Source organism: Eubalaena glacialis, chromosome 1 (assembly GCF_028564815.1).
Source record: "Eubalaena glacialis isolate mEubGla1 chromosome 1, mEubGla1.1.hap2.+ XY, whole genome shotgun sequence".
Taxonomy (NCBI): domain Eukaryota; kingdom Metazoa; phylum Chordata; class Mammalia; order Artiodactyla; family Balaenidae; genus Eubalaena; species Eubalaena glacialis.
In genome coordinates, this window is record NC_083716.1 from 20,365,855 (window position 1) to 20,510,033 (window position 144,179).

Genomic DNA, 144,179 nt, shown 5'->3' on the forward strand with positions numbered 1-144,179 from the left:
TCCCTGGTGGCGCAGTGGTTGAGAATCTGCCTGCCAATGCAGGGGACACGGGTTCGAGCCCTGGTTTGGGAAGATCCCATATGCCGCGGAGCAACTGGGCCCGTGAGCCACAACTACTGAGCCTGTGCGTCTGGAGCCTGTGCTCCGCAACAGGAGAGGCCGCGATAGTGAGAGGCCCGCGCACCACGATGAAGAGTGGCCCCCGCTTGCTGCAGCTAGAGAAAGCCCTCGCGCAGAAACGAAGACCCAACACAGCCATAAATAAATAAAATAAAAATTAAAAAAAAAAAAGAGCATCCCTTCATTAGACCTTCCCCTGGTCTCTCCAGGTGGAGCAGATGACTACGGACAACCATCCACATGTATTAACACCACGCATGTAAGACAGTCTGGTTGTAGTAGGGCTCACTTATCACAGAATTATACTTATTTGTCTACTTGCTGCCTGCCTATCACACTCTAAAGTGTCCTGAAAACAGGACGTGTGTGTGGTTCTACTTTATATCCACGGCACAGTGATGGCACTTGAGGACTCAGTAAATATTGGCTGAATAAGTTTCTTCCTCAGTATAATAAAAATTCTCACAGAATTGTGGCAAGGATCAAGCAAAATTGTAAGGATTTAAAGTCCTGGTAATGAACTATACACAAATCAAACATTTTCTTAATCTCCCAACCGGGCAAGAAGAATCTGGGTGAGAAATCACACAGCTGCTTGTCAACTCAGCTGGTGTCTGTCAATCCCAGTCTTTGAGAATCCAGGGCTCCTACCTCAGTGGCTTGGCAGAAAAAGAAAATCCCATTTCATGAGTCAGAAAGGGAAAGGTGTTGCCATTTAAAAAAAGCAGAGCATGGAGAGATATAGTGAACGGCAAGGTAGAGGGATGCTTTGAAACAAATCCTACCTGTCAAAAATTGTGTTTGTCAGCATTGGTTCTGCCACACTCTTAGACACTACATGGCTGGTTGGCCTCTGAAATCCAGGGTCTTCTCCTTAGAAGGTCCAGGGGATGAGTTGGGTTGCTCCATGGTGCTCACGCCTTCAACAGGATGGAGGGAAATATGGGGTATCAGGAAGAACAGAGAAAGGGGTTTGGTCATGGAGGGAGTCAGGAGAGGAAGCTTGGCTGGGACACCCCGGGCTGCCCTCTGCTACTGCTGGTTGGGATGGCTCAACCTTACTCTCCATCCTGCCCTCACACGGACACAGATGGCAGGCAGAGGAGAGGACACACCACCCAGAAACAAGGGGAAAGAAGTCCTCAGGACACACAAAGCCGTCGCTTTTAGCACCAGGCCTTGTTCTCCCAAAGTTTGCCAGTGGCCTCATCAGCAGCAGGCAAATACTTACCCAAATGATTCATTTTTAGAACTTCAGTTCCATTGTTTGTTGTGGATATATTTTATGGGAGTGGGGGCAGGACCAGAAAGCGATGGTTATTTTCTATTGCCAGGGAAACTGGGCAGAGCAACCCAGCTACTGGATGTGGGCAGGACTGATCATTTTGTCATTGAAACTCCTGCTGGGGTGAGGACCAGAAGGAGGATGTGTACCGCGTGTCAGGTGAATGTACATCAATTCTCGCTGCCTTCCTGCTAGACTAGAGTGTAAGCTCCCTGAGGGGAGAGGCAATGGCTGGCTCACTTAGTTCTGCATTCAACATGCATAGAATAAAAGTGGAGGAATGAATGAGGGAATGAATGAAGGAGCTCTTAAGCACCACCCATGAAGAGAGAAGGGTACCTGGCTCTATTGTGGGGGAGAGTATTGCAGGAAAGTGGAGACAGGGGTGGGGAGCCATGAGACCTGGCTTCTAGAGGAGAACCAGGCACCATGAACCCAGGGACTGAGTTCTCCCCAGAAAGAGCAGCCAGTTAAGCTATTTTCACCCAAAGGCCAGGCTGGAGCAAGTGGGGTCAGGCAGGTTCCTTTCTCTAGGTCTCTTGCAGGTCAGAGGAGAGGTTCTGGAAAAGGTGAAAGGGGAACCCAGCTCGGGCTCTACCCATAGACACGGTACAGCCTGGACAAGCCCCTTTCATTTCCTGGGTCCCCTCTTCATCATCACAGAATTGACAAGGAGGTGATTCACTCTGTGCTCCTCTTATGTTCCACTGGGGTCCACCTGGTAGCAGGGGACAGAGAAGGCCTGTGGGCTTGGAGCACAGCCGAAAGCAGCTACTGCAATCAATAAAGTTTTTGACAATACCACTTTAAAAAATTCAGGCAATGGGACTTCCCTGGTGGCGCAGTGGTTAAGAATCCGCCTGCCAAGGCAGGGGACACGGGTTCGAGCCCTGGTCCGGAAGATCCCACATGCCGCAAAGCAACTAAGCCCATGCGCCACAACTACTGAGCCTGCGCTCTAGAGCCTGTGCTCCACAACAAGAGAAGCCACTGCAGTGAGAAGCCCGTGCACCGCAACGAAGAGTGGCTCCCGCTCGCCGCAACTAGAGAAAGCCCACGTGCAGCAACGAAGACCCAATGCAGCCGAAAATAAATAAATAAATTAATTTTTAAAAATTCAGGCAAATTGCTCATTTGACTTAATAGTATTAATATATGTGTTTGTTTTAATACAGAATGTGTATGCAGAAAACCTCAGTGCACAGAACTATCTTGGAAGCTGAGCCATATTTCCCTTTGACTCCTAGTTCCCACAGGCATTACCACCTCATTCCTTGAGTGTTGGGAACCTCAGAACTAGATGCTCTAGGTCCCTTCTAACTCCCAAACTTCATAATTTTTAAACAAAGTTGAAGCAGATGGCTCCTTTCACACCCCCCTCTGCCTGCACCAACAAACCCACATTCCCTTTCCCTGTTCCACAATATTCTGATCTGAATGTTGTTCTTTGATGAGAAAGTTGAGGGTATAGCAAACTTCTATGGAATTCTTCAGTAAACCCTTGAATTCAGTAAAGTATCCTTCACTATCTGGTGTATTTCTTCCTGGCCACCATGGCTCTCAACATCCCTGATACATTTAAGTGGAAAACATTCATGAAAAATTCCTTTCCAGATACGTTTCTTCTCTAAAAGCACGCCATAGCCCTCTCCGTGGATGCCAGCTAAGCTACTCGCTTCTTTTTTTTTTTTTTTTTTAACATCTTTATTGGAGTATAATTGCTTTACAATGGTGTTAGCTACTTGCTTCTTGATAACAACTTGGTGAAAAAACTGCAGGGAGAATACTTATTCACTATTTGCTTTTTTTGCGGGGACATCTTAGTAATTAGTTTTATAATTGCTAGACCTCTGTTGGCTCCAGTAAACAACTGCTTGCCATTTTAAAGCATTTGTGAGTTATAGAGATTACTAGACGTTGACAGTGCGAGAATTACGTGTCAACAGTAATATATAACGTCTCTGGTGTCCCTGTGCATAATTTGCCAGCTCTTCCTGCTCAGTCCTAACAAACTCAGTGAAGGACGGCTCACTGCTAGGGGCCAAAGAGCAAGTCTCCCTTGATTACAGCCACTGGGAGAACACATTGGTTATGCTGACAAGGAAATAACTCAGTCCTTAAATCAGAATGCCATCTTCATCCCCCGGGGTAGGAAGGCAGGGGCTGCCATCCTTCCAACTTTCATAGACATAAGACCCATTTAAAGGTCCATCTCAAGGACATCTCTCCGGCATAGCTTGTGACAGTAGGATGTCACTAAAAGGAAACTGTCCGCTCAGAACATGGGCTTATCAGCACATTCAGCACTTTGTCTTTTGGGAGGACCAATTCCACGTGAAAAATGGGGAGTAGTCTGAAGGGGAATGAGTATTGCTGCCCCTGCAGCTGACTCTTCATTTTTGTGTTTTTTAAAAACCAACTTTATTGAGATTTAATTTATCTACAATCAAATGCACTCATTTTAAGTGTATGGTTTAACATTTTGGCAAATATATGCACCCATGTAACCACCACCATGATCAATATATAGAACATTTTTATCACCCTCCCAAATGCTTTCATGCCCCTTTCCACTCAATGCCCCTCACCCCTAGCTCCAGGAAACCTCTGTTTTTTGTTACTATGGATTAGGTTTACTTATTCAAAATTTTTAAATGAATGGAACAATATGGCATGTACTCTTTCGTTTCTGGCTTCTTTTGCTCAGTGTATGGTTTCTGAGATTCTTCCATATTGCTGTGCATCTCAGTAGTCTTTTCTTTTTATTTTTGAGTAGTATTCCATTGTATAAATATACCATAATTTGTTTATCCATTTACCTGTTGATGGACATTGGGTTGTTCTCAGTTTTGGCTATTATGAATAAAGTTCTATGAACAGAAGTCTTTTTTGTAGACATACATTTTCACTCTTCTTAGGTGAATATCTAGGAGTAGAACTACTGGATCATCTGGTAAGTGTAGATTTAAATTTTTAACAAATTGCCAAATGATCTCTAAAGTGATTGTACTAATTTACATTTCCATTAGCAACACATGAGAATTCTAGTTGCTCTGTATCCCCGCCAACACATGGTATCGTCAGTCTTTTAATTTTAGTCATTTTAGTGTATGTGAAGTGGTAATCTCATTGTGGCTTTATTTGCATTTTCCTGGTGACTAATAATGTTGAGCATCTTTTCATATGCTTATTGCCCATTCACATATCTTTTGTGAAATGTCTGCTCAAATATTTGGCCAGTTTTTATGATTTGTTTTCTTGTTATTTTGTAAGTTTAAAAAAATTTTAGATTTTGTCAGATGTATGTAGTGTAAATATTTTCTCCTAGTCTGTTGTTTGCATTTTTATTTTTAATAAGCAGAAGTCTTAAATCTTAAATTCAATTTTTCTTTCTTCCTTACTCCCCCTCCTTTTTTTTTTCTTCTTCTTCCTCTTCCTCTTCCCCTCCCTCCTCTCCCTCCCCCTCCTCCTCCTTCTTCTTTTTCTTTCTTCTTCTTCTCCTCCTTCTCCTTCTTCTTCTTCTCCTTCTTCTTCTTTCCTCCCTCTCTTTCTCTTTTTTCTATGGCTCATGATTTTTGTATCCTAACTGAGAAATCATTGCCCATTCCAGGGTTTCAAAGATCTTTTCTGCTTTTTTATTTTTTTTCTGGAAGTTTTAAGTTTTAACTTTTCCATATAAGTCTATGATCCATGTCAAGTTAATTTTTACATATGGTGTGAGGTAGAGGCAAGGTATATTATATCTATGTCTAGTCGTTCCAACAGAAATGTTGAAAAGGATATCATTTCCTCAATTGAAGTACCTTGGCATGTTGCCAAAAATCAACTGACTATAAATGTGTGGGTCCATTTCTGCATTTTCTGTTCTGTTCCATTAATTTGTATGTTTGTGTTTATGCCAACACCTTATAATTTAATTACTAAGTCTTTAGTAATTAGAAATCAAGTAGTGTAGGTCTTCTGTATTTATTCTTTTCCAAAATTGTTTAGACTATTTCAGTCTTTTGCATTTTCATATAAATTTTGGAATTGGCTTTAAAAAATACTAGCAAACCTCTTCGGGTTTTAACAGGGATTACATTGTATCTATAGATTAGTATAGGTGTACCTTTCATTTATTTAGAACTCCTTTAATTTTCTCTTAGCAATGTTTTATGGTTTCCATTCTCTAGGTCATGCATTTATTTTTATAGATTTATCTCTTAAGTATTTCATGGTTTTTGATACTACTAAAGGTAGTACTGTTTTTTTTTTTTAATTTCACTTTCCACTTTGTATATAGACATAAAATTGATCTATGTACATTGACTTTGTGTCCAACAAACTTGTTAGACTTACTTGTCAGTTCTGGTAGCTTTTTGTGAATTCCTTAGGATTTTCTCCATACACAATTATGTCATCTGTGAGTAAAGACAATTTTACTTCTTTTTCTATCTGTATGCCTTTTATTTCTTTCTTTCTTACTTGCTTATTTCATTAGGTAGAACCTCTAGTACAATGTTGAATAGCAGTGGTGAGGGTGGACATCCTTGTCTTGTTCCCAATCTTAGGGACAAAGCATTAAACCTTTCATCATTTAGTATGATGTTAGCAGTAGGATTTTCATAGACACTCTTTTATCAGGTTGAGGAAATTCTCCTCTATTCCTAGTTTGTTGAGAGTTATTATTACGAATGGGTGTTGAATTTGGTAAAACACTTTACGCATCCAGGTAAATGATCATATAACTTTTCTCCTTTATTCTGCTAATATGATGAATTGTATTGATTGATTTTTAAATGTTAACCCAAACTTGCATTCCTGTGACACCTCCCACTTGGTCATAATTTTTTGGCTTTTTAAATATATTGCTGGATTCACTTTCTTAATTTTTAAAAAATAATTTTAAAAGATCCATGTTCACAAGGGATGTCAGCCTGTAGTTGTCTTTTCTTATAATATCTTTGTCGTATACTGATTTTTATATGTTTATCATTTTTTTAAATGTAAGCATTCAAAGTTATAACTTTTCCTACAGACACTTCTTTTTATTTTATTATTTATTTAAATTGAGGTATAGTTGAGATACACTATTATGTAAGTCTCAGGTGTACAGCATAGTGATTCACAATTTTTAAAGGTTGTATTCCATTTATAGTTATTATAAAATATTGGCTATATTCCCTGTGCTGTACATGGATATACTGCAGACACTTTTTAAATTGCATCATATGTATTTTGATATGCTGTGTTTTAATTTTCATGAATTCAACATTTTTTCTCATTTCTTTTGTGATTTCTTCTTTGACACATAGGCTATTTAGAAATACATTAATTTTTAAATATTTGGAGATTTTTAAGACATCATTTTGTTATTAATATCTAATTTAGTTGTATTTTGGTCAGAGGACATACTTTCTTTGATTTCAATTTTTAAAAACGTATTGATTCTTGTTTTATCGCTTAGCATCTGGTCTGTTATGGCGAGTGTTAGATGTGAAATTGAAAACAATGTGCATTCAGCAGTTTGGGGTAGAATGTTCTATAGATATCCATTAGGTCAAGTTGGTTATAGAATAGAATAAAAGATAGGATGTTATAGCTATTCTATTATGGCCAGGAGCAAAATCCCCTTCACTTACATTTGAATGTACATCCTATAATTAAACCAGATTGAAACAGGTCCCCAAATCCATCTTGAGTCAAATGTAACACTAATCCATATTTAGAGATCATTCCTGATCCACTGCTTTCAGCTGGTTCCTTTCTAAAAAAAATGGCTTCTTGGTATCAACATAATTTTTTTCCCACTGAAAGCAAGTAAAACAAGAGGTCCAAATTATTAACTCTGGCTCCATCACCACATAGAACTGTGTATTTAAAAAATGACCAAAGATAAGTTTACAACTTCAAGATAATATTACATTTTGTAGATAGAGAAGTTAATTTTATTAATGGCTATAATTCAGAAATTATTTACTATATGATAAAGGAATTGAAAATTATGGTTAAGATAAGGAGTTTCTTACCTCCACCTATATCCAGAATCCCATTACAAATAACTCTGTTGGGACTTCCCTGGTGGCGCAGTGGTTAAGAATCCATCTGCCAAGGCAGGGGACACGGGTTCGAGCCCTGGTCTGGGAGGATCCCACATGCTGCGGAGCAGCTAGGCCTGTGTGCCACAACTACTGAGCCTGTGCTCTGGAGCCCATGAGCCACAGCCACTGAGCCCGCGTGCCACAACTGCTGAAGCTCACGCGCCTAGAGCCCATGCTCCGCAACGAGAAGCCAACGCAATGAGAAGCCCGCGCACCGCAACGAAGAGTGGCCCGTACTCACTGCAACTAGAGAAAGCCTGTGCGCAGCAACGAAGACCCAACGCAGCCAAAAATAAATAAATATATTAAAATAAATAAATAAATAAAAATAACTGTCAATTAAATTTGACCTGTGATCAAGTTCATTGACTAAGTAAAATATATTCTGCAATAAATGATATGGTGGTAATGGTGGCTGAGAAAAAGGAAGGAAGAAGAGAAATAGGAGATAGGGGATAAAAAACGATTCAGTTTTTTTAAAATAAAAAATTTACTTATGTTTAATTGCTCTAAATGACACCTGCTTGTTTAAAGCAAAAATAGTAACAATGTTTTATGTGTCTATAGCATACATAAAATTAAAATACATGACAATGATAGCACAAAGGACAGGAAGGAGTAACTGAAGGTACACAGTGAAAAGGTCCTTAACAAGTATAGTTCAACTATATTTCCACTCACTACTTTTATTATGAATACTATGTTATGTGTATTTTACCACAATAAAAAATTGGAAAAAAAATAGGTTATTTCGAAAATTATATGTGGATAAATATAAATCCTACAAAATCTTATATCATCTTAGACTGTTTGGAGGGGGTACAGAATTTTTACTGTTGTTTTGTTGGTTGCACTGACGTTCTTATGCCTTTCTTCAGTTTTTCCAAAGGGCAGTACTTCTCAATGTCCAGTCTTTCTTTAAGGGGGGAGCAGAAAGCTGAGTACATAGTTGGTTATCAAAAATCACTGTCTAAAAGATTCTTAATGTATTACTGAAGTAGTGTGGAGTAGTCAAAAAAAATCATTTGTCTTCAAGTCAAGAAATTTGATCTTGATATATAGTTTGTCACCTACTAGTGGGCCCTTTTTCAAAACACTGTGGATTTTAATTCATAAAGAAAGTGTGCTGGATTAGAAATTCAATGGGTTCTTTTCAGCCCTAAAAAATCTATAACTCTGACTGAACTATGTTGCTGTGGAGATCAACCTGGGAAACTAGATTTCTGAGTTTGCCCGTGGTATAATATCAATACAATTCCTGTTGCAAGTAACACAAAACAAAAACCAATGCCCACCCCAATCACCTTAAGCCAAAGAGATGAGCTCTGTGAACATGGATGCTTACTTCACCAGCTTAGCCAGATGGGAACAGCGTCCCACCACCTTTGCCATATTCTATTAATTAGAAGCAGATGTCAGGTCCTACTTACCGTCAGGGGTGGTGGTGAGTCTTGTTAAAATCTTTATTCACGTCTGCTTTCAGTAGGGCATTAATTCCATGTTCACAAGTTTGCTTCCTTTACTCTTTGCCATCCTTAAGGTCAAGTTTTTGCAGTTTTTGATGGTCCTTGGAAATGGCAGAGAACCAGTCAGCTGCGGAAGACAGAAAGTTGCTGCTCAAGGCATTGTGTGGGTTTACCTTGCTTGATCTTCCAATTAAACCTAATCAGCAGTAAGTTACTGTTACTCCAACACACTGCTTTCTCAATGCCCAGGGGAAGACCCCTAGGTACCCTGGGGGTGTAAGGAGGCCAGGAAAAGAGGGTCCTGCAAAGAGAACAGGCAGAATGAATCCCGTTTTCAGGGATCAGGTGAATTCCTTCAACCCAAAGACACAAAGTTCAAATTAATTTGCATACTTGTTTCCCCATGAATGAAAAATGCTTGAAAGTAGATAAGCAGCTACTTTCATCTGGGTCACTGATTAACACACCATGTTTATTATGTTCTCTCTACTTGAGGGTATAGGTTTTTGGTCTGACATATATAGAGGCTGCGTTCAGCATCTAAAACTTATCACCTGCATGTTTCTAGGCTGAGGCTGCCCCAAACCCCTGAGAAGGGCAATGTGGTAGAATGGGAAGAATCCAGGGCTTTGGAGACAGATCGGGGATTGTGTTCCAGCCTCCCTTGCTATCTCTGTGTCATTCATTGAGCAGATTATTTCCCCCTTTTTGAGCTTCAGATCCTTCATTTGTATACTGGACTTAATAATACCCAAATTGAAGATCAAAAGAGTGGATACTAGTGAAAGAGTTTATAAAGTACAAGTGCTCTATGTATGAGGTACTATCTGATTATCAAATCATGGTAGGTTTTTCACTGAAGTCTTGGGTCAAGTAAAGGGATATGTTTATCTGACGATGCCAAGCTGGAAAACCATAGCATCTTTGCTTGGACACTAGAGTGCTAGGTGGTAAGGACACTGATCTGCCCCAATATAGTAATGACTATATTTCATATATTTTGAGTTTGAAAAGGCTTCTGCAATGCTCTGAAAGGCTGTATAAAAAAGTAAATGGACTTCAGAGAAATTGCCATAAACATGTAATGGGAAAACATGTGCTGTTCGGAGAATAAAATTTTACTTGTTGATGGACAAAAATTATATGCAGATACTGCAGGAAGCTATGTATAACATAGTAGTTTTTACCATGAAATGTTAGCAGAACTTACCCTCCTGTTTCCAGAGAATTTTTCCTTTGATCACAGAATCAAGAACAGGCCAAGAATGAGAGTTCTACATTGATTTTCTCCCATGGGACCAGAGAGTTTCTTGATAGTTGAAAAAGGGATTCTTTAATATCTCCTTTCCCTGCTTTTGTTCTAGTTTCTGATGAATTTGGCCACAGGAAAGTAGTGAATCTTGCTGTCTTTGGATATAACTGATTTCACCATGAGTTAAAGGATTCAGCCTAGAGAAAAAGTAAAATGAGGAGAGAAAAATCCTATTAGGATCATTTTCTTCATTCCAATACAGCTGAGACTGGGGCCTTCCTGCCAGCACATCCTTGGTTTCTTTGTCCAGCTGATTTTTAAATAACTCAGGTGATTGGCCTCATTATTTTTCTTGGGAACTCAATCTACCATGTAACAGAGCTGACTCTGAGGAATTTCTTCTTGACATAATATTGTGTGTACAGTTTCTTCATACATCTTCCCTTTAATCAATTCCATTCTGTAAGGAAATCAATAAGCATAAAAAAAGAGAAAAGAAAGTAGTTAGGAGACAGACAGGGTAGGGGAGCAGGAGTTGTTGGCTGGTAGGATGAGGGAGAGGAAGCAGGCTGTGCCCAGAGTCACCAAAAGAAAGGATGAGTGGAGGGAAAATGGCCCTCAGGATGGACCGGAAAAGGCAGCAGGGGCTCAGGAGCAACAGCAAATTTCCTTCTTAATTTTGAGCTCTCCCTAAACTGAGGTGTGCCTCAAGACGCTGATTTCAGTCATCTCTATGGATTTGGTCAATTTTTCGGTTGCTACTTCAAACTGATATTTAATTATTTTCAAAACTCCACAGCTATTCACGTTAGCTGGCATAACCCAAGGTTTGAACACCTGTCCCAGGAAGGCTGGGGAGTGAGGTTGAGGAAGATCCAGTTACCCTCCTCCACGTGGTAGCTTAGCCGCTGGTTTTCCCACAGACCCGACCCACGCCCTGCTCCCTAGTTCACCTCCCTCGTTACTCCATGGTTGAGCTCTGGCTCACAAAGGAGTGGATTTCTGAAGGAAACACAGGAGGGCAGATGCACAGCACACAAGAGGGCTCTGTCTCCAGAGCCAAAGCAAAACCGGGCTCCCCCCATCTGGGCAGTCAAGAGCAGAGATTCCATGCAGATGTTGAGAGGATAAAAGCCTCACATGACATTCTTAAGGTTCCCGTTTAAAAAGACATACACAAATTTGAGAGATATTCAAGGACTACTTCATATCAGTCAGAGGCAAGCATGCTTTAAACATTCAAGCCTTGTTCTACTCTTCATAGTTACTGGACCACAAATCCAACCATTTAACACACCCCAGTGACTTGCCATTGTTCTTGGAATGAAATTCAAGATTGTCCATGTGAGCCACAAGACCCTGCCTGAGCCGGTCCTTGTTTGGCTCTCTGGCCCCATGTCTGGCCAGTCTTGTCTATATTCTATCCACACTGATCACTGTCTGGTTTCCTCAAATGTGTCACCCTCTCTGTGCTAACGGACCTCCAGATGCTGCTTCCCCTTCCCCAGTTAATCCCCACCCACCTCTATACCATTGCTTAATCACCCCATCTTCAGGGAAACCTCTGTCTCTCACCTGAACTCTCACAGAGCTCTGCCTCCAGAGTAGCTACAATTAGAGCCACAATCACACAGGTACACGTGTAAATGCGTCCATTGCGCTGGACTGTAAACTCCATGAGGACAGAGACCTTGTCTGCTTTGCTCACTACTGTATCCCCTGGACTTCTAATGCCTTGTCCTTACTGGAAACTTACTCATTTCTGTAGGAAAAATGACTGTGTAGGTTACAGCCCATGCTCAGAGACAAGCCCATTTATAGTAAGGTGTGACCCATCTGGAAATGGCCAGAGATTAACCACCAGGATCCAGAGACCTGTGGGTGGTTGGTCAAAGTGATTAGAACAGTTAACACTGACTGTCTAAACTAAGTAAAGGAAACCTTTTCCATTTGGAAACTAGTTTGCTGCCGGTTTAAGTCATCAAAGCAACACTCCAAGTGTCTCACAAGCACCTTCCGGTGGGTTCGCAGGTTTATTAAACACATGTTCAGAAACACACACCCCTCCATGCATCTCAAACATTCTTACAAAGTAATTAACAATCTCTTAGTATTTTGTCTCCTTTCCCGTTGTGCTTTCCCTGACTTCTTAGATTATATATATATATATATATATACACACATATATATATTTTTTCTTTCTCTAATTGGTAACTCATTGAAACACATCTCTGTTTCTTCACAGCAACCAGTGCACTGTTGGATAACACTTACAATAATACCTAAGGATAACAACCACAGAGTATGTCTTGGGAAAAATAAGAGGCTTTTAGAGAACTTTTTATTTTTCTTATATTGTGGGTAGCTCACGGGGATATTTAAGTCCCAGTTAAATGTGTATTAGAAGAGTGAAGAGATTCACTGATGTTACATAGATGAGCACAGATCATCAATTATCCAGAAGCTGCATCATTCAAAGATACGAGGAAAGGGAACTGGTGAATAGAAACCCCCGTGGCTGCAGGAGTCACCCAAGCACATGAATGAGCTAATAATTTCGGGAGAAAGGAGACTGTTCCAGAGGCGTTGTCAGGGAAAGGGACGATGAAGATTTGGAGAAATGGGGATGAATAGCGCTAAGGGCCCTGTGAGGAAGGGGGCTTGAAAAGTGTATTAGCAGGACCATGATACCGTCATCACCGTATTGTGTTAAGGCTGAGTTGGTGAAGAGCTTCCCATGCAGCCTTGGCCAGTGTTGGGAACACGAGGAGGTGGCACAGGAGCAGGAGCTCATGATCCCAACTTTCTTATCCATCCTGAGCAGGAACACAAGGAGGGCAGTAATGGATGATACTACAATGGCCCCAAATGAACTATCAAGGTTAAGACCCACAGGCCCAAGAGGAGGTGGTCAGGAAAGGGGAGAGAGTCAGGACCTCCTCTCTAAGTCCTCCTTCACCTCCACCACTGGGGGTCTTTTCTCAGCCGGACTCTTCCTGTTCTCACTGCTGTTTCACCCACCTGGCTTGATGTTCCTGGCAGTCAGTATCATTAGTGTTGAGCTGCCATGTCTCTCCGGTTAGATCAAGGAAACCATGGTCCACCTCCTGCCACTGTGTTGGTCACCTCAGGGCATGGTACTGAGACGGATGCTGCATAGCTCTAACAGTTGAAAAAACAGTCTTGCTCTGCATCCAAGTCACACATGTAGAAATCACTGGGTCCATCCTACTGATGTTTCCTGATATCTTTTGGTCTTAATGCTGACCTCCCAACAGAAGAGCTCTGTATTTTCAAGCCCGGCTGCTTGTTGCAGATCCCCTCTGTTAGAACATCAAAGAAACTGTAGCATGCCTCTCTTTGAATCAACTACAATAGTGGAATTTTCTTTCTTTTTCTTCTCTCAGTGCTACAGTTGTTCAAACAAACACTGGTTATTGATGATGCAGGTGCCCCAGCTTCATTCCCTTCTGTGCGCTTTAATTTGCCTCCTTTCTGGGTCACGTTGTTGGCCTCCTTCTGGGTGTCACTGGACACAGGACCATGTGGGTGGTCTTGTGTTTCCTTACTGGATTCTGCAAAGATTATTGTTCTTAGTTGTTTTGTTCTTGCTGCTCTCTGAATACATCCATAATCATGTCTATTCCATTATCCTCTGATTTAAGAACTTAGGTGCATGATCTGGAGCCAAGATGAAGTGGGAAGAGAAACCAGATTCTTTTCCTATTTTTTTAGCTAAAAACTTAGCAGGAGAAAAGCGTGGTGTCTTCAATTTCAGCTGTTAGGTAGGATAACAGAGTGCAAGATGGATTAGAATAGATTTTATTCTGTGCTTTGCTACCACCTAGCCAAATGACCTTGAACCAGTCATCTCAACTTTTGTGGACACTATATTTTTCATCTAAAAAATAAAACGATTTCATGAAGTGGACCAATTCTAAGGCCGTTTCTGGCTCTAACATTCTAGAGACACATGGTACACAAACCTCAAAGGCTTAAGGAATTTATCTGTTCTAGTCCAGTGGGGGATCTAAACATGACTAAAACAAGGATCATTAGAAACTGGAAAGTCATAAGGTGACGCCTTTCATTCTCCCCTCTGAAAATGACTCTCATCCATGGGGTTCCTATGTGCAATGATACTACACAAGGCAAGTAAAAGAGATAACAGCAGGAGAGACAAAAAGTACTTCATAGAGTAAGCACAAATCATTTCATTAAAATTTTCACAATAACTTGTTAGGTAGACATTATTATTATTATTATTTCTTTTGGAGAACAACACTCGAATGACCTTTAATGTGCTTAAAACGAATCACTTTACAAAAAGCACGAACACTTTTTTAAAAAAATTAATTAATTAATTAATTTTTGGCTGTGTTGGGTCTTCGTTTCTGTGCGAGGGCTTTCTCTAGTTGTGGCAAGCGGGGGCCACTCTTCATTGCGTTGCGCGGGCCTCTCACTATCGCGGCCTCTCTTGTTGCGGAGCACAGGCTCCAGAAGCGCAGGCTCAGTGGTTGTGGCTCATGGGCCCAGTCGCTCCGCGGCACGTGGGATCTTCCCAGACCAGAGCTCAAATCCGCGTCCCCTGCATTGACAGGCAGATTCTCAACCACTGCGCCACTAGGGAAGCCGCACGAACACTTTTTAAAATGTAACTTTGGACAGAGTAAAATTAAAATAGCGGTATCAAAAACCACAGTCGCATGGTCTGATCCTCTAAAATGGACTTTAGGAATCTCTGAGCAATTTACTAGGATTCTAAATGTTCATCCAATGAGCCTAGCTATGTTTCTACAGATTTGAATGTTGCACTGAGAACAGCTGCTCAAAGATGAGTTCCCTCTGTCAATCTCCACAGTTTTTCAAGGTCAAGTTACCTGTGAGCCCATTTGCATCCTCACTCCTTAAAAGTGTGCTATGAAATAAACCAGCAGGATGTATTGGGCGGAAACTGATTCCCAGGACACGTATGGATAACATTAAACATTCTATTTGAAAGAGAAAAAAGGCAAAGAAAGATGTACTAATACACATCGTTCAAGGAATAGGAGTTTCTACTAAAAGACAAAAGTTGCGCAGCAGCAGTTACAACTTTTAATGGCATTTTGTTACGTGGGAAGACATATCCTACCAGATATCTTGCAGGGAAAACTTTCAAGAGAGGTCATACCTAATCTACCCCATACACTTAAAAATGGCCAAATCTGAAACTCACCAAGTCGTTTTAGAGATGAGGAAACAGGGCCACAGAAGTTAGGTGCCATCGTTTATGGCCATCTGGAGTCAGCATTTTATTCACTAAGCCCCTGGCTGAAGCACTCTATCCTTTACTGCAGGACTTCTTGCTAAAAACCCACGCCATCAAATGTCCCCCTGTTCTAATCACAAAGTGGTCTGCAATGTTAGCCACCTGCTCCTTAGCTTTCCTTGAGGCCAGATTATCACCGGCCAGGATCTCTGTATAAGGACCTCCCCACACTTGAAGTGGTGTATTAATTAAGTCAACCGCAGGCCAAGTTCTTTAATGTTTTCTCTCTTGGGATTACTTCTCTGCCCTGGATGAGCACCTGCTCTTCACCTCTCTGGCTGGGCAGTCCTGGATGTGCTATGGAGTCCCTCACCTCCATTCCTAACCCACCTGCTACCTGCCATCTAAACTACTGGAGGGACCTGAGACAGAATACTGGTTGGTTGATTAGTCCTAAGTGTAGGATACAGCAATTTTAGCCCACCTACTAGAAGCGGGGAACTCCTCTCGTTGCTCACATGGCAAACCTTGTTTTTTTTCATGTGTGCACATATTGTAAAGGTGCAGTCTGCTGGTTCTAGTTCAGTGTCTATTATAGATAGTTGATGCCACCTGCAAAGCCCACTTAAATCTACAAAGTAAATTACTCTTTTACTCACATTTATGCACCTAAACCAATGTGCTGGTTCTTTTTTTTTTATTTTTTAAATTTATTTTATTGAAGTATAGTTGATTTACAATGTTGTGTTAATTTCTACCATACAGCAAAGTGGTTATATATATATATATATATATACACACACACATTCTTTTTCATATTCTTTTCCATTATGGTTTATCACAGGATATTGAATATAGTTCCCTGTGCTATACAGTAGGACCTTGTTGTAAGACTCTGTCTTTTCTGTACTACATTTACTATTATAGATCATAAAGGAAGAATGCTTCCCAATTTTTTTCATTAAAGTAATATAACACTCATTTCCAAACTGAAAAAGACATAGTTATATGGCAACTGATTTTCTTCACACAACCACGTACCCAGCCATGAGCAGAGGGCACTGTGCTGGTTCTTGATGGAGAAATAAAGACTTAGTGAATGCTTACTTATCACTTATCATCAGCTGGTAGAGTGTGCACACTGAGGTGGTTCTGCAGCAACGGAGGGGCTGTGTGTTGAGTTACACACTAAGTTATACACTCGCTCTACGGTGGTCCCCCTGTCATGGGCTATACTTGTGGAAGTCATGGGTTCCTCACATCAGCATGTTTATTCAGAAGCACCTTACAGAGAACTTCAGAACCAGGAGAGATCCAAGTGATAATCTGGTCCAGCATCAGACTGGCTGGGGCTGGGGCGCTGGACCACACGAGGATTGGTACATGACTTTGGTCTCAGGTACATCATGTTCTTCTGAATTACCTGAGACTATTTGATTTCAAGTAACTGGAAACCACTTAAGCTAGTGTAAAGTGAAAATGGGAATTTATCATAAAGATAGGGGAAAGGGGACTCATAGAGGCAAAGGAAAACAGCTGAGCCTCAGGAGCTGGAACCAGGAAAGTGCAAAGTGACAGGAACCCAGGGAACCCTTGGTGCCTCTCACACCTCTGCTTTGTTCTGTTCATTTGTCTATGTCTGTAGACTGGCTCTCTTAGCAGATAATCACATGGCAGAAAGGATCTGCATTAGATCCACAGAGGTAACTTCTATTCTCCATCCCCACGAAAAGGATTCTCATTAATCCACCTTGCGTTAGATGCTGTGTTAATTACATTATTGGTCCCAATTCTTTACTGCCCTTTCAAAGAACTATATTTCTACAATCACTGCATGGTCTCCTGGTGAACAGACGGCAGTGAGAAAACTCTTATGGGATGCTGGAAGAATGGCAACCCGTGTTATGTACTGGTAAATATTTTGTGAAACTACTGCCTGTGGCAGTCTGGAAAACAGAGAGTATTCTTGACTTGAGCATTGGGTTAGTCAGTTTTAAAGCAGAATTTGAAAATGTGAGCTGATTGCTACTAGCCTTTTTTGATAAGGTAGTACAAGAAAGGGATGAGCTCAGGGAAGAAAGTTTGCAAACAGATTCAGATAGATATAGAGAGCCCAGGGATTCTGGGACTCTCAGGGTTGGAAAATGAAACTGCTTCTAACCATTTCAAGGTGTGGCCATTAAAGCACAGCCTTAGGACCGAGACCAAATCCAGAGCACAGCCACTAAGACAAAATCTGAGCAAACAAATGTCGCAGTCTTTGTTAACTCTTCTGAAAAGGCTAAGATATTACTGAGTAGATCCTTTTACCCAGACAAAAGTGTTCTTAGAAATACTAGGGATGTGGTCCCACCTAAGCCCAGGTGGCAGATGCTCTTGGTGCCCCACCCAGATTCCCTTCACCAGGTTGGTGCCCTCATCCCCTAGCTGCCACTAGTGGCTCTCACTTGCCATCTCTTCCACATGATGACCCCTAGCTGACTAGAACTGTCCCAACCTCCCGCTGGCTTATGGCCTTTGTCTCTTCATTCAGTGGCCTTTTCACAAAGAATTTCCAATGATGGCAAACTTAAAACAAGAAGGCAGACTTTAAAATGGAAACCTAGAGCAGCTCTAGAAGTTAACTCATCAGTGAGGGTGTGGAACAGTGACTCTGCTTTATATATTTACTTAATATGTGAGATCCCAGAAAGACAATCTCACAGCATTTAAGCAACTTTCCTCCATGTGATGTAGAAAAAAATAATACCCGAATCACAGGCAGCATCCTTTTTTTCCCATTTTCCCTGATAATTCTGCTGAAGTTTAAAAGAGAATAGGAAAATGCGGGATATTATACAGAACACATCACAAGGCCAGCTCACAAAGCCTCAGTGACTGTAACAAAAGGCAACTGATATGAATAGTAAGAAAAGGGAATCATTACTACCCAGAATATCTTGACAGGTGAATGCGGCTGACCTTCTGATGCAGAGTCCTGAAAACTGTAAAAGGGGAAACAGTCTCCTGAAAAAATGTGCTGCTCGGTTCAATGTAAAGCAGTGGTTCTCTTTAGCTCTGATTGCGTCACAGGTTCTGTGGCTCTGTCACCACTCTTCTCCTAGTAGCAACTGATGTGGAGAAAAGCCACTGCTCCCAGGAACCCACTGAGCAAGGACTGTCCAGGGCCTTCTCAATCTGGCCCCCTGTCTAAGCTCTCTAGCCTCCTTTCTCATGACACTTCCCCTCCCTAGGAACCACTTTCACTCCTATCTTGGTTCACTTCTAAATGGGCAATGAATGCATATATCATGCCATTCACCCATCTCCTCTCTGGTTAAATCATTCTTTAGGTCCAAAGATACCTAATTTAGAGGAGGGGGGTGAGGGGATGAGTGAATAGCTGAGGGTAATTAAGAGGTACAAACTTCCAGTTGCAAAATAAATGAGTCATAGGGATGAAATGTACAGTGTGGGGAATACAGTCAATAATTATGTAATATCTTTGTATGGTGACGAAAGCAGCCAGTTATAAGATAAATAAGTACTAGGGATGTAATGTAATACAACATGATTAATATAATTAACACTGCTATATGTTGTATATGAAAGTTGTTACGAGAATAAGTCCTAAAGTTCTCATCACAAGGAAAAAATATTTTTTCTTTTTCTTTTGTATCTATATAAAATGACAAATGTTCATTAAACTTACTGTGGTAATCACTTCATGATGTATGTAAGTCAAATCATTATGTTGTACACCTTAAACTTATACAGTACTGTATGTCAATTATGTATCAATAAAACTGGAAGAAAAAAACAACAAAGATATCTAACTTAATTCTTTAAGTGGAGTAGAGCGGTCCTTCCTCCAAGCTCTGTCAGAATGTTGCATACAGCTTTTTTGATGACTTTGCATTGCATATAGGATAAAATCCAAAGTCTCTTCCATGGCTTGCAGTGTCCTGAATAATCTACTTTGATTCCTTTTTATGCATCACCTCGTGTCTCACAAGTCTGTAGCCACACTGGCTTCTTCTAATTCCTCAGAAGCAGGGAAGCCATAGGGCCTTTGTCTATTCTGTTCTTTCAACCCAGAACAGGTTTCTCCCTACTGCTCATTTGTCCAATTTCTACTCATCCCTCTGATGGCTTAATGACACTTAAAAGCAGCCCTGCAGAGTGGTTAGTAGTGTGTGCTGCACAGGCAGAATGTCTGGATTCCCATCTGATTTCTACCACTTATAATATTTGAAATTGGGAAATCTGCTTAACCTCTCCAGGTTCTGGTTGCCTCATCTATATCATAGGAATAATAATGGTAAGTACCTCAGAGGGTTGTTAAAAGGCTTAAACAGATAACCCAAGGGAGTCTGGAATAATGGCAGTGGTGGCATTATTTTGTCATTTCGCCAAGTACACCTGTAAAATTAAGCAGAGCAATTAGGTAGGAAAAACTCTAACTCCCCCAAGTTTATAGTCAACATCTACAAAAAAGCTAGTTGACCAAGTATCTTCATAAACAGTAAGTATGAGTAAGTGGCGCCAAACCACCAACAGCTCCAAGACCTGAACTGTATTCACAACTGCGCTGGGGAAAGCAAAGGAAAGCAGTGGGGCATCTGACGCATGCCACAATCTCCCAAACAAGCAGACAGGTGTTCACTGGAAGCTGGAGGGCCAACCTGAGAACAACTGGTGAGACCAGGAGTTTTTCAGACTCTGCCAGCCTGTGTTCAAGTGGTGAGCTCTCAAGGGTCTGGCATTCAGGGCCCCACGAACTCTCAAAGCTAACCAGACAAAATTCCTTCTAAGACCACACCCCCCAGTGACTTACTGCCGGGAATAAGATCCAAAGTGAGCAGCACGGGGTTAATAGAGACAAGGAGAAAAGAAAGTCCAGATGAAAGGAGGGGAGACCAGAGCGGGATTTTCAGTAAGGAAGGCAGCATATTGTGAACATTTCACAAAAACAGCAGAAGAGGGAGCTCTAGAGCCATGAAGTTAAGGAAGGAAAACAACCAATTCCATACAAAAATGAATGACAAAAAGATCGAGATCAAATTTCATATACAGGTGTTAAAATAAAAAGGGAATAAGGAGCAGAATAAGATTCCTACAGACAGTTAAAGCACGCCAGAGGCATATGTTTACAAAGCTAGTGGGAACATATTCTCAGATGTAGAGAGGAAACAGGAGGAGGAGCTCATCAGTAGGGCAATGGCACCTGCTAGAGAGGGCTCTGGGGAAGGGATGGTGGAGGAAGTTGTGGGAGTTTTCTAATCCTCTCCCTTGTGGAGAACCAGGCAGAGCCAGTGGGGTGCCATGACAGCCAGAGGCTTAGTTCCAAAAAGCTAACTGGGGCAGTGGTTACCATCCGAGAGAATCCAGAGCAGAAGGCATAATCTTGCATGGAACCAAGAATCTAGACCAGAGCAAAGAGGGTAAGAGCCCAGCAGAGTTCCACAGGGTGAGCAATCAAGCAGAGTTACAGCAGCAGGAAGTGATGTGGGAAGGCGTTCACAAATGGCTTTGGAGCCTGCCCAGCGACCACTTAATGGTCAATGTGTAGGCAGCCTACAGGCAGGCACATCAAGCTGGTTTAAAGTTACAGAGTGGGTAACAACATCCACAGATGGACGGTTGCTGAAAAAGGAGGAAAGATATTTTGGAGCAGAGCAACACCACCAGCATAGCAAAGGCTTGGGATTTGGAACGTTTAAGGTCTCTGCCCGTTAAATCCACTCTCTGACAACCATCTTCCATGTTTCCATCTCTCCTACTTGGAATCTCCCACGTGACCAATCACATAACCTCACTGTTACTTTCAGTCCTCTTACGCTATCACGTTTCCCCTATTCTCACTGCTCCCGGGTCCTTTATACCCTTCTCGCTCAGTCAGGCTCCATGGTTCTACAAGCTCACTCACTTGCAAACACTGATGTCATCCCCTTCCTCCACTGTCCTCAAGTAGCAACCCTGGCCCTGGTAAACCAATCTATAGATCAATAATGACACAATATCTTTTTCCAGCTCTGACCTTCCCTAGCAATTCCATGTCTAAAAGCCTTGAAATTTAACTCACCGAAACAGCATCGATTTCCCTCACTTCCCTACTCCTATCAATCTTCATGTCAGTAAACAATGTCGCATTTACTGGTTACTCAAGTCAAAAGCTAGTTCTCTTTCCCTCAAACACCACATTCAATCTACGCATACGTCTTTGGTACCTTCTTCCCAAACGTACACTGAATCCATTTACGCCTCTGCACCTCCACTAAATACCTCTGGTACAACTCACTATATATCCCCATCACAATAGTGTTCCAACGAATCTCCCTGCTTCTAAGGTTGCCTCCTACCTCTATCCATTTCCACCCAGTAGCTGGAGTAATCATTTACAATATGAATCCACTCCACCGCCTAAAACCTGCAGTGTTTTCTGAATGCCCTTAGACTAAAATCCTGAATTAAGCTTTCAAGGGCCTGGTTAATTTGCCTCTCTAACCTACTCAGCCCTCCTGCCCACTATACCCTAGCCACACTGGTCTTCTTTAGGTAGCCGGAAACTGTCAAGCTTGTTGTGATCTGAGGCCTTCAGGACAAAGAAGAAATGGAGGCGTGGTGCATGGTACTGGGGAGTCTCTAGTAGGGAGGCCTGACCTTGTCTTGGGAAGCAGGGAGGATTTCCCTGAAGGAGTGACATTTGTCCTGGGATATAAAGGCTAATCTGGACTATTAACTATGTGAAGAGTGGCAGAAGAGAGCTCCATATAGAAGAGCATGTGCAAAGGCCCTGGGACTGATGAGATGGTGGTATGTTTGAGGAGAGAGACAAATACAAGTGGATATAAGTCGTCCTGGGCAGAGGCTGGATCCTTCAGTGTCTATAGGTCACATCAAGAGTGGTTTGCCTGGGGCCCAGCCTACTCATAAGGCTGGCTATTACTAAAATCCCACTCTTAGCAATTCATTCTTTCAGACTTAGAGCTTGGTCTCAGTTAAAATGTAAAAACACAGAGGAGAAGAAATTCCACTGATATCTTGGTGGAAATGATGTCTCTGTGAGCAGGTTGTATTAGGGGAGGAGTGGGTGTGTTTTCTTCTGGGAGTCCTGAACGAAAGAACAAAGAATATTGGCGGGATACTTCTCACTTCAGTCCATAAGGGTCCTTATAGTATGCCTCAATGGGAGCAGGAGAGGGAAATATCTCCCAGCTGCTCCTATTGGCCAAAGCCTTCCTCCTCTCCAGAGGGCCTGATAGGACCTGTGTGGTCTGAAGAACCAGCTGGAGTGCAGGCCAGTGGGACATGAATGTCTGCCGAGCTGCTCTGGTGTCTGGGTTTTTCCATTTCCATAAATTACAGGGACAGGAAGCAGGTACCTCTTAGAACTCCTGAGCATTTGAAAATGAGAATAACATTAGATTTGGGCCAAGTTTGCCAGACCGCTGAGCAATTCTAGGCATATTACGGTTCTAGGTTTCAACCTCCTCTTGCTCCCTTTGATTCTTTAATGAGTAAAGAATTCACTTTCATTTTTCTTCTGTGGTGACTTCTGTCCTTCACTTGCTCTCTTGTTTTCCCTTCAGTCTCCCTCTTGCCCTTTCCTCTTATTTTGCAAGTGGATTAGATAAGCCAATGCTCATCGTATGTCTCTGTATCCTCAGCTTGACCACCAGCCTTCAATCTCCAGATCTCATTTCTGGCCACACATAGAAGACTTGATTCCTGCGTGCTTCCCCATCACCTGCAGGAATAGCTGACAGCTTGTCCCTTTAAGATAGACCTGATGAAGTGTAGACCCCTCTTCCTCTCCTATTTTCCCCTATATGAACCTATTTTCCAAACCCTGCCTCGTTTATAGGTCTTAAAGCCTCAGAGACAATGACAAAATTCCTGTCTGTGCCCTAAAAGCCAGTGGCAGAGAAAGGCAGTACCAGGTGTCCTTGGCCCAGACCCTTCAGTTCACCGTGATGGACTGATAGGAGTTTGGAGGCCAACGGCTCACCTGAATGGGCAGGATGTATTTTCTAGTGATTGATCTCTTCCTCCATAAATTATGGATATGCATCTCTGCTGAGGCCAGTGACTTCTTGAGAAGCCCTTTAAGCAGTAAATCCCCTCTCTCTCCATTCTCTGGGCAGCAATGACATTGCTCAAGTCACAGAGAAATACAGGGCTGCCCTTTGCAAGGCACTTTCTTAAAAAGCAAATTTTCACTTGTTAAAGCCTCAGCAGGGAGACTTTTGGGAGAAGATCAGCAACTTTAGTCTGGGCAGCCTCGCTTCCCTCAGTTCTCTTAGCAAGGAGGCCTGGCTGGGAGCAGGGCACAGATTTGTATGAATCAAAATGCATAGCTTTGGGTTTGTTGTTGTTGTTATTATTATTTGGGGGCAAAAGAAAGTCTATTTGTGGGCTGATACAGGAGAGTGGGTATCAGAGGGAAAGGAATGTCTCCCGCCTCACTCCACCCCATCCAGAGAAGGGACCATGGAAGAGAAGGGCCAGGAAGGTCCCTGACCCATCCACCAGAGCAATCTGCCTATTTCCCCGCAAAGATCCATAGGACCAGCCTCATTCATTTCTCTTACCAAGTCAACCTCTCCGCCGGGCCAGTCCAGATTTCATACCAAAGATGTGCAGACACCCAATAATTTGATTTAAAATCTCCCATGAATGGATGACCAGATCTCACACTGGTGCACACTCCCTCTACCGCTCTCCACGTCATACCCCTCGAAGCCCATCACTTCCTCTCTCACTATCCCAATCCTCATCCTCCACAGAGGCCACCTTCCCTTTTCTCTACCACTGGCCTTCTCTATGTTCTAACCCCGACTCACACCTCATTTACTTTATTCAGCTGCATAAATTTTGAAAGTGGACCCTATTTTTCCACTTCTTCCCATTCTTATCTATTCTCTATTAGTCTTCTTATACAAGTAAATGAGATTTTTCTATAGAGGAGATACAAAGATACCACTCAATGAAATCAGGAGGTTCATAAGGAAATAGTCCTAGGTTTAAAGAATTAATTCACCACCAAGGGCTCTAGGAGTATGACTCTTTTCCAGGACAAAAGATCAACTAGAACCTTGAAGGAGATGTTCCCAGAAATTATTGTCCAAAGCAAGTGAATCCAATTAACTCAAGGGGTTAGACTGTAGTGGATGCTATGGTGCACCCCAGCCCTGTCCACTCGCACATTTAGGCCTGAGAGAGTCGTTCTCCCAGTTGCTGACGCTGTTGGCAGCCGACAGCTCTCAGCTGAGTTGCCCTCTGAGAACTGCCCTTAGCTAAAGAGAGCTACCTCACCCAAGTTCACACTTCCTCCCTATAGGAATCAGCTGAGGACACTGTCGTGACCGTATCATGGTTCAATCCCTCCTTCTTCATAATTCTACTTGTTTTTCCCTATAGGTTATGTCTTGATAACATTCTCCAATAAATCTCCTGGATGCAAATCTGCATCTCAGAGCCTATCACCTGAGGAACCTAATCCATGACGTATAATATCTATGAAAGCATCCCAGAGTTTTCACAACATTGCTTGGTCACTCTTATATCCTCTGTTACTTCTTGACAAGACCTGCTTACTGCCCTCATAGCATTCTCTTATATCCTCAAAGGGCAATGTTCTTTCAGTGTTCTTTTCTTCAGTTTAATGTTAAGCTCACCTCTTACTTCTTGCTCATTACCTTAATTATGTGACTGCTCAGTGGTTGCAAAAATAAATTACACACATCGATTACACTTTGGTTATGCATCTGTGAAGAATGGTCACCAGTATCCCCGAGTGCCCTTGTTGGGAAATGTGGTAGATCATACACTGGTCACTAGGAAATGTTACTCTGCTCTAGTTTCCTCATTATGTAGGCAGTGGGCTTATTTTCACTGGACATGTTAAAGCAGAGACAAAGAAGGAAGGGGAAAGAGAACAAATATTTATTAGCTACCTGCTGTGTGTTCACTAGCCTAGGACTTCTATACATGTTATCTCATTTTATCCCCCCAAACAACCTTATTTACAAAGTGCCATTAAGCCCATTTACAAGTGAAGATTTTGAGGCTCAAGGAGGTTAAGAAATTCCCGGGACTTCCTTGGTGGCACAGTGGTTAAGAATCCGCCTGCCAATGCAGGAGACACGGGTTTGATCCCTGGTCCAGGAAGATACCACATGCCACAGAGCAACTAAACCCGTGAGCTACAACTACTGGGCCTGTGCTCTAGAGCCCACGAGCCACAACTACTGAGCCCTTGTGCCACAGCTACTGCAGCCCACACGCCTGGAGCCCGTGCTCCACAACAAGAGAAGCCACCGCAATGAGAAGCCTGCGCACCTCAACAAAGAGTAGCCCTCGCTCGCCACAACTAGAGAAAGCTCGCGTGCAGCAACGGAGACCCAACACAGCCAAAAAAAGTAAATAAAATAAATAAATAAGTAAGTAAATAAATAGGGCTTCCCTGGTGGCACAGTGGTTAAGAATCCACCTGCCAATGCAGGGGACACTGGTTCGAGCCCTGGTCCGGGAAGATCCCACATGCCGCGGAGCAACTAAGCCCGTGCGCCACAACTACCGAGCCTGCGCTCTAGAGCCCGCGAGCCACAACTACTGAGCCCGTGTGCCACAACTACTGAGCCCACGCGCCTAGAGCCCGTGCTGTACAAGAGAATCCACCGCAATGTGAAGCCCGCGCACCAGAACGAAGAGTAGCCCCTGCTCACCGCAACTAGAGAAAGCCTGCACGCAGCAACGGAGACCCAGTGCAGCCAAAAATAAATAAATAAAATAATAAACTAAAAAAAGAAATTCCCAAGTAACATACTAAGAAAATGGAGGATTTAAAATTCCAACTAGAATTTACTTGACTCTAAATCCCATGCTTTTTCTCTTAAAACATACTTTTATCCAGAAGTATAAGGTGAATCGTTTGTGTGTGTCTCTTTTACAAGAAAGTGACACCTCAGTGGACGATTTATGCATAAGGGTGGTTGCGTGGCTGTGTGGACAAATGATAAAGAGTGATGATTCTGGCGTCAGATTGCCTGGACTAGTTGTGTATCTCTGGGTGAATTTCTTAATTCCTTTATGTCTCACTTTCCCCAGCTGTAAAAAAGAAATAATGTCAATAGTAATACCTAAATCATAGGGTTACTTTAAGCAATCTGAGATAGAGAATCAGGACAGGGGGCCTGGTACATCATTAGTAGTCAATAAATGTAAGCTGTTTTAAAAGTTATTAATAAGTGAAGATTGGACTCGATGAGTGGTTCAAAATTTGGAGTGTGCACTTACATCACTTGGCACTAAAAAAAATTATCCAGGCCCCAACTTCAGAGAGTCTGAGAGAGTACATCTTAGATCCAGGCCCAGCATTTGTATTTTAAAAGAAAGAGTCTTCCCAGATGGGTCTACTACAAATCAATGGGTAAGGACAATTCAATCAGCAGAACAATACGTTTCCTTATATTTCTGAGATTCTGCGATTCTAAAGGGCTGTTTAGAGAAAACACGTAGATCATTCATTCTCAATACAGGTGATATTGCCCTCATGGGGGCAAAAATTTATTCTTGCCAGAGCGCGATGGTGAAAAAAACCTTACTCTTTTACTATATATATATATACACACACACACACAATACATAAACAGATACATAGTATATCTATGATATTAAAATTTCATTGGAGGAGGGTGATTAGGAAAAATTGTCTAAAAGGGCTCTTTTGAGGGATAATAATGAAAAAAAGTTTGAGAAACACTGTTGTAAAGGAGTGGGTATGATTTTAAGATTAAAGCAAAGATACAGATTTCCCACCTGCCTTTGAGTTTGGCTAATTCATATGGATGCCACTACTGAGTTGTGAGTAGGAAAAACAGAGTTAACTGGTAGTTCAGAGATCAAGAAAAAGAACCTTAAGAAATCTGAAGACATCTGTGGGCTAAGGTTTAAAGCAGACCTTTCATATTTAAGAGTTGTTTGGTTTTTCTTTGTCTTGTTTGTTTTTTAAGCCTGATAATTCTTTTACTCTTTTGGTAACCTGACTGCTCTCTGTGTGACCTAGAAAGTAGTAGTGGACATAGGAGACAAAGAGAAATACTATTTGAGAAATACTCAAAACCAGAGAAAATAGTATTTCTTCTGAGGCCGTGTATTAGAGTTTGCAGAAGTAAGCTGCAGAGCGGTTGGGCATAAATGATGTAGGAAATGCTCATTAATCAAGACTTGACTGCCTATTCCTCAAACACCTTAGTGACAGTATAGTTGGTATTTTCTTTTTCCACCAAAATCTCTCACATTAAGCATCCTGAATGAGACTTTATGGGCATCTCTCCTGTAGATTTAGTGCTTTTCCTGCAAGAACATCTTCTTCCTTAAATGCTGGGCAGAGGGAACTTAGGCTGTGAACAGGTGTGCCTGCTTGTCAAGGATCATGGCAAAGACAAAGAATCAAATGCCAGATGTGCTGTCCTCTGGAAACCACTTCTGTCAGGCTATGCTTCGTGTCAGCATATGAACTTTGAATTTTCATATTGCACATATTTATTTTAGAAAGAATCGTTCCATTCCTCTCACCCCACTTCTAAAATAAATACATACACAAATAGATACATCACCTTTAATGAAGTAAAAAGTAAATAAATGGAAAAATACTTGCAACTTCCATAAGAGGAAATAGTTACTATTATTAATATTAATAAAAATTACAAATGTTCAAAAATATGTACTCATAAGTCACAAGTAAAGAAATGCCAAGACCCATAAAATTGTTCTAAATGTCACTCCTAACTAATAATTTAAGATATATAAATTTAAAAATTAAAATGTATTCATCTATTTATTTCCTCAAAAATATTAAAATAGAATTACTATTCAATCTAGCAATTCCACTTCTCGGAGTATACCCAAAAGAACTGAAAGCAGGGACTTAAACAGATATATGTATACCCATGTTCATAGCAGTGTTATTTACCACAGCCAAAATGTAAAAGCAACCAAGTGTCCCCGGTTGGATGAACGGATAAACAAAATGTGGTAAATGCTTACAATCGATTGCACACATTAAACATGTGTAGTTCTTTGTATATTAACGATACTAAATAAATACATAGGGGACTCATATAAACCAAAAGCCAAAAACCCAAATAATCCAATTAAAAATGAGCAAAGGAACTGAATAGACACTTTCCCAAAGAAGACATACAAATGACCAATAGTTTTATGAAAAAGTGCTTAACATCACTAATCATTAGGGAAATTCAAATCAAAACCCAATGAGATATTGCCTCACACCTGTCAGAATGATTATCATCAAAAAGACAAGAAATAACAAATGCGGGAGAGGATGTGGAAAAAAAGGAACTCTTATACACTGATGGTGGGAATGTAAATTGGTGCAACCAGTATGGAAAACAGTATGGTGGTGTTTCAAAAAAATTAAAAAAAAACTACCATATGATCCAGCAATTCTACTTTTGAAAATATATCCAAAGGAATTGTAATCACATCTTGAAGAGATATCTGCACCTCCTTGTTCACTGCAGCATTACTCTGAATAGCCAAGACACAGAGGCAACCTACATGTCTATCAATGAATGGCTGAATGGATGAACGAATAAAGAAAACATGGTATATATGTACAATGGAATGTGCTTCAGCCTTAAAAATGAAGGAAATCTTGCCATTTGGGACAAGATGGTTGAATCTGGACAGGGGTACATTATGCTAAGTGAAATAAGCTATACACAGAAGGAAAAATGCTACGTGATACCACCATAAAGATTCTAATATAGTCAAACTCATAGAAGCAGAGAACAGAATGGGCTGCCAGGGGCTGGAAGAAGGGGTAAGTGGGGAAGTATTAGTTAAAGGTTACAAAGTTTCAGGTATACAAGATGAGTAAATCCTAGAAAGTGATGGTACAGCATAGAGGCTATAGTTAACAATACTGTATTGTGTACTTAACAATTTTCTAAGAATATGGATCTCATGTTAAACATTCTTTTTACACACTAAAAATAATAAAGAGAACAGGAGAAAAAAAAAGAAATAAGTCTCCAACTTCAGCTATTAAATCATGAAACGTTAAAAAAAGCACACTAACCTTTTGAGTTTTCCTTTAAATATAGAAAAATTTTAAATCTTTTTCAGCTTGTTATGTTTGCTATCTAGCAGTGCCCAAAGGTATGGCTAACCTAAAATACAATAGTAATAAAAGGAAAAGAAAAGTATATGACGCAAACAACAAAACTTACCCTGAAAGACATTTCAGAATAGAATTTTTCAGTAAACAGTAGGGTCATCTGCTCTAAGAGAAGAAGCAACGCTAGTAGACAAAGGGACAAATGCAGCTTAACAGACACCATCTAGCAATACCTGGTGTGAGAAAACTTACGTCTCTGGTTAAAGAATTATGGAATGAGATAAAAAGTAAATGTGATTCTTTCATAACAACATTCCATAGCCATATTTTACTAGTAACTAGCATTTGTGAAAACCTGAAGCTACCTCTATAGTAAATGGAAACATAACCAGATAATTCATACCTCCCCTGGAGCGCTACACTCCATGCTGTGCGTGTTAATTCCAGCAGATCTGGAATCAGGCTGAGCTGTTTTGCATGACACTGACCACTGATCAAGGCATGAAGCGTACTGATTAATAGTGTTGCTTTGTCAAAGGAAACTACAAACAAGACGACAAGACAACCTTCAGAATGGGAGAAAATATTTGTAAATGAATCAACAGACAAAGAATTAATCTCCAAAATATATAAACAGGTCATGCAGCTCAATATTAAAAAAACAAACAACCCAATCCAAAAATGGGCAGAAGACCTAAACAGACATTTCTCCAAAGAAGACATACAGATGGCCAAGAAGCACATGAAAAGCTACTCAACATCACTAATTATTAGAGAAATGCAAATCAAAACTACAATGAGGTATCACCTCACACCAGTTAGAATGGGCATCATCAGAAAATCTACAAACAACAAATGCTGGAGAGGGTGTGGAGAAAAGGGAACCCTCTTGCACTTTTGGTGGGAATGTAAATTGATACAGCCACTATGGAGAACAGTATGGAGGTTCCTTAAAAAACTAAAAATAGAATTACCATATGACCCAGCAATCCCACTACTGGGCATATACCCACAGAAAACCATAATTAAAAAAGACACATGCACCCCAATGTTCATTGCAGCACTGTTTACAATAGCCAGGACATGGAAGCAACCTAAATGCCCACTGACAGACGAATGGATAAAGATGTGGCACATATATACAATGGAATATTACTCAGCCATAAAAGGGAACGAAATTGGGTCATTTGTAGAGATGTGGATGGAGTTAGAGTCTGTCATACAGAGTGAAGTAAGTCAGAAAGAGAAAAACAAATATCATATATTAACGCATATATGTGGAACCTAGAAAAATGGTACAGATGAACCGGTTTGCAGGGCAGAAATTGAGACACAGATGTAGAGAACAAATGTACAGACACCAAGGGGGGAAAGCGGCAGTGGTGGTGGTGGTGGTGTGATGGATCAGGAGATTGGGATTGACATGTATACACTAATATGTATAAAATGGATGACTACTAAGAACCTGCTGTATGAAAAAATAAATAAAATAAAATTCAAAAATTCAAAAAAAAAAAAGAATAGTGTTGCTTTGTAATCCTGGGTCTGAGGAGTTTCAGGGCTGGGTGCCAGCACTCTTTATGTATAACAGTGAGACTGACAACTTGCATCTGGTCTCGGTGAGACTCCTGGAGGGCTCTGCTGTTGAGGCTGGTCACTTAGCAGAAGGATGCCTACATGACCAGGAAAATATAAAAATCTCCAGCTGAGACAGCATTTTGGACCTCCTGGTTCCAAGGTGTTCTCTGCACACATGGTTCCTGATCTTTTTGAGAAAGTATATTCTGCCAGGGCCTTACAGTAGGGGCAAAGGCAGCTTTCACCTAGGCGCTCCAGATCCCCTGCTGTGAGATAGTCTTTGGCTGTGATGCACATGCTTATTTAATGCCCTTGCTATACTGAGTATGCATTATCTGTGATGAACTGTGGATTTGTAAGCATCGTCATTTTGGGTCCTGTGAGTCTTCTTTAGCAATCCAACCTTGTTTAACTACCACCATCATGCAAAATCACACACCATAACACACTGAAGTTTCTTAATGTAAATTTAAAAGCCTGAAAAATCTTTTACAGTTTCTTCAAATATATAAATCAGAGGTTTAGAAAAATTTATTAGTTATACTTTGGTTCAGAATTCTGTATTACTTACTAGCTATTCCAATAAATAATATGAAGAACCAGATTAAAATTATACTCTATCAAAAAAATGGAAGGAAATTCTGGCATGCTATAACGTGGATAAACCTTAAAGATGTTATGCTAAGTGAAATAAACCAGTCACAGAAAGACAAATAATGCTTGATTCTACTTATATGGGGTAACTAATGTAGTCAAATTCACGGAGACAGAAAGTAGAATGGTGGCTGCTAGGGACTGAGGGGAAGGGGAATCGGGAGTTAGTGTCTCATAGGTATGAAGTTTCAGTTAGGAAGATGAAAAAAGTTCTGGAGGTGGATGGTGGTTAGGTTGCAATACAATGTGAATGTCCTTAAGACCTCTGAACTGTACACTTAAAAATAGTTGAAATGGTAAATTTTATGTTATGTATATTTTACCACAATTTAAAAAATGTTTTCACTTACATTAGCAAAGTGGCTTTTTTCCCCCAATGATTACACACTGTGAGTTTGCTAACGTATTTAAAAAATTTTTTTAATTGAAGTATAGTTGATTTACAATGTGTCAATGTACTTTTGATAGGACAATAAGTTGGTACAATCTTTTGAGAAAGCAATTTGTTGATATGTTTCAGTGGTCCTAAAAATGTATATGTATCTCTTTGACCCAATTTTCCCTCCTAGGAGATTATCGTGTTTATACTCAAAGACTGTTCTATTAAGAAATGCATTGATGCATTGTTTGTATTTTTTTTAAAGCAAACGGTCTAAAGGTTCCAAAATGCGTTAAGTATATAATGATGCATTTCTACTCTGGGACACTAAACAAGCATTAATATTATTTATGTGAATACTTAAAGGTATAGAAAGAAGTTGCTAGGACATAAATTAGTAAAGAAGTCTACATACAATTATGAAACTATAATAAACTCCATTTGTTTTGTTAAAAAGCAGCTGGTTAGCTAGCTAGAAAAAATATTACTATCTATTATTATCTATTGTTACATATGCACATATAGAAAGATTTATAAGAGAATATACTATCCTTTTGTGGCAGGATTATGGTTCATTTTTATTTTCATCTGACAGCTTTTCCCCCCATGTAGTTTCTAAACATTCTGCCCTAAATATCTATTCCCTTGCTAATCATAATCAAGTAATAAGAGTTGTTAAACATACAAAGTATTTTTCCAGGCCATTTTTCCTAGCCTGTGTTTCCTAATCTCTTTCTTTTGTCCAGGTGAAAGCAAAGTAGAGTCAAGGTTTAGTTTGGGATAAACAGAGGCATTGGAAAAAGCTTTTGAGGATACTCTGGACCAACCAATGACTGTTCTTGGCAGAAGAGAAATGTGGCTCTTGTGAGGTACCCCGCTGGGAAGCAAGATGGTGGAGGGAAACACTACTGCCTGGGGCATTGGAAAACTTCTCTCCCTCTAATTTTATCAGTGACTCAAGAGGGACCCTGGGAAAGTCACTTCACAATTTGGGACCTCATGGTTCTCATTATAAAACAAATTTGGGTCTTTTAGGCCTTCAAGCTTAATTGCTTTGCAATTTAATGTCGTGTATTGTTCGAGGTTGATTTGTGTCCAGACTGGGAAAGGATTAAGCCCTGCCTTTTTTTTTTTTTTTTTGCATATTCCAATTTATTCAAAAAATATGAGAAAATTAATATTTTGTTAAATTTTAATACAACTTTACCAACACAATAATTGTTGACAAAATGCCTTAATCTTATTAGGTGCTTTAAATATAATTTTGTCAACTTTGGAGCTGCATATTCAGTTCTTTCAACATACATATAATGTCTGACATATGAATTAATTATAAAAAGCAGTCCTCCTATAAATAAATTAGCCAAATCAGATTACTGTCAGAAAAAGCCTAACCTCATTTTTTGATTCAAATATACGTTACAAGTTCTTCAGAATATTATAAAAGCCAGTGAGAAAAAAATTATGAAACACTCTTTTAAGGATCTCCTGCAAAAATCAATCAAATCAAGATTAAAACAATATGAAGACACTATTATTAATTCACTTGCCTTTATAAAAAGCCATAATAATATTTATTCTATATGCTATTTCTTATTGCTTATCTGCAACAAAGCAATGTAATTTATGGCTAAAATCATGTTATTCACAATGTGAGAAGTTTGACAAAAAGGCATTGTATTTTTTTAATAAAAGTGTGAGTATACTGAAGTCTGTACATAATTTTAAAGAAAAATTAAATAGGAACCGTGTATAATGTTCATAATTAATTTCATTAATGTTATTATTATGACTAGACTTTCCCCATATGCTTAATAAAGCAGAAATGTATATACTCTTAAAAGTAACCCATCCAACATCTAATATATAACTTTATTTTTGATAATAGGTATAAGAGAATATTAATCATTTAAGTCTAATATTAATCACTTATTAAGGCTAATAAAATGATGACTGACTAATACTAAAACAAGATTTCATGATATGCTTGATAAAATAGGCTTTTAGCTGACTGTATCAGTGAGGGTTCAATATAGAAACAGAGGCTCTAGAAGTAATATCAGAATAAGGAAATTAGGAATTAAACCTTACATGAATGTGGGAGGAGTATGGAAAATGAAGGTCTGGAAGAGAAGAGTCAGAAGATCAAGATTAGAGAAACTGTCACTAACCAGTCCTCCTGAAGCACTGAAGTGGGCAGCTCCAAGCTTGCTGGAAAATCCAAGAACCTGAGATGTCTGACTGCCTGAGTGATACTGGGAAGGGGCAACTGATGGAGACAGCCATCGAAGCTGCCATCTCAGGAAAACTGCTGCTTCTGTGCAGTAGCTCCCTGGGCTGCCGGGTCCAGGCACCTCGAGTTGAAGCCCTGCCTTTTGCAAGCAGTTTGGAATGTTGTTGCTTCTTCTTTTTTTTTTTAAACATATTTATCTAAAATATTATTATTGTTATATATCATTATACAGATAAAGAACCAAAAATATATATGTGGTCAGACAGAGGAGCAAGTCTGGCCAGCTGTTTAGGAAGAGAAACATTAGAGATTGTCATCACAGAAAACATAACAGAGGAGAGTTTCATATAAGGAAGGGTCAAAACGTCAAATGCCACTAAAATGTCAAATAAGGTAAGGATAAAGATCTATCCATTGATTTTGATGACAAGGTAATGAGGCAAGTCAGACTCTTCTATTAATCTATTTAAATTATTTAAAAATAATCCTCACTCTTTGTTTAAAATTATGACAGTCAGCCATCTCCTGAGAATTAGGGAATACTTTTTTCCCTTCTGAGTAGGAAGACTTTTCATGATTTCAGAACCAAAGATTCCTGAGATGTGGCTTCAAGTAAGTACAACATATTTATCAATTAACTCTACAATGGAGAAACCTAGCCAGCACCAGACCAAGTGATAAAAGTTCACATCTCTCGTTACCGGGCTCATGGATATGATGTCCCTGATATGTGACTCCTGATATCATGCACTGAGATGAGCACAGCATCACTTCTGTGTGATTCCTGCTTAAAATGCAAAAATCATGACGGAACAGTAGAAAAAACTGAAGGACCTTCTACAAAGTAATTAGCTTCAACTCAAAAAATATTGAGGTCATGAAAGGCAAGGAAAGACTGAGGAACTGTTACACACTGAGACACCAAAGGATATGACATGACATTTAAATGCAATGCATGATCCTAGTTTGTACACCAAACCTCTGAATTATATTATCATAATTATTTATAAATCGTGACTAGGTACACATAATTATTTTCTGATATAAAGAGAAAATAAACTCTCAGCAGCAAATACCCACACTGCTTTTCATACTGAAATTTTGCCCACTCTTCCCTAAAAGATGCATCCTACAGATTCTACCAACGTTATGCTGGTTTACCTCCTATAAACACGTAGTTTGGGAAGAGTGGGCTGTTTTAAAAGGCTCTGATTATTATGTAATCATGGGAAATAAGATTTTGGGAGTCCTTTTCCCCCTTTATTTGTATACTGGGGACAGAAACTGATTTTAAAAATGATTAAAGTCCATTGGAAGAAATATAATAGTAGTGTTATTATTAACAGCGATAATAGCGACTATTGACTTGCTTAATATAAACTAGGCACTGTACAAAGTACTTTGCATACATTATCTTATACAGTTTTCAAAATTCTATTAGTTATTAGGCCCTAGATTTATATATGAAGATTATAAACTCAGAGTGGTTGAATGATTCTTAAAATCACAAAACTATTAAGGTGACAGAGCTGAGATTGAACTCCAGCCCTTTTGTTACAGATGAATCAGGGGAAGGCCATGGAACTGACACCGTGCTCTGTTCCCTGAGCATCAACATCATTGAATGCCCCTCTGTAGCTAATATATTAGCACTTGCCATAAAAATCCAAATTCTGATGGTAGCGCAAAGAATGGCCAAGCAAACCATCATCTTTTCCTTCTATTAAACTTGTTTGGCTGCACTCACCCTTGCCTTTTCCATTGTCTCTCTGCTTATGTAGTTTATGGAACTATTTCAGACTATATTTCATTCCTAAGAAAGATCTGAATGACTCCACTAGTGCTGGATAGTAAGAAGTACAGTGAGAACAAAAGGTAAGATTCTGAGCACATTTCTGTCCTGATGTTTCTAGATGGTAAAACCACAACATGACATTTATGAATCTCATATCGAATTTCATCTCACACTGAATTTTAATCTCATATAGAGGAGAGAGGAAGAGGTGATCTAAAAGTCAAGAACAGGACTCTAAGTAAGATGCCAGTGTCAGCAATTTGGGCAGAGATGTAATTGGCACTTCTGCCTCCTAATTCATGGCCAAGGAAGCTGTCAGCAGCCAGACACTGATAACCCTCAAGGAGGCCACCAAACTGAGAAAGAAAGCTAAGGCTGATGAATGGTCTAGTAGAATAATGGCAAATAATCTTCTTGGCTTTTTGCTGAGTGAGCCAATAGAGACGTATTTTGTCTTCCCAGTAATTTGCAGCTGTAATGTGGATATCTTCACAGTAGTTTTCTGTACCCCTAGAAATATCCTTGTACTTTTTGGACACCTTTGCAGTGGGGCGGTCAAGGGAGAAGAGGGGATCAGATGTCATTCCCAAGGATGACTTATGCTTAAAAGTTTAATTTCCAATGCTAGGTTTCTCTAACATAAATCATACTGTTCTGGGGAGAGAACTAGTTATATACTCTTTTCAAATATGTTTTCCCAACGAATGATCTTATGTGGCTTAAAGTTATACTGACAGAAAAACAACTGCAGTTGCTTTTAAACTAATGATGCAATTCATGGATAATTTCCTCTAAATACCTCAGAGATGTGAATGAATGAATCATATATCATTGCAGGAAGCAATTTCCCTCAACGGATTCTACCTGATGGAACCTCAATGCATATCAGTTTGGGTAAAAACTTTCAATTGAAATAAGACTCTGAAACTGGCTCTGGAGCAAAACCCAAACCCTGAGGGGAAACAGCTATGAATATATTTAGAACTTTCCACTTTCCAGGAGCTCTTGTGTTACCAACATCTATTTTCTGTGCACAGCAACATATTTTGTGAAGGAATCTAATGACATAGGTGGCTTCAACAATGCTTTCCAAGTTGAAAGAATGTGGGTTGGCTTTCTTACTGGGTCACCACCCTGCAATGTCTTAACTATATTCCCCCAGAGGTTTCTTTCTTTCTTTCTGATCTATGTATGTCACAGACATATGGATGTTCATCAGGAAACTAAGGCACCTTGACAAACCCAATGGCAGCTCCTGGGAAGTTGTAATCAGAAGTTAAGTGATGCCTCCCAGGCCTAGAAAGGTTTAAAAATAATGTGATACCTTTTGCTTTTTGCTTCTAGTTCTATCATGCTAATACTCGTGTGTGTGTGTGTGTGTGTGTGTGTGTGTGTGTGTGTGTGTGTGAGAGAGAGAGAGAGAGAGAGAGAGAGAGAGAGAGAGAGAGAGAGAGAGAGAGAGGAGGACTTTTTCTGCCAACCTGGGGCAGATCTTCAGAGGAAATCCTATTCATCTTTGTTTGCCCAAGTGTTCCTTTTGCTTTTCTTGTTTCTAGGTCTCTTCTAGGAGAGGAATAACCAAAAAATCTTTCGTGAGTAACTTGCTACTCAAGGAATACAAATGAATTATACAAAATCAAGCACCTAATCTACATGGATTAGGTTCAAGTCTTCTAATGCTCCTTAATGTAGTGGCTACAGAATTGTATGTGGCCTCATGCTGCTGTCATCATCACAGTTACTCTTGTCCCTCCAAAGAGACCACAGGCACCTTATGGACACAGAAGTGCTTCAGGGTCACCCCGTCCCCTACACAGCGTTGAGTACACTAACAGTTTATGTTTGATGCCCTGCAGAATGGCTTTGTTCAATACAGACTTATGACAGATGAAAGGGGTTACAGATGACATAGTAACTTTTAATTCTCTGATTCAGGTTTTGGGGAGATTTGGAACATATAATAGACTCAGCCTGTAATATGGAACCATAGTTTGTGGTGAGAAATCATAAAATCTGGGCTCTGGTCTCTTCTCCGACACTTAACTGGTTAGACGCTCTTTGATGACCTCATCGACTGAAAGGGGGACAACGCCTGTTCAAATGCCCCAACTGGCTGCTGTAAGGATGTAAGAGATGAGGATGTAAACACTGTTTGGTGCCACACAAATGCCTAAGCATCACTGTTGACATGATGCTGTGTTTTCTGGGGCTCTAGACAACCACAGGGATAATTACATGGTACCGGAAAGCAAAGAAAAGAGACAGTAAAGGTAGGAGGCAGTGAAAGGATTGATGGGCACTTGCTTTTCCATAAATCTGTAAGGAGATTTTTTTTAAAAGGCCTTGAAATAACCAAAATCCTTCTACAAATACCTGTTTGCCAACTACTATAATTCAGGCACTTTCACATGTTCCATCAATCAGGATAATAATGATAAGATCCACCATTTACTAAAAGCTAATTATGTACCAGCGCCCCACAGCAAGAAATGTATTAGGTGTAGTCACCACTGAATAAGGTTGGTATTGTTATTCCCATTTTACAAATGATGAAATTAAGGCTCAAAGAAGTTAAGTAACTGTCCTATGGCCATCCAGCTAATGAGGGACAAAAAGAGCAAAAGTCACAAGGGATCAGCACCTGCCTCTGTTACATCTTGGCTGCCTTCCTGTTCTGGTGGCTTTATGTTCTATGTGACCAGGGGTCATTTCCACATTGCACTGTTTGGTTCTTTACAGCATGTGGCGCTATGGGTACCAGTTCAGAGGCCCTGCTGGTGCAGCTGATGGTGTGTCAGATCAGGGCAGGGTTTGACCCTGTACCTAGTTCTCTGAAAGACACATGGCTTGTGATGGTGCTAACCCTGGTAAAAATAGTAAGTTCAAGATCAACACCACATTCCATCCAATTCCCAGAGACTGTAAACCACAGATGGCAAGGTGACTGGGTCCAGGAAAACCAAGATAAACACAGGCAGATCTTAGCAATCCAAACAGGAGAATCTGAAGTCTGGAGATCAGTGCATTGGGAAAATAAGTACTGCTTGGTCAACAGGGGGCACTCAAGCTAAATCCAGAGCCATCTTGAGAGGCTGCTGAACCAGCCCTATGATTACTTCTTGCTGGGTAGAATGAGGCAGTCCGGGGCATCTAGGTGACCGCCTATCCCTGACTGGGACAAAGCTGGACCCACAAAAGGCCCTCACACGGAGAAGAAGTCCAGTTAGATACACAGGTGGCAGGCATTTCTATGACTGCGTGGGGGTCTCTTGGACTCCAGAGAGTTTTACACTCTAGAGCAATTCAGACATCAGTACCAGTGCTCAGGCCTAAAAGAACCAATGGAAGGATAAATGAAAGACTTGTTTCCAACGTGAGTGATGGGATGCCAGGGCTTTTATGGTGACACCAAAGATTGTCTATAGACACATGGTCCAGGCCCAGGAAAGATCTTTTATCTTCTTTCCCCCTATAGTTAAAAATAAACAAATGAACAAACCAACCCAACCTGCACTCCAGTGATTCATTCCACCTTACATTTCAAGGGAAGTTAAAGCCCTTGCTTTTGTATTCTGTGCTTGATATGTTTCATGTTTCTTGCACTCACTGCTCTGATTTCTTTGCAGAACAGATGTCACCCTTGACAGAGGATAGACATCATCTTTATAAAGTATTTCTAAACAAGGGAGACTCACGGCTAATGACTTCTGCATACAGCACGCAGCTATCCCCACTCTCATCCTGCTCAGAAGGGAAAACACCAATCCTCATTTTTTATGGCCGCTGGCTGCCCAAGAATGAAAGGCCAACTTATTTCAGAATCATCCCTAAACTTCAAACCCAAATGAAAGTTTGAGAGCCACTGCCTCTGTGAGTTACTGTCAATGATTTAGCAGGGCTATGTACGCTGATGGGAGATTGGAAGCTCTGTGCTGGGGGAATAAGGGGAGCCAGTTTCCTGCTCCAGCTCTTTCACAAACTGTGGGATACTGCTGTTTAACCCATCTGGGTTTCTGTGTCCTCATCTGCACGATGTGAGGCTTAGAGTTAATCCTCCTGCAACAGGCTGTAAAGCTATAAAGTATAAATTAACACACATGTGCATATTTTCAAAGCATTTAGAATCACGGATGTTGAAAATATTAGTAATGTTTAGCCACCATTTTTTTGTTCCAGATGTCTAATAGGTATTTAATGAAAGAGTCATATTTTTTCTACCATAAACTACTTCTGGGCTTTCTGCATGCCATTTAATGATAATGGACATCTCTGGAATTATGACTCAAATAATATGTATGTATATCGTTCCTTATTTAGTTTACTGGTATTACTGTCACCAGCATCACATAGGTTGTAAGAAAAAAACACTGCAGGTTATTTTTTTTTCCTTGGAATTGACAGAACACTGCCCCATCCTCCCTCCTTGCTTGGTTTCTGGTATCGTGTAATGTCTGGTACATCCCCCACCCAGTTCCCCACAAATGGTTGTAACAAGGACAGCTGAGTCCTCCTACAATGCATTCCTTGGTTCTTTTGTGAGGGAGAGCACAAAAGAGGGCTGTAGTCTGAACCAATATGTTCTGATATTAAGTAGTCTTGGGGAAAAATAGCTTCAAACTGCTTTTCAAACACAAGGCATTAGAATAACTGATGAATGTACCCCTATCATTGTTACACTTCTACGCCAGGAATCATGACACTTATGTTGCAAGAGAAGCACAACACAGCACAAATCACCCTTTGTGCAGAATTTGTTTAAAACAGCTCAGGCGCCTGAGTGGGACCACTTGCCAGGATGATGGGTATCACTGCATCCTGGGAAGAGGAGCCAAGAATCCAATGTGAGCTTTGTATCCTGTGACCGTGGAGCTGGGTTTGCTTTCCTCCCATGATCACCCTCATCTTTAGCCACATGCCTGGGAGGCAGGTTCTGTGTGTACTTTTGCCCCAAACTGTATCTTCCTTTTCGACACAGACTCCTTCACTGTAAAAGGAAGGAGTCTTACACTGTTGTGTAAGTTTCTCTGTGTGTCTCTTTATCCTGATGAGACCTTTGAGGTCAATGACTATCCTTTTTACTTTTCTCATTTTCCTCTTTGACTTTAAAGGGGTGCCTGGCACAAAGTAGATGCTCATAAATACATACTGAATGAATGAACATATGGATGGATGGATGAGTGAGTAAATCTCACTCTTATTTTTTCAATTAAATTTTTTAAAAACTGCATAAAAGATTGGATATACAAAAAGGTATAAAGATTAATACGATGAATTGTATTACCATAGTGATTCGCCTATGAACGTCTCATCCTTCTACCTATTCGAATCTTCCCCTCATCCTCCGTCTCTTCTCAGGGAGGTTACTGAACTTGTTCATCATTCCTCTTTTTACTCTTTATATCTTTACTACGTATGTATGGATCCCTAACAAAAAACTACAGTATTTTTTGGCTGTTTTAAAAATTTACAAAGTATTATCATATTGTATTCTTCTGAAACTTGCATTTATAATCAAAAGTATATTTGTGAGACAAATGCATGTTGATACACATCCTTCTGGTCCAGGCATCTTCTCTGTTGTGCAAATGTGTCATAATTTAGGTATCCATTCTTGTGTTGCCGGAATTACAAACAATGCTGCTAGCAACAATCTTACCCGGGTGCTGTGGGCACCTGTGGGCAGGATTCTACAGGGTACAAGCCGAGGAGAGGAACTGCTGGGTCACAAGGGATGCATATCCTCAACTTTACCAGGATTGCTGGTAAAGCAATCCTGGATCCAAAGCAGTTGTACCAATTTACATTCTCATAAATCCGCATTTATAAGACATCAGTTTTCTAACACTAATGCTTGTCTTTTTAGGTGCTGACTTCTGCTGGAGAATATGCTTTGTTGCCAAGCCTGCCTGAGGGCCACCTCTGAAATACGCTGATTCAAGGGCTGGCATTCTGTCCCACAGTGGTCGGAGTGATTCCCATTCCTCTGCTGTTGTTTCATAAGCTGAAGCCGCTGTGCTGCCTCAGTGTCTGAAGTATCGGAGTTCCTTCCTCCTAATCCTCAACTGTTTACACCCCATTCATTGCAAACTCAGGTTACACGAAAATAGAAGGTTGCTTTTAATGGTAAAGAAAGGGTTACCTTCATCTAAATGTGATCTGTGTTCACAGGACTGATGGTCATCCCTTTCCCACACTCCTGGTGTCCCCGTGTCCTGACACCCTTTAAGTCTCATTATATTGCGTTGTGGGATCATAGAACCATAGGGTAACAATGTTGCTGCTGGAATTCTGTGGTTTTGGTAACAGTAGGTTTCACCTTAATGCCTCCTACTTCAACTTATTAAATATCATAATGCTTCAGAATAGGGGGTATTAAAACAAATCAGACTATGTAGTATTCAGATCATATTTCAAAAGGAAAATCTGTGATAGGTGACCATGTAAATGATGATTTGCCGTCCAAACTATCCTATCATGATTTGGAGCTGAGCTATTTTTTTTTTTTTCCTTTCTAATAGTTACTTATCTCTTCAAATGAGATGAAGATTCATAGGGGGTTTAAACACTTTAAAAAACATTTTTCTATGTTTATACTTGACCTTTTTTTCCAATTAGGATTTAAAGTGCCTAGAGTATTTTTTGGTTTGTTTGTTTCTAATGTAAGCTTTCTTCTTGAAGAATAAAGTACATATAGAAAGTGCACCAATAGTAAGCTTACAGACTGATGACATTTCACAAAGTAAATAAACGCTTTCTTGGAACAGCAGTCAGGTCAAGATTACCAGAACCTCAAACCACCCCCTCACACTCTCTTTCAGTCCTTACACCTCCTACTCCCAAGGGAATCACTATCCATTTATTTTTTTTTTTCTCCAATAGATGTAACATATCCCCTAAACCAAACTGCTCAGTTTAGAGATGAGTTCAGTGAGAGCCAGAGAGATAAAATGACTCACCCGAGGTCACACAAAGAGGAAGTGAAGAACTGGGGCTGGAACTCTTGACCCGATCCACTGTCCATTCTGTCATGATTCACTCTGACTGTTCTTATTTTCTCTTTTACTGAAATATGGCAAGAAATACAGGGACCCATTGTGTGATGCACATTCTCCGTGCACTGCAGAGGCTGTAGGTCCTCTACCCACATTGTGTTCCCTCCTCTACTAGCATCTTTCTACTCCTAAGGCTTTTTGCTTTTCAGCAAAAATAAACAAATGGGACTTAATCGAACTTGTAAGCTTTTGTGCAGCAAAGGAAACCATAAACAAAACGAAAAGACAACCTACAGACTAGAAGAAAACATTTGCAAATGATGCGATGGACAGGTAAAGGACTTAATTTCCAAGATACACAAACAGCTCCTACAATTTAATAACAAGAAACTAAACAACCCAATTGAAAAATGGGCAGAAGACCTAAATAGACATTTTTCCAAAGAAGACATACAGATGGCCAATAGGCGCATGAAAAGATGTTCACCATTGCTGATTATTAGAGAAATGCAAACCAAAACAACAATGTACCACCTCACACCAGTCAGAATGACCATTAAAAAGTCTACAAATAATAAATGCTGGAGAGGGTGTGTAGAAAAGGGAACCTTCTTACACTGTTGGTGGGAATGTAAATTGGTACAGCCACTAAAATAGTGTAAAATAGTGTAAAATAGTGTAAAATGTAAATTGGTACAGCCACCAAAAATAGAGTTACCATATGATCCTGCAATTCCACTCCTGAGCATATATCCAGACAAAACTATAATTTGAAAAGATACATGCACCCCTATGTTCATAGCAACACTATTTACAATAGCCAAGACATGGAAACAACCTAAATGTCCATCGACAGAGGAATGGATAAAGAAGGTGAGATATATATATATATGCAATGGAATATTACTAAGCCATTAAAAAGAAATAAATAATGCCATTTGCAGCAACACGGATGGACCTAGAGATTATCATACTAAGCGAAGTCAGGAAGAGAAAGACAAATACCATATGATATCACTCACATGTGGAATCTAAAATATGACACAAATGAACATATCTACAAAACAAAAACAGACTCACAGATATAGAAAACAGACTTGTGGTTGCCAAGGGGGAGGGTGTCTGGGGGAGGGAAGTATTGGGAGTTTGGGATTAGCAGATGCAAACTATTTTACATAGGATGGATAAACAACAAGGTCCTATTGTATAGCACAGGGAAATATATTCAATATCCTGTAATAAACAATAATGGAAAAGAATATGAAAAAGTATATATATATTTATAACTGAGTCACTACACTATACAGCAGAAATGGAACACAACATTGTAAATCAACTATAATTCAATAAAATTTTTTTAAAAGACTTTTTGTTTTTCACACAAGGGGAGCAGACCCTTGTATACATGTGTAAGTTTCAGGACTCTATGAATGAAGGTAGGATTTGAAAAACAATGCATGTAGTGTTTACTAGCCAGCACGCTTCTGATGGAAATAACCAATTTTTCAGCGTATTATCTACCTTTGTCCTCTCTCTAAGGGAGAAAGCAATGACAACAGACAGGTTCACATAAGTAATGTAACCCAACACTTAAAAACTGGTCACCTTCAACACACACTAATTTCTACATCCAGATTGAAAGCCCTTTCCATCACAACACTCCCTGAACATTCTGATTAACTGAGGTTTCAGAGTGGTGTGGAGCAGCAGATAAACCGTGAAATGTGGAGACAGATAAATCAGTCTTATTCCCAGTTTGCCTGTGTATGAGCAATGTGGCCTTGGCCAAGTCACCTTGGCTCTCTAAGCCTGTTTCTCATTTGTAAAACAGAGAGAATAAGATTCCCATAGCGCTTGTGACAATGTATACAAATCATTTAGCACACTGTCTGGCACCCAAAGAGCTCTTAACAGATGGTAACCGACTCCTACTCTAATCTTAGCTAGGGGTCAGCATTCTCCATTTTAGCATCTATCTCGCTGATGACAGTATTATTTGGTGTTGGGTTGACAATAATGGTCCTTCAAAAGTATATGGCAAGGACTTACCTGGTGGCACAGTGGTTAAGAATCCGCCTGCTAATACAGGGGACACAGGTTCGAGCCCTGGTCCGGGAAGATCCCACGTGCCACGGAGCAACTAAGCCTGTGCGCCACAACTACTAAACCTGCGCTCTAGAGCTTGAGAGCCACAACTACTGAGCCTGCGTGCCACAACTACTGAAGCCCGCATGCCTAGAGCCTGTGCTCCACAACAAGAGAAGCCACTGCAATGAGAAGCCCGTGCACCACAACGAAGAGTAGCCCCTGCTCGTCACAATTAATGTCCACGCGCAGCTACAAAGACCCAACACAGCCAAAAAATAAATAAATACATAAATAAAATTTATAAAAATAAAAAAGTATATGGCAAGGACCATTTCTCATATTCAGGAGAAGGCTCAGCTGAACTTTCACATAAAGAAGAAAGATATGTGTGGCTTCCTATAAAGGTTCTGCACTCAATTCCAATTGGAATTCTCTGAACACCAGCTGGGTGTCCTACAGTCCAATTCAATTCTGACACTGTCTACCAGAAGGTAGTAACTGATTCCACAATTTGAAGATTCAGTCCTATAAGACTGCTCCCCGACCCTACCGCATTTCAGATGCCAATCCCATCTGAGGATAATTACCAGATAAAATAATAAATATGATAAAGGGAGAACAGAGGATGGTGCCTAATGTAATTTGGGGAGTGGGAGACTGAAGAGGTGGTTGGGGGAGACTTTCCAGAAAAAAATGATATAAATCTGAGGCTTGAGGATAAGTAAGAGTAAGCCAAGAGAAAATGGATGCGATATGTAAATAAGCAAGGTGAAGGCAGGAAGGGAGAAGAGAAAAAGGGAGAGAGAAGGAGAGAGAAAAAGAGAGAGATGGAGGGAGAGAAGGAGAGAGAGCTCTTGAGGTGGGAAAGGAGACAGAGAGAGAGAGAGAGAGACAGACAGAGAGAGAGAGAGAGAAGGCAGAATCTCTACCCAGGGCTTTTCTCTTGTATCCTAATTAGTCTGGGGGAGGTAGTAGGGTATCCCAAGGGGACATAGGGGTTTGAAGATTATTTGCAAATCTTCTAAAGAATGTCAAGCCTGTTCCTACTAGGGAAGATAGCCCTGGGTCTGACTCTGCCTGAGCCATAAGAAAGAAAAATTCTGGAGTGGTGAGGAGTGTCAAGCTAAGCCTTGAAGACTGTCCACAGGACCAAAAAATCATGTCTAATTTTAATGTATGATTTAGGAGACGGAATGGGTCCCCAGAAATTTGCGGAGCTGACCAATTAACCAAGTGGGTCTTTGGTTACCTGTACCAGAGTGTGGACTAAAAATGCCGCCTGCCACATCAGTAAACAAAGGATGTGGCAGCCATCAAGCCACCACATTACAGCCGCCCTGAAGGGGAGCCCTGAGGGAACGCAGGATGGACACAGAATGCTTGCCGTCTAGCAGCCAACTGATGCAGCCACTCTCAACAGTGCACCCTGAGGAGACTCAGGATGTGAAAACACAGGGTACTGGCCCCAGACAGCTGAGGCGCGTATCAAAGGAGTGATTTCAATGAGTCCAGACTTTGCATTTTCCCATGCATAGAAAAGCACTAATTTCATTAATTTGAGATGTCTGCTTTTCTTTAATTAACAGTAGTCTTCTGATGTTCCGACTACCTGGTCCTTGTTGCAGAAACTCCTATACATCCTGGCCCGCCCCTTGCCTCCTCAGAGCATCCCTCAGAGGGATCTGAGAGTCCTGTCTCCTCAGAACGTCCACCAAGTAAAACACAGCTCTCGACTTTTAGGCTGCGCATTTGTTTTTCAGTCTACAAGAGCTGCTACCTAATTAGTGCCCAGGGCACTGTCCATCAGGTGCCCTGAAAAGCCCAGGTCCCAATTCATGATTCCAACATGTCCTCCAGCAAAGCTCCCATGACCCATGGAATCCAGTTGTGGGAGAATACAGACTGTTTGATAATTACACTTTCACTGAATCAGCAGTGGCTGACTAAAACATCCTATACCTGTCTAGGGAGTTAGCTACAACACATACATTTCAGGTGTTGTCCTAGAGATGCAGACAGAAATCTTTCAGCGGGGGTGGGTGGGGATTTGCCACACAGGCACTTACTTCAACTCCCAGCCACTGGGGCTGAACATGAGCCTCTTGTTTAAAGACACCTATTCTTTAATGATCATCCCTGCGTACACACATATGCATGTGCACACGCAGTGCACTTATGTGAAAACACACACACATGTGCACATGCACATGCACATACACACACACCCTCCACAGGAAACCAGGGCCTCACTCACAGATGCTCATTAATCCTTCTCATTTCATAGTGACAAATTCTCTCGATTTCTGTCAGGGAGATCAGGTCTAAAGTTACACACTTGAGCTTTTCAGCCCCATTTGTTTTCTTTCCAACCCTTAGATAATTATTTGAAAGAAAATTATAACACACATTAAGTAAATAATTGATTTTCTAGGCAAATTTCAGATCTGAAGCATTTTTTTGAAGCATTTTTAAGTTGGGAAGTTTAAGAAAGTAACTGTGGAATTAGGGAAACATTCTCACTAGTCATTAATCATTTTTTCTTAGAACACATAAAATTGATTTAAAAAGAGGGACATAAAAAGGAGGTTATTAAGAATTTTACTGGGTCAAATGAACGTTTCAAGTTTTCTTGGAGAAGAATAAAGAGACCCTAATAGGACTTGTTTTATGTGCCTGCATGTTCATTTTAAACAGGGGCAGATAATGAATTTGGGGAAAAGCCTCATCTGGTTGGAGTCTCACTAACACCCCTTGTGCTTGGACTGCCTTGCAACAATAAACAGGTGACCTGTATTCACATCAAAGTGTGAGAAGCAGTGTTCTGTATCAGGATGACTTGGCTCACACTGTTCCCACTAGCTGCAGGTGACCTCCACCCATCCCTGCCTGTGGAGTTCTACACGCTTCATAACAAAAAGGAAAGAGGGAAGACTGTTACAGTCTTCTGCCTCCACGAAGCCTTCTTTGATCAACCATGTCCCTTTTCTGAAGCACATATTTGCAAACCACTTGGGTAGCACTGAGCGAAGGGTGATCATGCCTGTGCCTGTTATATCCCCTCTCCCACAGGAGAGGTGGTAGAGTGCAGTGGTTGGTCTCCTGAGCACTGAATCCAGATTGCTGGGGTTCAAAGCCCAGCAACTCCAATCACTAGCTAGTGACCTTGAGCAAGTTACTTAAACTCTGTGTCTCAGTTTCCTCATATGTATAGTGATGATAATGATAGCATCCTCCTCTTTTTTTTTAATTGAAGTAGAGTTGATTTACAATATTGTGTTAGTTTCAGGTGTACAGCAAAGTGGTTCAGTTACATATATATTTTTTCAGATTTTTTTCCATTATAGGTTATCATAAGATGTTGAATATAGTTCCCTGTGCTATACAGTAAATCCATGTTGCTTATCTATTTTAGGTATAGTAGTTTGTATCTGTTAACCCCATACTCCTAATTTATCCCTTGACCCCTCCCTTTCCCTTTTGGCAACCATAAGTTTGTTTCCTATGTCTGTGGGTCTGTTTCTAAATAAGTTCATTTGCATTATTTTTTAGATTCCACATATAAGTGATATCATGTATTTGTCTTCTGACTTACTTCATTTACTATGATAATCTCTAGGTCCATCCATGTTGGTGCAAATGACAATATTTCATTCTTTTTCTATGGCTGAGTAATATTCCACTATCTATCTATCATCTATCTATCTATTCCACATCTTCTTAAACTAAGTGTCTGTTGATGGGCACTTGGGTTGTTTCTACTTCTTGGGTATTGTAAACAGTGCTGCTATGAATACTGGGCTGCATATATCTTTTTGAGTAAGAGTTTTCAGCTTTTCTGGATATATGCCCAGGAGTTGAATTGCTGGATCATATGGTAGTTTTATTTTTAGTTTTTTGAGGAACCTCCATACTGTTCTCCATAGTGGCTGCACTAATTTACATTCCCACCAACAGTGTAGGAGAGTTCCCGTTTCTCCACACTCTCTCCAGCATTTATTATTTGTAAACTTTTTGAATAGCATCCACCTCTTGGACTGCTAATAAGGATCTATTAACAAATACATATAGGATACTTACAACAGTGCCCAGCAACCCTGGCACTCAAGAAATGGCAGCTTGGTATTATTGAGGGCAGAAAGTACATTATTCCCCTTAAAATCCCAGCTAGCACCCGATACACTGCCAGGCATACGAGATGTGCTCAGTTAACAAAATGGAGGATGTGCCCACAGCCAGTCAGCTTACCAGCTACTGTAGTGGCCTGGACTTCTCCACCCGCAGCTTCACTCCGGAGCCGCAGCAGCACGATGATGCCGCGGTCCATGAGCTTCTCCGGTTCACGGGGTCCACGTGGTCCTTGCGAACCGGCTTCTCCACGCGTTCCAGGGTGACAACGGCTCCAGAGGACCGCAGCCCGGCGCTCGGCGAAGCGTTGCTCAGGCTCGCGGGTCCCGGCGCGCAGGGAGTGTTCGCTGCGCGTGACCAGCCCCACGCAGTCCACCGAGCTGTGGAGCGGCCAGAAGCACACGGGCGTCAGGTGGGGCGTGCAGACATGCGCAGCGCTTCCCGAACGTGGGGCAGGTCACGAGGCGCGACGGCTTCTCCTGATTCGTGGCCTTCTCCTCAGGGGTCAGTGGCGGGATCCGGAAGCTGGGCAGCGCTTTGTCCTTGTCTTTGCCTGCGGGGCATCACCTGGGTAGTTCCCCGAGGCGGCCTTGGGCGTGAACGGGTCGAGGGGCCGGCTCTCGGTGGCCGCCTCCTTCTCCAGGAAGCCTGCCGCCGGGTCCTGCGCCGCCGCCCTCTGCAGCTCCTTCTGCTTCTCACGCCCGGCGCCCCGCTGCTTCTAGTAGGCCTTCACCTGCCGGGCAGTCTCCTTCTTCTTTTAGTTCTTATGTTATCTTAACCAATGATCGACAAGACCGCGCATTCTATTGGCCCCAGCTGGGCCCCATCCCTTTTGGAAGTTGTTAGTGGGTGTTTGTCTTGGAGAAACTTCCACTTACTACACTGTAGATATTACCTTCTGGGGAAAGAAAACAAAGACAACAACAAAGTGGGTTTATTTAGCTCCTGCGCCTGGGAGCCAACATTTTAAATCTATATGTGGGCACATCAGTTCAGCAGTAGTTGAACAAAGCCATTCAATCCTCTGGTTCTTTAACTAACTGGCATGTTATTACCGTCTTGTCTCCTGATCAACCCTGAGGTCCTTTGAAATACCCACACATGGAATGAAATGTGCATTTTAAGTTATCTTTTCATCCATGGGGTTTACGACTGCAGCCGACACCATAATCCTGGCATGGGGAATTATATCAGAAGGAGAGCAAATTAATTTCACTCTCTTCCCCTTTCCCTGTGGGAAAGACTATTTTTCCATCTGCTGAACTGAGGATTTCAGGTCAGGAGCCAATCACTCAAGGCCCTGTAGGGGTAGAAGAGTCTGCACAGATTTTCCTACAGATCACATGGCCCAGCAACTCTTCTACTTCCTGTCCTGGAATTGAGACACAGCTGTGCGTGGAGAGAGCTGAAAAGTGCTGATGCTTTGCTTGAAAATTGTGAACATCCATATGGATAAATTTCTATTAAACTTACTCTTTATTATTATTACTAGTCAATACTGTTTATTTTATGTAAAGTGCTTAGAACAGTGTCTGGCACAAGATAAAAACATGTATTGGCTAGTTTCTCTCTATATTATACAACTACTTGGTATGTACTTCATTCTTTTTAAACATTCCATGTTTATAATAACTTTTATTTTGCTTTTTATTTTCTGCTCAAAACCCTTTATGAGGAGGGGAAAAAGAAGATATTCGCTCCATGTATTCAAGGAGAAAACTGAGACTCAGATAGGTATTTGGGGAATTTGGAACGTAATGCAGAAACTGGTTTTCTGACTTTGAAGCTGGCACTTTCCATAAATAAATCCTCTCCCAAGGGCTGGATGGATAGGGGACTGGATGGATCCAATGATTAATTTTCCTATTTTTCTGAGAACGGTATTTTCCTGAACTGAGGAAATAGCATGTCCATAACAGACCACGGAATCAACCACTTGGAGGCAAAAACTTCCCTCTCAAAAATGCTAATGCTAATTCCATGCTAATAATGATGCTAATAATAATAATAACAATAAATCCAATGCATTAGAGCAACAAATATGAACACTGAAAGTCAGTTTGCTCCAAAGTCAGAGTCTCAGGTGGGAGGTCTAACTACACATTTATGGCACATGGGGGAGTCCTCGGTGAGTCACATTAGTGATGGAAGTGGTGGCAGAGGCCCTACGTGGCTGAGCTGCTGATCTGACAACATCCACTCATGTTTTGTACACAAGTCTTCATATCAATTGTTCCTAGAATATTTTAGAAATCTTCAAAGGTATAATCTAGTTTTACAAAACATTTTTTTGTGGACACCACAGAGGCAGTTTGGTTGCCACACATTTAATGGATAAAAATCCTGATGGGCTTGAGTGAAGTTTATCTTTCTTGATTTACTGTGGCTATTACTACTGCTACCATTTCCACAACAATGATTCCAGTGGTTTGCAGGGATGTAGCACTGTTGAGTTTAAAAGCTCCTTTGTCTGACCACTGACCTGCATTCTGTTTGCACAACAGCATTATGCATCAAGACATCTGGCCTCCTGCAGCTGTGGGCACTGAGGCTCCTGGGGTTAAGTGATTTGGCTGCACAGTGGATTGGTGAGAGAGCACGGACTCCCAGTTTACTCTTTTCCCCCTAGACCATGAGGACCAAGTGACCAGGATGTGGGAACACTGGCAGCATGCTGGTGTCAGGAGGAGCATGCCACTGCAAGCCTGGCGGTGTACATCTTGGCCCCAGACTGATTCCTTTTTGCTGTGGGATCTTAATCCAGTTACTTTGCTCCCTGGATTTTAGATTAGTTCCCTGAAAAGTGATCAGGATGGATAAAGAATCTTTAAGTTGCACCCCCCTCCTCTTGTCTTATCACTCTTAGGCTCAGAATAAACACACTGAGAGTGCCGGCGCATGCATCTTCCTTTGCCTAGCCAGTACGGAGCAGAGATTTAGAAAAATGAAGGAAGAGTGGAAAGAAAGCCAGAATGCCTAGTGAAACCACCCCCAATGACATCGTTTCACCCACTTCCAAGTCCCCCAGAGGTGTTTCTTAGGAATCCAGATGTATCTGTGTTGCAGAGAAGCATGGCTGCCAATCAGCCGGTCATGTTTGGTTGGAGGCCACAAGAAACAATGGTATAGATCTTGGAGAGCATCTGGTCGAAAGCCTAGATAATGAACCTGAGGCTCAGAGGGCAAGAGAGTTTCCCAAGGTCACATGGTAAAACAGAGTTGGTGACTATTCCCTGCCCTTCTAGGATGGATGATATGTTTCCAATGAAGTTCAGTCTTGGTCTACTACCGGGTCTTATCTTCATGAGAGCAGGACCTGGGCTGTCTTTCTCACACCCATATCCCCAGTCTCCAGCACAGGGCCCAGCACAGGTGGATGCTCAAGAAATACCTGTTGAATAGTTGAATAAATGAATGAACTGATGAAAAAAATGGCTGAACAGAAGGATGCAAAATTTAGATCATTCTTCTCGTTACATGGGCACAGACGGCCTACACTTCAGTCCCTGTCCCAGCCTCTTTACATAGACTTGGATGTTGACGTGATCCAAGCAAAAGAGTGTGGCTAGGTCTATAAAGGTCCATTCTTGTCATTTGAAAACAAGCTCACAAGACTGTGAATATCCCACACTATTAGAAACCTCGTTCTCATAACATAAAGACAATCAACTTCTGAGTGAAGTAAGTCAGACAGAGAAAGAGAAATATCATATGCTATCGCTTATATGCGGAATCTAAAAAGAAATGATACAAATGAGTGTATTTACAAAACAGAAACAGACTCCCAGACTTAGAGAATGAACTTATGGTTACCAGGGGGGTAAGGGTGGAGGGAAGGGATAGTTAGGGAGTTTGGGATTGACACGTACACACTGCTATATTTAAAAAGGATAACCAACAAGGACCTCGTGTATAGCACAGGGAACTCTGCTCAATGTTACGTGGCAGCCTGGATGGGAGGGGAGTCTGGGGAAGAATGGATACATGTATATGTATGGCTGAGTCACTTTGCTGTGCACCTGAAACCATCACAACATTGTTAATTGGCTATACTCCAATATAAAATAAAAAGTTTAAAAAAAAAAAAGACAACTTCTGGGGCACTGGGCTGGGCCAAGACAAGCCTGTCCAAGTGGGCAGAAATAAAGCCCAACTTTAATATATGATTTGGTTAGGAGTCAGGGCTGGCCTCTGCAAAGTTGTAAAATTGAAAATCTGGTCTTTGGTTACTGTTCCCCCAATCAACAGCATAGTAGTGCCCAGTATTCTAGATATTTCCATCGTGGTGCCTGGAAGTACAATTCATTATTTGAACATATCCTTCATCAAAACTCCCATGGCCTCAATGCTTTATTTTCAGCTATTGGAGAAGATATGTATGTTTCCATTGAGTCATTAATAGCTAATCAAAGTTCCCTATTTCATCTCTCTGAGGGGTATTTGCCTTTAACATTTAGAAGTTTCAGGCTCTTTTCTGACATAGAAATTTCAGAGGAATATTTTAGTGATGGAGGTGGGAGAGGATTCATATCACATAGACATTTCTTATCTTTCATGGCAAACTGCTCTGTATACACACACATACGCACATGTATACACAAACGTGCATATACAAATACAGGCAGAGTAATACTTCAAAGGAAATAGGAACCCCAGCCTTAAAGCCTAATAAATCCTGCTTCATCCTACTTATATTGGTCATTTCTGACTCATTTGCACCAGGAAGATCAGGTCTCTCAGCCCAATTCCTATAAATAAAATAATTTATTTCCCGATGGATCTTAGACTTTTTAAGCTGTTAATAAGTAATAAAATAGTTGTTTAATTAGGAATGTATTTATCACTACTAAATAATTGTTATATTTACATCATGTAAAAATGGCTTTTTAAAGAGGCAAATAAAAAGATGTTGTTAAGAATTTACTGAATCAAATGAAAGTTTTAAGTTTTATTGGAGAGGAATAAAGACACCTAATTGGAATTGGTTTTATGGGCCTCTAAGACCATTAGAAATAGGGGCAGGAGATGAATCTGAGGGAAATGCAATCTAGCTGGATTCTCGCTAACCGCCCTCGTGCAGCACTAGGTTGGATCTGGGCTAACACAAAGCCAGTGCCTGTCTTGCCTCCTCTGCTTCTTCCCACGTCACCCCCAGCTTCAGCTTGTTCATGATGGTTTGCATATCCCCATCTCCATGACAACTCTAGTCCAAGTCATTCTTGTCTCCTGCTTGGGCTAGTCCTGCAGCCTCCTAGCCAGTTCCCACACCTGCTCTTGCACCTCCAACCCGTTATCTACATTGTGGTTACATCAGAGGAAGAGCTCTTCTAAGGCCTTTCAATGACTGCTGTAATTCTTAGGATAAAATCCCGTGTCATTACCATGGCAGTGAGTTGGACATGGCCAATGATTAATCTCCCACTTTGCTGAGAACAATTTGTCTTCCTTGGTTAATGTCCATGCCCAGAGTACATGGCAGGGGAAAACCACTGTGAGCCACCAATCTTCCTCTCAAAAACATCAATGGAAAAGCTTAATACATTTAGAGTAACAGAGCCAATAGTCAAAGGTCAGTGTGTGTCAAGTCAGTATTTCCAGGTGAATGTTAATTCCATTACATGGTACTTATGACACAGGATGGTACCCACATAGCGAGCCAGGTTAGTGATGAAAATGAGGGCAGATGCTTTCCATGGATGACCTGATGTTCTTCTGAAAACACTTGTTTTATATTTTATATATAAATGATCTAATTAGTTCTGAAATATTTCTGGATCTGTTAAAATTGTCACTTGGTTCTGCAAAAACATGTTACTATGAACAATGGTGAGGTGAGGTGAGGTGATCTCATATCAAGCAATACATCATGTAGATGCCACCTATTAAACAAAGACAATTTTTTTAAAGTCTTTATTGAATTTGTTACAATATGGCTTCTGTTTTATGTTTTGGTTTTTTGGCCTGGAGGCATGTGGGATCTTAGCTCCCCGGGACTGAACCCACACCCCCTGCATTGGAAGGCGAAGCCTTAACCGCTGGACCGCCAGGGAAGTCCCAAACAAAGAAAATTTTAATTGCCTTTACTGCAAATGATATTTCATGATTTACTATTGCTATTGCTACTATTGTTGTCAATAACAATGATTTTTTAAATGTGGATATAGCACTTTGTAGATGAAAAGAATCCTTGCATACATTAGATTCATACAACTGTACTACATATAGGTTAGATTGAGTCAACAATTTTTTTCTGCAAAGGGCCAAATAGTAAATATTTTTGCCTGTGGATCATATGGTCTCTGTTAACTGTTACTCAACTCTTCCACTATAGGTATTTACAATAGGTAAATAAACGGGTATGCCAGTAAAACTTTATTTACCAAAACAAGTGTGTACTAGATTTGGCTTGTGGGCTGTAGTTTGCTGAACTCTGAGTTAGATCATGCAGAATTATCATCTTTCCTCCTGCACCTGTGAAGCCTGAGGCCAAAGGGTTAAACGATTTTCCCAAGGCCATAGAATGAATTAGTGAAAGAACAAGGATGTGGCCCCATGCCATCTAGCTCCCAGTCTGTCTTCCCTCTACTGAACTGTGATGACCAACTTACAAGTAGAGTGTAACCCTGGGGCATCGCGCTGTGTATCAGAAAGGGTACATCACTAGAAGTCTGCAGATCTGGGCCCTGGCCCTAATTGGCTTCTAGTTATATGTGTGACCTTAATCAAGTCACTTCACCTTCTTTAGCTTCAGTCGATTCATCTAAAGAATGAGGAGATTGGTTGAGGAATCTTCCCTCTGGCTTTAAAATGCTGTATTTTTAAGATGAGGGATGGGGAAGAAATATTTTATTGTAAGTATTTGAATTGATCATTTGTTACAAATTTTGCAGTATTTATTTACACAGAAGTTATTATTAACCAACCAACAAATATTTACTGGGCCTATTATGCTGTGAAAAGATGGAAAAAACATCTGACATAATCTCTGTATTTAAATAATTAATAGTTGTGAAGAAAAGCAATTCCTAGCACTTATAGAAAATGAGTAAATAATCAGTGTGTAAGAAGCGTTGCTCAGAAGGCATGGTAAGTTCCTTTGGGTTTCTGAGGACAGACGTCAGTGAGAGCAGCAGCTCTCAGAGAAAACCACATGGAAGGGCTAGACAATGCTCTGGGATTAGAGGATGGGCAGTGGGGTAGCAGTGAAGAGAAGCATTCCAAGAGGCAGGTGTGAAGACCTATGTACACAAGTTCCTCATGTGGGTTGCAGCAAGTCAACGGGTTTGATTAGGCTAGATGGTGTACATTGGGGAAGGTAGGAATTATTGATTTTGCATCACTTTTTTTTATTAGTTGGAATATAGCACCATTAAAAAAATATACAGCACAAAAACCTTAGCTTTGCCATTTGTTACAGAAAAGGTTTTGCTCCAGTTAGTGCACATCTGGGAGGTTTGCCTAGATTTCATCCTATTTTGAGGCTCATCGTGAGGCACCTCTTGTGGAACAGCTGAACATTCATGATCATTCACTCAGGTCTCTTATCTCAAATCCCCAGAAGAAAACTAGCCATTCCAGCTTCCTACTGGGTGGTGTGATGAGGGGAGGGCTTCATTCCTTCCATCCCTGAAGACCTGAAGATAGGAAAGAGGCCCTTTTCTTCAATCTTTTCAAGCTCTTTTTCTCAGAGAGGCAATTTAGATGAGGGTATTTTGGTAATTAAAGCCAATTCTCTTCAACAACCAAAGGTACTTGGATTGCAATGTGTGAGGTTGGCTGTTTCTTAACCAATGTGTTTCACCACAAGGTTCTCTAATCTGGATGTCCCCTATTTTTCCCCACCAGGCTACTGAGATGACCCACAGAGAGTCAACTGGAAACCTTTGAGAGTAAAACCCTGGGACACATGTGCTACATCCATTTAGTCAACACATTATACAGCCAAAGGGATGCTCTCCAACGGTGGAGCTAACATTTGTGGAGCCCTTCTAAAGACCAATTATTGTCCTAGGTTTTATTTTTCATACGTTATGAAAAATCCCATCCAATCCTCCTAATAGTCTTATATTTCTATCCTCGTTGTATAGATGAGGAAGGAGGCTGAGCCTCACTAAGGCTAAGTTGCTCATGTTTGACAAGCTGCATAGCATGGGTTTGAAAAAGGGCAGTTTGATTCCCAGGATTTCATGATTCACTAAGTTAATTCAAAATTGCGCTGGAAACCATCATGTTTTGACACACTTAGGTTAACAGGCTTAACCTTAAGATAGGTAGAAAGGCAGACAAACATATCCTCAAGGTTGTGGATGCATTCCTAGTTGCCACGGAGATAATACCAAGAGTGAGAAATGTATTGGAGGAGAGGGATGGAATATATCATAGAGTTATCACTCAGGCTCAGAAAACAAAGGCTTTACTGATTGTGTCAAGGTATACTTGGTCCTCTCTCCCTCTACACACAGGGCAATTGGAGACAGCACGGAAAAACTGGAGCCCCAGTGAAGCCACCCCCAATGCCATGGTCTCACCCAGCCTCTACACCCCTTCGGACGTGTTCCTCAAGATTTCAGTGGGTCATGGTTATCGGTCTTCAGGTTATATGTGTTTAGGGTCCTGAAGCTGGAAGACTTCTACCAGGGCCCCAAAAGTCCCTCCAATTGAAAAGGCTCTGTGTATGCTGAGATGAATTGGGAGTTACCATTAGAAGAAACAAGAAAAGTTTAACTTCCAGAAGATGATCAAAAGGAAACACTCTTTAATGTACTGAGACTTATATTTCAATATAGAGCTAAAAATTAGGTAATGGGAGCAGTGTTTATGGACAAGTTGTTGATCTCTGTAATCCTCAGTTGCCTCATACATAAAATGAGAATGTAAAGATCTACCTCTTTTTTTTTGTTTGTTTTGTTTTGTTGGTGAGGATCAACTAAGAAAATGCTTACCATGGGGCCCTTTGGCATGTACTTAATTGCAGCTATTGTACATGCATAGGTTGTAGCTTGGCATGTACTGAATTGTAGGTGGTAGTTGTTGCTAGGAACCAGTAAAGTGTAGTAGTTACAATACCTATGACTCATACTAGCTGTGAGATCTTAGCCAAGTTAAACTCTGTGCCTCAGTTTTCAAATCTGTAAAATGGGGTTAACGATATTACCCATTGTGTGGTACTTAAGGAAATTAGACAGCATGTGTAAAGTACTTTGGACAGTGCCTGCCATGCAGTGAGCACTCAGTCAACTTAACTCCCACTACTATCATCATCACATCAAAAATGCATTTCCCTTATGAATGAGCTTCAGCCCAAAGACTAAGTTCTTTGCAATAACAACATCTTTTATTTAAGTTTTAAAGTAAAAGATAAGACTACTGCTGGATAGGAAAGGTCTCTTTACCAAATAAAGGTCACAGCATCCTCCTAAACCATACAAGTGCTGATGCTGACTCTGGTCTCTAATTACTGGGAGTGCCTCTTTACTGGCCGCCCCCTTCTCTCTGATGCCCTATGTTAATGATGCCGACTGAAGCAATCACACAAAACTCGCAGGGTGAGAGGGCTCTCTGGTTATGGCATCTCATGCATTTGCTGTATTAGCCTTTTAATAAACATGTAGACGTTCCTAAACTATTAACTTTTTCCAAAGTGATATTTGATGGCAAAAGTAATGTCTGTGTGGAGTATTAAGTGACTTTTAAGAAAAAAGCTGAATAATTTGACAGTGTTAAAATTATGCTGTCAAAGATTCCATTTTCTCGGAGCCATCTTTATCCTGGCTTCAATTGCACAGACTATCATCATGATGGTGAGATTTATTTTTCCTCAAATTGCAACATGGTAGCCAGTTTTATAGGGAGTGGAGCTATGGTGCCCACTTTTCAGAAAGGTGCAAGATACATGGCATCACTAAATTAGGCGATGATGTCCATGATTAGAAGAAGGCTTGAAACAAAGAGATCAGAGAACACAGGCTTTGTGGATCCCTGTTTAGATGGTTAACAATATTTAATAACCAGTGATTCATTTATTGGCGGGAAGACAGAAAGATCTCTTGTTGCAGGGAATGGGAGTTTGACCTCATGCAATTTTCTGCATTTTGCATTCTCATACATTAAATATAGAGCATGCATTATTCACCCTTGAAAGCTATTTCAAGGACTGTGTATGGTTTCTCCTTATAACCTCAGGAATTTCACACATAATTCTTTAGAGACAGATAACGATCTAGTGCTTAGGACCAGGAGGTAGAGTCGGTCTTGGCTTTTCTCCTTCAAACTGCTACTTGTGTGCTGTAAGGCAGTGTGATCAATCTGCATTTAGTGGGCTTCCCAGATGTTCATTTGTGTTCGATACCATGCATTGAATGATTTTAAAGAGTGCTTGTTTTGTGCTAGGTCCTGGGGGCCATGCTCAGGAAACATAAGATACGTCTCGGGTATTACAAGGGTATTGGAGAATTAAGACTTGTATATATGAAAACTTGGAGGACAAAACAAAACTCTGTACTATCAGATGTGAATGGAATATAATTAGATGCATCAGTGAGTAGCCAGCAGAGATGAGCTACTAAGAGTGCAGACTTAAGCACGAGCAAATTTAGGCCTGAATCTCAGCTCTACCACTAACTAGCTGTGTGACCTTGGTAGCTAGGAGAGGCGATACGAAGGATAGCAAACCTGGTCTGATGTTCAGGAAAGGCCTCCATAGGGAAGTGACATTTCAGTTGAAACGTCAAGGTTAAATAGGGATTTGGCTTTTACAAATGATGCTGCATGCCTTATTTTTCATGTTGCGAGTATATCTTGGCTGTTTCTTTATATTTACTCTAGTGATTTTTGGCTAATACCATTTACTCCTTATTATGAACTATGGTGAAATCAGTACATTTCAGCTTCCTCTCAACTTGCCTCTTTCTCATGCACTTCCTGATTATAGTGATTATATGAGTTTTCTTAGTGCTTACCTTTAAACATTTAAGTATTTTATATGGTTGGGTGACAATAATTGTCTATGGGTCTCTTGTGTTTCTGCAGGACTTGTATCAGCTTTTGTTGGGGACAATCTTTTCAATAATATTTATATAGCAAAGGACCTTGGAATATATAATGTCACCCTCCAAGGCAGGGGAAAGATTTGTTTGCTGCCCAAGATAATAAAGATAATGTCTCCCTATGGGCCAAAGTTTGGGCAGGTTTTCTAACAGACCCCTTATAAAAGATTGGGGTTTCCTAAACTCTGGTTTCTCAGCTATGATGCAGACGCACTGTGGGCACAGCATCAACTCAGGCTGCTCTGCATTGTCCCCATAGGGCTTGGGGGACGAGGGGAATTGATGTGAGCATGAAGTTCATGCTGCTTTGCCTCTGACCCAGGAGTCCCGGGCTTTCTGTAAGCATCACTGGAACCGTGGCAGAATAACTTGTTAGCTTGCAAGCAAAGTAAAAGCTCACTCTTCACGGTTCTTGACATAGAATTCTATTACTTGATTTACCTGCTGTGAAGGTGCTTATGCTACCTTCCATTTTTTTCTCCCAACTTTGTCCTATCATTTCCACTTTGTCAGGGCTTGTAAAACATTTACACTCTGTTCTGTAACTATAATCCCCACGTTTATTTTAGTTTTATCCCCTCACTTAACCAGATTAAGTTTAGACATAGGTTCTCTATTCAGCTCTTAATTGGCTGAAATTTGCCCTTGAGAATCTTCTAGAAAGTCACCTTCTAGAAAGACTCATGGGGATTGTATTCCCAGAGTTCTTGCATGCTCGGAGATGTTTATGGCCTTTATACTAGAATGTTAATTTGGCTGGAAGTAAAAGTTTTGGTCCCGTTCTTTCTTTCCATGAAGACTTTTAGGCTTTGCTCTATTGTTTTCTAGATTGACTCTCACTGGGGAAGAGTCTGAGGTGGGTCGATTTATTTAATTATTTTGCCTGGTTGCACAGAGAATTCTTAATATTTGAAATCCAGTATTTTGTTTGAATTGCATTTTTATAATTGGCGCATGAATTGTGTCAGTTTAAGGTGTACAATGTGTTGATTTGATGCATTTATAAATTGCAATATAATTACCATGGTAGCATTAGCTAGCACCTCTACACATCACATAATCATTATTTCTTTGTTGTGGTGAGGATAATTAAGATCTAATCTCTTACCAACTCTGAAGTTTCTAATACAGTATGGTTGACTGTAATCACTATGCTGTGCATTACATCTCCAGAACTTATTTATCTACTAGTTGCAAGTTTGAACCCTCAAACAACATCTCCCCAGTTCCTCCCACCCTCACCCCCTGGTAACAACCATTTTACTCTCTGTTTTTATGAGTTCAGCTTTTTAAGATTCCACATATAAGGGATATTACACAGTATGTATTTGTCTTTCTCTGTCTGACCTCTCACTTAGCATAATGCCCTCAAGGTCCATTCCTGTTGTCACAAATGGCAGGATTTTCTTCTTTCTCATGGCTTAATATATTCCATTGTGTATATACATATATACATATATATATATATATACACATATATATGTGTGTGTGTATATATGTATATGTATATATATATATATACACACACACACATACCACATCTTCTTTATCCATTTATACCTTGGCAGACACTTGTTTGAATTTCATTTTGGCAATGACCATGAATTTCATTTTGGCGATGACCATTCTCAAAATTTCCAGGGACATGGTATGACTTTTTGATCTATATATGCAATGCTTCTTTTGTTTCTGAAAAAATTTGTGTACACACACATCTATATCTATTTAAATATTATTTATACGTCAGTATAAGAATAATTTCAGTGATTCTGTATTCTTCAGGAACACTAATTTTAAATATGTTGGATTTATTTAATCTTTCCATTTTTTAATTTTATCCTTATCCTGTTAATTTTGTGTGTGTGTGTATTTCTATTTACAATTGCTTATTTTTTTCTTAAGCCTAATGCCCACATTTTTAGTGAACTTTCAGTCGTGTCTAGTCTCCTTTGTGCTGCTCCCAACCTGACCTACATTTCTGTAATGTGTGCTATTTCTCTTCCACTTCTCTCCTGAGAGCAGTATTTCAATTCTTCCTGTGGTCTCATCTTCCCTGAGCCCTTTTAGCTCTCTGTTCTGAGTTTTTGTTTTATTGAACAATTGCTTGAGTTTTATTTTAAATAAATTCCAGGCAATATGCTTATTAAAATATTCTAAATTTGATCCATGGTAACATTTATCTGGTGAGTGAACTTCCACCTTCTACTTGTGTCTCCCTGTCTCTGTCTTCCCTTTATTCTTTCCTTTTGATCTATTTTTATAGGTACTTTCTGGATTGACATTTATTTATATTACTCAACTTTGAAAGAGATGAGTTCTCCCTGGATTTTCTATTGGTAGGAATTTTATGTGATGGAGGAGCCAGGCAGTGTTATGGGTTAGCTGAACTGTCCACGGTTCACAGTGGGTTTTCTTAAGACCCAGAGTTGTGAGTATAAGTTGGCTCTGCTTCTACTTCTCCAGGACAATAGAGATGAGTTGCTGAAGGATGTCACCAATGCTTCCTCTATCTTCTCTGTCTCACCAAGAGAATCCTTCTTGTAAATATTGCACATTGGTGTGATACTTCACTCAGCCTCCCAACCCTGCTCCTTTCTGACACTTAACTGGGTCCAAGGATGCTGCTGGCTCCTACTGGAGCACAATATTCTCAGTATTCTCAGCAAGGAATTATTGGTTTTCTGCTAGGGTGTGGCATGTGCTCCAGAGAACCTTGCTCTGCCAGTTTTCTGTGCCTTGTGGCTGTAAGCGTTATCTCTCCACATACCTCCCTTGCTCCTGTTTAACTGTAACTGCTTTGGTGGCTGTTTCTCATATATTGTGGTTCAGGGGTCCAGATGTCATTGAGCTTGTCAGTGTTAGAGCTTGCATTTCTTGTTCTTCTTATTGTTCTGAGTTGATTTCTGAGAGGAGAAGGGGGCAATGCTAGTAGATATCCAACAATCAATATTGATTACATTGATTACAACCCAACCTTTGTCAGATTCTGTGAGCCATTCAAGATACTAAGATTATGCAACTCAGGTTGTGCTAGACGTCCCTTTGCTTCTCTCTCCAGCACGCACATTTTCTGATCCTATGATTAACTGTGGAAATCCTTAAATTTTAGAAAGGGGCATTCTAGCTTATTCCAAATGGCGAGGGAACCTTCTTGAGTTGGGCACTGAACTGAGGAAAGGTAGGCGATGGGAATCAATGCTACCCACCTATTCCATATGACAGCTCAGATTTACAAACATGAGTGAACATTCTTAAGAAATAATGTCTATTACCCAGTGTGGAGCTTTTATGCTTTGGCCTCAGTTAAAACCATTCCCATATTACTGTGAGTCAGGCCAGCTGCTAGTTGCCAGGATGTTGCTTCTTATCCCGAAATCTACAAATGGAAAGAAGCACCAGTCAACACCACCACTATTTTTTGAGTGCCTCTTTTGTGCTGAACACTTAATTTCCATATTTAATATCTATAACAATCCTGGGTGGTAGATACTGTAAGGTAACTGGGGCTCAGAAAGCATCAGCCATCTTCTCAAAGATAAGAAGCCGGTAAATGGGATAACTAGAATTCGAATCCACATCTGGCTGACTCCACAGTCCTGGTCCTTTCTGGCACTCTCTGTGGCTCACTAAGAAAGGTCAAGGAGGTCACCCTCACCACCCAATGAATGGTAGCTCCACTTGCAAGGTCATCGTACACTTTTATTTTTCCCAGAGACACCGAGTGGTCCCCAAAATAAGTCAGACTTAGTGAACATGGTTTTCTAATAAAAAAAGACATTTGTTTTAATGAGGAGGACATAACTCTTTAACAGAGAGTGCACAGCCTCAGGCCAAAAATCATAGCTGAAAGGCAGAAAGGAGAAGACATCAATTTCTCCTCTTTTTTTTCCAAACAAAAGATCTCATGTATTTATTATGGAACCAAGCTACTAGCGAAGGAGTAGCTTGGTTCCATATCTCTTCTTGGAATTGTACCTGATTTTATTATGAGTTTCATCTGAATCCATTTGAGAATGGGACAATTGTGCTTTTGCTTCTTGGCCAGGAATTGCTTGATCCTGAAAGTCCAGTAGAACACGTGACCAGGAAGGGAGTCAGTTGCACACATCACAATGGCAGAGAAAGTGTGAGAAGGTACCAATTTCTAAATTTCTTTTTGTTTTTGTCGTTCATTGGCTTTCATTCACAAGTATAGAACATAGTCTAGCAATTCCTTTCTTTTCCAGTTATTTTACATTCGTGTTCCATTCTCTAATAGCCTATAAGCTACCCGAGCGCTAGGACAATACCCATCATCTCTATTACCACAAAGTCTGGCACAGACTGAACACATTACAATCATTTCAACCAGTTCATCAAATGAACACATTGGTGGTAGCATGTCTTTCTGAAAGGGTGGCAGGATGTGAAGTTAGACAGGTCTGAGTTTACGCCATCATTTCTCTGCCTTTTACTAACTGGGTGTCATATATTTTTCGTATTTTATTTTATTTTTTATTATTTAAAGCGGTCATTTTTTATTTATAACTTTGTGATAATGCATATTTAAAGTAAAATATAACACAAATTGGGTCTAACATAGTGACTGATTTAGAGCAGGTATTCAGATGCACATGACACAAGCAACATTTTCATGTCAAGTTCAGGAATTACAAAAAGGTGTTAAGAATTCTACCACTTGTATTTTGCTCTATTGTAATACAGCTATTACTAATTATGGTATATGAAAAATGGTCACTTTCAGTATAGATTGAGTAACAGGGGCTGGATGTACCCGGAAACAACAACAAAAAGACTGAACACAAATTTAAAGCAGCAGTTTTCAAGATATTGGACATTGGACATTGGACAATGAAGAAGAGTGATCCCTGAGAGACAGGAAACAAATAAGATGAGTCCTATGATGGACTCACGTTATTGCCTGGAGAGAGTTTCCAGGCATTGTAGGCAGAGGAGACCCCCAGGTAGGGCATTGTGGTCTCCCTGAATTGAGAAGATGAAGTTGAGAAACAAGGAGGGCCAAGGTGACTAGAGTTTGCAGAGCAGAGAGCTTGGTTAGAGAGAGTGTCACAGAGAAAGAACTCCAGAGAGGTCTGTAGGGATCTGTAGAGTCCCCTGGCTTCTTCACCTGAGCCCCAATCAGCATGGGTGTGTAAAGAAACTACTAGAGGCCAGGGCAAAAGGTATCCAAGAGGATTAAAGGTAATAATGTCCAGAGGTCACACAGAGCCAGGAATAGTTCTTGCTCTCATTAGTCAAATGGAAAAACATCATAATTTATAGGACACTGGTTAGAGTACTCAAGAGATTTTCCCTCCAGTAGCAGAACAAAATTAGCCCCAGACTATACATTGCCCCGGTCCCACCTAGGAAAGATTAACAGCAAGATCCAAAAGGCTCAAACTGTTTCCAAGTAATGTAAATGTATCTCAGAACAAAGCTCAGGAATATTTATAGGAATACAAAATTATCTAGCACCCAGCAAGGGGAAACTCACAAGGTCAGAATCCAGCCAAACATTACTAGATATGCAAAGGAGCATGAAAATAAAATTTATAGTGAGGAGAAAAATCAATCTATCAAAACTGACTTAGAAATGATTAGATGATGGAATTAGCAGTCAAGATCATTAAAACAGTTACTGTAACTGTACTCCACAAGAAGCTGGAGAAAAGATTAATCATGTTAAGTAGTGATGTGAAAGACATAAAAAGATGTAAATCAAACTTCTAGAGATGAAAACTACAATGTCTGAGATGAAAAATACATTGGGTGGGATTAACAGTGGATCATACACTTCAGAAATAATGATTCGTAAACTGGAAGACATAGGAAAGTATTCAAAATAAAACACAGAGAAGAGTGCAAAAGCAAATAAACAGAACGTGAGTGAGCTGTGGGATAACTTCAAGTGGTAGAAATACATGTAATTGGATTCTTCGAAATAGGGGGAGAAATGGACAAAAAATATTTGAAGAAATAATGACTAAAATTTTTCCAAATTTGATAAAAACTGTAAATCAATGGATACAAGTTCAATAAACCCCAAGTGCAAACGATATGAAGAAAACAATACAACGGCACATTATAATCACATTTCTCAAAACCAATGACAAAGAGAAAAATCTTAAAAGCAGCTAGAGGATTAACAAAGTGGGTAAAGTGGGTATACAGGGAATGTACCTCAAGATAATTAAGGCCATATACAATAAGGCCACATCTAACATCATATTCATTGGTGAAAAGCTGAAAGCTTTTCCTCTAAGATCAGGAACAAGACAAAGATGCCTGCTCTCATTACTTGTATTTGACAGAGTATTGGAAATACTAGCCAGAGAAGATAGGAAGAAAAAAAAAAAAAAGAAATGTTAGAATTAATAAATGAATTCAGTAAAATTGCAGGATACAAAATCAATATACAAAAATCTGTTGCATTTTTATGCACTAATTATGAACTATCAGAAAGAGAAATTAAGAAAACAATCCCATTTACAATTGCATCAAAAAGAATAAAATATGTAGGAATAAATTTAACAAGGATGTGAAAGATCTGTACACTGAAAACTATTAGACATTGATGAAAGAAACTGAAGACAGAAATAAAAGGAAAGATATTCTGTGCTCATAGATTGGAAGAATTAATATTGTTAAAATGTCCACAACAACCAAAGAAATCTATAGATTCAATGCAATCCTCATCAAAATTCCAATGGCAGGAACTTCCCTGGTGCTCCAGTGGTTAAGAATCCACCTTGCAATGCAGGGGATGTCGGTTCGATCCCTGCTGGGGGAACTAAGATCCCATACGTCACAGGGCAACTAAGTCCACGTGCCATAACAAGAGAGTCCATGTGCCACAACTACAGAGCCCATGAGCTCTGGATCCCGCATGCCACAACTAGAGAGAAGCCCACGAACTGCAACGAAGAGCCCGTGCGCCACAATGAAAGATCCCGCGTGCTGCAACTAAGACCCGATGCCACCAAAAAAAAAAAAAAAAAAAAATATATATATATATATATATATATATATATAATTCCAATGGCATTTTTCAAAGAAATAGAACAAACAATCCTAAAACTTGTATGGAACTACAAAAGACTCCAAATAGCTCCAGCAATCTTGAGAAAGAAGAGGAAAGCTAGAGACATCATGTTTCCTGATTTCAAACTATTGCAGCTATAGTAATGAAAACAGTATGGTACTGGCATAAAACAGACACATAGATCAACAGAACAGAATAAAAAGCCCAGAAATGACCCACACATATGTGGTCAATTGAGTTATGACAAAGGAGCCAAGAATATACAATGGGGAAAGGATAATCTTTTCAATAAATGGTGTTGGGAAAACTGGACACCACATGCAAAAGAATGAAACTAGACCCCTCTTACACCATACACAAAAATTAACTCAAAATGGATTAAAGACTTGAATCTAAGACCTGAAACTATAAAACTCCTGGAAGAAAACATAGGCAGTAATATACTTGACATTGGTCTTGGCGATGCTTTTTTTGGATTTGACACCAAAATCAAAGGCAACAAAAGCAAAGGTAAACAAGCAGGACTACATCAAACTAAAAAGCTCCTGCACAGCAAAGGAAACCATCCACAAAATGAAAAGGCAGCCTACTGAATGGGAGAAAATATTTGCAAATCATGTATCTGATAATGGGTTAACATCCAAAATATACAAGAACTCATACAAGTCAATAGTGCAAAAACAAACAATCCAATTTAAAAATGGGCAGAGGATCTGGATAGACATTTTCCCAAAGAAACCATACAAATGGCTAATAGGTGCATGAAAAGGTGTTCATCATCACTAATCATTAGGGAAATGCAAATCAAAACCACAATGAGATATCATCTTGTACCTGTTAGAATGATTATTATCAAAAAGACAAGAGATGATAAGAATTGGTGAGGATGTGGAAAAAAGGGAATACTTGTGCACTGTTGGTGGAAATGTGAATTAGTACAGCCACTATAGAAAATAGTATGGAAGTTCCTCAAAAAATTGAAAACAGACCTACCATATGATCCAGCAATTCCACTTCTGGGTATATATCCAAAGGAAATAATATCACTATATCGAAGGGATATCTGCAACCCCCCTCATGTTCATTGCAGCATTATTTATAATTGCCCAGACATGGAAACCACTTAAGTATCCATCGATAGATGAATGGATAAAGAAAATGTGGTATATATATACAGTGAATATTATTCAGCCATAAAAAAGAAGGAAACCCTGCCATTTGGGACAACATAGATGTACCTTGAGTGCATTATTCTAAGTGAAATAAGTCACAGAGAAAGGCAAATACTGTATGATCTCACTTATATGCAGAATCTTAAAGAACTGAACTCAAAGAAACAGAAAACAGATTGATGGTTGCCAGTGGCAAAGGGTGGGGAAAATGAATGAAGATGAACTCACAAAGTTGTAACTATGTGAGGTGATGGATGTGTTAACTAACCTTATCGTGGGAATCATTTTGCAATATATACATGTAGCAAATTATTATGTTGTACACCTTAAACTTACAGAATGTTGTATGTCAATTACATCTCGATAAAATTGGAAAAGAGGGGGGTGAAGATTTGAATAGACACTTCATGAAAGAGAATATATTGATGTAAAGTACGGACATTAAAAGATGCTCAGTATCATTAGTCATTAGGGAAATGTACATTAAAACCACTGTGAGATACCACCTAGTAGAACAGCTAAAATAAAAAATACTGACTATATCAAGTGCTGCTGAGGATGCAGGGGATGGGAAGTCTCAGGCACTGCTGTTGGTAATGTACACATACTTTGGAAAATAGTTTGGCAGTTTCTTAATAAATTAAATGTATTCCTATCATAGGATCCATGCCACTCCTAGGTATGAAAGCATCTAACCATACAACCACTTGCATGTACGCAATTTTATTTGTAATACCCCCAAACTGGAAACCTAAGATAGACACCTAAGTGTCTATCAACAGATGAATGGATAAAAAACTTTGTTAAAGTCCTATAATGGAATGGTCAGCAATAAAAAGGAATGAACTATTGATACATACCACAACACGGATGAATCTCAAAACAATTACACCAAAGGAAAGAGGTCACAGAAAAAGAGTATATTCCTTATAATTCCATCTACATGAAATTCTCAAAAATGCAAATATAGCCATAGGAAGCTGATCAGTGGTTACCTAGGGGAAGGGTGCAGGGAAAACATAAGCAGGAGAGAGAATTACAAAGGGGCACTAGAGAATTTTTGGGTGATGGATATGCTCATTATCTTGATCGTGTTGGTGGTTTTCATGGGTGTATGCATATGTCAAAACATTTTGAATGCTATAATTTAAATATGTACAGTGTATGCCTTATTATATCTCAATTATGCTGTTAAAATAAAAAAGAACAAAATGGGAAATAGGGGGTCACAAGGTATTCTCCATTGCAGTTTTACCAGTGATAAAGTTGGCACAGAAATCAATTTCATGTTTATTTGTTTTTAACTTTCTGTTATCAGTTGACTAGAACTGAGGGGAGAGGATGGGTGTGTGATTAGTGCAGCTAAAACTTCAAGAAGGTTTACTGGATCTTTCAACTTCACAATGATTGTGGCACAAACTGTGTTTTCTCTTCTTTAAACAGCATGGACCATCTTTAAAACTGTCTGCTCTGTCACTAGAGGTTTACAAACCACAGTTCAGGCAATTTCTAGGTAGGAAGGCCAATGAGAATGGCAGTGTTAATTCTGGAGAGGAGTAGAGAATTCACCTAGTCCAAACTCTTCATTTTGTAGATGTGAAACTCAGAAAAAGTTATTTTACCTTTCTGGTTCTGAGTTATGTAGTTCATTTGTAGCCACGTGTGGGAAAAAGTCCAGATCTCTTTATTTCTCATCCAGTCCCTGACGCAATTGTTAAAAGGCTTGTTCTCATGAGTCAGATGCACCTGGATTTAAAATCTGTTCTAAAACTTGAAGTTAGCTTTGTGACCTTAGCAATCCTTCTAATTTCTATTTTGAAGGTTTATAAACTGAAGTTCAGAGCAGTTGGTTTCTTTGAACAGCTCATGAGATTGCTATAATGACCCAATGAGATCATCTGGCAAAGCCCTTGGCACAGTACATGGGACACACTATGTGGCACTTGATAAATGCGTTCTACTATCAATATTATGATTATTAGTTTATTCTTATCACTCCTGTGGCATTAGCTGCCCCTTTTTAGTCTAATATGCATAAATGACCTGCCTTTAAAGTTCCCTTCTTGTATTCCTTCCCAGGCACACTCAGGCGCCTGTTTTCTCAGCCTGATTTCCATGTCTGAGCCACATTTGTTCCCTTTATAAAGTCTCTCCCATTTGCGCCCCCAGCATTAGTTCCCGAGCTTCTGCACTGCCCGGGGCATGAGTTGCGAGTTTTGCTCATTAGATGCTAAATTATTGCCACCAAAAAGTGGCAAAAGACAGTTTGCAACTTTTTACCACCATTAAAGCTCATGCATTAAAGCAAAAAGGAGCTATAGAGAAGTCTGGTTTGTGAGATCACAAGGAATATATGTCTGTTTCAGGCACTTTATTTGAGTGGCAGAATTCAGTGAGTTAATGCTTCAAGAAAGAGACAGCTTCAGTTAATAAAGTTTAGTATTTAGGAACACAGATCTATCACCATCGCTTGCCATGTCAAACAGTGGATTTGTTACTTGCCAATGTACCTACATTAACAGAAATGTTTGCTCATATTGAAACCTTACCCAAAGCAGCAATTTTCTTAATAAAGATACAGGCTGTCAAATGTTTTCTTCTCATCCTTAGAACCCTTCCAAATAGCTTCCTGACTGTGGACCATGGCCTTCCTGGGGCCTTACTTCGTGGGGTGATTTGACAAATGCAGTGTGTTCACCTGTATTTCAGAGCCAGAGTGGATACTCTGAGCTGAGCCTTAGGGATCCCCCTGTGACACTTGAGGTCTGAGTGCATGTGCTTTTTGTGAAGCAGGGAATATAGAGGTAGAAATCTCCGACTGTCAGAGCCAAAGCAAAGCTGCGCATTGTAGTAGGAAAATCATCCAGGTACCCATCCCGCTTCTCCAGAGCCAAAGGTCTCTAGAGAATTTTCTCTACTTCCTCACCTCACCCTCACTTTTCTTCCCACTCCCATTTGGCGACTGTCCCTTCACTCTAATAGTTCTCACTAATGTAATCAATGATCTCCATGTTACAGATCAAATGATTATTTTTCAGTCTTCCTCTTACTTTACCCATCAGTGGAATTTTCCACAATTGATCAATTCCTGCTGCTCTTGGTTTCCATGACTTGACACTATCCTAAGTTTTTCTTTTGTCTCTCTTCTTACTGTTTTTTTGGACTCCCTATCAGGTTTCATCTTCCTCTAACCTCAGCCATTAAGAGCTGGTTGCCCTTTGAGGGTCAGCCCTAGGCACTATTCTTTTCCCACACTTTGCTCTCGCCCTGAAGGATCTCACCGCACCTGTGGCTTCTACCACCATCCTTATGTGGGACTCACACACCTCCCCTCTGAGCTGTGGACTCTCTTAATCTGCTGTCCCACTGATATCTCCCCAAGATATCTCAAAGGTATTGCAAACACAAAATGTCCAGGTCCAAATGCTCACTCTTCTTCCCCAAACATGGGCCCCCTCCAGCTCCACCATCCGTTCTGTATCTGATGAGTCAAGGACTTAGACATTATTTTCAGTGCTCTCTTTTCTTGCAGTCCATGTCCAATTCATCAGCATGTCTTGTCAATTTTATCTCAAATCTTTCCACCTCTGTTCATCTCTAGTCCCAGCACAGGAATGGCATACAGAGGCACTCAATAGATATTTGATGAATGAATGAATCTTCACAATGGCATCCTAGGACAGGCTACTGTGGTGTCTGGCCAGAACAGCTGCCAGAGCTTCCTAATAGGGGTCTCACTAATCTATGTTTCCCCAATCTAAACAGTATTCCATATTACAACCAAAGGGATCTACCCAAAAAAGCAAATCTTACTACATCGTCTTCTTTCCCCAGCTTAAAACACTTAAATGGTTTCTTATTGCTCCTAGGATAAAATAAAAATTTATAACATGACTTATAAGGGCCTGTGTAGTTTTTCTACTGCCTGTTTATCCAGCCTAATCTTACACCAGAAGCCACCCTCCTTTTTTGCTCCAAGCACGCCAAACACACCCCTCTGCTCTAGACCCCTCACACTTGCCGTGCCCCCTCTTGCCATAGAAACTTCTACCTGGCCCACTTCTCTTTCTCGTCTCCATCATTTCTTAGTTAACTAGTTCTCATCCTCCAGATCTTGCCTCACATGTCACTTAAGTCATCAGGGTCACCCACCTCAAACTCCTACGACACCATATACCTCTGAAAGTATTGGGTTGGCCAAAAAGCTCGTTCCAGTTTTTCCATAAGATGTTATGGAAAACACGAATGAACTTTTTGGCCAACCCAACCCAATAACTATTTCATTTAAAAATGTGTATAATTATTTGTTCAATATCTGTCTCCTCTAAGAGTATAAGCTCCATGATGACAGGAACAGTATCTGGCTATGTTCTTGCTGCTTGGAACTCAGCACAGCTGGTGCTCAATACTGTTTATTAGATACATTGAATAATTGTAAACCAGAAGGCCTGGGACTAGGCCCTGGCTCTGCCTTGGGTGGATGCATGGCCTTGGAGATACAGGACTTGCATGGATCAAAGAAATTCTGTCCTTTATTATTGAAATTTATTTGTTCAAGGTAAAGGTCCTGCCCTGGGGGATCAGATCCATTCACTGATCAATCCTTTAAGTGGAGGTATCAGTTAGAAGGAGCTTGGGCCCAGGCAATTGGCAGCACTCAATTACCTCAATCTAATTTCCAAAATTCCCTCCATCAGCAGTGGTAAACGCCCTGGGGTGCACAGTTTACCTGACTGAGCTTCATATTAGGAACCTGTTTGGATAGAAGAAGCAGCTTGTGTTCTTTTGGGGCTGCAGAGATATAGAAAGTGCACAGCTGGTGACACTCTGCGATGCCCAGAGCTTGCCCTGGTTGCTCTATGGATTGAGGCACCCCTGGAGTCTGTTGCCTCCTTCTTTTGAATCCTTCACTTGTGTAGCACTTACTTCCAGAACCAGTGGGCCCATAATTTAATATAATTGAAGGCTACTAATGATTATAATGCATTTTCACATGCTTTGTCACATTTTCAGTTTCATGACAACTCTGATTTATAGGCATTGTTTTTATTCTCATTTTTTATATTAGGAAACAAATTAGAGAAGGCAAGTGAGTTCCTCTCATTTTTTGTGACCCCTCTAGTAATCTTGGTTTCAAACTTAGCTTTTCTCACTCCAAAGCTAGTGATTTTTCTACTACGTTATTGAAATTATTTGTGCTATATTTCCACATTGTTATGGACTAAATTGTGTCCCTCTAAAATCCATATGTTGAAGCCCTAACCCCTAATGTTACTATATTTGGAGATAGGGTCTTTAAGGAGGTAATTAAGGTTAAATAAGGTCATAAGGGAAGGACCCTAATCCAACTGGGTTGGTACCCTTATAGGAAGAAGGGACACCAGAGATCTCTCTCTTTCTCCCCATGCAGGATCAGAGGAAAGGCTATGTGAGAATACAGCAAGAAGGTGGCCATCTGCAATCCAAAAAAGAGAGACCTTACCAGTACCAACCCCGATCGCACCTTGACCTTTCAGCCTCCAGAAGTGTGAGAAAATAAATATCTGTAGTTTAAGTCACACAGTCTGTGGTATTTTGTTATGGCAGCCCAAGCTGACTAAGATACATGTCACATCAGACTGCTGCACAAGAGGGTCAAGTGGGTATAAAGCTGGTAACAAGGCAAGTGGACCCAAATGCCCCATGTCTTAGGAGAGACAACCCCAGACAGTGATCACAGAACATGGACTTGCCTCTCATTCCAGGGTAGAGATATTTATTCATTGCTGGGTGCAGTGGCTTTGGGTCCATAGGAATTAACTGAATCCGGGGTGCAGTCAGATGTTTCTGGACCACCAAAGTTCCTTGCATTCTGTATCCACCACGATCTAGCACTGGTGGTCCTAAATAAAATATGGGACATAATTAAATTGGAGAGAATCATAAAGAAGTAGTAAAGCTAAAATCTGCTATTTAAAAATCACGGTATTAACTGAAACCAATCTTTCCTTGGAAATATAATAGAAAGGTCTGTTGACTCCTCATCTACAGAGGTAAGAAGATGGATTGTCAGACGCACAGGTTTAACCTTCTATGAGCAGCAGGAGGCCAGGCTGTGATAGCTGCTCTGCTATCCCTGGCCTTCTCCACCCTCGCTCTGCTAGTGGGAGCATCCTGTCTTTCCAGAGGGACAGTGGCCTGATCTGAAAGCTCTATAGAATTTGATGAGCAACATCCTCCATCATTTTGAGGGAATGGCAGTCAAATAAAGAAAATAAATCTTGAAGGGAGGGGATATGGGGATATATGTATACATGTAGCTGATTCACTTTGTTATACAGCAGAAACACAACACTGTAAAGCAATTATACTCCAATAAAGATGTTAAAAAAAAAAAAAAAGAAAAGAAATCTTGAGAAGACTCAGAGAACACACTCTTGGGTGGGTGGAAGGCCTTTCCTGGCCTCGGGGATGCTTTGGATTTTATTTGCCGTGTTCACTAATTTCACCTCTGTCAAGAGCCATTACAGGTGAAACAGCAGCTATAAAAGATTGACTCTCAGGGAGGAATTGGAAGGCATCTTTCTGAAGCTACACATTAGCCTCATGCCACAAGGCTTGTGGATAAAATAGTGCTTACAGGTCTATGGGACTTCTCGTGGAGACGAGAGCCCGCTGGGCCACAGGTGGCACTACAATCCCCCCAATTCTCTCTAGCTTTTCACAGGATAATCAGCAGCATTCTTGCAAAGTCAAGTGCTTAAATTAAAAAAAAAAAAAAAAACTCTTTTTTTTTTTTGGCCGTACCACGCGGCATGAGGAACTTCCCTGACCAGGGATCGAACCTGCGACCCCTGAAGTGGAAGCATGGTGTCTTAATCACTGGACCACCAGGGAAGTCCAAAAAATACTCTTTATTTTTTAGAACAGTTTTAGACTAGGAGAAAAATTGCAAAGACAGTGTGGCAAGTTCCCATATATCCCACACCCAGTATCTTCTATGAATAACATCTTAGATTAGTATGTACATTTGCTGCAATTAACGAACCAGTATTGATACTATTATTAACTAAATGCCATACTTTATTCAGATTTCCTTAGTTTTTACCCGATGTCCTTTTTCTCTGTTCCAGGATCCCATTGAGGACACTACACTACCTTTAGTTGTCATGTCTCCAAGGGTTCCTCTTGGCTGGGCAGTTTCTCAGACTTCCAATGTTTTTGATGACTTTGACAGTTTTGAGGAGTGAGTACTGGTCATGAATTTTGTACAATAACCCTCAGCTGGGTTTTATCTGATGTTTCGTTTATAATCTGCCATGTTTCTTCACTGTAAAGTTGCTCTTTTCCCCCCTTTCCATACTGTATTCTTTGGAAGGGAGTCAGTTTGCACAGCTCACCCTTAAGTGTGAGACTCCCTCCGCTCATGAGGGTGCAATGGTTTACTAATTTTTTTTTTTTTGGCCTCGCGGCATGCAAGATCTTAGTTCCCCGACTAGGGATCGAACGCGTGCCCCCTGCCGTGAAAGCTCAGAGTTCTAACCACTGGACCTCCAGGGAATTCCCAGTGGTTTACTTCTTATAAGCTGAATTCTACTTTAATCCAGGGCAGTTTGCTGTTTGAGAGAGGCCAGAAGTGAATCACCTGGAAACTCAGAGACCCCCACCCCCACCCTTATTCTGTGAATAGCCGTAGCTCTCAGAAAGGCGTTGAATAAGTAGAATAAATTTAGATTTTCATTTTGGAGTTGGGCGGGAGTTCACAGTTTCCCCTCAGAACAGTTCTCTTCATTCTTATGCATGTGCTTCTTTATTTTAAATGAGTGTGTTTTGTTTTGGGGTCAACATTTTTTTCCCTGAAAAGGAGTCTCTATGTTGGCATCTTTATTAAATATTGGAATTGGTGAATGTCCTATTCCAGATTACATCCAGGGAAAATGGAAGGATAAATGAAGCCAGTGAGTACCTACTGTGTCTCTGCCTGACAGTTGAACAAAATCGTTGCTCTGATCACATCATCGGAACTACATCACATGCCAGGACACACATCAGAGAGGCAAGCAGAGAGTTATAACCGAACCATGCCAAGTGGGGTCATTTTCTCAGTAACAGGAGGTTTATCTTTTATAATATTCATTTGTAGTGCAAGAAGGGTAAATGTGAGAAAAGAAAAAGAAAGCTTTCAGCATCATGATCATTTCTGAGTTACTTCACTTATGCCTAAAATCTAAATGTATCTGTAGATCATAGTTCAAAACAGAAAAGTACTTAAATTTCCTTCTCTCTCTCTTCTTTAAAGTTTGAAAAGTTGCTGCCACCCAACTGAGATGTGTACTAAAATGAGCCACACTTTTTGCAGATAACTGGGAGGGACATGAAGGGCACATTATAAAAAATCTCAAGTGGTCTAAGTAATTGCACAAAGTCTGCCCCGTTACGTTTCCACATTCAACTCGTCCAGCTCCTGAGTCTTTCCCTGACTTTATTTTTAAGAATATTTCAATGTAGTCATTTGTTAGTGTAGGCTGAGCAAAGAAGAAAATACTGCCTAGTCTGCCAAAAATCATATATGGGTCAGTAAGTTATTTGCTCTAAAGATAACAGTGAATTTCTTGCCCCACACAGCAGGTGCCCAGGAGAGACAGAGTGAGGCTCGGAGTTGGTTGCAGAAGCTCACCTGGTAACCTGCACAGGTGGGGAAACAGGAACAACCCTTTCTCTCTATGTGGACCAAGTCACATAAATATATGAATATACGTATATACATACCAAGACATGCAAACTACATGCGCAGACAGTTGCACATATATTTTGAAATACTGAGAACTTTTTATCACTTATGTTCTTGAATTTTTGTTTCCCTGAATTCTCATGGCAAACTTCCAACATCCCTTTAAAATTTAAGCGTCGGCTATAGTTCACATTCTCCATCAAATTGCCACGTGCATCGTCATCATTATCATCATAGACAAAATTATAGTCAGATGTGTTAACCAAACACACCACTGAGCCTTTAGAAAGTGTGCAGGAAATTTGTGACATCTAAAATCTGACTGTCCAACTGGTGATTAAATCCCCTCTCCAATATCCCTTCCTAAAGAGTATGGCTAAATTTACAGGCCAACATGGTAGTCACTAGCCATGTCCCTTATCTGAATTCCAGACCCACACATTCCTGCTGGGTGTCTCCATTTGGGTGGGCTGGAAGCCTGTCCAATATCTGCTCTTCTTCACCCTGTATTTCACATCTCACTGTATGGCACAACCATTCATCAGTTGCCTTATCCTTAACTTTGAAATCATCCCAGATTCCTTCTCTCACTCACCCATGAACCCACTAGATACCAAGTCCAGTGAAATCTACCTCCTATGTGGCTTCTGGTCAACGTTCTATTTCCACAGGTCACCCCCTGTCTATGGTCAGGCCTTCTTCATTTCTTATCTGGATTATCACAACAGCCTCTTGACTTGTCTCCCTGACTCTGTTCTCATCTGCTCCCAATCCACTTATCCAAATTATACCAGGGGAAGCTATCTTAAGCGCAAAACTGACCTTGCCATTCCAAAGACTGAAACAATTCAATGGCCCTCCATTGCTCTTCAGATAAAATCCAGGTTCCATAACATGTTGCTCATGGTCCTTCTTCTCACGTCCTTCTATTGCTTTGCTCTGCTTCCTCATCACTCTCTCCTGAGCCTGGCTTGTTCTCTTTGTCTAGCATGTCCTCTTCTCAATTATTGTATGGAAGGCAGGGCCCAGGTTGTTAACAGCAGATCTGCTGGACCCTGATAGCCTGGGTTTGAACGTTATGTCTACCATTTACTTCCCTGAGCTTCCACTCCCTTATCCATAAAATGAGGATAAATAATAATAATGTCACCTCATAATGATGTTGAGGTATTAAATACAGTACTGTTCACAAACCACTTAGTGGGTGCCTGGAACATAATAAGCACTCCCATCTGTTGGCTCTTGTAATTAATCTTATTCCTCCCCTTTGTCTACCTCACAAGCCCCTATTCATATTTCAAGACTCAGACTACACATCTTCAAGAATATTCTCTGACTTGCCTTCCCCCATCCCACCCCCTCCTCAGTCCTCCATTGCGCTCCCCCCATCACATGAGGACAACTTTATCTTAGCTCTTACTTCATTACAGTCTTCTGCCTGTCCTCAGAAGACCAGGAACATTTCCTTTTTTGGCTGCACCATGCAGCTTGTGGTATTTTAGTTCCCTGACCAGGGATTGAACCCGGGCCCTGGCAGTGAAAGCGCCGAGTCCTAACCACTGGACCACAAGAGAATTCCCAAGATTGTGAACATCTTGAGGGCAGGTTTTGTGCCTCATTAATTTTGAATCCACAGAGCCAGAGTCTTGTCTAGTGATGGCTTTCAGCACATGTGAGCCTCACAGGGGAGGTTACAGAATGTCAGCACACAGCATCAATGGGGACAAGGATGTGAATCCATAGGTGGGGAGGTTGCCAGGACATTGTTATTTCTTGGCTCGGTGGATGGAGGTTATCAGTCTCCACATGAGTAGCTGAAAGGTATATTTTACCAGCTGAGCACTCACCAGCATGAGATCTGGTGCTATGGTCTGAATATTCATGTTTCCCCAAATTCATAGGATTTCATAGTTGAAATCCTAACCCTCCAAAGTGATGGTATTAGGAGGCGGGGCCTTTGGGAGATGATTAAGTTATGAGGGCAGAGCCCTCATGAATGGGATTACTGTCCTTATAAAAGAGACCCCAGAAAGCACCCTCACCCCTTTCCCCATGTGAGGACACAGAGAAAAGGTCAAGTCTAGGAGCCTGGACATGAGCTCTCCCTAGACATTGAATCTGCTGGCATCATGATCTTGGATTTCCCAGCCAGCAGAACTGTGAGAAATAAATTTCTGTTGTTTAATAGCTACCCAGTCTATGGTATTTTGTTATAACAGCCGGAGCACATGAAGACATCGAGTAACACACCCACCCACCAGGACCCTGGATCCGAACAACTGTGATGTAGCCGAATCCCAAATCCCAGCAAAAGTTGAGGACTTGATTCTAGCCCCTTCATGTGGTTCCAAACTCAAGGAATCCTGCCAGATCAATTGATAATTTGTTTTGTTTTGTTTTTCACCCAGTTTTATTGAGATATAATTGACATGTAGCCCTATATAAGTTTAAGGTGTACAGCATAATGATGTGATTTACATACACTGTGAAGTGACTACCACAATAAGTTTAGTTAACATTCTTCATCTCATGTAGATACAAAAAAAAAAAAAGAAAGAAAGAAAGAAAGAAAGAAATGCTTTTTTCCTTGCAGTGAGAACTCTTAGGATCTACTCTCTTAACAACTTTCAAATATACCATTCAGTAGTGTTAGCTATAGTCATCATGTTGTATGTTACATCCCCAGTACTTATTTATCTTAAAACTGGAAGTTTAGACCTTTTGGCCACCTTCATCCAATTCCCTCGATAATTTTTTTAAATGAAAAAAATCTTGCTACTGAGAAGCTAGTATTTAGGATAAATATAAGAAGATGAAAATGTGAAGGACTTAACTTTTTTTTTTTAATCTGCCAAATTTCTGCCTTTCCAAGAGTGACAAACATGGAAAGTGAGACCCACTTCCATTTTTTTTATCTTCCCATTCAGGATTTCAGAACAGCCCTCACTGGTTTGGACACATTGCTCTTTCTAGAAAGATCACTATCTCCAAGGATTAAGAATACGTTATTTAACCTGGAGGAAGTACCTGCAGTTTTGAAGCCCTGTTTCTCTTGCAGAGATGGTTGTTTTCCTGCCTCGTCTCTTTTTTCAAAATCCCTGAACTTGATCATCAATCAGAGAATTTACTTGAGGAAGTAAACTTTTAAATACACACAGCCACCAAATGTTTCATCAGAATTTTTCAGCCAATGCTTTGTTTTTACACCCAGACACTTTTAATGGCCCTTGTTCCTAATTGTTCATAATTACTTGGAAATTCTTGGTATAATTATTTGTCAACAAGAGCTTGCGTGAAACCCAGATTTTGTGCTGTCAATTTACAGTTTAGCTCTCAAAATCTAGGGGTCTTTTTTCACTCATTTTTTTGCTTCCTTTCTATTATTTTGCCTTACATCCTTTCCAGATAGATCCTCTTTTCTACTTGGTCTGGATTCCTGAGAACATGGGTAACATATAGTAGTTAACTCATGCAATAACATACCTGCTTTCTTTCACTTTCTGATTCCCTTCACTTGCTGTATAGGGAAACTGAACTGTTATTTATATAAAAATATTTTATCACCACCATGTAAGGGGTTTTTTAAATTAAATTATTATTATTAAAAATAACAATTGGGGTATTTTTTATTGAGGTATAATTGACATATAACATTATATTCATTTTAGGTGTACAACATCGTGATTTGATATTTCTATATATTTCGAAATGATCACTCCAATAAGTCTAGTTAGCATCGTTACCATACATAGTTACAATTTATTTAATTAATTATTATTATTTTTTACCACCAGGTCAGTTTGATGGTAAAAGCAGAAAGACTTCCAAGTGAGAAATTCCAAAAGGCTCAACTCTTTTATTGATAAACAAATCAGATGATTAAGTGCATTTGGGCTTTGATTCACTATTTTCTTATAAATGATGAATCCTTTTAGAAAAAAGGAAAACCCATTAGACGCTATCTCAGTAAACTCCCACTACTTCACTACTTTTAATATTTAATGTTTTTGTACAATTATTTTATTGTGCAACATTATATTTAATAAAAGCAATTTTCTAAAATCAGAGATAGAAATAATCTAGGTGTGGGTCTAATGCACTGAAAATCATACCCTAAATTTAATTGTGGTGTGTGTTGAAGAATTACAAACTAAGCTGAATTCACAGCCTCACTAAGTCAAGACAGGGCATTGATTTGGAAAGACTAAGAGCCTGAAAGTTGGAATGGAGATATTTGTGTGGACACATATGAAGCTGAGAATCTCAGTCCCCTGCGTCTCTCTGAGCCTCCTTTCCTAGAAGATGTGGCCTTCCTTCCTGTGTCTTAGAAGTCTAGCTTTCCCTTACTTGAAGATCTTTTGATAACCTTACTAATTTTCTCTGTTAAATTCATTCTATTGAAACAGAATATGAGTTTTATTTTCCCACCTGGTCTTTGAATGATACACCATCCTAAAACATCATTTTATTCTCCTTGAAAATATTTCCAGGGCCTGGGGAAAAAATTGATAATAATGATTATCCATTAGTCTACATAACCATTGGATTTCCACTTTACATTTAAAAGAGCTTAGTATATTAACCATTTCCCCCCAAATTTCTTAAATATGGAAACTATATTTAGATGTTATAATGACATCTCCTCAAAAGTAGCTGGTTGATGTTATAATGACATCTCATTATTTATAGTTTATATATATATATATACATACATATATGTATCTTTTTTCCCCTTTGATTTGCAGCAATAATAGCTATCGGTGAAGCCAACTAGTTAAAATGAAGTCTTGGTCTCCACCTACCCCTAAACCTGAATTTTCCCTGTGTCTCTTACTATTAATATTATAGTCATGTAAACTGTGAACTTAAAATTAGCTTTAACCTCTTTATCCGATGAGCTGTCAAATTCTAAGCAGTTTAGCAAATGTTTGTGGAATCGTTATTCAATAAGCTCTCATTACCTCATTAAAAAAATGTTCGGGTCTTCCCTGGTGGTGCAGTGGTTAAGAATCTGCCTGTCAATGCAGGAGACACGGGTTCGAGCCCTGATCCGGGAAGATCCCACGTGACGAGGAGCAACTAAGCCCGTGTGCCACAACTGCTGAACCTGTGCTCTAGAGCCTGTGAGCCACAACTACTGAAGCCCGCACGCCTAAAGCCTGTGCTCCGCAACAAGAGAAGCCACCGCAATGAGAAGCCTGCGCACCACAACAAAGAGTAACCCCCACTTGCTGCAACTAGAGAAAAGCCCGCGTGCAGCCATGAAGACCCAATGCAGCCAAAAATAAATAAAAATTTTAAAAAATTTTAATCTTAAAAAAAAACAGTGTTCACTTATTCCTGATCCTGCCATGGTGCTAGGCATAAAACCTGCCTCTGAAACATGCTACAACCTCATTCACGTCTTTCAGTTCTACCGTTCTATTCCATCACTGCAGCATTTTTACTGGTCTCCCTGACTCCTTCTCTTCCCTCTCCAGATTATATTTGTTGACAGAATGTTAAGGCAATTTCTCTGGAGATGCCACATATATTTTGTGACATTAAGAGAATATCAATATAGCTCAAGACTTTGGTAAAGAGAGAAGTAGCACAGCCTGTCTCATCTGACTTTTTTTGTTGATACTCCTGTATCTGAAGGACACAAAGTAGTTGAGTCAGAAGAACTGGACAACACAATGGTCTCATTGTTCTTCACAGAGTCATTTTCTCTGGTCTTAATAGTATGAAATTTATCAAGGATAAATATATTTGCCATGCTTTTAATATGAAAAATATATATGCATTCACATAAGTAATAACTGGTTCTTGCCTCAGCTGTTCATGATTTTGGTAAGGTAATGCATGCTTCACCAGCATCTCCTGGTATCTCTGATAAAAGAGCTGGAAGTTACAATGGTGCATTGATTTTTTGCTAATGAAGAAAAAGATCCAAGGCTGAACTGATCTTTGCTTATCCAGAGCCCATTTTAGTTTACCAAAATTCAATTTGCTTGAGATGAAAAGAGAATTGACTCTTATTTTCATTGACCTATCCTGCAGGGAAAAATAAACTAAAGAGGTGAACAGAGCTGCCTCATCATCACAAAGGGCTGGCTCTGCCCTTCCACAGCTAGGGAGGCATCAGAAATTGAAATTTACAACATCCTGGGCACTTCTCCTCCTCTGAAATAGGTCACTCTGGCTGTGTTTGTATCATTGGGTTTGCTTTACATAGTCATCACATTTCTGCCTAACCAGTTTCTTATAGAAAACTCTGTGTGTCTCTGAGATCAGAGTTTCACTGAACATGCGTAGGCAGCACAAGGCATTAATCAGATATTATTCCATTTGGAAAATATATTTCATTCAGGTTTTCTCTCCCTTCCTCCCCTCCCCCTTATGCCTTTCCTTTGAATTAATTACACTTCTATACTCACAGAAGCCACTTCAGAGCCCAGGGGTGAGGCAGGAGACTGTCAATCACAAATTTTCCTTTTAAGACTTTACCTGAGATGGTGCTCAAAGACCTGGAGCAATTCAGTTCTCTTCCTGGGGGCACTTCTTTTGTGTCTTGCCAGGACTCTTGATCCTAAGAATGGATGTTATTTGTAGGCAAGAAACACTTTGTGGTTCTGTGTACATGTAGTGGTTAAGAAGCTTTGGCGTACTCTCACCACTATTATTCAACATAGTTTTGGAAGTTTTAGCCACAGCAATCAGAGAAGAAAAAGGAATAAAAAGAATCCAAACCAGAAAAGAAGAAGTAAAACTGTCACTGTTTGCAGATGACATGATACTATACACAGAGAATCCTAAAGATGCTACCAGAAAACTACTAGAGCTAATCAATGAATTTGGTAAAGTAGCAGTATACACAATTAATGCACAGAAATCTCTTGCATTCCTATACACTAATGATGAAAAATCCGAAAGAGAAATTAAAGAAACACTCCCATTTACCACTGCAACAAAAAGAATCAAATACTTAGGAATAAACCTAATTAAGGAGACAAAAGACCTGTATGCAGAAAACTATAAGACATTGATGAAAGAAATTAAAGACGATACAAACAGATGGAGAGATATACCATGTTCTTGGATTGGAAGAATCAACATTGTGAAAATGACTATACTACCCAAAGCAATCTACAGATTCAATGCAATCCCTATCAAACTACCAATGGCATCTTTCACAGAACTAGAACAAAAAATTTCACAATTTGTATGGAACCACAAAAGATCCCGAATAGCCAAAGCAATCTTGAGAAAAAAAAATGGAGCTGGAGGAATCAGGCTCCCTGACTTTAGACTATACTACAAAGCTACAGTAATCAAGACAGTATGGTACTGGCACAAAAACAGAAATATAGATCAATGGAACAGGATAGAAAGCCCAGAGATAAAGCCACACACATATGGTCACCTTATCTTTAATAAAGGAGGCAAGAATATACAATGAGAAAAGACAGCCTCTTCAATAAGTGGTGCTGGGAAAACTGGACAGCTACATGTAAAAGAATGAAATTAGAACACTCCCTATTTTTGTGTAACACCATACACAAAAATAAACTCAAAATGGATTAAAGACATAAATGTAAGACCAGACACTATCAAACTCTTAGAGGAAAACATAGGCAGAACACTCTATGACATAAATCACAGCAAGATCCTTTTTGACCCACCTCCTAAAGAAATGGAAATAAAAACGAAAATAAACAAATGGGACCTAATGAAACTTAAATGCTTTTGCACAGCAAAGGAAACTATAAACAAGACGAAAAGACAACCTTCAGAATGGGAGAAAATATTTGCAGATGAAGCAACTGACGAAGGATTAATCTCCAAAATATACAAGCAGCTCATGCAGCTCAATATCAAAAAAACAAACAACCCAATACACAAATGGGCAGAAGACCTAAATAGACATTTCTCCAAAGAAGATATACAGATTGCCAACAAACACACAAAAGGATGCTCAACATCACTAATCATTAGAGAAATGCAAATCAAAACTACAATGAGATATCATCTCACACGGGTCAGAATGACCATCATCAAAAAATTGACAATGAATTCTGGAGAGGGTGTGGAGAAAAGGGAACACTCTTGCACTGTTGGTGGGAATGTAAATTGATACAGCCACTATGGAGAATAGTACGGAAGTTCCCTAAAAAACTAAAAATAGAACTACCATATGACCCGGCAATCCCACTACTGGGCATATACCCTGAGAAAACCATAATTCAAAACGTGTCATGTACCACAATGTTCATTGCAGCTCTATTTACAATAGCCAGGACATGGAAGCAACCTAAGTGTCCATCGACAGATGAATGGATAAAGAAGATGTGGTACATATATACAATAGAATATTACTCAGCCATAAAAAGAAATGAAATTGAGTTATTTGCAGTGAGGTGGATGCACCTAGAGACTGTCATACAGAGTGAAGTAAGTCAGAAAGAGAAAAACAAATACCGTATGCTAACACATATATATGGAATCTAAAAAGAAAAAAAGGTTCTGAAGAACCTAGGGGCAGGACAGGAATAAAGATGCAGACGTAGAGAATGGACCTAAGGACACAGGGAGGGGTAAGGGTAAGCTGGGACGAAGTGAGAGAGTAGCATTAACATATATACACTACCAAATGTAAAATAGATAGCTAGTGGGAAGCAGCTGTATAGCACAGGGAAATCAGCTCTCAGTGCTTTGTGTCCCCCTAGAGGGATGGGATAGGGAGGGTTGGAGGGAGACACAAGAGGGAGGGGATATGCAGATATATATATACATATAGCTGATTCACTTTGTTATACAGCAGCAACTAACACAACATTGTAAAGCAATTATACTCCAATAAAGATGTTAAACATAAATAAATAAAAGTAAGGAGCAAAAAAAAGAAGCTTTGGAGTAAAACATATCTGACAGTTCTGCTCTATCACTCACTGGCTACATGACCTCTCAAAGCATCAGTTTACTCATGTGTGAATTCACAAATGCTACATAGGGATGGTTGAGAATGTAACAAGATAAGCAAACTGAAAAGAAATCACAGAGTACCTGCAGGCAGGTGGCTCCAACAACATCACTTCGGATTGCTTGCTGAAAACAGACATTCCTAGGTGCTCTCTTGACCTGGTGAATCAGGATCACTCTGCTTAATCCACGTGAATTAACTTCCCAGGTGGTTTTCATGGGCAGTTAGACTTGGGAGCTGGATGGACTTGGATGAAGTAGATATAGATATAGATATATAAATATTATTCAGACATAAAAAAGGAAGGGAACCCTGACATTTGTGACAACATGTATGAATCTTTAGGGCATTATGATATTAAGTGAAATAAGTCAGACAGAGAATGACAAATACTGTATGATCTCACTTACATGTGGAATCCAAAAAAAACCAACTAATAGAAACAAAGAATAGATTGATGATTGCGAGGGGTCAGGGATGGGAGGTGGGGAAAATGAGTGAAGGTTGTCAAATGGTACAAACTTCCAGTTATAAGATGAATAAGTTCTGGGAATGGAATGTACAGCATGGTGACTATAGTTAACAATACTGTATTGTATATCTGAAAGTTGCTTATAGAGTAGATTTTGAAAGTTCTCACCACACAAAAAATTATAACTTTGAGAGATGATGGATATATTAACTAACCTTATTGTGGTATTCTGCAACATATATCAGATCATTAAGTTGTACACCTTAAACTTACACAATATTATATGTCAATTATATCTCAATAAAGCTAGAAAAAAATAGAAAATGGAGGTACTGGGAGTTTAGCTGAATTACCCAAGTGTGTGTGTACCCTATCTCCTCATACAAAGCATTCTTTCAACAATGAGACCTTCTATTTACGTATGTATATATCTCAAGCCAGGGTCCTCTAGACCTGTTTTATTGATCTGCAAAGCCTTTTTTTTTTTTTTTTTTTTTAAATGGACCAGTATTTAAAGTCGAAAGATTTCAAATAAATACACAGATTTAGGGCTTCTTTTGGAATATTGGAAATCTTGCATTGCTGCATAGCAACAATGAGTTTGACCTCCATGGAGCCTGGTACCCTTAGATGAAGCTCACATTCTTTACATCGTCAGACTGTCCTCTATAGATATTTACATTTTCTATAATACAGTTGGCATAGAAACACATACTTTATAAGCACTTGCATATCTACCCTTTCACCTGAACCCTCAGGTCAATCCTGTGCAATAAAGAGAGCTGGTATAATCCTACTTACACATCTTAGATGCATGGAGAAGGTATGCCTGAGTCCCTAACATGGCTCAGGTAGGGGCAGTATAGTGAGGTGCTTTCTGGACCTCTGGAATCAAACTCCTTGGCTTCAAATCTCAATTTTGTCACTTAAAGTTGTATAACAATGGGTAAGAAACACTTCTGAGACTCGATTTCTTTAACTTTAAAGTGAAGATGTTGATATTGGCAGAGTCTACCTCGTAGCATTGTTTAGCAGAGTAAATGAGAAAAAGTAAGAAAACTTTTGGCAGCATGCTTAGCAAATGTTAGCTATTAATATTCCTTGCAGACTAGGAAAAAGAATCTAGACCTTCAGACATTGAATTTGAGGCTCTTCCCTTTGTGTTACATTGCCACACGCATGCTGGTTCACATGCCTTCTTTGTCCCCAGTTCCTGGAATGTCACAAACTTAGGGTCTTATGGGGACCACTGACGAGGATTGTCTCATGCGGCTGCTGATGGGCACTAGATAAGCCACTGAACTTCTCAGCATCCTGCCCCAACTGAATGAAGGTAATCACATTTCATGCTTTACTAGATAAATCAATGGCCATCGGATTCCAGCTGATCTCCTTTTTACATGCTGTTGAGAGCCTTGTACAGTTTGGCTACACAAATTGTGGCTTTACTTCTGTTGAATCATCAAACTGGAAGTTTTATCAGTGCCAGAAACTTAGGCCAATAAATCACCCCCAGAGGCAGAAGCATTCACATGTGGCATAACTCATTCTTTGAGATAATGCTTCCTGATGTCTGAGGATCCCCTTGGATAGAACTGGAAAGCTTCTCTGGAAGGCTTTCTCAGAATTTGGTCCTTGGCTCACCTGCCTCAGAATAAGGTGGGGCAATTTTACAAAGGCAGATGGCTGAATCTATCAAAAATCTACTGAAATACAATCTCTTGAGGTAGGGCCCAGAAGTCTTCCTTTTAACAAGCACCCTTGATACACTGAAGTTTGAGAACTACTGAACAGATGGGTCCAGAAATCAAGGTTTGGAGAAATATGACAACTTGAGAACTGTTGTAGAGTTGAGAGAAGAATTGGGGTCATTTCAGCAACAGGTATTAGTATCAATCAGGTATCATGGCAGACACTAAATAATGGGTCCAGCCCTTTAGGAGTAGGCAATTTAGACCCATTTTCTTATAAAAATATGAGAAATATATAGGAAAACAAGTAATTGCGTGATTAAGTATTAATATGGGTCCTGGTGATAAATGCAGTAAGGTTTCAGGAAATAGGCAACTAGTAGAGAAAAGAACGATCTTGGAAAGAGGTGATATAACTGAGAAGGAGGTAATATGTCCCCAATTTTAATAATGGCTGGGAATAAAAAGAGAATCTTCTTGTTTGAGGGCAATATGGGTAAATGTGAGGAAATGGTAACAGATATGGTTTAGTGGTGTTTGATGCAGAATTGAATGGATGAATTTGGGATTAAGAATTTACAATTTTGTGTTGCTGCTTCTAAGAAGAATCAAGGCAAGACTGAGATCTTGAGTCTCAAGGCTGCATTCTGTCTTAGGTAAAGATTTCTTGATTCGTCTTCAGGGGCACCCAAGTCTTTCTAGGATGGTGTCGTTTACCGGACGTTTGGCAGTGAGTCTCTTCTTCCCGTCAAAGGCTTTGGCCTGGGAGTGTGTGGACCAGCTCTACTTTAGCAGAAGAAGATGATAAAGTGAGCTAAGACTAAATGCAGCATTTGCGAGAACAACTAAACTCTGTACAAAGAGAAGGAAGAAGTGAAAAGGAGGGAAGACAAAAGCCAGAGATCTACCTGCCTCCATCAATGTTTCTCCCCTGTTCTCTGGGAAACCAAGTCATACCTCTGAAGTAATCCACGCATGCAGCAGGATTCACCCACGAAACTTAGCTTCCTGAAATACTTCCGTTGAAATGGGAACTGGTGGCCTCATTCACTTTAAATAAGACTAAAACTTAGAATCACATGCTTTTTCCTGGTTGCATTGAATTATTGAATTGGATTACTCTTATGCTAAATCCCAGACACTTGGAAAATCCATGCAAGATTGATTTGTGCTCTTTGTTCTCTCCATCTTGGAACATTAAAAAAATAAAGTTTGCACTTCCTCTTTATATTTTCTAACCAGATCAATATTGTTCATTTGTACTTCTCAGGGATGGCACTAGATGGCAAGGTAACACCATAGGCAGGTATGTGTAGACACAGAGATTTAGCCTGCAAAGAATGTGCTTGGAAGTCTCCATGGAAGATGCCCGTGGCAAGTGGAGGCATCTGCTATATGTGAGAGTCTCCTGGTGGCTGTATTGTAGCAAGGCCAAACATTCCAGCTAGCGGAAGGCACAAAAGCATCTGTCCCAGGTATGGGTGTGAGAATCCTGCTTGGTTCTAGCTTTACACCGAAACTGTAACCCAGTAAGTTCATGTATGTGCTGAGCATAATGAACCCTTGTTCTTTTTTTTTTAGTGCCCCAACTTTCATTTTTCCTTCTTTTGGTAAAGAATCTCTCCATTTGTCTCTAGAGATCCCAAGCGGCCCTACCCTCAGAGAGTGTGTTTTGGACGAAGCTGACCTCACCTCCTGCTCCAGACGTGGGCATGTGACCTTAGACCTGAGCCAATCAGCACACTCTGTTCCCTTGGCCACAATAAAAGTGAATGCAGGGATAGTCACAGAACCAATGTGAACCAATGAGAACTAATCTTAGGACTTGACTGAGGTGACCAGGAGAGAGACATGCTACTTCTTTTCTCCTGGAATAAACAGATGCTGCCTGGAACTCTCACAGCCATGACAAGATGAGAAAGGGGCCACCACAGAGAAGAGAGACTGCATGGTTGTCATTTGAGTCTAGAGTCAAGCCATATGGTGAGATAAATATTACCATTACCCTTGGACTTTTTATTTTCATAAGAAAATAAAGTCTTACTATGCTTAAGCCATCTCTGCTTGGGTTGCATGCCGATTTCTTATAAGTCAAGAGCATTTGCTTCTTTTGACATTAATCAACCACTTTAGAAACACTATCCATTTGTTTTATATTGATTCTCAGTGGATCATTATAATTACACATTAGTTCTAAGCTCTTTTAAGCTCCCTCAGATTCTTCTCTAGCTAATGTGTTTTTAATAAACACTCAGAGACATGAGGAAAGCTGCCCATTTAAAGAACCTCACAGTTAAATCCCATCTTATTAAATCAGGGCATTATCTTGTAAATTATTAACCACACTCTAACATAACAGCTTTGTAGTTTCTGTCTTCCATCTGCTTGAGCAGGTACCAGTCCTAAGACTTGCCCAGGTCTGAACTTTGGCTGGTGGTTCTCCAGTCTCCCAGCCATCAGTCACCCTCTGAAGAAACTATGGAATGCTACTTACTTATTGAAACCTGTAACACCCATTTCCCTAATCCTCAGTGCTCCTTGCAGAATTTCAGCCTTTAGGTATCAGATTGATGTTTCATGTCAAACCATGTCAAAGAGGCTCTATGTTTGTGAAGCTCAAGGCCACAGCCATAAACCAGATTATAAAATGGGAAAAAAAATGCTCACAATGATGACGTCCTTTTCTTCCTCTGGTGAAATGTAATTATGGTGAGTGCTCAATAAATGTTAGGGATTTGTAGCCACTTTCTAGACATTGTTGCCTTTTGAAGTTTGTGTCACAGAAGCCAATGGCGGGGGGGTGAAAGGATTTAAAAAGAAAGAACTCATAAGTCCTGTATTAATGAGGTATCACCTCACACCAGTTAGAATGGGCATCATCAGAAAATCTACAGACAACAAATGCTGGAGAGGGTGTGGAGAAAAGGGAACCCTCTTGCACTGTTGGTGGGAATGTAAATTGATACAGCCACTATGGAGAACAGTATGGAGGTTCCTTAAAAAACTAAAAATAGAATTACCATATGACCCAGCAATCCCACTACTGGACACATACCCAGAGAAAACCATAATTAAAAAAGACACATGCACCCCAATGTTCATTGCAGCACTATTTACAATAGCCAGGTCATGGAAGCAACCTAAATGCCCATCGACAGATGAATGGATAAAGAAGATGTGGTACATATATACAATGGAATATTACTCAGCCACAAAAAGGAACGAAATTGGGTCATTTGTAGAGATGTGGATGGATCTAGAGACTGTCATACAGAGTGAAGTAAGTCAGAAAGAGAAAAACAAATATCATATATTAACGCATATATGTGGAACCTAGAAAAATGGTACAGATGAACTGGTTTGCAGGGCAGAAATTGAGACACAGATGTAGAGGACAAACGTATGGACACCAAGGGGGGAAAGCGGCGGGGGGGTGGGTGGTGGTGTGATGAACTGGGAGACTGAGATTGACATGTATACACTAATATGTATAAAATGGATGACTAATAAGAACCTGCTGTATAAAAAAATAAATAAAATAAAATTCAAAAAAAAAAAAGTCCTGTCTTATGCTGCAGAGGGGACCAGCCACAATAGAACTGTAAAGTGTCCTCAGAATTTGGCAAACTGGAGGTCACAAGTGGCCTCTCGAAGAGCTGGCTCAGGAATGTGGCCAAGGCTTGATTGCAAAGGGGTAAGAAGGAGTCAATGTGGGTGACTCATGAAGTTTTGTTCGTAGGAGGAGGGAGGTGAGGCGCTCACTGGAGAAGGATGTAAAATATCTGGAGAGAAATTTTTTTGCTTTAAATTTCTGAATAGAAGTAGTTTGGACTTATTTATAGGCTAAGAGTCAAGAAAGATACTTGATAATAAAGGGATTATGAAGATGAAAAAGAAAACATGAAGAGATGTCTGTCAGGCAGGGATAAAGAAGAATGACCAGAGGAAGGCTCCAAGGAAGGATGGACAGGGTAAATCAATCTATGAGAAGTTTGTGCTGAGTGGGCACCAGGGAGAGCAGAAGAGGACCAGAAGGCCATGAAAACATAGAACCTAGTTATAATTGAGATACGGGCAGCCATCAAAAATTTGACAGGACATAAAGAGTACCAGTAACAAAAGACAAATAGATAAGTTGAACTTTATCAAAATTAAAAACTTTTGTGAAGCAAAAAACATTATCAAGGAACTGAAAAAATACCCTATAGAATGGGAGAAAATATTTGCAAATCACGTATCTGTTAAAGGTCTAATTATTCAGAATATGTAAAGACCTCTTAACAACAGAAAGATAAATAATCCAATTTAAAAATGGCCAAAGGACCTGAATAAATATTCTCTAAGGAAGATATACAAATGGACAACAAGCACATGAAAAGGTGCTCAGCATCATTAGTCATTAGGGAAATGCAAATAAAAACCATGAGACACCACTGCATATCTACTAGGATGGCCATCATCATCACCGTCATCACCAAAAGATGAAAAATAACGAGTGTTGGTAAGGCTGTGGAGAAAGTGTAAAATGGTGCAGCCACTGGGAAAAAAACAGTTCGGCATGTCCTCAATAAATTAAACATTATCATATGTTTAATAGAACTATCATATGATCTAGCAATTCCACCCCTAGGTATACACCCCAACTAATTGAAAACAAATTCTTGTGCATGAATGTTTATAGCAGCAATATTCAGAATAGCCAAAAAGTGAAAACAACCCAAATGTCCATCAATGAATGACCGAATAAACACACTGTGGTATATATCGTCATTGGAATATGTATTACTCAGCTATGAAAAGGAATGAAGTACTGATACATACTACAATGTTCATGAACTTGTAAACATTATGTTCAGTGAAAGAAGCCAGATACAAAGGGTCACATGATTCCATTTATGTGAACAATCCAGAATAGGTAAATTCATAGAGACAGAAAGCAGATTGGTGGTTGTCAGGGGTTGTGGGGAAGGAGGGAGGAATGAGGTGTGATTACTTAATGGGTATGGGATTTCTTTGGGGGTGAGGAAATGTTTTGGACCTTGACAGAGGTAATAGTTACACAACATTGTTCTAAATAGCACCGAATTGTTCGCTTTAAAACAGTGAATTTTATGTTATGTGAATTTCACCTCAATAAAAGCATTTGTGAGGTCAGTGCTCCTGAATCCCTCATGTTTCCAGCACCCACCACCTCCAGGGATGGAAAACTTTTGGTGCAGCTCCCACTTCCTGCGGTAGTCGGCTGGGCTGTGGTTTCCTTCTTCATTCCCTTTGCTTTCCACATTTTGGGGATGCCTAATGGTTTCTCATCCATGGAGGTCCCCTTTTTCTTATATTCAAGAATTGTAATTTTCTTCAGTATAATTTCAGGAATGGTTAGGGACTTGGAATAGAAGAGAGAGGCTGTAGCTTACGTTTATTTTTTTGGATCGAATAAAAAAATCTCAAATGCCATCCTCAAATGGCTCCATCTCTTTTACCTCAAACCCCTTCCTAAGAAGACGATTTTACTCAGGATTTGCTTCTAAAATGACTTAACTGCTTTCTCATAAAGTGCCTTGCGTATTAAGGCTTTTTTGGCAATTTCCCCCATTGCTAGAAAGAGGCTCTCATCTTTTTATCATGACCCAATGTCCTGATTAACCAGCTCCTTTGAAATGGGGTTCCTAAGGGATGCACTTTCAAATAAACCAGAGATAACTGAGCAGAAAAGAAATGAGACATAATGAATTATAAATGCAAGTGAGTTCCATAAAATAGTTACCTGTAATGAAGTGGAATTTGATGCTATCTGAACATAAAGAAACAAGTTTAGTTCACCACTACATCCAGATTTTCTAGCATGCCACAATTTTGCATTTTTATTGAACGGTCTCACCATTGGGAATGAATAGGGACCTACACATGTTTTTTCTACTTGTCTCTCTAGTGTGGTCTTCCAAATACTGATCTAAATGTAGCTGTAAGAGTTACTTGGCATTATTGCCTCTTGGAGTTATGCCTACAGTACTCAGTTTTGGCCACTTGCTTGCAACCCTACAGGTGCATGTTTAGGAATAATCACAGCAATCCTATAGGTTTTTTTGGATGAGGTAGTGCATGGAAAGTGCCTAGACAGGATTGAATCAAATTAGCTGTGAGGCTGGTGTGAAGGAGCACATTATGCAGCTACTGAGGGTCCCTACCTGACTATTGGCATCCACGTCTCAGTTAGAGTTAGTTCCCTGCACTCTGGAGCCCATACAGCACAGGGGTTAAGAGCTCTGGACTGAGACTGCCTGACGTGGATTGCCAGCCACACCCTCCCTAGGTCTGTAATCATGGGCATATCACTTAACTTCTCTATATCTGTTTCCTCTTCTGTAAAAGCGAGATAGTAGTGCCTACTTCATAAGAGTGTTGTGAAAATTACAAAGAAAAACACATGTAAAAGCGTGTAGAATAATGCCTGGCTCATATATATGTTTAATACTATGATTAGTTCTGAGATGGTGGGTTTGCAAATTCTCTAACTATCTCTCTCAAGAATATCAAGATTGAACCATATTCCACATACTTCAATACCAGCATAGTAGCAACAGCACTCTTCCAGACACCAGGCTCCATGAAATTTGATCTCTATTTTGGGATATAAATTTTTACTTGCCCCTTGGTCTCTTTTGAAAGATGCAGGAATAGGAAATATCTGGCATGTTTACTGATACTCTTCCTTCCTATACCCATGGCCGTCATTGCTAATCAACCCAAGTACTCTCTCCAACTGACCCCAGACCAGACCTCAGAGCTATTCTCAACACGGAGCTTGGACAGCACTGTTAACTAGAGTGAGCTCATAAGAGGTAACCTATTGGCAATCTTTATTCTAGAAACTTAATCCAATGCTATTACTACCCTTCAGGAAGGAAACTGAATGGAGGAGGGGGCTAAGGCAATCAGGAAGAGGACAAAGAATGACTGATGTTCCCCGTGGCATCTGCTAAGTCATTCCCTGTCATGAACACTAATTCTTCATTACCCCCAGCATGATGATTTGCAAGAACGTAAAATGAGCTAATTTTGAAAATTTGTCAATGCAAAATCTCAAATAATAAAATATCCAGATTTACACAAGAGCTGCTATAAAAATGACAGTAGAATTTATCTGTGCAACTGGGTTAGGGGGGTGAGGGGTGGGTGCTGCAGAGAGTGTCAGTTGCTTTATGTGTGGAGAAATATTTTTGCATTCAGTATTCCAGTTACAGGAAGGCTGATAAACTCAATGCAGAGGTTATAGAGAGAAAAGATTTATTAATTGATGCATGATTTACTTTTATAGCATTGTAGTCTGGGTCACGAGATTTGTGCATGAACTTTGATTAGAAACATGCTTATCCAAATTAAAGATAGAATGCTCTAAGGGGTGAAATGAAGATACGGAATGAGAGATGGAAAAGATTCCATTGGTCTAATGGTGAGTGGAGCATGGTTCAGTTATTGCCTTCATTTAACTACTTCCTGTTTAACTTTTCCTGTGTCCAGCATTGCCACCTTGGCTCCATTTCACTTGACCCGGGAACAGTTTCTTTTATTTCATTTCCCTTTGTCGGGTCTCCTCACTGGCACTGGCTCCCTGATGCAGAAGGGTCGGCTGGCAACTGTTTGTGACCCTGATCCTCTGGCCAGAGCGGACTGGCCGATCCTTGATTCAGGTTGAGTCAATCACTTTCTATCTCCCAGGAATTTGGAATTGAAATTTAGAGATTTGTACAGAGCCAGTCTTTGCCTGTGTATGTACTTATAAAATAACAATATCAGAGTTGAGGAGCCACGGTCTTCTATTACCATGTGGGTTCAGTAGCACTGAAGAGATGGAGATGTCAGGAGAAAGAGGGAGACAGTGAGAGAGAGAGAGAGAGAGACAGAGAGAGGGAGAGAGAGAAACAGAGAGAAATAGCAATGAACAACAAAGAAATGCTATATCCTGGGTTCCTTCATAGTTTTGTTTGCCAGATCTAGTCTATTTCTGGGGACTGGCTATACTCTGGGTCAGCAAGGTGGGTTAAATGAAGCTGGCCAGAGGGAACCACAGCCTGTTAAGTCTACTATTTTTCTAGTTCTTTTCAAGTCCATCTCACCTTTCTATGACCACTGTGTTGGTGGGTCTTAGCATGGTTCTTTATTCTTAATAAAACACCTCATTGTCTCCAGCCTTCAGATCATAATCCCATCTCCCAATGAAAGATGTTCCTCACACTTCAACTGACAGGTTAAGGCATGGATAGCCACATTTGAGAGAATGAAACTGGACCATTATCTTACACCATGCACAAGAATCAACTCAAAATGTATTAAAGACTTGAACATAATATCTGAAACCATAAAAATCCTAGAAGAAAACACAGGCAGTAAGCTCCTTGACATCAGTCTTGGTGATGATTTTTTGAATTTGACACCAAAAGCAAATGCAACAAAAGCAAAAATAAACAAGTGGGATTACATCAAACAAAAAAGATTTGCACAGCAAAGGAAACCATCAACACAATGAAAAGGCAATTTACCAAATGGAAGAAATATTTGCAAATCATATATCTGACAAGGGGTTAATATCCAAAATATATAAAGAGCTCATACAACTCTATAGCAAAACCCCCAAACGATCCAATTAAAAAACAGGCAGAAGATCTAAATAGACATTTTCCCAAAGAAGACATAAATATGGCCAACAGGTACATGAAAAGGGGCTCAAAATCACAAATCATCAGGGATACGCAAATCAAAACCACAATAAGATATCATTTCATACCTGTTAGAATGGCTACTATCCAAAAGACAAGTGATAACAAGTGTTAATGAGGTTGTGGAGAAAAGGGAAACTTTATGCACTACTGGTGGGAATGTAAATTGTTGCAGCCGCTATGGAAAACAGTACGGAAATTCCTCAAAAAATTAAAAATAGAACTATCATATGATCCAGCAATTCCACTTCTGGGTATTTACTCGAAGGAAATGAAGACATTAACTCAAAAATATATATGCCCTGCCCCCGCAATGTTCATTGCAGCATTATTTACAATGGTCAAGACGTGGAAGCAACCTAAGTGTTCATCAGTAGGTGAATGGGTAAAGAAAAGGTGATTTTATATATATACATAAAATTCAGCCATAATAAAGAATGAAATCTTGCATTTGTGACAATGTGGATGAACCTTGAGGTGATTATGCTAAATAAAATAAGCCAGATAAAGACAAATACCATATAATCTCATTTATATGTGAAATCTGAAAACAAAGCAAAACAAAAAAACTGAACTCATAGATACACAGAACAGATTGGTGGTTACCAGGGGTGGTGGGTGGGTAAAATGGGTGAAAATGGTCAAAAGGTACAAACATCCAGTTATAAAGTAAATAAGTCATGGGGATGTAATGTACAGCTTGGTAACTATAGTTAATATTACTGAATTGTATATTTGAAAGTTGTTAAGAGAATAGATCTTAAAAGTTCTCATCACAAGAAAAAAATTGTGGGACTTCCTTGGTGATCCAGTGGTAAAGAATCTGCCTTCCAATGCAGGGGATGGGGGTTTGATCCCTGGTCGGGGAACTAAGGTCCCACATGCTGCAGGGCAACTAAGCCCACACGCCACAACTACTGAGCTCGCGCACCTCAACAAGAGAGCTTGTGTGCTGCAAACTACAGAGCCCACGTGCCCTGGAACCTGCACGCCACAACTACGGAGAGAAAACCCGCACTCCAAAACTAGAGAGAATCCCGCGCGCCACAGCAAAAGATCCTGCATGCTGCAATGAAGACCCCATGTGCCGTAACTAAGACCCAACGCAGCCAAGAAAAAAAAAAGAAAAAATTGTTTATGTGTGGTGATGCATGTTAAGTAGATTTACTGTGATGATCATTTCACAATATATACAAGTATTGAATCATTATGTTGTACAACTGAAACTAATATAATGTTATATGTCAATCGTATCTCTAAAAACAAACAAACAAGTCAAGGCACGTTACATAGCATCTGATTTGGGTGCCAGCATCTGAGTTGATATTTTCCTCCTAGACTGGCATGCCATCACCTTGAACTTTCTCTGCCAAAGTCAAGAGTGGGCATGAGATGGTCAAGTGTTTTTCCTTGGCTACCTTCCATAATCCATTCCACTTTTATGCCTCTTTTTCCTGACTGAACATTACGACTAATCCTTAAAACAGCATCAAGATAGGTGTTATTATTTCTCTTTTACAGAAGGGACTATTGAAGCTCACAGAAGATCATGTAATGGGACAAATACCAAATAGTGTATAAGTGGTAGAGTTGGAATTTTAACCTTAGATTGTCTGGCTCAGTTTAAAGCTCAGTCACTCTTGGGTCATTTGCTTCCTTATGCCCAATGAAGGTGAAGATGGGTTTACTTCTTCCACACTGGGGAAAACTGCTCCCTCATCTCAGTCCCTGTGACTCCAGATCTATACTCTCTCTTATATTTTTGACTTTCAATGGAGTGTGATAAACTAGGGTGAGTTGGCTCAGCCTTGTGATGCTCTGGAGAATGGGTAGTTAGATGCACTGATACATGAAAGGAAAAGGCAAGAAAGAGGAAGCCAGTACTGCCAAATAGTGCCACAACAGACCAGAGAATTCATGGAAAAGGCAAGTAACCTCCAGCTTCCCAGACGTGTCCCTGACTTTGAGGAGGACTATGACAGGGGGACTTGGAGGAAAACCTCCTCCCAGCTTCCATACTTTCCCATCCCTGGGCTGCAGGTTGATGTTCTGTGGTGCCTCTTCCTTGTCCTTTTCCTTTCAAGTCTGTAGATGTGAATTCAACCCTGATTTCACTGGACACCTTCCGTCTTGCAGGGAGGTTGAGTTATGCACGCACGTGTTCTAAGTCTCCCTGTTGTCTCGCCTCTCCCTGGCCCATTCATTCCCGTTCTTGATAGCTCTCATTAGCTCCCTCTTCCTTCCTCATTATGGCCAGAAGAAGAAGGAAATTACCGGTTCCAGTCTGTGTCTTTCTCTAAATCACATGCCTCAAAACCCTATAATCTGTGAAGAGAAGAAATCTTGTGATTTCATTGGAGGAAATTTCATCCTAATCGAGAATCTTTCTGAGCAGATCTTTTATTACCCTTTTTAAAGTTTCATCTGGCCAGAAGACTTCCCTGCTGCCGGCCTATCACCTTCTCAGTGCATGGCTCAGACCTCAGCAACTTTTAAGGACCACTGTTTATTCTTCACAAGAGCCATTCACATTCTGTCACCTCCACTGTGTTTACTCCCCTCCAGACTCTTGAACTGGCCCAGGTGGTCCTGGTGTCTATGCCTTTCTCAAGGACCCATTCCAGCCAAACTGAAAGAGTTTTGGTAGCTCCCTCTAAGTCCTCTCCATGTTTCTATGCCTACTGGGGGGCAGAGATGCCCACTGACAGGGACCCCACCATTGTACTCAATCTTTCCCATCCCGGTGATTTCTGAAAAAGCTTAACAAAGTCTATGAGAGTATTCTCAACTCAGTCCAGACTACAATAAAAAAGTCCTAGCTACAATAAAGAGTTTTACTAGAAATCTTATTTACGTTTTTATGGTTTCTGAAACTCTTCTTTAATTACTGCCTACACAGAGCTCAAGATCTGTCAGGAATGATAAAGAATCATTCTCATTATTACCTTAAATTTACTTCCCTTCCATCCAATACATTAACCTTTATTGCTATAAGTTATGGCTGTCGGGAGCCAGAGCTAAAGAATAAACTTTACTTTCATTTAAGATGTGAAGGCAGGCAAGTCACGGCTTTCTGGATGAGAGCAGGATGAGGAATGGAGAGTGTGTCATTTGGTGGATACATAAAAAATGCATTATATTCCTTTTAGAAGATAATTATCTAGGAGTCATTTGCCTAGTTCAGTTAGAAGTTACTTTCTGAGGTGGGAAATGGGGGGAGAGAAAAGAGAAAAGAGAGAAAGATGGATTGGTTGACAGATGGACTAATTAAGTGATGAAGATACAGAAGAAATGAGAAGGTTATAGACTAGGAAGACAGCAGCTCTCTCGAAAGCAGCAGGATGTGAAATGTCGCCTCAAAAAGAAATCATAAAAGAGATGGTTCAAGTTAAATAAATGATGTTTGGTTCTTGAAAAGTGCATTTCTTCCTACTTTCTAACACACTCAAATGTGTCTAAATAAGAAAAAAATGGAACAACACTTATTTTGGATGCTTAATAATAAATATTAGCCTTTTACTGCTTTATCTTTGGTTCAGAGATCTCAAAGTCCTTTTCTCAGCTTTGTTAGAACTTTGCAAGTTCTCCTTTATGGGGGTAAAGGCATAACTTTTTGTATTGATTGGACAGTGGAAAATCATAGGAGTTGTCCCTCAAAAACTGATGCAGGAACAAGGGACTACTTCCCAGCAATTTCTCCAGTCCCTCTGCTGCAGGACCCCTGCCCATGACTTGTCGTTCCACATCTTATTCCATCCATTCTTCCATTCTGTGTTAATCAGGATTGTGTTGGTTATAAGTATAAAGAAACCTAAGTCAAACTAATTTAATCAAAGCAAGCAAGCAAGCAAACAAAACTGGGAAGCCCAACTACTGCGTTCAGGTCAGTTTCCATCCAGGCATTCTAACAACACCATTAGGACTGTCACCTCTGGCCACTAATATATGAGCCTTGCTTAGGTTATTCTCTGCTGTGCTCTGTCTCCTGCCAGTGGCAAGCTGATCTCCAGAGCTACGGCCCTAAATGGTCCTTAGAACTCACGATCCCCCAGAAAGAAGGCCCATGTTAGTCTCTAGGAAGAATTCTGTTTGGCTAACTGGCGTATATTCTCACTCATTTCTCAGGTATGAATGGTGAGCCCCTTGACTGGTTACTGTACATGAATCACATGGAGAGTTGGACAAAGGTTTCCATTAGGAAGAAATAGACCAAAAATATAACAGATGCCAACTACACATTCAATTCTGTACAAAGTTTCCACAGATTCAGACACTTTGGTTTTCATCTTATCTTCCTAAAATCCATGTTGGATAGAAAGCGCTAATTGGAAAATTTGCAATGTGGATGTTTCTGTTTCCCACATTAAGTTTCTGTTCTTTAGTTGTTCCCCTGATGAAAGCCCACCCCTCAGCTTGCCTCTATCCTTCCTGATGCCCTCTCACTGCTCTCTTCTTAACCTTCCACAACAGTTTACATCACCCAACCTGACGCTTAATAGTAGCCATCCTTGTGGTCTTTTCTGAAATTTCATTTGCGTTAGTCTCAGTTTCCCAACCAGACTGTAAAGAACCATAAGGAACACATCTGGCTTTATGTACTGCCCATCCTACCTCACCTGGCACACAGTGCATACCCAATACTAGGACTGAATATTCAGAATTATATACATTTTGTGTCTATTGTCTAGTTCAGTCATTTGTAAAATGAAGATGATAATGTCAACCACATAGGGCTCATAAGAAGAATAAGATGGTATCTTTGAGATGCTTACCACATAGTAAGTATCCAATAATGTATCTATTATTTACCCACATATGTATGCAATAAATAATGGATATACATACATATATACATATGTATGTATAATTTAGATGATAAATTTCCTGAGGACAGAGCCCGTGTTTCTTCTTTTTTCTTTCTTGTTATGCCAGAGGTAGCATAGCACAGACACTCAACATGGGTCTGTGACCATCTGATTCTAACACTCAGATTCTTATTATGCCATTTCCCAATGATGTCATGTTAATGAAAACAATTGATGCCATCAGTGTACCCTTTCAGAATTTCCTTCTTGTCATAGGGAAACATCTGAAAGCACAAAACACAATCATATGCAAGTAGCTGAGCACATGTGGATTCTTCACAGAAATCCTCCATATGCTTCTGGTCTATGAAGTCTTTGTAAACTAGCACAAAGGGTTGGAGTGGGAAAAGGGAGTGGTGGGGAGTCCAGTATCCTCTGGCAACTCTCTGGTGAATAATTCTCCCCTCTTCCCTCTGGGTGGTGCTTGGAAAAATGACCATCTCCAGTTTTGTTCAAGAAATACAACAAAAGCTAATACATCTCATTTCATTTTTAGTTTTCAAACTAAGGACATCAGCACATTTGTAATTAGGCTTTTAGTTATGCGTAACTCTGGTTATGTATTTTCATGCTTTTATGAGTCACTGGGGCATTCATAGTCTGGCAAATCCATAAGAATTAAATTTAACAAAATAAAAACATTTATAGCATAGACAAGGAGGACAGAGCCAGTAGCTTCTTAATGAAAAAGATTTAAAACAAATGAGCATCCAAAGGAAACAGTAGGATTGAAATTGAAGACTGAAACCTTGGAATGGGAATGTTATTGCTCACAGGCCTCTGGGCATATTCTCCTGGGGTGAGGGTGAGAGATCCTGGTTTGCTTTTAATGAGAACTGAAGATGTATATGGATGGCAGCACAAGTCAGAGAATAGAAAACCAAGCTCCTGTAGGACCTTTGGATCTCAGAAAGGGCCTTGAAAAACTCCAAACAATTTATTGCTCTTTTGTTGCCCATATGGGAGTGACTATAGCACCATGGTAAAGATCATTCATTGGCTTTGAATCAGACAGACCTGAGGTTGACACCTGGTTCTATCATCTCTTAGCTTCTAAGAGTTAGTTTTCCCATCTACACAAATCCAGGTAATAGTAATATTCTCACATTGACTTCTCTGACTCATAGATGAGAGTGTATGATCAGCATTCTGCAGCATGTCTGGCACTGAGTTAGCACTCAATATGCTGGTGATGATGATAATACCAAATATTGCACCTGCAATATGGCCCGCCCCTCAGATATATTTTTGGGAAAAGTACATTTCATAGGTACTCTAAAATCTGGAAAACAAACTTTATAATGGATGCTAAAACCAGCTAACCAACCAACCAACAAACCACAACTCATAAGGAACTGTATGTAGGCATGGAATCCTATGATTAACCATTAGAATTTAATTTTTCAGGTATGACACTGGGCCACAGAACTAGAATGCAGCAAAGTCTAGATTAGTTCTCACAACTCTATACCCCTAGTTCAGTTGTCTTGGAATAGCATACCTCCATAACTGTTTACTTCCCCCCAAAACACTGCTACAAACCCACTGAGAGACCTTCTTAACAGAGTTGTCCCCCTAAGAACACAAGTAGAGCCAGTCCCGACAGAAATAGCTGATAGGAAAAGAGACCAGCTATACACAAACAGGTGATGGCCTGTCCAGTAGGCTCTCTGTCCTGTGTAAACAGCGAGGACTTCTTAGCTTCACACTCCCTGTAAGGCTATAGGCCCCACAGTTTTATTTCTGAGTTGTTTCTGAACCAGGCAAGATATTTTATGGGCTACTAAATACTTTATACATCAAAGTTTATAAGAAAATTTCAGTACACACCATTTAAAAAAATCACCTTCTCTCTACTGAAGAATACTAGATAAAAGAAATAGAAGAAATCATGAAATTAGAAAATCACCATCTTGCAATTATCAATATAATAATTATTCAGCCAAGAATCACCAAATGCTGCCAAAACAATTCCGTGGAAGTATATTGGGAAACAGGAGTTCACATAATCTCAGTGTACCAGCTCACAGATTACTTATCAATTTCAAAGGGAGAAATTCTTACAATAAAGAATTCTGGCCAACATGAATTTAAATAAGTGATCAAACTTGACATCATCTAATAGTGAAATAAATTGACATTATGTAATTTTTTTTTTTTTTGAGTGGACGTCATATAACTCTTGATGTGATGCCAATGCTATGAAAGACAAAAAAAGAGGGGGGAATTCTAGATTAAAAAGATAAAGAATGATGACTAAATTCTTTTTTAGATAGTTTGTTATTAGTGTGTGGTAACATAAGTGATTTTTATATGTTGATTTTGTATCCTGCAACTTTACAGAATTTGTTTATTAGTTGTAACAATACTTGTTTTTTGGTGGAGTCTTAAGAGTTTTTAATATGTAAGATCATATCATCTGCAAGCAGAAACAGTTTTCTTCTTCCCCTCTGATTTGTATGCTTTTTCTTCCCTCCCTCCCTCCTTTTTTTTTTTTTTCCCCTAATTGCTGTGGCTAGAACTTCCAGTACGATGTTGAATAAAAGTGGTGAGAGTGGACATCCTTGTCTTGTGATTTTAGAGGAAAAGCTTTTAGCTTTTGACTGTTGAACTTGATGTTAGCTGTGGGCTTGTCATATACGGCCTTTATTACGTTGAGGTACATTCCCTCTATACCCCGTTTGTTGAGATTTTTATCATGAAAGGATTTTGTATTTTGTCAAATGCTCTTACTGTATCTATTGAAATGATCATAAGATTTTTACCTTCACTCTCTTAATGTGCTGTATCACATTTATTGATTTGCAGATGTTGGATCATTCTTGCACCGCAGGGATAAATCTCATTTCATCATGGTGTATGATTATCTTTAAAGTGCTGTGGAATATAGTTCGCTATTTTCTGTTGAGATTTTTTGCACTAATGTTCGTTAGGATTTTGGCCTGTAATTTTCTTTTCTCATAATGTCCTTGTCTAACTTTGGTATGAGGGTAATGGTGGTCTTGTAAAAAGAGTTTCAAAATGTCACCTCTTCGTTAATTTTTTGGAAAAGTTTGAATAGGTTTGGTGTGAATTTTTCCTTAAATGTTTGGTAGATTTACCCATGAAACCATTTGCTCCTGGACTTTCCTTTGTTATGAGGTTTTTGATTACTAATTCAGTGTCTTTACTTATTATTGGTCTGTTCAGTTTTTCTATTTCTTCATGATTCAGTTTTGGTAGGGTGTATGCTTCTAAAAATGTATTTATTTCTTCTAAGTTTTCAAGTTTGTTAGTGTATAATTGTTCATAGTAGTGTTTCACGAACCTTTGCATAACTAGGGTACTAGTTGTAGTGTCTTCTATTTCATTTCTGATTTTGAGTCTTATCACTTTTATTCTAGGTCTACTTAAAGGCTTGTCAATTTTGTTTATCTTTTCAAAAATCAGCTCTTAGTTTTGTTGATTATTTCTATTTTTTCTGACCTCTATTTAATTTATTTCTGCTCTGATCTTTTTATTTCCTTCATTCTGCTAATTTTGGGCTTAGTTTGTTGTTACATTTATAGTTCCTTATGTGTATAGTTAGGTTGTTTGAGATCTTTCTTTTTTCCTAATGTAGTCATTTATTGCTATAAACTTTCCTTTTAGAATTGCTCTTGCTGTATCCCTTAAGATTTGGTATGCTGTGTTTCCATTTTCATTTGTCTCAAGATATTTTTTGTTTTCCCTTTTAACTTCTCTTTGACCCAATGTTTGTCCAAGAGTATGTTGTTTAATTTCCACATTTTTTGGTGAATTTTCCAGCTTTTCTTCTTTTCTTGACTTCTAGTTTCATACCATTGTGGTCAGAAAAGATACATAATAGAACTTCAATATTCTTGAATTTGTTGAAACTTGTTTTATGGCCTAATATATGATTTATTCTGGAGAATGATCCATGTGTACTTGGGAAGACTGAATATTCTGCTGCAGTTGGATGGAATATTCTGTATAGGTTTTTTATGTCTATTTTGGTCTAGAGTGTTATTCAGGTCATTTGAGAAAGCAGAAACGAGATGAGCCTTATCCTAGGTCAAAGAATAATTGTTCTTGTGTACTTTTATATGGTAAGTAATGTAATTCGCAGAATTAACATGTAAGGTTTAAATTATTCCCAATGGATTGTATCTTTTTTGAGGCACCAATTTGAATACAAAATGTCACATATTGATATGAGAGTTACTAAGCTAATGAGTAAGGCTAGCCTACTTCTCAACATCCACCTTACAACAAATGACCATGCTGCCCAGTAAGCATGGGCAGCTTTGTTCTTCCAGCATTTATAGATTTCAAATGACTACAGAATGAGAGTCAGAGATTGTGGTGATGATGAACTGAGAATGAACTGTCAATGTCTCCCTGCAATCTTATGTTCAGAGGGATTCTGAGCTCATACCTATAGAAGAATTCCGTGACTAATTAATGGGTAATTGAAAACATCAGCACACATGCCTCATAAATACTTAAAACAGTAGGAGGCAGATTTTCTTAACCCTTAAATAAAGGCTGCATTAAGGGGATTTTGGGGAATGTGATCCCAGAGTGCAACTGTGAGGGCAAAGACAGTGAACAGAGAATGAAGGAAAAGCAATACAAGAGTGCACTATTGAGTTGGCTATTGCTACTGGTGACTAGCACTTTATTCCAGGGTACCTTCTAGGGAGCCTTACAAAATGTATCCCACAATTATTTGCCTAGGGAATAAAAGAAGGAAATATTTATGCAAAGTTTCCCTCCCCTGTCAGTCAAGGGAGACTCCACAGACATTAACTCCTCTGCATTTCCAAATTGCATACCTGAGTGCCGAGTGGGTCCTGGGGATATCAGTGGCCAGCTTCAGAGAAGCCCCAGGGTGGGAGGCAAGAGCAGGTCTTGAGGTGAAGCGATGTCAGGCTGTCCCTGTGCAAAGCTGATCAAAGTCACCACAGCAGTGACTAGAAGCAGAGGTGGGACTAGAGGGAGACAAAATCACGCTTAAAAGGTGTGACCAATACAGTTACTACTTTTTGTTTGTTTGTTTTGGCCGCTCCACACGGCTTGTGGGATCTTACTTCCCAGACCAGGGATTGAACCCAAGCCCTCGGCAGTGAAAGCACAGAGTCCTAACCACTGGACAGCCAGGGAATTCCCCAATACAGTTACTCTATGTCCACTCTGTTGGGTCTTATTCTCATAATGGCATATGCTTAGTGGTTGAACAAAACTCCATAGAACCTCACCCATTTAAGGGAGAATACATTCAAGCTATGATCTTCTCAGAAACCATATTGCCTGGACCCACATCTAACCAGTTACTTCAGATGTAAATTTGTTTGCTAAACGCAGTGAATCATGCTGCCCAGCCTTTGAACACAGCTGCTATAGAGGCAACAATTTCAATGAAAAAAATTATAGTGCAATATACTAATAAAAGGAGGAATTCTCATCATTCACCATACAATATTAGCCTCACCCATATTAATTATTATTTCTGTGAAGATTAATACTTCTCACAAACTTTTGAGAAATACACCAACACCAATGAAGCGTAAAATTGATAAGCATTAAGAAATTTAGGTGCTCCACAGTGGAGTACCTCTTTTTGTCCATGTATTGTGAGGAGCTTGCAAAGTTTTAGACTTTTTTTTTATTTTGAGAGACATGAATTTTTTTCTTTGATAGTAATAATAATTTACACTTGTATCATTAGAATGTTTTAAAACTTTTATTAATCAACACATCATAAAGCATAAGTGATTTCTGTATCCATTTCAATCATTCATTGCAGCTTGCTTTGGAAAGGAAAACAGCTGTTTCCTGCTAACTATAAATTTAACTTAAGGTTAGGAGATCCATGAGCCATGGTGATTATAGGGGCAAGATTTAGAGATGGATGGAGCTGGTAAGGTTGCCATCTCTTCCTTGACATGATTAAGATTATGGCCGCAAGCAGCAGAACACATATGAATACATCAGGGATTTTGACATCATGGCAGAATGGACGTCTGATGCTGGAAACCTGCTGTGCTGCCTCCAGGGCACAGGCAGTGGGTGTCCTCATCAAATATGCGGGAGGCCTTTAAAGGCAGTCACTTTAACACTTGCCCTTCCCAGTGGTGCACAGACATTGGCCAAGCAGGTGGGCCAGGCTGAACAACAGAGCTTAAGACAAAGCTGATGAAGTTTCAGCCATTTTTCTTTATGAGCCTCACCCAGGTTCTCAGTTCATTAGTCTCCTTAATAATTAATTCAGAATGTTCTATCTTTCCTCCACACAGAATTGATGGATTCATATTCTAAGTGTGCCAGAGAGAGGAAAGAGACAACATCTACAATATCATAGCACTGAGTTGGTCAGATGCTGATTGAGGTGGGCTGTAATGGAACGTCATCTGAGATGATTTTCCAAGGGTTGTACAGTATGGAGGAGAGAGAATACTATGGAGAAAGGGACGCTGATGAGCTGGTCAACTAACCAGAATTAAAAATAGCTCAGGAGAAGGATGCACACATTGTGCATCAAGAAGAAAACTGAGCTTTAAGCCCCTATCGCCACCCGGCAATTTTGGGAATGGTGGCTCCAGCTGTCCTGTGAAATGGAGTGAGTGCTAGTGCTAAGGACCCAGGACTGAAAACTTGGGGAAAAGAAGTGGAGCAAAAGAATCAAAGGGATAAAACTAATCTGACAGGAATGGAAAACATGCACTATTCTCATCTTCCACTCATAGCAGACATCACTAATCTCTTATGATTCCTTCCCTGATGAGCAGTGAGATATCCTAAAACTCTCATTAACCCACCCTTTTAGGTAGTTGAACCATCCCATTTTTTTTTTTTGAAGAAATCAATGTGTCATCCTTGATCTATGACCATATCTAGTGTTATTCTAAACATCTCAAATATCCAAGTCTATGAGAAGTTAAGAACAGATAGTTTGCATAAACTACCAAGAATGTTTCTCTTTCTTCATAACTGTAACTTAAATTACTTATTTATCATGTTCTATCTTGTGCTTTTCCTTTTCATGTAATAATACTACTACCTTAGATGTATATGGTTTTTATTATTTACAAAATACTCTCCAATGTTAATTTGTCTGATTCTAAAGCAATTATCAACATAAGGTAGGCAAGGCAAGCACTATTATTTCCATTCTAAGATTAAGAATACCAAAAACAAAACGTAGGGCTCAGAGAAGGAAAGTGATTTCTTAATTTCATATATTTAGGAGCTGAAGAGGCTAAGATGAGAGTTCAGATCTTCAACCAGAGTGCTTGCCATTTGTTTATTATATACATAGAGGAATCTGTCCATGATTAATTTTAAGAAGGTCAATTGTTAAAATAAATGTTTGGAAACCACGAGAGTAAATTGTACCCAACGTCCTTTGATGACTAACACTCAGAGCTTCTGTGGCCAAGGCTAGAGAGAGACATGCCAGTTTTGCTGAGGTCTTGAGCATGCTCTATTTGGAGGTGAAAGCTGTCCTATCCTGTCCTGCAATTTTATCCCTAAAATTAACAATATCTCCCAAGTACAATATCGGAAGCAATGTGGATATTATGCAATAATGTATCATTATTTTATGATCTGCCAGGCATTTGTTCTATGTGCTGACACAAGAGCATTTGATCACTCTCTTAGATGTCTTATGGGGAATGGCTATAAATGATAATATGCATCCGGGGGCTACCTGGCCCTGCTATAACCGTGGGAACAAGTTTCATGAAATCATGGCCTGTGAGCAAGCATTTTGTATCACTGAAAGGCACCACACTGCTGATGGTCACACTGCTGGGTCTTAGTCCAGGAAGAAACTGGGGTTAAAATTTATAAGTTGCAGTCTGTCCTCAGAGTCATAGTTTACTCCTCAAATTGTTTGTTTAAATTTCTTGGCAGATGAAAACAACACAAAAAGTTTTTCTTACAAGAGGCAAAATATTCCAGGAGAAAAAAAAATCTTAAAATTTAATGGAGGAGGGGCTAAGGGAAATAGTGCAGTGAGTCCTTCTGGGATGATAAACGTGGGTTCCCTTAGTTTGTCATGGCAGAAACAGAGTCATGCTGAGACGGGTCTTTGCTTATCAAAGCTTCCTGAGACTTGATTATTCAACAAGTATTTACTGAGCACCTGCCTTGTGCCTGGCTCTGTGCTAGACACTTTGTACAAATGATCTGGAGATCTTCACAACCACACTATGATACAGTCACTTTGGGTGGCTCAGATTAGTCCTTCCACAAGACAATCACTTTGAGACATCACAAACATTTTTCTTTGTTTATTAATTTATTTATAGAATACCACTCTCTCTCCAAAATGCAAAATAAATCTGAAATCAGTATAATATTGTGAAAAGAGTTCACACAGGACACACTGTCTGCCCCTAGGGCTGCTGTCTCTTGCTGGTACAAGAAGTCATCACCTACCAACGCTGAGACTACTTCCTATTTCTACTGCTCTCTAAGAGCTTCTGCTCATATGCTTCTGTTCTGTCCTTCAACAGTGAACTTAGCTTATGGTGTTCTTTTTTTTTTTTCCAATTTTTTCCTACTACCTGCAGATCTTCAACTAAATGAGGCATGTGGGACTCTCAGCTGACCCATCTGAAAATGGTTTTGTGTGATCTGAGACCATTTCATCATTGATCTGTTTATTCAGCCATGCATTTGACAACAGATGGCTAACTGAGCACCTATACCCGTGGAGTGTGGGGTGGGCAGCAGAGATAAGGCACTGAGAGAGGCATAGCCTTGACCTTAAAGACTTTGTAGTCTAGAGGGGGAGACAGATAAACAAATGGGCAATTACTATATAATATGGTAAGAGCTTCAGTGGGATAAATGTGGGGTTCTTTGAGAGTGCCTTATCAGGACTTAGGGGGATGCTCCAGGGAGGTCATCCAACTGCAGTTTTTCCAAACACTCTATATTGCACTTAATATGTGCCGGGAAGCCTGTATAAGAAACTCTTGGAATTTTTTTTAAATAGAGATTCCAAGATCTAAATGAATCTCTGGGGTTAGGGCTAAGTAATCTGCATTTTCACAAAGTACTCCAGGTGATTCTTATGCCCAATGAAGTGCGAGAACCATCGACTTAGATCAATTGACTAGTTCAATGCTTGTTCCTTCTCCAACATCTATGTAATAACCAGAAACCCATATCAGAAGGTAACGGCAAGAGTGTTGTCATAGAGATAATCTTGACTCAAATGTCAATCATTGACTTTTTGTAAAAGTATTGTTAGTCACAAATTACTTGCAACCCACCTATTAACTGGTCAGTAGATAGGAGCTTGTGTATTCTAGTGGTTAACGTTCAGGCTCTGGGTAGCTTTGGGCAAGTTATGCCTTAGTTTCCTCATTGGGAAAACAGGATGATGATAAGATTCCTTCCGTATAGGGCTGCTATGAGGACTAAATAAATTTATCTGCATAAAGTATTTAGAAGAGTCCCTGGCATATCCACTCTACACCTAATCTGGACTCAGCCATCATTCTAGATCAGTTCCCATCAGTTCCCATCCCTTTCCTTGAAGATAGCTGCCCTCTTGTCTTTTCTGGGGGTGGGGGGGGGGTGGGAATACTGAATGGTGAATTTTGTCCTAAAAAAGTACATGAGGTGAAAGGAAATAATCTTCATTGGAGGAAGTCCCCTGCAAGCAATTTGTTTCTTGGAGTGTTGTCTCATCTTTGCTTTATACAGTGTAATAGGCAGAATAATGGCACCCAAAGATGTCCCTGCCCTAATCTCCAGAACATGTGAATGTTACCTTGCATGGCAAATGGGATTTTTCCAGATGTAATTAAGTTAAGGACCTTGAGATGGGGAGAGTATCCTGGAATATCCAGGTAAACTCAATGTAATCACATGAGTCCTTATAAGTGGGGAACCTTTCCAAGCTTAGGTCAGATGGAGATGTAACACTGCTAGCTTTGAAGATGGCAGAAGGGATTTTGAGCCAAGAAATGAGGGCAGCTTATAGAATCTGGAAAAGGCAACAAAATGGATCCTTACCTAGAACCTCCAGAAGGGAGTGAAGTCCTGCCAACATGTGGATTTTAGACCTGTGAGATCCATGTCAGAATTCTGATTTACAGAACTGCAAGATAATAAATTTGCATTGTTTAAGCCACTGGGTTTGTGGTAATTTGTTACAGTGGCAAGAGAAAACTAATACCTATAATCTTTAGACATCTGCTTTTTCCTTAGAATAATATGTATCTGATCTTTCAATTTTATCTTTTATACCCAGAAAATAATTCCTTCGCATTTTAGGGGCACACCCCCTAGTCCTTCAAAATGCAGTCACTGGAAGTGATGATTGGCTTTAAATTTAAGAATCTGAAGGCCGATATTTAATTTCAGCAGATCATCCATCCTCCAGGGTGCTGTATACAAATCAGAATTTCTCCTGCTGCTCCCTACATCACGCCCCCGACTTCTTCGTATTTAATCATATTTATCTCTCTTCCCTTAACTTTTAGAAATTTATATCTGTGGAATTTTCATCAGGTAATTTCTTGAAGACTCTTGTTCTTGTTAAACTCCCTGTTATTTCATAGATTCTTCTGATAATGTGCCTGGAAATATGGCCTGTGTAATCGGCAATTACATCATATGCCGCACCACTCTAAAACTTCATAAAATTATAGTGCAGTTAAATGAACCTAAAATAAATAATGCAAGTGGACTATTTAAAGACCCTGACTAAGAGATTTTTGCATGTATTTTTAAAACATGCCATTACTTTAAACTTTGGTTACATAGTGAAGATAATTTTAAAGCTATGATTAAAAATATATTTAAATTAAAATGTAGTTAAAAGGTAGAACAGAATCACTTATAAAAATCTCATCTGGCTCGAAAACCCCAGTGGAAGTAAATGTCTTCTGCACACTTAGATACGGTTTATGGCATCTAAATTGTGCAGGAGGAACAATAACAAAGTTCAGAGCTCAATGACAACACCGAAATTGATTTAAGCTTCTTTTCACTGGAGCATGCATTTATGACAGCCACCATCAGCAAGAAAGAGCTTAATTTTCTAACTTAGTTAAACATTCACAAAGCTGTTTGCCTTCTCCTCCAAGGAGACTTCCCAGTAGTTTGTATCGACCACAACATGTTTTTCCTTGGGAAAGTTTGAAGCCACCGGAAATTGCTTATCCTGGGGGTGGAAGGGCTGAGGATTATTTGAGGTGAAAGAAAATAAGTCCCTGAAAGTTTTCAGTGAGACGTGGTCGTCAGAAATGTTGATGGGATCTATAAAAGAATGAACTCCATTCTCTGCTTTATTCTTTGGTGCTCTTCTAACCACATCTGGAGTATTAATTTCAGGCCACCCTTGATGAGGGGCTGAGATGTGTCAAAGTGTACTCAGAAGACAGGACAGGGATATCTCTATACCATCCATGTAAGGAACAGTGGGAGGCATTAGGCTATTTCACCTCGAGAAGAAAGATCTGGTGGAATATGGTGACCGGATTCAAACATCTGAAGGATGGCATGCAGAGAAAGAATTTGACTTACTTCTGTCTTTCTGAAAGGGGTAGATGTGGGGCCGGTGGATAGGAGTTACACTGAGGTTGATCTAAGTTCTTTATGAGGAAGACATTTATCAGAACTCCCTGAAGATGAAGATGATGTGTTCTCCATCCCTAGAGGTGCTCAAGCATAGCCAAGAAACTTATAACCGTGTCAGGATCTCTAATTTACTTTGCTTCCCACCATACCCTCTGCCAGATGGAGTGAGATGGGGCATCTACTGCTGCTGAGAAGGAGTTCAGGTCTCTGTCTCCAGAGACTGATACCCAAAAGGTGCATGGGACAATTAGGTGGCTCTAGGCCAGAAATGACAACTCTATGCCACCATGCTCTCCTTCTGCCCATGGAAGATATTCTAAATGATTACAGGGCTCTCTTCTGTTGCATAAGTATAACCTCAGCATCCTTCTCAACACAATATGCTGCCATTATTAGAACTGGTACACAGATGAAATCTATTTGTCATCCCTGCTTTAGGACAGACTTGGTGTGCTATTTATTATCCCTTTAGTTCCAAACAGCTCTCCGTGCTCTTCTTTGTGATAGTTGTGATAGTTGATTCTGTAAGTTATGTTTCTGCTTTGCCAGCTGGACCACTGTTAGTCTAGATGGACACTGCAAGGCTGGAGGAAGAAGGCACTTTCTCTTTCCTTCATGTTTTCTGTGGCTTCCTGCTGCCTTTCTGTAGTAGCAGCTGAATCTAGTTGGCAGGTTTTCGAACACTCTCAGAAACAGCCTTGCGGTATCTCCCTCAGGAACAATAGTGCCTTCCAGCCCATCTTGCCTCCTCAGAGGTATGAATTTCAACAGCATGGGCCTCTCCTCCAGCTTTTCCTTTTATTCCAACCCTTTTCCTTTTATTCCCCATCACTAGGGGTGGTAGCTCTTCCTACAATTGCCACTTCTATGATACTTGTCTCTTTCTGCCTTTTTTGTTACCTTCAACTTTATATCTAATTAAAAATTCTTCAATTTCCCTGTTTAAATACCTGATATGACTTTTGTCCCTTGACTGTACCCTTTTGATACATCTCCTATCAGCACTAGTGTCCATCTTCTGACATTCTCTTCTTCTCTCACTGGTGACCCTGTGATCCTGCTAATTCCTGTCTACATTTTAGCTAATGAATGGCGTTTAGAACTGGGCATCACAGGTGGTTGTATAAGTTGTGAAAAACTCTAGGGGTTACCATTTACATTTGTAATCAACACTGATCTACACATTCTGAAAATTCTCTAGCAGTTGAGGAACAGAAGGCATTTTATTTTATTTTATTTTATTTTTTTCAGAAGGCATTTTAAAATGTACACTAAGCTAGTGATGTTTTAGCCTGTAATGGATTAAGGGGTAATTGTGTTTAATTTTTCATATGATTATAGACAATCTGAGTGGTCAGGGACTTTTACATCATCCAGCCTCATTTTTTAAAAATTGAGGTATAGTTGATGTACAATATTACATTAGTTTCAGGTGTACAGCATAGTGATTCTAAAAAATAATACAACTGAATATATGTGCAAAACAGAAACAGACTTAGACAGATATAGAAAACAAACTTGTGGTTACCAAAGGGGGAAGGAAAGGGGGGAAGGACAAATTAGGGGTACGGGATGAACAGATACAAACTAATATGTATAAAATAGATAAGCAACAAGGATACACTATATAGCACAGGGAATACCCTCATTTAAAGATAGGAGGTTTAAGTCTTAGAAATGACGATAGGATTGACACTGGGCCTCTGGGTAAACTTGGAATTGGAATGAGGACTTGAGGCATCAGACTCAGATAGCAAAGCTACAGGACAGAAATAACAGAACAGAAATTCTCCCTTTAACATAAGAGGCCAGTCCTAAGGGAGGGCCCAACAAAGCAATGTAGCTCTGCGGCCCCCCGAGTCCTCTCTTGCATCCTTTGGCTGGAAAGGTTAATAATGAGACCAGACTGTTGGTAGGAGAGAGAGAGAGGGAGATAGCTGTCTTAGAAAGAAGGCTTCAGAAGATATTGTGGGTATTGCTGATAGAACGGGACTTACAAACACCTTGGTCATTAAAATGCCCTTTTGAGAGTGTTAGAAAGATAAGAAAAATGACAGAGAGAGGTAGGCTCCTACAGGCTAGATACAGAGCATGTGTGTTCATGACTTGATGAGTTTTATGGTGAATAAAATTGTTAATGGCTGCATGTGATATCAATGTCCTATAATAGTATAATACAGTAAAATGCAGTATAAAAGTTAATACAGAAATTATAAAGCGACTATAAATTTCAACAAGAAACTTTATGGATGAAAAAATCTGTAGAAAATGAGATGCAAAACTGAGCAATGGAAATGTTGTTGAGGAATAACCAAAAGCATCACAAATCAAGGCGTTTGTGAAAATGAGGTAGAAAATGAGTCTCCAGCTCTGCAGCCAGAATCAGGTTTCAGTGCCCAACTTGTCCCCCTGCTCCATGTAGAGATTGTCATTCCTAATTCACCCTGTAGGTCAGGGTGTGAGTTAATTAATACAGAAGCCTCTAACAAAGCTTGTAAATATTATTGAAATTATTCATTCTAATAAAAGATGCAATTGCTTGCATTTTGAATCCTGATGGTTTGTTTGTGTGGCTGAAATCTCTCAATATTGTTTGTTGCTTCACTCTAGAGACTGGCTAGAATCTTCCATGTGCATATATATACACATAGATTTCTCATTTTCTGAGGTGTAACTGATCATTCCAGGGCAGTGGTTCTCAGCTGGGGATAACTTTGGTCCCCTTCCCCTGCCCCCCAGCCCTGGACACTTGGCAATGTCTGGAGGTATTTTTAGTTGTCACAGCGGGCATGGGGAGCTGCTGGCATCTAACCGGTAAAGGCCAAGGATGCTGCTTAACATCCTACATTATTGCACAGACAGCCTCTTCCACCCCTAGCAAAGAATTACCTGGCCCCAAATGTCGAGTGAGAAACTCCGTTCTGGTTAACTGTGCATTTTCTTAATTTATTACCATTCTCTGTCATATTCAGGAGACAGAAAACATGAGTATTTTCACATAGGTTGTGAGCTGAATTTGCCTTTACATGTACTGAAGTAGGAGAAACCCAGGATCTTGAGAGTAAATATCCAAACTTCTGATTACTTAGAATCAGGATGCCGAAATAGAGTTCTAAGAGGGATTATAAATACAGAGAACAAGAGCAAGGAGCATAACACTCTTACCCAATACAAATTTGGGTGGAAGTCCTCTAATGGGGACCCTCTACTTAATTCCTGGAGCAAAAGGTGGTGCTTTTCTTTTCTCGCAGGTCTTGGAGAATGACCAGGTCTCTGAAACAGCCTTGGAACTATTACCGATCTTTTAAGTATGTACCTCTTTCCCCCAGCCACGTTAGGAACCCCTTGAGGACAAGGATTCCACTTACCATCTCTCCAATTCCTAGTCTACATGGTGCCTTGAATTTGGTAAGTTCTCAATAAACAGCTGTTGTAAACTGTGAGGCAAGTGAAACAGAACACAGCTTCTTTAGTGAATTCTGACTCATCCGACAAAAACTCTAGTGATTTGGGAGCTGTAAAAAAAAAGGAAATAAATGTTAGTTATTTAATATCTTTTTCATATATTTCATTAAAAACACAGTCATAAAATGAGAAGTAAATCATTTATTTGGATTACAAGCAACCTATTGCAAACAAAATGTATTCTAAGGTGAGGCAGTTCCTTCTTTGAGCAGGCTGCTGGCTAGGGAAGTCAGGCTTTGATTTCTCCCTTCTCTGTCACAAATATTGACAATTTTGTAAAAAAAAAAAACAACCATAACACAAAACTAGACTAACAATTTATAAAAAATTAGCTGAATATTTTCTTTTTTTATTTCCCAGCTAGGCAGCAGTGCCATCTTACTTTAACATCAATCTTAACCTTATTTTATGTTGTGTACTTCCTGTTCTAAAACAAAACTGATTTTATTCTATGTAAACCACTGAGCAGTCATCACTAAAATAAGACTGTTTCTGAACCTTTCCCTTAGAAAAAAATCAATGTTAATAAAACCACAGTGTCCTGTTACAGTTTAAGATATTGTCCACATGGAAATTTTTAGACAATAAAATAGTCCATTCAATTTTGCAACACAGGTTAGAGTGAGGATTCTTTTCTATGATAATTTTGTAAAAAAAGTATTATGAAGAACAACTTGAAAAGAGGGCTGCATTACTTCCTGCCACATAAACCCTCTTAATGAATAGACAATAATAGCTTCCCTTGAAGGACTTCTTGGTAATTTTTGGGGGTACACAAAACTACTGTAAAATGGAACAAAGTTATGGGAATAATTGTAATTTTTTTCTCCTGCACATTTTATAGAAACTTCTTTATAAATCATATTTGCTTTTAAATAAAATTGCAAGATAATTATATTTTGCTTACGCCCAATGAATTTCTGAACCTTAAAAGTGTTCCACAACAAATGTCCAGTTATAAGATAAATAAGTACTAAAGATGTAATGTACAACATGGTTAATATAATGAGCACTGCTCTATGTCATATCTGAAAGTTGTTATAGAGTAAATCCTAAGAGCTCTCATCACAAGGAGAATTTTTTTCTTTTATTTTGTACCTATGGGAGATAATGGATGTTCACTGAACTTAGTGTGGTCATTATTTCATGATGTATCTAAGTCAGATCATTAGGCTGTACACCTTAAACTTATGCAGTGCTGTATGTCAATTATATCTTAATAAAACTGGAAGAAAAAAGTGTTCCACATACCACACAGCAATAGATGGATATATGGCATTTGTCATTCAATCACTTTTCATCAAATATTTATTAAGCCCATACTACGTGCTAGGCACTGTTCTGAATGTTGTTTACCTTTAAAATTGTGTTTATTTTTATAACCTTCTATTTCAAACCAAATGAAAGTCAGTCTATTCCCCAACCTGGCTGGTGGTACCTTTAATTAGTCCTCAACCATAAAATAAGATCATACTCTTTTGCATGTTTATAACGTATCATAAATGACTAGTTGGTATAATTCCTGCTTTACCACAAAAATTCTGAAATCTAGTGGAAAAGATGACCTGTAGATACTGAGTAAAATGTAACATTTGTACTTAATGTTAGTAAGTATATGAGTATTCTTTAACCCAATAAGATCAGTATCCTGGATCTGTCTGAAGTGAATTTATTCAGTTTGTTTCTGAATACATTTCTGTCTGGTCACAATAAATTTATCACAATATAGTAGTTTCCATGCATTGCTATTTGGAGTTTATTTTGTCAAAATTTACTGTCTCAAAATTGTACTTTGTAAAAGTCAACTTACACAATCTAGGATTTATCTTTATTTGGAGTTCATCTCTCCTTCTCCGTGGCTCCAGAGCACTTGGGCTGAATAACACCATTATTTTTCTTGTAGTGTGTGTGTGTGTGTGTGTGTACGTGTGTGTGGTGTACATAGAAACATACAGTAGTTAGGATCATGGTGTGGAGTAAGGCAGCCCTATGTTTGAATCCATCACTTCCAGAGAGTGATATTCAGCAAGTTACTGAATTTCTCTGGACCTCACCTTTCACATGATGGGTTTAAAAATCTACTCTATAGCGTTATTGTGAGGATTAAAAAGAATACATTTTAAGCACCTTTTACAAAATGGTCCCTTAGTAAATAGTAGGTATTTTTATCCTTCAATTAGAAATGTTTTTTAGCCTAAGCTTTGTGGCAGTTTTTGGTGGGGGAGGCGGGATAGTGTGGAGGAGGGGTTATTATGAACCCCTCCTCTTATGAACCCAAAGCATCCATGGTGAATATATATAGAATTGAATCCCTTGGCTCAATTTCTGTGTAAGGAATCCTTCAGTACTCTCCATATCAGAAATAATTCCAATTTGTTTTCAAATGGCTGATGAATATAGAAAACACGACCCCACTCAAGACCACTCCTTTCCAGAACACACTCAAATCCAATGTCCCACACTGACATTTCATTTTTCATGTCTTTTCCTGGGGAGAAGGCATTCCAACTATTTGAATAGCATCCATACAGGTTCAGCATTTAGACTTCATTTTCACAATTCATTAATGACAGAATAAGAGTATTAAAATGTTAACAATAAAACCAGTTGCCTGCCTTAATTTTTAAATTATACAAAGTTACACACATCATTCTATGTCTTTAAAACACTACCATTCTTAAAGTTTAAAAAAAGTATTATCCAGTATTGACTCAGTATAAGATTTGAAGCATACTAATCTGTCTTCATTAATTAAGATGAGGCATTTTGTAATAAGCTATTCGTTTTCCAAACCCAAGTCTGACACACCCTCATTGTACATCTGACATGTGATGGAGCTCCTGGCAAGATGCAGCCCAGCCAGTGGGATGCTCAGGCACCTGTGGAGAACAACCCACTTCTACATTCCACTACTTTGCCTTTCATCTGGCTATGTTGTCAGAAAAAAGTCATTCTTTAAATTATATCATTTTACTGAAGAAAACTATCTTTTGCCTTGGAAAGTTATCAATCTAATGATCCCAACTGTGTGTCCCAAAAGGTGCCTCATAGCTTCTAGGGGATTCGTAGAAAGGTACCAGATGGATAATGGGGACAGGCGAGTGACACAAATGCCGAAATTTAAAAAACACACATTCTTTCACAAACTGAACATCTGTCTGTAGTGATACGTGATAAACTGATGTGCCATTTCTAAAGACAGATTTCACACACAGGAACTGGTGTCATGGTGTCATTTTTGAACTTATTCGGAGGAAGATAACTTTTTCATTATAGCGTTTTCTTGAAGATTTAAGCACATTGTAAAACTATATTTAGATTCATGCCAAGAAGGAAAATAGCTACTATCTTTCAGCCAATCTCTGAGAATCATGAATACAATCTGCAAGGAATGATTTTAAGCAGAAAGTAAATAAATCAGAACTCAAAGCCATAATTTGAATAAGTAACTAATATTGCTTTAATGTATTCTTTAGCTTTCTGCACTCTGGTGGAGAGAGCCAAGAATGAGAAGTAGTGCTTTCCAGTGTTTCTATCTTACCCGTGCCCCACCTCTACAGCTATCCACAGGCAAGTCACTGCCTGACTCAAAAAAGTGGGGACACAGTGTCGCTCACCTTGGTCCTAATAGCATTTATTTTAAAATAGGGCGGGAGAGCTGGGCTAGAATTACCCAACACCTATTAACTTCCAGGCTGTGCTTTTCCCAACATTTATGTCTAAAACAGTACAGGGGAGTAGTTAATACCTTGAGCTTTGAGGACAGGAAGACTTAGGTGATAATGACAGCTCTGGCCTTCATTGGCAGTGCAACCTTGAACAAGGAGCTTAATTTTTCTGAGCCTCGGTCCCTTCATCTATCAAATGTGAATAAAACACATTTGATAGATGAAAGGACTGAGGACCCGCCTTGCAGGGCAGTTGTAAAACAAAATCTACAGGAATTTGGTAGGTGGCCACGAGGTATGTGGTCACAGATACTCGTTATTACTAGTGCCAGGACCCCATTTCAAGGACATATGGGTGGCTGTTGGGGGGGCCAGCCAGACTAATGAAACTTATAAGGCTTTACTGAGATCATGGTGCCTTGTATAAAAATGTGAAGTCAGGCTTCTTTAACCACTTACTAGCTGTGTGACTTTAGGCAAGTCACTTAACCTTTCTGTGCTTTAGCTTCTGCAACTTTAAAATGTGAATTATAATTTTGTTCACTTTATGGGAGTGTACTCAGGATTAAATGAGTTTATATTTCTAAAGTGCTTAGTATAATATCTGCATGTATTAAGTCATATGAGTGTAATTGTTTGTATTTGTTATGGAAGTCAGGTCATTGGTTGATATCTTTAGTTTAGTACCAGAATGGACCTTCTGAACATGGCTTCTGTAAGAAAGAGGGAAAAAAAAGCTCTTCACTACTATACAATCACCCTTAGTCACATCTTCTCTAGTCTATGTAAGGATTCACATTATATAGTAAGAGAGTATTAACTCAGAGACATCTTTTCTGCGAGGTTTCCTTCTCGATACTTCTTGGAGCTCTCGGCACCTGTGACCCATGAACCTGTAGGATTTGGGCCCTAGTAGGCAAATGGGTCTTTAGGTCCCTCCTTCATGTCCATCAGCCTTCAGTCAGACAATTATCTATGCTGATAAATCCATACCTCCACTGGAACGATGCAAAACATTTTAAGAAAAAGAATGCAGGCAATCATCAAACGACTCATTTTAAGGGATTAGGAAATACTAGAAAGAAAGTTTTGTGACAGGTCTTAGCCCAGAGGAACTAGGGACTTTAAAACTCTGTAAATTAAGTGAGGAACCTAGAATACATTCTCAATCTTGAGTTAAGACACTCTCTAGCCATAGTTCCTTCCCTTTTCTTTCTTTCCCCTTTAGCTTTGCTGAATATTCACTATGACCTGATTTCTCTCTATATTGGGCAGTGGGGCACTAGCTAGTATATTTTCTCCCAGGCTTTCTCTTCCTAAAAGTCAGTCTATCTGAGTGTGAGCAGCCTCCTGTGACCAGAGTCAGGCTTAGAAGCCACAGAGACAGCGTATCTTCCAGGCTGGAGCCAATAAGCCTCCTTCTGAGACCACCAACATTTTCTACCAAGCTGTAGATTTTCCATATTCAGGTCAATTTCAAGTAACAGTCAATTTTTTTCCAGATTTTCAATATTTTGAATGTACACTTAGCTAGATAATATATTCTTCTTAGACTTTGGTATTGATTTAAATATATATATATATATATATATATATATATATATATATATACACACACACACACATATATATATATATACATATACATATAGAAAAATTCATATCCGTTGATTCAGAAAGTCTAGTTCTAAGAACACATAAAAGGAAATAATTGGACAAGTGTAAGGAGAAATATACATTCAGAGATGTCCATTGCAGTGCTGTTCACAGTAGCAAGAAGGAAAGGAAAATAACTTCTACGATATTTAAAAGAGGAAAAGTATATCTATTTAGAAGGACCGGGCTTCCCTGGTGGCACAGTGGTTAAGAATCTGTCTGCCAATGCAGGGGACACGGGTTCGAGCCCTGATTTGGGAGGATCCCACATGCTGCGGAGCCACTATGCTCACGTGTCACAACTACTGAGCCTGCGCTCTAGAGCCCGTGCTCAGCAACAAGAGAAGCCACTGCGATGAGAAGCCCGCGCACCGCAACGAAGAGTAGCCCCGCTCACCACAACTAGAGAAAGCCTGCTCACAGTACCAAAGACCCAAGCCAAAAATAAAACAAAAAATAAATAAATAAACTAGAAGGATTATCTAATACTAGAAGGTATTATCTATGATAATCTTAGCAAAAGCTAACTCTTGTTGACTGCATATCCAGCATCAGGTAATGTGCTAAGCTCTTTACAGGTCAACACACTTAATCCTCACAACTGCCCTATCAAGTAGGCATTATTATTTGTTTGTTATCAATTCACGGAAGAATATACGGAGGTTCAGAAAGATGGTCTGCTCAAAGCCAAGCAGGTTCAAAGTGGGGAAGCCAAGATTTGAACCCTGATCAGCCTACCTCCAGAGACAGAGTTGTTAACTTGCCCTAACAGCTTCTGCAAGAGTCCCTGGTCAGTTCAAAATAGTTTCCACTGCCCCAGAAACAACTGCCTCCAGTGCAGAAGCACTGACGAAGGTTACTTTAAAAGAATCAAAATTTATAACCACCGTAGAGCAACCAAGTGTAGAGAAGAAATACATGGGCAATAAGGCCCTGGCATGGCCATTTTGTTGATGGCTGCTGAAAGCACTGATCAGAGAAATAACACTGGGAGCAATGCTGTTGGCAAAGGGAGCAGTAATTAAGACTGGAACTATGGGAGAGAAGAGTACAGTGTTTCCAAGCTTACAACAAAGAAGAATGCATTTCACATAAAACGGGACTTGAACGTTTCTGACTCCAGAGACTGTGCTCTATAGAGGTGGTTGGACAGCCTGCAAGTTCCAAAATAAGACCCATTGTGTGAGTGTACACTTTTCAGTTAAAATGGGTCAATAAAAACCATATTGTGAAGAAACATTATTACTAAGAACTCTATTTTTGTTTTTAATAGTTGGCAAGCCTTTACACATAGGTATACTAGCAATTAGAAAAATATCCTTTGTTAGATCATATGCTCTGTCTTAGCTCAGGCTGCTATAACAAAATACCATAGACTGAGTGGCTTACACAGCAGACATTCATTTCTGACGTTCTGGAGGCTGGGAAGTCCAAGATCAAGGTGCCAGCCAATTCAGTTCCCGGTGAACGCTCTCTCTCTGGCTAGAAGGCAGCACTTTCTATGTTTTTAAATGGCAGAGAGAGAGAAAGAGAGCTGGCAAGCTCTCTGGTCTCTTCTTAGGACAGTACAAATCCTACCATGAAGACTCCACCCTCATGACTTTATCTAAACCTAATTAACTACTGAAGGCCCCATCTCCTTATACAATCACTTTGGGATTTAGGACTTCAGTATGTGAATTTGGGGGGACACAAAGATTCAGTCCATACCATCCTCCATTTTTGGTTGGGAGATATAGTTTTTGTAATTTTGTGACTTGGGTTTGTCAATCTTCTTATTCTAAGAATTAAAACAAATATGAAGGTTTCTAAATCACTGAACATCTGCTATTAAAATTCACCCAGTGCTCCATGTACATTACCTGATAGAAACTCAAAGAATTCTTAATAATAATCATAGCCATAAGCATAATCATAATCATAATAGTAAGACTTTTATTTGGAAATGTTTGCTTGGCTCTGTGATAATCACTTTCTATATATTCTGTCAAGCAGTTCTCAGATAACCTTAGGAAATGGCCAATTTATTTCCCCTTTCTGGAACAGAAAACTTGCTTAGAGAGGTTAAATAAACTGCACAATGAAACTAGCTATTAAAAATTTGAGCAGAGACTGAAACCCTGGTCTACCTGACTCTGGAGCCCCCGTGTCTAATCACTTTACTGCACTGCCTTCTCATGCTGCTCAAAGGACAAGGGGAGACATTTGTAAACATATTATGGTAATAATAATTAAGGACAAGTGCCAAAAAAAAAGCAAGAGGGTGTTCCATTAGTTCTCCTAGGGTTTCGGTCTCTTATTTTGAAAGAGAAATTGCAGATGTTGTCAAGTTATAATCTGTTGTCTAGGAAGCAGTATAGAGCATGAGGGTTAGGTCTTGCCTCTGAAAAAACCAGATGAATCCTGGAGGATGATGGACCACAGTGGACCACAGTAAACCAAACTAAGTAAAAGTCCCAGATGCAGCTGTTATGATATCTTTGCTAGAGCAAACTAACAGAGCCCTAGTTACATGTTAGTAGGTGACCATTAATATAGAGAATGCATAGAGATTAGGAAGGACCATACATTCCTCAGGACTTTAAGGATAGTGTTAATCTCTGCCATTCCTTCCATGATGAGATACAGCTTTTGATTTACTATTTTGGCTGGGGCAGGAGTGGAGTTTTAGAGGCTTCTACCTGGTCTTCCTCACTATCTTGAGCTCGGCTACTCTTTAAGTCCTATGCCTGATCCTTTGCCCTTTCTGCCCTCAGGTTGTAGGAGAGGAGTTTCTTTACGTGTTGCCAAGAAGGCCCTCTGGCTTTTACATATCCCCTTTTTGTCTTTAGTTGTTTTTTTTCTCATATTTATTGTCCCCATCAACAGCTCTCCAGACCCAAAGTCCTTATAATTACTATTTCCTATGAAACTTTCAAATGTTGTGAGACACTGCACCCCCCCAGTGCATTCCTGTCAAGTGTGCTTAACAATTACTGCACCTACATGCCAGGGGCTTTCGTTGCTCTGCCTACCACCAGTGAGGGGGTCCTCATTGCTACCCTGCTGTTCTGTTAGTAATCCAGCACCAGCATTTCATTTTGGAATCTGCCCACTTGGATCACTTCCGGTTTCAACTGTTGTAGGTTAGGTGACCCAGGATATAGATGTTAAAATTCTCAGATTTGCATGCAGTAGCATTATTGGGGAATGCTTTCAGGAACAACACCTGGGATGGGAGAGGGAAGGAAGATTGGGCAGGGGGGGAAGTTGCATTGTATAATGAAATCATATAGAGACTGATTCTATAAGGATCTCTGAAACTGGTTGTTCTTTCAGAGCTGTTCCTCTTTGAAGCAAGGAGGCTGGCTTTTACTTCCCTCCCCCAGTAAATAGTCGTTGGATGAGGGCTGTTCCTGGGGAGAGAACGTGACCTTGATGAGGCAGCTCATTTTGGCCTAGATCAATTACTGGAGGGTCATCAGTCACCCACACCAAGTCCTGATACTAGTAAATACTAAAAACGATGATGATCACTGTCTTTTTTCTTGAAGATCTGCCCAATCCTGACATATGGAATTTGCCAGGTAATGAGTGAGTATAGCCTGGGAGGTGAATAGTATGGGATTTGGGTATGAATAAACGTCAAGGAGCACTGAGTTTGTGCAGGAACTGGGCTGAAATAATTGCAATGATGTCTGACCTGCACTATTTGCTTCTGCAATTACAGACAAGAATTCCAAGGGAGACTTGACTATCCTGATCTCTCCTCCACAGCACAGTGTGTTCTTCTATTTCCTCCAAGAGCTCAACTCTCCTAAGGCTTGAAATAACGTCTACCTAAATGCAGGAAAAAGCTGTGCCCATCAGTAAAATTTTCAGTGAAGTGGTAAAAGCGAATTTATTAAATGCATCTTCCCTTTGTTTGGAATTAAATGAACAACCCAGGACTTTCTTTGCTTGTGGACAGGTTGCTAATACAGTATTTGAGCTAAAATCAGTCATCTGCTTAGTTAATCATGGTAAATCATGATCTTCACTTATTCTCAGGGAGGGATGTCATTAACATCTCAGGTCAGAACAAATTCAGGTGCAAGCAGATGGCACCTTTGTCCCCCCAAAAACAAAATGTTCCCAATATAGAGCCAATAAACTCTACTTAAAAATGAGATTTTAAAGCTATTCCGATAGACAGTTTGGCAAAACCTTTCATTCCCAGGTAGAGCAGGGCAATTACGGTACTCTAAAGGTTTATAAAATATAATGACTTCTTTGCAAAGAACTCCTGGAGCAAAGTTCTCAAGATTCTGATGCTAGGATTTTCATTTGGTCTTTTCTAAAGGGAGGACTGCTAGGCTCTTTAATGAATTAGCTCATGTAAACTCCTTGCTGATTTTCTAGTCTCTGCCCTGTAAAAGTAAGTTTGAATCAACTCCGGGACATTTTTACATGGAGCCTGAAAATTTGAATATTGCAAAAGTCAACTTCCACAAACCCCATAGGCTTTTCTTTCCCTACGAACAATATTGAAGTGAACGAGAGCATATGGAGTGAAACAGATTAAATGTTCTTTCATGTTGGAAGCCCAGGAAGATTTATAAGCATATGTCTGAGTGTCTCCACAGACACATTATGATTTAATGTTTTATATTTTGCTTTTCCAGTAGACTTCTTTGAATTTTTCATTGGGATGGGTGAACACAGCACATTTACTGATGGGATTTTAAGGGGATTAAAATTGGCCTCAAGGAGGCCAAGGAGATGTGGCTTTGGAACTGCACAGTATTATGCAGGGGCTAGTTATTTTAAAGACAAGGTCTGATGCCTTTATGAGTTATAATTAAGAAGAGAGAACAAACATATACCCTGATAGGACAAATATATACACACATAAAATGATAACCATAATTTAAGGTAATTTAAGATGTATCTGAAGAAGTATACCATTATTTGTTCTCTAAGAAATAAGACAGGCACAATTCCTGTGAGTTGAGGTAGTCAGGGGAGTCTACGTGGAACAAATGTACTCTAAAGAACAGGTGGGATTCAAACCAACAGAGAGGAGGCTGCCTGTGCTTTGTTGTGGAGCTCCTGGGTCCTGCAGTGCAACCTGAATTTACAGCATACCTGGTTTACAGTCTCAAATGGTGTCTTGACCAATGTATGTGCAGTGATGAGGATAGAAGGACTGCTAGAAGTGAAAAATAAAAACAGGACTCCTGGGCTTCCCTGGTGGTGCAGTGGTTGAGAATCTACCTGCCAATGCAGGGGACACGGGTTCGAGCCCTGGTCTGGGAAGATCCCACATGCCGCAGAGCAACTAGGCCCGTGAGCCACAACTACTGAGCCTGCGCGTCTGGAGCTTGTGCTCCGCAACAAGAGAGGCCACGATAGTGAGAGGCCCGCGCACCCCGTTGAAGAGTGGCCCCCGCTTGCCGCAACTAGAGAAAGCCCTCGCACAGAAACGAAGACCCAACACAGCCAAAAATAAATAAATAAATAAATTAATTAAAAAACAAAACAAAACAGGACTCCTTTCAGAAAATGACAGTCATCTATATCATTAAGGAAGCTGAAATGCAGTTGAGGTGAGGGTGAGGATGTGGAGACGAGAAGAGAGGTGCTGGAGAAATGGAGCCCTGAAATGGAACCAAGGTTGTCCTCTGGGTACCAAGTCCTGCACTCTATCTCCAGAGAGCTCCCCTCCCCACCTGCGCTTTCTCTTAAAGACTGTTTCTGACTCTTGATTTTGCTGACTCACCAGGCTGTGGTATGGTGATTCTGCTCTCCCTCCTCTCTCAGGAGTGCACCTACCCATTCTGAATAGTGACGCATTTGCTGAGCTATTTAGCCAGGCATTTGCATGCACGTAGCAAGCCAAAGCTGCCTTGACAGAACTGTTGTATTAAAGTGAGTTTCCCGACTACCAAATGTAATAAAAATAAATTAGGGGCTGGAATCAGGTCCCATGACCAGGAACTGAGTGTGATTTTCGTTAGGTGGTTTTATTGAACATGCGGAGTTCCTCTGTAACAACCGACTGATTCACATTAAGACTGCATCCAAATCCCTCCAGTTCACAATCCTCCAATTACAGACATAGAGGTGCTTTTCTATTGCTAGTTTATTGGTGTGACATTGCTATCTTTCATTTAGAAAACCCACAATCTGTATACCTAACAAGCAGATCCAAAACTCTTTGGGGTTTTTTTCCACTCCCAGTAATGTTCTTCCCTGAAGAGGCCTTGGCCTTGGCAGTCACTTGCCCAGAGACCCAAATAATTGAACGAACATGTACTTTAAAGAGAAGCTATGTCTCAAAGAAAAACTGTAAACTAAATCACTACTTAGAAATAGGATCATATATCATAGGTTTGTGCATTTCCCTTTTTGACTGAATTCAATAAAATTAGCATAAAAATTCAACAAAAAGTTAAGTTTTAAACTCAAGGCAAGTGGGCTTCTCAGGGACTGAGAGCCCAGAATTTGCACACGTGGTACTTCTGAGAATCTTCAAGTGAGCGGCCGTTCTCTTTACACATTGATTGGCAGGAGACAGAGATGTCATCTGTGCATGACATAGCCAGAGATGGAGACTGGTGTGACTAACTTTCCTGGGTGGCCCTCGTAAGCAAAGCAACTCTCTTTCCCCAGAGTTCCCCACCTGCGTCTACAAAGTCCATACTTATAACCAAATGACATATTCTAGGTCCCTAACTAAAGATATGTAAGAAAAAAATATGCAACCAGGATGTTAGTAAGAGCCCCTTGACCATGGATATCTAGGTAGATGGCTTTGAACATGTGCCCTCCCTTAAAAAGCATATATAACAACAATGAGAAGACAAGTCAGAGACTGAGAGAAAATATTTGCAAAAGACATCTGATAAAGGACTGTTATTCAAAATATACAAAGAGCTCTTAAAACTCAACAATAAGAAAACAAACCTATGATTTTAAAAATGGGCCAAAGACCTTAACAGATACCTCACCAAAGAAGATATACAGATGGGAAATAAACATGTGAAAAGATGCTCCACATCATATGCCATCATATGTCATCAGGGAAATGCAAATTAAAATGAGATACCACTACACACTTATTAGAATGGCCAAAATCTGGAACACTGACAACACCAAATGCTGGTGAGGAAGTGGAGCAATGGGAACCCTCATTCATTGCTGGTGGGAATGCAGCCACTTTGGAAGACAGTTTGGTGATTTACAAAACGAAATGTACTCTTCCCATATCATCCAGCAATCATGCTCCTTGGTATTTACCCCTCAAAGTTGAAAACTTACATCCACACAAAAACCTGCACATGGGTGTTTATAGCAGCTTTATTAATAATTGCCAAAATTGGGAAGCAACCAAGATGTCCTTTAGTATGTGAACGGATAAATAAACTATGGTACATCCAGACAATAGGATATTATTCAGGGCTAAAATAATGAACTATCAAGCCATGAAAAGACATGGAAGCAACTTAGTGCATATTACTAAGTGAAAGAGCCAATCTGAAAAGGCTACACACTACATGGTTTCAACTATATGACATTCTGGAAAAGGTAAAACTATGGAGACAGTAAAAAGATCAGTTGTTGTTAAGGGTTAGTAGGGAGGGAAGGATAAATAGGCAGAGCACAGGGGATTTTTAGCTCAGTAAAAATACGCTGTATAATACCATAGTGTTGGATACATGTCATTATACATTTGTCCAAACACACAATGTATAACACCAGGAGTGAACTGTAATGTAAACTATGGATGTCACTGCACATCATCAACTGTAACAAAGGTACCACTCTGATGCGAGATGTTGATAATGGGGGAGGCTATGCATGTGTGGGGACAGCATGCATACAGGAAATCTCTATACCTTCCCTTCAATTTTGCTATGAATCTAAAACTGCTATAAAAAATACAGTCTTAATAAAAACCAACCAACCATCCAAACAAAAAACACATATACAATTCCATGGCTTGTGGGAGTCCAAAGCCCTTCTCGCTATTTCTGAGAACCCCCCAGGGACTGACAGTCTTGTGGCCTCCTCTATGTCTTGGGCTCCAGATTTGCCATTCGATAATCTTGTTCCTCACACTGACCCAGACTTAAAGTTCAGTCCCTTCATTGATTTCTCATCCACCTCCCACTCACACTTACAACTCACATGAAACATGAATGGCTTCATAGAGTGGGTGTCACTTCAACATCCACCTCACAGAGCAAAGTGGACGATTTCTCCTCTCCAAAGAACTTTTTGGCAACTTCATCGCTCAGGACCCAGCCCCAAATCCATTTTCTCCTCTGATTTCTTCTCTTGTTCATCCTCTTCCTGCCTGTGTCCATGCAGAGGCACATGGGCCTTTTCTTTGAAATCCTTGATGCCATCTGATTCCCAGGTCCCTGAGTCCCACTTGGCACCAAACACTTGATTTTCCATGTATATCTTTCCCTCCCTAAATGGAATCCTGGTTCCTGTTAGAATAAAACATGTTCCCCCATGTTTTACTCCAGCATTGCTGCAGAGAGGGGGTTAGGAGCCACCTCACAGCCCCTGTGATGACTCCAAACTGGATTTGCCACCTTGCCTCACCCCTGACTGAAGGAAGGACTTGCCGCAGCAGAGGCAAGCAAGTCCCGAGTTGTGCTATTGCCTCGTCACACGGCAGCCGGGACCTGATCTTAGTGCACGAGGAACTGCAACTTCAGAGTCTCATAAATCAATGGCAGCGCCTACCTTCCATTCAAAGAGCCACCGGCGTCATTAGCGGTAAATGGTCACACACTGCAGTAACTGGCTGCTTTTCTTCAAACACTGAGAGACAATAGGGATGTGTGAAAACAGGCCGTGCACAGACGGAGTAGAACAGACATTCCTGGAACAGATGCAAATGAGCAGAAAGGCGTATTCAGACTGTTGAAATCCAGGGATCTGAGCACACAAATACCTTACCAACGTTTCGAGTCTAGGTCCAGTTGGTTACTTACTTGCCAGGTGACCTCAGGTAAATGGCTGAACTGTCCTTTCTCTGTGCAATGAGGCCCATGTTACCAGTTCCACATTCACTGAAAGTACTTAACACCGTGCTTAGCATAGTAAGTGCTCCAGAAATGGTGGCTATCTCAGAGACGATTCCCATGGAAAAGGAGCTGGTGCAAAGTCAAGCCCCTGATTTTGCTAAAGTACTGTTAGTGGATATTTGTCTTGTGCAGTTTTGCCCTTCATGCACAGCAGCCCATCTTTAACCTCATTTACAGCAAAGCAAGTTTTAGTCCAGCAGCACCCCAAACCTACCATTCCATGACACAACCCTTTTTCTTGCTTTCTTCTTTGACACATATTGAAAGCAAAATAAAATGGGCTCAGATTTTCTATTCTTCATCTATCTGCGGCCAGTGCCATTCCTTTCCTTTATATTTTGCTTACAAACAGTATTTTCTTCTTTCTGGACTCTTCACCAGGCAGTCAACCTGAAGCCTGCTGAGAGGAGAACATGGCAACCAGAATATCAACATGCCCCAACCAGAAATCCTGGATAGGGAGTGTTGGTGCAGGAAGCTCCCTGTCTACAGAAGACTGCCAATTGTCCTAAAAAATCACAGCACAGTGCCCAAATTTCAATATGCTGGTGTCCAAACTACATCCTGTAGATTGCCTAGAAATGACTCCAAAATCCTTTTCACACCATAAGTCCTTATGCCTGGTGTGGAGAATACTGTCACTAAATTTACCCATGAACTAGTCCTACCAACACATCTCATAGAAGCCTGGGTCCCCATAAAACAGTAACTGACATCTGTGTAGCCCTCTCACCACACCATGGAGGAGATCAAGGGCATTGAACTCATGCCCCACCAGAGAGATGTGTGTCATGGACATGCCAGTCCTTTTCCCACACACAATCATGAGTGCAAATGTCCTGTTCTAAGGAAAGCTTCTGTCTCAAACTACCAAGACTATGGCACTGAGAAATAGTGTACTCAGATGACACAGAATTTCTTCTCTCTACAAAAGACTGCTGCTTTTTCCTCAAAATAAAATTTCCTTGTATTTATTAAAGATCATAAGAAAATGCAATATAACTATTTGACTCTATAGCCATGTAACATTAATATAATATACAGATAATAATGTATTTAGGCATATTATGTGTTAAACTCCTTGGGAAGTGCTTTGCAGGAAATGTTTCATTTACTACCCCAATCCCATGAGATAAGGGCTCTTATTAGCCCCATATTTCAGATGTAGAAGCTGATTCCTGGAAGAGTTTAGATAAATCATCTAAAACCAGGCAGGTAGAGATCTGGCATTTGAACCTAGATCTGTCTGAGGCCAGTACCTAAGCCCTTAGCATTGCATAAAATTCAGTTTACTTTGGATTTTTCAAAGACATAGCTTTTGAATAAAGGTGGCCACTGGACAGATAGTGAAGGATACACCAGCCTAGGGATGTATGGATGGAGGGTGTAGAGCAGATGTATGAGCTATAGTGATGCTGTTTAGAAAGCAAGTAGCACTTCACTCTCTATAAGTCCTTGTTAGCATGTAATACTTAAAGATAGGACAAATTTCTAAGATTCAGCTGAGAAAATAGTCAGCAGTCAATAAATATATGCTATTTGATGAGTTGATTCAGCGTGTCCCCTACCTCCCCTCACCCCTTCCCACTCTAACAGGGGGAACCTATGAGAATACATAATAGTCCAGCTGTTAATCTTGAGAATAAAGACCTCTCTTATAATTCAATGGATGAAGATTTTCAAAATTTAAGCACACTCATACACACACGAGTACAAAAACACTGGGGAAATCTGAAAAATCAGTCAATAAATAATTGAATAAGACTGATGTTAGTATCCTGGTTGTGATATCATGCTACCGTTCTGCACATCACCATTGGGGAGACTAGGAAAAGTATACAAAAATCTCTGTACTATTTCTGACATCTACATGTGAATCTACAATTATTTCAATAAAAGTTTCAGTTAAAAAATTTTTAATGACAGCACTGGAGGTTGGCTCAGATCTCTCTCCGTCAGCTCTATGGCACTGCAAGTTTGCACAGAGAGTCTGAAATGGGTGTAATAAACTTTATTATACATCGGCAAGCTGGATGATAGTTTGCTATACGTATTTTTTGCTGGGAAACACCCAGATTACTAAACCGGACTTCATCTATCTGAAAAAGAAACTTCCCAACCATTAATAGCCCCTGTCTAAAGGCAACCAACCGTCCTCTGCTGCACCCACCTCCTGGCACCTACAGCCTCCACCCACACAGGCCCACCCTGGTTGGGCCAACATTCTTCCCTCCTGGGGTTCCATTCAGGGCATATACGTTGTGCGTGGACTGTTTTTATTTTTGTTTATGACATGCTGCCCTAATGAAATAACGTATTTATTTATTATAAGAAACAGCTGGACAGATGGATGGCTTGCAGATTTTTGCACTCAATGTGTCACCTGTAATTGAAAAATAATCAGATGATCCATCTGCTTCCTGTCATCAATGCCTCAGTTTTCTTCACTATCTGTGATACATGAGTCATCGGCATTTTTTGTACTAATTACTCACTAAGAAAAACTCTTTAGAGAAACTGATTGACCTTGCAGTATAATTTTGCCAACACTTAACATACTGTTGTTCTTTAATATAGTTGTCTGACTATGATGAACTTTATTCTTATTAATAATTTTCATTTTATCATGCCAACACTATTGAGATTTCTCTTTATTTGGATTTTATAGATACTGCTGAAATAATATATCATATAATAGGTGGAACAATTACCTAATCTATTATCCCTGTAGTAATTCTTGATAAGAAGGCAAAAAGTTCACACAGGTTACATCTGTCTGCTAATTTTAATCAGAGGTAAAGGTTGAAATAGACAACAACCTTTGGAACCAATTAAATATAATTGTACCATTTTCTCTCCATGACTTGTGTTAATTATCCCACCATGAGATAACACATGTCATTGCAGAAAAAATCTTATTTTTTATTTTTCAAGAATTTTTATTTTAATCCTTTCCTACTCAGGAATATTTGGCTTTTCTTCAGTCCCTCAATCCAGGACAATACTTGCATCACTTTGGGAGAGGGAGGGATAACATTTTTTAAGAAAATCCTTATTGACTATGCTTTTAAAAAAATACACAAGACATCTATTTTTGCTGTTAAAAATATAAGATATAGATTTAAAAAATCACTACACTCATCACCTAGAGATAAACATCACTAACACTTTGTTTTTCCTACCAGACTTTAAAAATATGCATTACACCAATGCAGTGTGATGCATTTTAAACCAGTGCAACATCATAATGCTGTTTATTTTATTTTTTACTTATTGTTTTCTCAATTAACACTATGTGGAGGGAGCATCTCTCCATGTCAAAAAACATAGATAGGGACCTCCCTGGTGGCGCAGTGCTTAAGAATCCACCTGCCAATGCAGGGGACATGGGTTCGAGCCCTGGTCTGAGAAGATCTCACATGCCGTGGAGCCACTAAGCCCGTGCGCCACAACTACCGAGCCTGCGCTCTAGAGCCCGCGAGTCACAACTACTGAGCCCATGTGCCACAACTACTGAAGCCCGCGTGCCTAGAGCCTGTGCTCTGCAGCAAGAGAAGCCAACACAATGAGACGCCCGCGCACCACAATGAAGAATAGCCCCCACTCGCCGCAACTAGAGAAAGCCCGTGCACAGCAACGAAGACCCAACACAGCCAAAAATAAATAAATAAAATAAATAAATTAGAAAAAAAAAAGATGCACTCTTCTCCAAAAAAAAAAAAAAAAAAAAAAAAACCCCATAGATCATCACTGTCATTTCTAGAGGCAGCATATCCATTTGTTATTTAACCAGCCCATATGGTTGACATCTAAGTTATTCCAGTATTGCCTGTACTTTTGATTCATGCTTAGTTTCTTTCTGATAGCTTCCCTGAAGCCCAGAGGGCAGATATGTCTGAGTAGGTCATCCTCACCTGTAATGAGTCTCTGGGGCAAAATTATTTTCTCCATTTCTAGAAGTCACTTTATTTTGCATAGGAAAACAGGAGAAGCCTGAGATTTAGCTAAGGCTTATGATTTTCTAGCTTGAGCTCATTTTCCTTCTCTCTGCTGTGTTGGGGCTGGTCCTGAGCCTTCCATCTCACAGTCATTCCTGTGATGGCAGCAGATGGCTCGGGAATTAAAGCAGCTCCCTCTCTTTCATGGTACATTTTCTGTTATTTGTGGCTGACTCAGCATATAGTGGAAAGTTTTAGGTACCCTGTTATTTCATGGCTTGGGCGAAAAACAAACAAAGGAAAACTTATAACAAAAGGAATTCCACCTTCTTCTTCTTCTCCTCCTCTCCTCCTTCTTCTTCTTCTTTTCATTGTGATAAGAACATTTAGCATGACATCTACCCTCTTAACAAAATTCTAAGTGTACATCACTGTAATGTTAACTGAGAGCGTCGTACAGCGGATCTTTAGAACTTACTCATCATGCATAAATGAAACTTTATACATGTTGAATAACTCCCCATTCCTCCCCAAAGGACAAATGGAGAAAGAAAATGTGATATAATTATATAATGGCCTATTATTCAGCCTTGAAAATAAGAAAATTCTGCCATATGAGACAACATGAATACATCTTGAGGACATTATCCTAAGTGAGATAAGCCAGTCACAGAAGGACAAATACTGTGTGGTCCCATTTATATGAGGTATCTAAAACAGTCCACTTTTGTCTTAAGAATATGATAGAATATCACATTGAAATTTTAAATCTCTCATTTCTGTCTTCCCTGTAACCCCTTAAGAATTCTTGCAAAGAAAAAAGAAAGGGCAAGGCTAGGTAGTTTGATTAAATTTCTCCACACTGAATGGTCATCTTGCAGTTAGAGGGTAGAGCAGACATGCCCACTCTCTGATGCCCCACCCAATCCCCCAGAAATGAGCCTGGAGACTCTCCATCCATAAGCATGTGCTGGGCTCCCCACAGTTCCTCCACTTTCCCGCTGTCACTGCTTAATTGGTCCTGTATTGCTGCTGGCTTCCTGGACTAACACTGACCTTCCTCAGAAGGGATTTGAGAGTCTCAAATTCAACAGCTCACATGGGAACCTGAACCTAGGCCTGACTGCCAACTTTGAAAATGAACTTTCCTTCTGGAACTGGGGACTTGGCTATGTTTTCAACAATGCCCTTACTTTATAGCTCAATTCTGAGAATCTGCTCTCTCAAAACCTGGCAGCCACCAACAGGTAAGTGTGAGGTCCTGTCTTCTTCTTGTCTTGATCTTATCTTCTTCTAGAATTTTCATCATCTCTTGCCCTGGACCACCATGGCCTGTGTCTCTGTCTCCTGTTGCCCTGATCTACACACCCGGACTTAAATTCATCACAAATCTTCATCGATGTTCCTGATGACAACTGAAGTATTTTCTCAAACTTTCTCAACATCAGGCTTCACTTGACTGTTACTGTGGAGTCCCTTCTGCTCTGAGGTTTCATCCACCAGTTATGGGGTAGAATAAAACCAAGATTCGGAGCCTTAGTTGTGAACCTCAGGGCTTAGACAGCTCTGCCCTAACGGTATTCATCTGGGGTACATTTAACCAACAGCTCTGCTTTGTTGGCTGTTCCTGTTCTCAACGTCACTTCCCCACTACCCTCCCATTGCCTGACTGCCTCCCAAACAAACTCCTTGGGTTCAAATCCTCCTTTCAGTGTCTGCTTCCGGGAAACCCAACCAAGACAACCTCTCAGCTCAAATACATGTTTTCTGGATCTCCACTGTCTGCAGAGTAAAGCCCAAACCTCTTATTTCTTACAGATCATTGTGAAGGGCCCCTAACCTTCATTTCTAATGGCCCTTTTCACCACACCCCTCAGGTGGCTATTGATCACAGCCAGATTAAGACCCTGCTGTCCTCCCTCCATACCTTCCATTGTTTCTGCCCCAGAGCTAGCTCTCCTGTTTTCCTCTGGCCTGGGACACCCTGTAGCAGGGCGTGAGGAGCACAGAACCTAGAGGCAGAGAAGAGTAATAGAAAAGCCCAAATTTAGAGCTCTATTTTAGTTATAGGAAGTAAAACACAAGTTAGTACTATGGAAGTTAAATAATAGTTTAGTCCCAGTTATCTTCTCTATCAAAGGTCAGAAGAGATTCCACTGTAGAACTTCATATATAACACAAGAAAAATAAAACATAACAAATGAGAAGACAAGGCTTCACTTTGTCCTTAAAAAAAAAAAAGATTTCTACAAATGCCTGAGCCAGAGTGTCTGCGAATTCACTGTGATGTTTATGAAACACATAATAGCTGAAAGGAATTCAGACTCTCACAAAGGAGTATTTTTGTCATCCAAACACACGTTTCCCCCAAGTTTCTTCTCTGCTTCCAGATTTAAGAATCTGTTCAGGGCACACATACAAAAAAAATAATCACCACGTTAAGAGGGTAATGTGGAAGGAGTTCCACGGAACAGCCTCGGCTGTATAATTGAAGAGATGCCTCTCATACATCCACGTGGGGCTTCGGAACTCTTAGTGCAAGTCACTGCCAGTTTCTGAGACGAGGCCTGGTAATGCTTCAAAGCAAAAGCTAGGATGAATTTCTCACCACAGAAATAAAGTGAGGTTACATTTTCCTCTCACTCCTGCATTTTCCCTTCTCTCCTCTGCTTCTGGGGATCGTGCTCCCTGGAAGCACATTACTTGGAGTTACTTGATGAGTCAGGCAATATGCATATGTTGTCTGAGGACCTACTGTGCATCCAGCGCTGAGGAGATAAGAAATGGAAGGGCCTGCTATCACGTAAAGATCAGGCTGGCAGGTCACATCTCAGGTCTCTGGGGGGACTTAAATTTCCTCGAGGGCAAGCAAGATGTTTTGAATCTTACTCTAGTGCTGCAAGGACTTCACAGAGAACAGTGTTCCATGTGCAAACTTTAAATCAAGACAAAGACTGACCAGGTGACTGATGTGCTCCCTCAGCTTAGATCAGACCAAAAACCTTTGCTGCACCTAGCTCCAGGAAAAGGTTTTTTCCTATGACCTCCTGGAAGGGTTTGGGATTAGGGCTGCTTTGGGCTACAAAAAAATTGCCTGGGTTTAATAATGAGCACATTTAATATCTTACATAGCAAGAAGTGCAGAGGTGGCTGGATCCAGGGTCCTTAAGCCACAGCTGCATCCCATCATCCCAGCTGGATGTTTCCACGCTTTCTACTCCTTGACATGTGGGCCTTGTTCATCAGGTTATTCCCCTTATGGTCACACGCTGATAGGACAGCATCTTTCCAAAGAAGTCAGATTCTCTCTTCTCATGTGTTTCTTTTTAATAGCAGACACTTTTCTCAGGATACCCCCCTCAAGCCGCTTTGATTCATGCTAAATCAACCCCTGGAAAGAAGGATTACATAATGTTGTTTGGCTGAAGCTAACCAGTATGGGATCCCCAAGTCTCGTGTGGAGGGGATGAACACTCAAGACAGATTCTTGGGTTGGCAGACAACTGTGTTGATGATTCTTTGGGGCTCAGTCTTCTTACTTTTCCTACTGAGGCATAATACCTTTTCTCTAAATATGGGGTGATTGGGAAATCTAATTCAAAGAGTATTACTATGCCTCTCTGGTTATTGAGCACTGCACTAGATGCCATAATGTGTAAAGAGATGACTAAGACACTCTCCTAGTCCTTAGGTTACTTATAATCTCATGGGAAGACTAATATAATTCATATTATATAAGACAAAGTTTATTATTAGAAAAGCCACGTGAGAGTTTAAACTACTCTGGGCACTAGACTGAGTCAAGACTAGAACCAACTCATCCCAGACTGGCCTTTTAAGTAGATCCCTGTTTCTCAGGGCAAGTGTAAATCTGGGCCATAACTGAGAGCCTGGAGACAGGATTAAGATAAAGGGCTTGGCTGACCATTGGTCTGGTCACTGACTTTCATCAGTGGATTATTCTAGGGTAACTATCTGCTGGTGATGTAGCACCTGCAACTCCAAGGAGGGAAATGAAGCAGCATTTATTGAGAGCCAGTTACAGGCCAGACTTTTTCATGCTTTACCTCATGTAATAAAATGCAAGAGCATCCAACAAGGTTTAAGGTAGTTGTTATTATTCCCATAGTTGCAAATAAGGCAATTGACATTCAGAAAAGTTAAGTAGCTCCCCTGAATTGCCATGAGACAATATCAAACTAGCTGTAGTCAAGATCAGAATCTCTCTTTTTGGGGCCTTGAGTTTTGTAGCTCTTACAGACAGAGAGTAATCCAGGTCCCTACAGGCAAGAATAGAAGTCTACAGGCAAGAAGCATATTGGTGGTTAGCAGCAATGTCCTAAAATAATCAGCCAGAATGCTAGGAAGAACAGTGTACATGCTGATGGCTGTGAATTTGAATCATTTGTCTTAAGACAACTGTTAGACCCCAAGAAGTGAATGTGGGGTTGGGGAGAGGGGTTCTAATGTGTTCCTATTTCTCTGCAGAGTTTACGCTTTAGTTTTTATATTAAACCACTGCGATTTTATTTATTTTAGTAGCCCCTTCCCTCAAAGAACTTACATTCTAGCTGTGATCTGAGGGCAACTAATAAAAAGAAAGTGCAGTAACAGAGTACGATGGCTATGTTGAGGCAAGTACTATCCTGGAGTACACGGTGGGAGCATCTGACCTTAGGCGGCGGCCAAGGAGGCTTCTTAGAAGAAGGGAATGAACACATTCCGCACATTCTTCATTGGAGAGGCAGAGAAAAGAGCCAAGGAAACAAGAGCGTGAAGGGAAACAGCCCTTGGAGAACGTCATCACTAAAGAATTCTCCTCTTTGTCTGTCTCCTCTTTCTTTGCCTGTGGAGGTTGGATACCAAACTTGAAATTCTGAAATACTGTGGAATCCAGGACAGAGATATTCATACTCAGTAAGCAGGAAAGCAGCAGGGTACTAGTTAGCCCTTGGAAAAACAACATCTGAATCAACCACTCCATTCACTAGTCATTCCCCATCTATTCTAACTAATTGACTTTAAGTTGCGCTTTTCACTTTAACATTTGCTGTAAGCACAAAGTCATTACTGAAAATATGAGAATCTTGAAAAAAGAGAAAGAAAATAAAATTAAATGAAAACAGGGAGTAATATCTAAGTTAGAAGTAATTGAAAAATCTTCAGACTTGGCTGTGTAAAATTTAAAATCTTACTTCATTTAATTACAAGGCAGACTGGGAAAAATATTTCCAGTAAATATGCCAAGAGATTATTATAGGGGGCTTCCCTGGTGGCGCAGTGGTTGGGAATCTGCCTGCCAATGCAGGGGACACGGGTTCGAGCCCTGGTCTGGGAAGATCCCACATGCCGCGGAGCAATTAGGCCCGTGAGCCACAACTACTGAGCCTGCGCGTCTGGAGCCTGTGCTCCGCAACAAGAGAGGCCGCGATAGTGAGAGGCCCGCGCACCGCGATGAAGAACGGCCCCCACTTGCCGCAACTAGAGAAAGCCCTCGCACAGAAACGAAGACCCAACACAGCCAAAAATAAATAAATAAATTAATTAATTAATTAAAATAACCACGTCCCTTTAAAAAAAAAAAATAAATAAAAATAAAAGATTATTATACTTTTATCACAAGAGCTCATACAAATAAATAAGACATTAATAAATAGAATGATTAAAAATTAGAAAGAGGATATTAAATTGTAAAATAACCATGTGAAAGAATGTTCAAGTTTTTAAGAAATATTAATTAAAGCAATCAGGAGATATCACTGTCACCTGTCAAACTGGCCAAGACTATTTTAAAAATGAAAATGGCCAGTGTTGGCAAGGATGCAGCTGACACTCACACATTGCTGACAGTGTACCCCTCTTCAAGGAAGCTCTTAGACAATTTGAATCCAAGTGTTAAAAGTGTCCAAAGCCTTTAACTTGATTATCTGCTAATTAAGACATCTATTCGGAAAAAAAAAGCCCCCCAAGTGTAGGATAGTCCTTAAGCACAAGGATATTTTCAGCCCAAATTTTCAAATATAGAAATTTGTTTAATAGAGAATACATAATAAATAAATAACTTAAAAGTTGTTCTTATGGAGCATATGTTCTTTTTGTAATGTCAAAATAGTAACTAAATGCAAGAGGATATGAAAATATAAGGTGCCATACCAAAAGACTGCCTTGTCTTTAAGGAGCTTGCCAGCCAAGTGACTGGGGCAAACACACATGGACACAACACTGAGAGTAACAGAAACGCAAAGGGTTAACAGGGGAGGTGTGACAAAATGAAAACACGTCACTTATGGGGATACATTAGGGAGGCAAATTAAATAGCTGGGATTAATCCTGAATCTTCCTTTTCTCATTTATTCATATTTTTAAATTGGAAAATGAATGCAAGTTTGTTGCAGAAAAATCGGAAAATACAGAAGAAGTAAAAATTACTTGTAATATTCCAGACCATAGTTAACCTCTTGGCAAGTTTCCTTCTTTTTTTTTTTTCAGCAAAGATGTCTAGGATTAGGAAGAACGAGATCTGAGAAAGAATTGCTGGATATTCTTGGGAGTAAAAGCAAGCAGGTCTTTTAAACGTACGGCACTCATTTAGACATTGTACTAGTGAAATTCAAGGCCCAGTTTTTCCATCAGTGAAAGTAGGTGATAACAATAATGCCATTCTCATCAAAGGGTCATTGTGGGGATTAAATGACATAGTACCTTGTATTAATTTGCTAGGGCTGACATAATAAAATACCAGACTGGGTGGGTTAAACAACAGAAATTTATTTTCACAGTTCCGGAGGCTAGAAGTCCAAGATCAAGATGTTGGGATGTTTATTTCTTTGAGGCTTCTCTCCTTGGCTTGTAGATGTCCACCTTGTTTCTATGTCCTCACATGGTCATCTCTTGGTCTGTGTTGTCTGTGACATAATCTCATCTCTTTAGAAGGACATCAATCATATTGGATTAGGGTCCACTTCATTTTACCTTAACTATCTCTTTTTTTTTTTAACATCTTTATTGGAGTATAATTGCTTTACAATGTTGTGTTAGTTTCTGTTGTAACAAAGTGAATCAGCTATATGTATACATATATCCTCATATCCCCTCCCTCTTGCGTCTCCCTCCCACCCTCCCTATCCCACCCCTCTAGGTGGTCACAAAGCACCGAGCTGATCTCCCTGTGCCATGCAGCTGCTTCCCACTAGCTATCTATTTTACATTTGGTAGTGTATATATGTCCATGTCACTCTCTCACTTCGTCCCAGCTTACCCTTCTCCCTCCCTGTGTCCTCAAGTCCATTCTCTACGTCTGTGTCTTTATTCCTGTCCTACCCCTAGGTTCTTCAGAACCATTTTTTTTTTCAGATTCCATATATATGTGTTAGCATATGGTATTTGTTTTTCTCTTTCTGACTTACTTCACTCTGTATGACAGACTCCAGGTCCATCCACCTTACTACAAATAACTCAATTTCATTTCTTTTTATGGCTGAGTAATATTCCATTGTATATATGTGCCACATCTTCTTTATCCATTCATCTGTCGATGGACACTTAGGTTGCTTCCATGTCCTGGCTATTGTGAATAGTGCTGTAGTGAACATTGTGGTACATGACTCTTTCTGAATTATGGTTTCCTCAGGGTATATGCCCAGTAGTGGGATTGCTGGGTCATATGGTAGCTCTATTTTTAGTTTTTTAAGGAACCTCCATACTGTTCTCCATAGTGGCTGTATCAATTTACATTCCCACCAACAGTGCAAGAGGGTTCCCTTTTCTTCACACCCTCTCCAGCATTTATTGTTTGTAGATTTTTTGATGATGGCCATTCTGACCGGTGTGAGGTGATATCTCACTGTAGTTTTGATTTGCATTTCTCTAATGATTAGTGATGTTGAGCACCCTTTCATGTGTTTGTTGGCAGTCTGTATATCTTCTTCAGAGAAATGTTTATTTAGGTCTTTTGCACATTTTTGGACGGGGTTGTTTGTTTTTCTGATATGGAGCTGCATGAGCTGCTTGTATATTTTGGAGATTAATCCAGCATCAGTTGCTTCAATTGCAAATATTTTCTCCCATTCTTAGGGTTGTTTTCTCGTCTTCTTTACGGTTTCCTTTGCTGTGCAAAAGCTTTTAAGTTTCATTAGGTCCCATTTGTTTATTTTTGTTTTTATTTCCATTTCTCTAGAAGGTGGGTCAAAAAGGATCTTGCTGTGATTTATGTCATAGAGTGTCCTGCCTATATTTTCCTCTAAGAGTTTTATAGTGTCTGGCCTTATATTTAGGTCTTTAATCCATTTTGAGCTTATTTTTGTACACAGTGTTAGGGAGGGTTCTAATTTCATTTTTTACATATAGCTGTCCAGTTTTCCCAGAACCACTTATTGAAGAGGCTGTCTTTTCTCCATTGTATATTCTTTCCTCCTATATCAAAGATAAGGTGACCATATGCGTGTGGGTTTATCTCTGGGCTTTCTATCCTGTTCCATTGATCTATATTTCTATTTTTGTGCCAGTCCATACTGTCTTGATAACAGTAGCTTTGTAGTATAGTCTAAAGTCAGGGAGCCAGATTCCTCCCACTCCGTTTTTCTTTCTCAAGATTGCTTTGGCTATTCGGGGTCTTTTGTGTTTCCATACAAATTGTGAAATTTTTTGTTCTAGTTCTGTGAAAAATGCCATTGGTAGTTTGATAGGGATTGCATTGAATC

General features: G+C 40.0%; 1 long non-coding RNA gene and 1 pseudogene across 1 annotated transcript; both read right to left on the reverse strand.

Moving 5' to 3' along the window:
- Positions 1 to 937: 937 nt before the first annotated feature.
- LOC133093571 (uncharacterized) lies at positions 938 to 10,231 on the reverse strand. The gene is made up of 3 exons (XR_009701291.1): positions 10,162 to 10,231; positions 8,916 to 9,078; positions 938 to 1,040 (listed from the first exon to the last, which is right to left on the reverse strand). It is a non-coding gene; the product is annotated as an uncharacterized LOC133093571 (long non-coding RNA).
- A 78-nt stretch (positions 10,232 to 10,309) lies between these two features.
- Positions 10,310 to 62,118, reverse strand: LOC133090993 (nitric oxide synthase-interacting protein-like; annotated as a pseudogene).
- Between the last annotated feature and the right edge of the window lie 82,061 nt (positions 62,119 to 144,179).